This window comes from Struthio camelus, chromosome 3 (genome assembly GCF_040807025.1).
Source record: "Struthio camelus isolate bStrCam1 chromosome 3, bStrCam1.hap1, whole genome shotgun sequence".
Lineage (NCBI taxonomy): Eukaryota > Metazoa > Chordata > Aves > Struthioniformes > Struthionidae > Struthio > Struthio camelus.
Genome location: NC_090944.1, coordinates 112591237 through 112735415, shown reverse-complemented (window position 1 = coordinate 112735415; position 144179 = coordinate 112591237).

The window sequence follows — 144179 nt, the reverse complement described above, 5'->3', positions numbered from 1 at the left end:
TTTACAGTGCAAGGGTTGGGTTCCTTTTGGTATTGCAGTTCATGCTGCCGTAACCCCACGTATTTCAACACAGTGGATTTGGAATAACTGGCGTAATATAACTGGTGGTCAGAGAACTTGACAGAAGTGCCCATAGGCCAGTAGAAACAGTTAAAAATAATACAGCCATCTGACATAGCCTCTCTGATAGCCAAAATTCCTCTGCGGCGTTAAAATTACTTTGCCAATATCATTGGAGCAGCGCTGATTTGGACTTCATTCAGGTAAGCATGGAGTTGTCTAGCTGCTCCTCTCTTCTGCCTTGCCTGATCCGTCCACCAAGAGATATCCCTTAATTCATCCCATGGGAGAAAATCTTTTTCTCCCCTTCTCAGTTCTTGAATGCTCCAGGGAGAGTTAGGCACCAGTATCTAAAGAGCCGGGAATCCGTAAGGCCATCTTCGTTATTTACATATTCTGCTGCATTTAAATGATCAAGGAGAGATGGAAAATAAAATAGAAAATACAGCATGTTTGAATTCACTAAGCGCCAGAAGAGATTCACTAAAATGTGCTTTGCAACCCCAAACCAGTTCCTTAGTGGTTCTGTAGGAACACATCTCCAGCTTCTTTAAAACCCACTACCAAGAGAACAAAATGTCACTTTCTGTCATTTTTGTTCATACTTTCACAATTCCGATTAGTCGTGTTATTTCAGCATGAGTAAACTGGGCTGCATGTCCATCCACAAACACTTTTATGAAGTCCCTCATCCGGCAAACAGATGCTGTTTAACAACTTCTTATTTTTTTTCTGAGGAACCTCACCATTGTCTGTATTATTGTGCACACAACTCAAAATTCTTCAGTTTATGTCCTGGTTTCTTTTCTCTTCAAAATAAAATATGGATCATGATTTATTACTTGTATGATGTTAGGCCTGAAAGTCCTCTCATGGACTCTTACCTAATTGTTCTAGGAGCAGTATAAAACCAGAAAAAAGGCAGTGTGCCTGCATATTGTATATTTTTAACTGGTTATTCTAGAAATACAGGAATTCTTAACTCTGAGCCAAATTCTCTTCTGTTCAACCCCATTAACTCCATACCAGGACTGAAAACCTGACCAATCTCATTTAACAGTAGATGCTCTTTATTCCGTCCTTGATCACTTCTGTGAGCAGAACCAATTAATTGAAAGCTTGCCTCCTGGAGAGGTTACATTTCAGAGGATAACTTGACAATTAATTTTTCCTGAAAAGGACACTACATCTTAGTTATTTCTCCTGCAGAAAATTCGGGTTCATCAAAGCCTGGTCTGATGCTTAGGTAAGGTCAGGTTTCATGGGAGAATGAAAGACTGGACTCGGATGTCACGAGAGGATTTTGCAAAGGTTTAACATAGCTTGAGCCAATTTAACAAATAACTGTTGGTATTTATTCTTCACATCTAGCACTTTAAGGCATAACTCATTGTTAGTCTACCTGTTTCTAGCGGTTCTTGCCTGTATTTAACTTTTCAGTAATTTGGAAGCATTTTCCACTGATAACTTTTGTGCTGATAAGTAAAAATAAATACTTAGAAGACAACAGAGCTCCTAGAGAGCCATCTTGCTTATGTAGCTGTTCCTTCCCTGGGTATCCGCCATTGTCTCCGGGGAGCGGGAGGCAATGAAACAGGAGACGCTCTGGTGCAGGATTCTCACTGAGCTGTTGACAAGTTCTTCATGGGCTGTGGACAATATACCACTATGCACTTGTGTCACACCACAGGGCCTCCCATTGACGCTTATCCTTTTCGTTTGACCTCCGACCTCTGCTGCTTGCCACTTAGTGAAGGCGGCAGCTCAGAAAGGAAAGCAGGAATCGGGCCAAAGTAGTTTTCATGTACCTTGCACAGTATTGCTCATATTACTTGCTATTTTTCAAATTACTAATAATTAATACAGATCCAATGTATTATTTCCATTTTGAAATAAATTTCATTCTTAAGCACAAACGGATAAAATAGTGTTTAGTTGTCTTGCTACCCAGATACGCAAATTTTTACTCTGTCTTCATTCCTCCCCCCAGCCTTTTTTTTTAATCAGTAGTAAGTCAGAACAAACCCCAGAGAGTTAAAAAGATGTATAAATCCAAATTTACAGGTTTAGCTCTCTGCAGTTTCTGTCTTTCACCTGTGTTAGTGATCTGTACTTGGTCTGACTGAACTGAAAGTAAAATCACACTTTTAAGTAAAGTTTAGACAATCTAGGCAGCAATGATTTCGTATCTGAGCATCTCATTCATTTGTGTAATTAAAGCACTGTGTTACAACCGTTCAGCATACAAATGCTAATCTTTGAAGTCAGGAAATAATCATATTACTCTGGATCTGTGACCACAGAACTACAGCACCCCAACTTTTTGTCCAGTGAGGAGTAGCTCCAATGGCCTCCATGTCTCTTTATGGAATTACTGGATGACAGAAGTGCTGGAAAGCCTCCATCTTTGACCAGGTTTTTGTTGTCTCAAGGAGTTGTACAACTCAGAATGAACAATCATTTCCCTTGGCATGTAGGTTGGAAAATAATCCAACAATCCTCCTCTATTCCTGTATTTGATCCCAGGTAGTGGTTGAACAATATTTTTTTCCCTTGGTTTCTTTTTCCTGTTCCCACTGATTTTACAAGTGGTCGTCACATCAAATCAAAGGGTGGAGCTAGAGGCAGGGAAGATGATGATTTAATTAGCGATCCAAAGGGTCATTTTTCTCCCAGCTTGCAGTACTGGTGTAATTCAGCACCTATCTGGAGACAGCTATTGATATGTGATGATACAGACAACTTTCATACAGGTCCACCCTTCCAGACTGATGATGGCAGAGACGGGCAGGAGCTTTGCTTTTAGGAACTGGCAGTCTGCCCACTTTGACAGTTAAATTGATTTAGGTAAAAGTAAAAATTTCAAAATGAAATTAGATGAAATATGTGGGAAGGGTTATCAAACAACAGCTGGAAAGGCAAAGCAAATGTTAAAAAGCTACAGTGGTCTTTTTACAAAATGGGCAACATTTTGAAAATATGCCCATGAGATTTAGGAGCATAGCTTTTATTGAAAGTCAATATGACTTGTCTTCTAAACCCCATAAAGAGTTTTGAGCATTTTCTCTATTAATTGTACTTCAGTTCAGAGCAAAAAAAAAAAAAACCATTGACAACATTTAGCTTTGAAATTTAAGATGCAGAACTTCAACTGGGAAATGACTAATTTAGTTTTAAAGATGTTTACTTAATAAATCTTCAGTTTTGATCAGAGGCTTCATAGTTTTACCCAGTGCTGCTGAAATCAGTGTATTACTTGAGAAACTATACTTTCATTCATTCATTTAAGAAAGAAGTAAGATTCTAACTAGCTGGAAAAGCTCATGAATTAAAAAACAATCTCATATTTGGTGCAGAGAGGTCTGATCTGTGATTTTTTTTTTTAATACTTGCTTTTGGCAGGAGCATTACGAAAAGTGACAAACAAAAGTTTATTGGTGATGACTGAACGTCAAGGCGCTAGTGCTGAAATGAAGCCGCTGGATATCCTAACAATTTAAGTTAAAGCTGTAATCAAGTTACCTTCATTTGCTCCTTTGTTTCATTAGGATAGAAATGCTAGACCCTGTGGAGCATTTAATCCTTTTCAATGAACTAAGGAGGCGGTCCATGCTTAAAATAGATAGACAACGATCAGACCTCTAAGTTGCACATTTGTAGTTTTACTCACACTTACACTCAGTGGACGCCAAGCATTTGCAGGATCGGGGCCAATACTAATAACTTCAATCTACTGCATGCCTCTCTCACCGCTTGATTCTTAACAGGTGTTCTCCCCCCACCTAGTGCTCGGCAGACTGTGAAAGCAATTGAAGGTATTATGGTTAGACACTAAATACATCATGAAATTTAACTTGATAAATGATCGATTCTGGCCTCATGCTTGAAATTGAAGTCAATTGTCTGGATGAAATGTGTAAATCCCTGTATAACAGACATTTATCTCTTCCCAGACTTCTCAGTGCTTTGCGCAAGATGAAAGCAAGCAAGTGGGTAATAATTTCAGGAGGTGATTCTATATCTTTTATTTCACTAGGAATAATTTCCTGGGTTGCAATGTCCCGCTGTCCACCAGGCTGTGTGCATACAGTGCATGTGGATAAGAAGGGATGCAGTTATTGCAGTGAGCGTTTCCATCGGTGAAGTTGTCAGTCGCCTAGGATCTGGTTCCTCCCAGGCATTCCCATCAAGGTCCTACAGGCCACGTCCTTGGGTCTTGGGTCTTGCTCCCTTCACGAGTGACTGAAGTATTTATTTTCTTCCTAATAGCCTGCAGTAATTTGGCTGCTTATGCTTTTGTGGGTGTATTCTCCTTTTCTCCCTTCCCCTTGCTCTCTCTCCTGACCCCAACTTTTACCTTCCATGTGAGGAATTTTCCGGCTGGATCATAGGTTTTCAAAGTTTAGTGCTTGCTTCTGTCCCGTTGCTCCCGAAGCAGGGCTTCCTGTTCTGTGGCGTGGCAGCAGTATTACAGGCTAGTCATCAAAGCATCTTTAAAAAGGGAATTGTTAGAAATTCATGGGTATAAGAACTACATGTCTTTGGTTAGCAGTTATAGTGAGCTCTCAGAGCAAAATATGACTCGCTCTGACAGTGGTCCCATCATAAGCTTTTACCTTCAGGAATTCAACCTCCTACTTACTTTTACAACCTATTCATAGTCCCTTTGGAAATTTTAAACACGGCACGTTAGGCTGTTGGTTAACAGCAAATAAACCTGTGTGCTGACCTGCCCATGTGCTAATAATAAGTCATGAGTCTGCTTTTTAAGAAACTCTGTCACAAATGGTGGTTGAAAAAATAAATGAACGATTGAATTCCTACAGATAAGACCATCCAGATGGGACTGCTGAGGGATAGGTTAATGAGTTGGCCCTGCAGCCTTGACAGCGTTCCTTCAAAAAACAGGGGCACGTGGTGTTCAGACTAGCCCCTGGCCTCTATTTCCAAAGGGGAAATTTACCACGGAGTGATGGGCCAGTGAAAGATCTGTCCCTCATGCTCACGTGGGGCTTGACTGGTAGATAATGTCTGAGGTAGCAAATCTCATTTTCAGGGAGTAAACTAGCCCTTTGGTGAGTTCCTGAACAGCAACCAAGCCTAGGCAGGAAGATTTTGTACAGGCTTTTGTATATACTTCTGGTCCTTAAAGTTTTGCAGAGACATGTATTTACAGGTCAGATAGGTGATATACGATTATCTGGCTTGTACCTTTTAACGAGTGTGCATAATGACTGTATATGTGGGAAACACGCCATCATTTTTTGCAAGAATTGGATGGCTTTAATTTCTAGCTTTGTTTTTTTGTTATATCACTATAGTAATTAGTTCCACTTTTCCGTAATACTAATCAGTTTAGCATTTGCTGAAAGGACTTTTTGTACTGCAGAAATTACTTCCATTTGCATGGAATGCTGAATTTCCTTAAAATAAGAAATGAGAGTTTTTGGTCAGTAGACTCATCAGATATTATGTATCTGTGCTTTTCCGGGGGGATGTGGCAAAAGAATAACAAACAATAAAACAACAATATGTAGTTATAATCTATATTGCAATAGCACGGCAGTTTCCAAGGACACATAGTGACTCTGCTTTATGCTCTGGACAAAATCACAACATAGATGAGAATATAACAACAACTTAACTCCTTTGGTCTTCGGAATTGCTTCCTCTTTTGGCTGATGGATAATTTACAAAGTTAGATCCATGATTTCTGGTGTCTCAAGAGTGCATTAGAATTTCACAGCAGGAGATTTGTAAAAGGGAAAGGAATGGTGTACAGGGAATTAAAAGGTCTGTAAAACTAGAGGCACTCTCTCCTGTGAGGAGTGATCTTGTCTAAATCAATAAACGTCCATGGTCTGTGTTTTTCAGCTGTGATTATCAGGACTGCGTGTTTCGTCAGTGTATTCTGAACAGAGCCAATGTCAGCTTAGTAACACCGAAAATGTATTTACAGCTATTTGTCCAAATTCTGAATAGCTCTTCCCTTTGTTCTTTATCCTTTGCTATTCCCAAATCATAATGCAAATAGGTTTTAGCTCTGAAACCAGTGAAGTATTTCTAGGCATGCTTAACTCCAGGCATATGACTGCTCCCGTTAATGTTCCTAAGACTTTCCACAGACTTAAAGGTAAGCACATGCTTAAATGCTTTGCTAACTCTGACTTTCATTTTTCCAAAGTATTTAAGGGAACGTTATTTTTTAATGACTGTGGCATGCAGAATAAAAGATGCTCTTCAATAAAGAACATTATCATCTGCTATTCATTTTTCATTATTCTTTATTCATTATTTCATCATTACCTATTCTCCTGCTGAACTATTTATGTCGGATCAGGAACCATAAGACAGGAGCATAAATGAAAAGTTACATTTTGATATAGCAAGCTGTCAAAGCCAATGACTGGGCAAAAATCTTCAAAGTCTAAGATTTATTTTGCAGAAACAACTATGTAAACACCTGGGAAGATAGGAATACAGCCAAAGAATAAGGAAATTGGAAAGAAAAGGCTATATTTATATTTTTATTGCAAAAAGGTATTTTTTACTGCATCATAACTGCTGCTAAGTCTTACACTGCAAAGTCCTCCTGGTATTACAGATTTCTACCATGCGGCAACTAAGTATGCCAACTTTCTTCCACTCAGCTGTGACTGACTTTCCCTACTCTGATCTCTTAGAAAGACTACAGTGCTTAGTTTCCGCTAAGTGGAATAGGTAACATATAACAGGTAAAGTTATGTAACTATTGTGCAAGAAATAGAATACTATTGGTAGTGAAGGAAAAGCCTACCTTCACATACAATAGTTACTTAAACCAGTTCTAATTCCAAGGTAACAGCTTGGGAAATTAAATTCACAGGTATTAGACCAAGATTCAGTTGCAGCTGAATCCTGAAAAGTAAGAACATGAAACCAGCTAGCTGGTTATGAAAAGGAGATGTTTATGAGCTGTTCAGTTACATTTTCTGCTGATCCATCTGTCTCTGGAGATCCTTTGCCATATCCCTTGAAGACTAAAATATCATTCTGAAGATAGAGGCAGGATTCAAGTAGTACCATTCTCCCTAGATATCTTCTGATGAGGTGTCAGCTTCCTTTTGGCAGAGTCCAGAGGATAGATAAGGGACTGTGGTTACAGGCACAAAGGGCTTTTATGACAAGGCGAGAAAGAGAAAGTTTCAGATTAGCAGGAATTTGTATCTTTATTGTGCTTTTAACTTCAATTTCAAATCTTAAAACAGATTTTCGCTGATACATGAACTCGGTGAACTAATGTCCTATTGCATTTTAATTTCATCATGCTAACTTTCTGACTTCAAAGCCTGCCTGAAGCCTAGAGAGTAGTTAACAATCCACTTGATTTGGCTACAGAAACCTGGGTTTCTTGTGTGCAGTCACAGAACAGGGAGAGATCAACCAAGAATTGAAAAGGCTACTACATGTTTTGAAAGATCTGTCGTATTTGTGCTTGGATAATGACTAATCTTAATTAGTTCTTCACTGCTAAGGACTACTAATTTTTAAGGAAACAAATAGAACCCTCAGAGGGAGGCGTTTACACTAAGGGAAAGTAAGACTGAAGGTAAGATTAAGACAATAATTAAAACAGATATAAACAACTGCAGGATGTATTTCTTTCCTCTCCTATACTCTCATGCATAGTTGTCTTACTCTCTTGTTTTGTTTGTTCTTAAAATTTTTTAGTTTTCCAAATCTCTTCTTTTCCACAAATTCAAGTTTTGGAGATTTAAACTTGTGACCCATTAAAGTTCACTCCAAGCCTGAGGGACAGATCACTTTTCATAAAATGATTAAGACTGTCTATCAGTTCAGATGGAAATCTAATAAGTGCAGTTGTATCTCACCATTTAGGAATCATGCACAGCAGTTTGTGTGGCTATCCTTTGAGACAAAAGTCACTGGTGTGTGAAATAAATTATTTCACATACATAAAAATTTCTAAATCGGCTCCAAGTTCCTGTGTTTTAGGTATACCCCTAGCTGTTCATGTTGCTTCAGAGAGTGTTAACTGTACTTTGACCTTTTGGGAAACGAGATCAAAAAGAACTAAGATTTAATTCATTCAAGCAGGACAGCTGGACAGGGTGGAGCTGGTAGCAATTTGGGAAGGTAGATTCCAAGTCCCCTTTCTCTAGGTTGCTGAAAAGTTCTATGAAGATCAAAGAAATGGTATGATTACTACCACAGCGCTATGTAGAAACTAACATGCAGAAATCAACAAAGAACACTAAAGAGAAAACTTTAATTTTTGGGCTGAACATTCCTCAGAAGTGACAGGACAAACTCAGGTCACTGTCTTCACATTGCCTAACAAGCACTGAAGTTTTACTCTGCGGGAGTAAAACTCTTGAGCACAGGCAAGTGTCCTGATCTGGTAAATGTGTATCTGCATTTCTAGATTACAGATATAAGGTGGGAGAAAGGCTTCTTCTGATACTGACTGTAGGCTCTTGAACGCGCCCTGTGGTTTTACTGAAGGCACAGTGGCTTTTCCTTATCAGTGATGTGGAACATACTGACAATGTGACCACCCCTAGAAACTGGATGGGTCCAGAAATACAACCTGATTCAAATAATAAGGCAAGCTAAAATATCATTCTGGTGATGCTCTGTCAGATCTGTTAGTGCATTCTCAGTTACGGTGGGGTTGTCTGGAGGGTAATAATAATTTGGCCCTTAGTGCCTTGGGCATCTTCTACAACAGGGCAAGTAGTGGCTAATACTGAACACACTTGCGCTGTAATTCTGGATGTGCGTGTCATCAGCCCTTAGTCCCATCTCCATGAGAATCTACAAAGGTAAATCAGTGGTCCTGTGTTTAAAAAAGCCACTTCCAAGGGAACTGCTGGGTACCCAAAAGTTTTGAAAAATAGGGCATTCAGAAGCAAAAAATTAGGTGTAGTACCAACCTTTAGTGATTTCAAAAGTCTTGGCTGATAGTCTGGGCTTTGCTTACTCTGGCAAAAGAAACATCAACTTCTTGGGAGTTTTGCCTGATACGAAGGCTGCTGAATGGGCCCATGGCTATGTTTTGTTTTCTCAAAAGCAATTTGTTTATTTCCGCTATATTTTGTGTACGTCATTATTGATTAGTAGCAGGGGATTATATAAGCAGTCCTAGCTTGGTGTAAAACAGCAGTGCTCCCTCAAAAGTCTTGCCTGATATATTCACTTGCACTATCTGAATTTCTCTGACCAACTTTGCTTTTCTGTGTACTACATATAAGTCACTGCTCCCCTCATATCTGTGCAAGGAGATTTATTTGGCAGTAAAAATGTCCACTTAAATTGAAATTTCCACTATTTACTTTATAGAAGTGAATAGCCTTCAATAAATCAGTCTTTCTTTCTCTTTCCTATTATTATTTATTGTTTACAATACAGCAACAGACATGTCTCCTGTAAAGTCTTTCAACCCTAATCCACCAAAGGGGGCGGGCAGGAATGTGATGTTGAAATAGAATTGAAGTGAGGCAGCAGCTGGACTTCTGTGAATATTACTCCACCCAAATGGACAAGGGGCTGCTCTCTGTGTTGTCACTCGGCATCAGAAATAAGCAGTTGTTCGCTTGCTTTTCAAGGCAAGAGCCATTGTCTCCTTAAAGGGGTGGTCTGGGCCTGGAAGAGAAGGACACTGATCTCTAAGAGGGACATGTGGCTGCTGCTGCAGTTCAAGAGGGAATGGCAGAAAGCAGTCTGTGTGCTGCAATAAAAATGCCGTGTAAACCTCCTAGAGAGTTAGGAATACCTTGTGTAAGGATCCAGATGACCATCTGTAACCCTAGACACCTACATGTTTTAAAAACATGACTCCAGAGGTGACTTCTGGGAGTGTGATTTAACTCCTCAGTCCCTGCTGAATACCCAGTCCCTCAGAACGCTCCAGCCTGGTGCGGGGATGGGGAATCCCATGCGCTCCGTGACTGTTGCTGTTAGGTGACATTTCTTCAGGTTAAAATTAAAAACTCTCTCTCATCACTGATGTGTATGACATGATGAGCCTCTTTCTACTTCATTTCACATTCTCTTGTTTAGTGGGATATAAATTAGGTTCATTCTGTATGCTTATTGAATTCTACATCGGAGAAGGTAACTCTGCTTAAATGTAGACATTCACTGTTCAATTTAGGTGCATCCTTAATTAACTCCATTGAAAATTCGGATGGCTTCTGTAGCTGTTCCACCTAACTCCTCTTTGCCTAAACTTATTTATTGCTTGAACTGCTGAAAATCACATTCAAACAAACCAATATTTAAAAGAGCCCAACTAAAAATTTTCTTAGGAAAACAAAAAGAAAAAGCAGAGGATATTTCCGTAAAACAGATTGCAAAATATGCTTATCATCTGCATGTGCTGTGATATGGTATGCACTCTGTGTCATGTGGTAGGAATATCCAGTCTGCCCCGAAGCTCTTCCTTATGTTTAAACTGCTTTCACCCCCGACATTATTTTTTATCTTTCCTTTTGGCAGCAGGGTTAGCAAGTTTAAATTTTGAAAGGCAGGGAATGAGAGATATACACAACTGCTTGGCGAAGGGGTCAGAAAGGACAGTGTAGCTGAAAGCAATTGGGACTGTTAATGCATTCCTATTCCTTCTCCTCATGGGGCAGAGGAAGGCTAAATCCTACGTGGAGCCAAGGGATCCCTTCCCCCCACTTTCATCTCATCCACCCTGTAAGCCTCATGTCAAAGCCAACCTCTTTCCACTGGAAGATGACTGGATGCGATTCCTTTCAGAGGCTTTCAGCGCGTCTCCTGTAACTGCCTGGTGGAGATGCTGTTGAGTGACATGAAATGCTCTTTTCTCCTGGCAGGATTAGCGAGCCATCTCTCCATGTAGCCCAGCTTCCTCCTTTGCCTCCACCAGCGCTCTCTGTGTGAACAGAGACACAAGCAAAATAGCACTGGATTACTTCTCCCACATTTGCTACTGACAGAACTCTGATATTAGAAGAAACTTTCACGCTTCAAACAAAATTAGCCCATGTCTGAGGTAGGAGCAGGAACTGTTAGCCTAGGTTTGTTTCTTTTATGCCTCTCCATTTGTATCTTGTGGAAACATAACGATTGTCCTATGTTGTGCTGTCCATGGTCATTCCAGATCAACTTCTGCTCTTACTGCAGTCTCATCAGGTATTTTGTAAGAGAGAGAAGAGGAAAATGGTGGCTAGCCTGTCCCAGAGAAAGTCCTGTGGCTGATCTTTGATAACTGAAAACTTCCCTCTTTCTGGGAAGACAAATGTTAAATTCCTGCCTGTGGGACTTCTAGAAACAGGATTTTTATCCTGAATGCTCACTTTGACTCCCCAAGTGACAACATAAAATAGATAGATAGATAGATAGATAGATATTTTTTTAGGCACACTAGTGCGTGATCAGTCTAACAGTTTGCTGGGAATCCTGGGAAAAGGGAATCAAGAGATCAGTACCAACTTGCCTCCCCCCGAGTGCCATAACTGATGATGGTTAGCAATCAGTTCTGTACGCATGCTTGGTTACCTTGTTCCTCTCTCCACTGTTACCTTGACCAGTTGGTACTCTCCCTTATTACTTGGCTATATTGGGTTACTATAACAGGTCTTATCTTTCGTTTGACTACTTTCCCTTCATCCCACAGCTGCTATGCTTTTTTGAACGAATGTCTTGACTATGCATTGTTAACTTTGGCTAACTAACATGTTGGGCCTGCCAGGCCTTCAAAGACCAATTATCTCATTATCAATTAATATTTCACTTATTGCCAAAATACAGATGCAAATATGTATGAAAAATGTGTATTCATTACATGACTACATAAAAATAACAAGAAAGGAGCAGCACAATTTTTTTCATTTCGTATATAGTTGGGCTGGGATGTATTCAACCCAGTATGTATTCAGATGTATTCATTCATTATGAAGTAAGTATGTATATTGAAATCCATGTTAGGTCTACTTATGCCAGGGTTGAATCTGGCCCTGCAAATTCGCGGTATTATGTTACTACATTACAATATGCTGTCATGTTCAAGCCTTTGAATTTGTTAATCAGGATGTACTATGACAAATCTTTACAAATTACACATTGTTTTGGTACTGGATGTTGGCAATGTTATCACTAACAAAGAAAGCCAAATGACCCTTGCACTAGATTTTCCATGTTATTCTCCAAGCAGATGTCAATGTAAGAAACTGATCTCAGTTTGTCTCAAGTTATTGTGCTTTCAGATAGCTATTCAATCCATGAAGTATGGGGCAGTCTATATCCACGTTATCCCAAGGGAAGCCCTTTGAAATAATTGTTACCTCTTTGCTCTTGAAGGTGAGAAGAATGCATTTTGTGCCAACTCCTTACTTGACAGATACAGCTCTGCTTCCATATGCTAACTCTACTAATCCTTTTGCTGAGGAGAACAGGCCATTTCCCTCTGTCCTTTTCCACCTTAATTTGTCCTGTTCAAGTTTATTTCTGGAAAAGAGGACTTGTTTCTCCTCTAAAGAAGCAATCTTTTCTTGTGACGACCACTAAAGCATTATGGTCTTTCCACAGCTTGACCCTTTTGGAAATACTGAAACGTGAAAAAGGGTACTTGGATCCCATGATGATGAGCAGGCTTAAAAACACTTGCATAGATCAAAAAGGCTGAGTTGCTCCGTTTTGTGGCTTCTATTTGGATTTTTTGTTTCATTTAACCTGCAGTGTCAACACAGGCAAAACTCGGAAAGGCTTACCAGGCAGGAAAAGCCAGTTGGGAAATGACCTGAAACTGTTGTTGGAACCACACTTAAAAAGCAAGCCTTTTTATTGTCTGCAAAGCAGCCACTGCAGAATCACTATCCTTGTGCTACTATTATTAGTGGCTGCAATGCTGAGGAGTCCTCTGAATAGTGGTATTTCATGGGCAAAAAGAAAATCCAAGAAAACTCTCCTCTCAGACCTGAAGTTTTGATTTTCCTATGGCAGGGACTTTTTTCCTGCTGATTTTGAAGGCTGAGAAAAACTGTGTCAGAGGGCCCAACTCTTTTTATCAGACACTTGAAATCAATTGTGAGGCTTGCTAAAAGGACTTCAGAAGTGTTTCAGAAGTTCCTGATCATTTTCCTAACAAGCTTCCTATATGTCGTTACCAGCACTGCTAAGAAAGAAAAAATGGCCGTCTTCCATGCGACAAGTAAGTTACAAGAAGAAAAAAGGAATGAGAAAGGCATTATAAACCTACCAAGGAAATCAAGCTGAGTACAACCTCTCTTGACCTTTACTATCAAGGCACGAAGAATGTGTTTCTTAATGTCCAAGTCTAGTTAAATTTAATCTATACACTGTCTACCATATTCCCTCTAGGGAGTGCAATGCCAAACGAGCACACAGTGTTCTCACATTAAAATGTTCCATCAGCATTGCTGTGGGCTGTGGGGGATATTAAGTCAGACAGTCTCATTGCTGCTCTAGCCTGAAGAAGAGGCCAAAGTTCAACAGTTTCATTAATTCATTCAGGAAGAGAGGAAAGTAAAAACAAACCAAGTATTTATTTTCATTGATTGTCCAGGTTACACTCAACTGTTTGTCTTTTCCCTTTGTCCCTTTCCCTTGGCCCCTTTTCCTTTCCCCTCTTTCCCTTTCCTCTTTCCCCTTTCCCTTTTCTCTCTCTTTCTAGAAATAAAAGGATAACAATTTTCATGTCAGCAATGAATATACAGTTACTTAAACAAATAACTCCTTCATATTAAAGTTTTTGCTGTCTGAATTTTAATTTTTGCCTTAAACTTTCTTTGCTTCATTAATTTAATCAGACCGATTGTAGTTTTTAAGCATAAGCTCTTTATTAGTTACGGTTCTTTATCCTTTGAAACGTTATTAATTTTTTTTTCCTAATAGACAATGAACAAAGAATACCTTTCAAGAATGTTGGCTGATTCTTAGGGCTCTGGCTGTATGAGATACCTCCTTCTCTCTCTGAAAATGCAACCTCACGTAGCATAGAGCAATTAAACTGTTGGGAAATCTGAGAAACCCTGTGGTCACAGGAGATGCAGTCCTACATTGACTGCAGAACTCCCTGCCAGATGAAATAAAAATAGCTATTAATTTCACCATGTTAGCAGCTAAGAGTACATACTGGAGCCAAACTGAAAAGCCATCCCTTTGCACAGGCTTTCCACCAAATGTAAATGCAATCACACTGTCAAATAATGAAAACAGAGGCAACCCATCTTAACACCAGACACTGCAGTGTCACTTGTATAATCCTAAGAAAAGATCAATCTGACACTGATGGGTACCAGTGCAAGAACCCCACTGGATAATCAGTGATCATATTTGCTGTGGTAATACATAGTTCACCCTTACAAATGTATGAAAGATAAAGCAACAAGGCCTAAGAAATGGAAGACCACTATTGGAATGGTCTTTTTCTGGAATGGACCAGAAAAATGGAGAACAGCAGTAGGTTACCTTGGTTAACTCTGCAGTTCAGGAGTTCATGAGAAGTTTGTGACTGCTGTTTGTTGTTTTTCTTCTGAGACAGAGCAATTTCCCCTGCCCTCTTCTGCCTCTTTCATGTTATTTATTTTCTAGAAAAGTCGACCTTGCACATTGAAAAGTAGATTTTCCTCCTCAAAGGACTCTCACGTGAAAAGATTTTTCTTGTGTATGAATATGCATTTTGTGACTATATCTTCTTACAGGTTTTCCTGGCTCATGCCTAGGTAAATCAACAAACTCTGTATTTTAGTTTTTAGGTAAATACTTCAAAGTGCTTAAGTGTCTTGGAAGCCTACCTTCCCTGGCTTTCATTAAGATCTGAATAAGTCTTTTAAGTCAGATTTGAAAATAAAGCTGAGGCTCATAAGGCACCTAGTTGCTCTTGAGATTTATTTTTAGGGTAAATCCTGAATATAACTTTTTTTTCTTCTTAGTGTTTATAATGATAATCTAATGTTTAGCTAATGCTTGGCTGTAGAACAACTGAGAGCTGTGAGATGACCAAGCTCATTTCCTGAGTTGCATCTTTTTGTTTTTGCAACAAGCCTTTATTTAACATTTCATTTAACAAGCCTTTTGGACTATCTCTTGATTAGATTCTGCATGTTTCCTGCCACTTGCATGAACTGAGAAACGTAACTTTAAAGCCAGAGCCAACATAAATATTTTTTCATAGAAGGATGTAACAACCAGCTTTTTGTTTCACAAAATTCAGACTTACTAAAAACTTTGAAACTTTCCCCCATTTTCAGTCTGGGCTGAAAAATCATTTCAGGCAGCCGCTTATGTAAGTGATATCTGGTTACAGATAAACCTTGAAGGTTAGATCCTGCAAAGAGACAGGCATCTCAAAGTTAAGCATCACAGTGTCCTGATCTGGAAACTTGAACTCTGCATTTGGCATCTTGTCTTCTAACACATAAGGATGACCCCACTTAATGAAAACGGAAAGACTTTTCTCCCTAAATAGTTACTGTAATTTATCTTCCCGCAGATAAATCTGCATCTTACTAGCATAACAGAGATTTTTTTTTTAAATGTAAAAGTACAAGGAAAGAAGGCATTCCAAAATAATCAGCAGGAACCTGCTTATATTTGAACAACATGAGGTGGTAAGGACTGAAGATGTGATCGAAATCCACTCTTTTCCAAGTCTTCTATACCCAAGTCTTCAGTATTGTTGTCCTGTGTTTCTGATACTGTGCTGTGATGTCCAGGCGCTACTGAGGAAGCTTGGGATTTAGCACTGTAGGAGATTATTGCGGAATCGCCATCGGACAAAAGGGGTAGAATTTCCGAAGGATGGTTGTGAAGTGAGTACTCTCAGGATCAGGTGAAAATGTACCCTAGGCTAACTCTATCTGCATTGCACATATATGTGCATTGAAAGTACCTGGGAGACCCCGTGTATTACTTGTTCACTGTTTGTACATTCACCGCTAAGCAGACAAGTTAGCAAAATATTTTTCTAATTTGCCATACAATCAAAATCAACTAAAACTTCTTTCCCCTACATAGTTCCTGGATTTAACTGCTAATCTGTGGGACTAACGTTGTAGGCCCCAAACTCTACTCTTAGGTTTCATAGTGGAAACCTGGAATGACTTCAGCTCAGTGAAGTTACTCTGCAAAAGTGTTTGTGTAAAGAAGACCAAAAGCTAGTCCAGAAGAAGAGAGCCGTAATGGGTATTTCTGGACAGCTTAAATGAGAAAGAGTGATGGTTGATGGTTATATCTAGGCCAAGAGAAAACTGAATTGGAGTCTAAGGGAGAAACTTTTGCTGCAGGCTTAGTTTTGGGGAAGAGGCCAGCTGAGATAGTCAAGGCCAAAGATTGTCACTGTGGGATATGCCCCTGAGAGGTTCAGCCAAAGGACTTGAATGTTGGAAGTTTTTCAGATTTTTTTCTCAACCAGAGTAAGATTAATTTATAGTATTTGGGCTGGGGGAAGTTGGGGGATGGGGTCAAATTGGTGGCAAGCTGCCAAAAACTGGTTAGCTTCTTTATCAAAAGAAAAATAAACTTTCATCTGCTTTTCTGATGTCTTTGAGTGTGAAAATGGGTGCGTTACAAACCGAATGCAAAAACTTCTCCATAGCAATGAATTTCAAATTCTTAAAGTTTATGAGCCGTTATTAAACCCGTAGTTAGGTGGTATGTTAACTGTTGCTGACTTTTACTAGCTTTCCTTGACTTCGCTTAAAAAAAAAAGAAAAATCTGTCTGAATGGCTGTTGCTATTATTTTCCAGTGGTCAGTGTTCAATTGCCACTACGATTTCTCTGCTCATTGTTTTGATTTGCTTCTTGAAGGCCAACATGTAATTCACTCAGTCTGGTCCCTCAGTCTGATTCCAATTTTTATAGTGCCATTTCCCAGTCCCAACCTTCAGAGGGTTTTTTCATTGCTCAGGGTTTTTTCATTCTTCAGGGCCAGTGCAGCACTATGATAGTCACTTTTCTACTGTGTTCCTTCAACGAGACGTACTAGGTATGTAAAACGGACCTTTTTTTTTCCCTTCCCCTTCTGACTGTCGCGAAACTGCACCTCTTCAAGCTCCTCAAATATTCTAATTTACTCCTTGGTCTCCAAATTAATTATGGACCTAATTGCATCCCATTACTGAATTTGCCTGACTCCTCCCACCATTTTCATTAAAGCCGGTATTTAAAACCACTTTTCAGTCACTTTAGCTTTCTCACATTTTAACTGCTGGGTTTGTACTTCCTGTGTCAGGTGTCTGCATCAAGCAGAATGTATTTGTTTGTGCAAAAATTCCACCAACATAGTCTAGTCATTTTTCAGAATAAGGTGAAGGAAAAAAAGTACACTGTTTTGCTTATATTTAAATTATTATGGGCTTTAAAAAATGTATTTGTATCCATGTGCTTTGAATCAGACACTCGACACAGCCACGGGAGAGTATTTGTGTCAGAAGTATGTGTTTCGACATTTACCCTAAAAATCCTCCCGTATTTGATGAAATCAGTCTTTTTTTTTTTTTTAGAGCTCTCACTTCAAACATGCTTTTCAGAAGTGCTTTAGCTATGAAGTCTGAGTTGTATGAAGCGCTGACACTTCCTGGGCATTGAAAATTTCAGTTTTGCCCAGCTACTATCAAGGTAATTTTCTTGTTTCATAGCCTGTTGTAAAACGTTCTCGGATACTTAATTGTGAAGCTATTCAGAACACCGCTGAACGTACCAAGTCAACTCCCAGTTTTGTTTCTTTGGAAGAGTTTAAATAAGGGTCATAAAAAAGAGAAATCTTCAGTCCCATGTTGAAGGCGAAGACAGAGCTGTTGAGCTACTGCGTGTGAACGCGGCGCCGTTCTGCGGTTCGGAGGGCCTACAATCAGTAGTTAAAGATTATGTTGTATAACAGATGGAAAAGGCTGAATGAATACACAGAAAAGGGGCTGATTAAGATTTCCTAAGCCTTAAATTTGTCGCAGGCAAAACGGTCTCGAGGCATGGAATTTTACTTAATTTATTGCCAATTAACGTAGTTCCTGATTCAGGTATTGGGAAGGTGGGAGGAAGCCAAACAAGGAAACAAATACTTAGGGAAACACCTTTCCTCCCCCTTCCCCGGGCTCAACTGCAGTCAAGCGGCTCAGGTTCCCCCTTCCTGGTCTCAGCTTCGTCGCAGCTCCCTCCGGCGAGGCGGCGGCGCCGCCGCGTAACGTTTGCTTGCTGCCCTTGCTGCGTCGTCCTCACCCCCTCGGGCCGGCCGTGGCGGGGAGGTGCCTCTGCCTCCCCAACAAAGTCGCCTTCCCTGGGTCCCCGCGTTGCTGCCTCCGTTTTCTCACAGCCTCGCTCTTGGCCTGTCTGCTCCCGGGTCTCCTGCCCGGTGGTGCGGGAGCCGGCTGTGGCCGGCCCGGGGCAGGTCGTGGCCTCTTCGCGGCGGGGCAGCCCGGGCCTTCGCCGCCCCAACCCGGCCACGTAAACCCAGAGCAAATCCAGGAGCGCTTCCTAACTTACCAGTTCTTGACTTTACACCCTGAAGGTGTTTTAAAACACAAGGGTTTTTAAAGAAGCGGTATGTAGAGCACGTGAATAGGAACCTACATAGATGGTCACGTTATGTAGAACTGGATTGTGCTAAGCCAAAATGCGCCAGCGTACTGACACTTGGCGTTGCGATAACGGGGCGAGACGCCTCGTGACGAGTCCTAATGAAGGTTGGCATGATGTCGTGTCCTTGAAAATCTGAACAACGCAATAATAAGCCAGCGCTTTCTTACAAGAGTTCAAGTTGCTATTTGCTGATTGGGATCTTTCTTGATATAAGCACCCTGTTGAATAATGTGACTTGAGAGCAGTATAGATTAGCATACCATATTATTTGCTCAAATTTGAATCTTACAGGACACATTTAGATTTGATAAGCTGAGCTGATTCCCCTAACGTCTTTTCTGTTTGTGGAATTTTGCTTTACTTGTTTTATGAAGCATTTCTGCCAAAGACACACATAAAGTTTTCAGCAGAAAGAGAGAAATCAAACATCTTTTCCGATATTTTCTGGTATTGGGATTGGAAAAGCTGTTACAGCTAATATAGCCCTCTAAGCATTAGGCCCTGGTGTGTTTGAAAACACAGCAGGAAATAGGGTGGTGGTGCAAAGTTTTGCAAAGATGCAAGAATATAGGACTGGCACAGACAGGAGGGAATATTTTAATGTTTTCATCCTACAGGAAAAATAGGAGAAAACCAACTTACCTTGTTGTGTTGATTTTTAAATATAGTTCTTATGAAAATAGTATCCTTGTCTATATTTGAACTGTAGTCAGCTCCCTTTGTGCAAAACTCCCATTGATACGAGCTTTGCTGGCAAGAAATAAACATAGAATACATTAGTTAAAAACCACACTTGTCAGATAAAAGGGAGAATAATTTATTAGATTTATATCTTACTGTACCTTTGGAAAAAATACATTAAAAATACAAACAGTGAAGAGAAAAGAATTAGGTGAAGAAATAGTATTAAAAGAGGACATCTGTTTCAAATTCTTATTTGGGGAAAAAAATCTCCACATATGTTTTTACTTTAAATTTGCATGTGTGTTGTTATCCTTGTGTTAACTATTAGGTAAATAGAGGTATTGAGAATCCATTTTTCAGTGAGGTTTGGTTAGGAATATTTGTACACATTGTGAGAGAGATAATTTGAAAGCTAATTGAAACTTTGCGAAGAACCAGTTCCCTGGAGACCCCTTAATTCAAAATACCTGCCTTTTGTGCACCAGTATTGCCCGAAAGCACTTACTTATTTTGGAAATAAAATCATTTTACCCTTGAGTTTGCATTTTTTACATGCCTTGTTATAGTACAGCATAACACAGAACCATGTCACAGAATTTGCTCCAGCCTAACAAATACAACTGTAGCAAGAACTGAACTGTAGAGGAAAAAACATTTGGTTTTGGTTAATGAGGCACATATATTCAGCCATGATCAGTTCAGATATTGATTTTTGATACACTATTGTAAAGTTCATAAGTTTCCTATTGGATATATGCAGGTAGCTCTTAGTAATAAACCCGGCCATTGTGGCATAAAAAAGGAGTGAAATCTCAGTCCTATTGAAACCAGTGGTTAAAAACTCCCATCAGCTTCCTTCAGTGGCTTTTACTCACCATTTTTTGTATGGGTGTCCCAATCTCATTCTACGCTTCTATAAAGATTTGTGGTGAAAGTGTATTCACTTTACCTTAGGTTGCAAGGCCCCTGATATTGGCAGAACTACTTGCACAACAGTCTAGAGCCATCTCACTGTGCTTGGGTCACCAAACTGAAGTGCCTAAATTGGGAGCCTTGACCTGATTCACAGTCAGTTAGGAGAGATGGGGCAATATATCCCATCTGCGATCTGGTTCATCCTCTGGAGGTGACTCTGGAGAGAACGCAGTTGCTTAACTCCAGATGTCTATGTGCTCTATGGAGGTGGGAAAACCATGCTGTGGAGGTGCCCACCACTTATACAGCTCTGCAGACAGCATGAGATCCTGAGGTGCCCAGGGAGCACTGATATATTTCTATTATGGTCACTGTCAGAAATAGTCTCTGGACTTATCACAAAACAGACTAAAATCAAGGTAGGACCTTTAAACAAATCACTCTGCCTGGAGTGAGCCCACCTGACAGGTTCTTGTTTCTGCACACCTGATGTGACTTAGGAGATAGAACAGGCCAGAAAGTGTTTGTACTTTGTGTTTTGCGGGAGCTAGAAACACACTCGACGCTGGGCTTTGAATGAAGATAACTTTACGGACTCATTATGCTCCCTTCTTCACGGCACAAAAGCCAGAGCGACAATATTGCTGCCTCTATCACTTTATTACTCCAAAGAACAGTCATAAAAAGTAGCAATAGAGTCATTAGAGAACTCTATTAAAACCATCACTGTGCTTCTAACTGCTGCATGAAAAGAAGGCGGCTTCTGGACCAAAGTTTTCTATCCGAGGTTTTTGCTCTCTGCAGAGATGAAGGAGGCTAAAAAAGAAATCCCTGTCTGTAATTCTTGCCAAATAGGCATGGCTTCAGTGTTTGGAGAGCCCCTCTAGGGAGATCGGGAAAAGTTTGATGTAGAAAGATTTATGAGCACTTAAAACTTAAAAATGAAACTGTTATCTTTACTCTCTCTCCTCTTTCTAAATCATATAAAATCAGGTGGTAGGTATTCGCAGTAGTATTAATAACTGTCAGCTCAGGTATAAAGCAAAAAATATTCCTGACGGGTAAAAATTAGAGCTGATGATAAAAACTGTCAGTGGAGAAGCAATTTTTGTCTTGTCTACAACTGCTAAGTAAGGTGTTGCTCTTGCAAATCATTCTCTGTAAGAAGATCTTGTGCCAAGTCTCATTAACTTCAGAGGGAGCTTCATGAGGGCTTGGGGATCCTGCCATTCAGAGCAATTTATGTGATTGAGGCCCAGATGGAGAAACAGCATTGTGTTTTGGAGAGCAAGGTAGGGAGCTGCTGGCAGTGAGAACAGTAGAGGGAACTAAGCAGGGAATGAGTGACGGGGGAAATAGAAAGGTAGTACAATCTGAGGAATTTTCATGAATTAAAAATGCAACTGAAATACATTCTCTGTTCTCCTGTTTCAAAGATACAGCCTTAAAAGTCATAGATTTCAAGGGACAAATTCTGTCTCTGCTGAGGGCAATGAATTCTGTTCATTGTTTTTTACAGGGCTAGGGTTTCAGCCCATGTTAGATTATTTACATACGTATATTTTTGACTTGCATAAAGTTTCTTGCCACAGAAATGCAGGGTTGGTTTATACCCTCTCTTATTTTCATACTAGGATCGAAACATTTTGAATCCCAGCTCAGAAAATGGGAAATACTGAAAGAAACTATGGAAGTCACTGTTAAGTACTCTGGACTTGGTGTAGGATTATAAGAATTCTAGGCTGGCTTGATAAAATTGGCAAATTAAGGATTCATCACCCTATCTGTTTTTTAGCCTATCCCCACTGCTAGCCATCGAAAAATTAAACATGCAATTCAAGCTGCTGCTATGGTAATGGTTGCAGTTGGCACTCCTAGGAATGGAAACTTACTGTGTCAGACTGAGGTGTGCAAAGACAGAGGGTGACAATATACATTGAAACCTAGTTTTCCTTTTCCCCATGTATTTTCTTGCCCAATGCTATCTTTATTTTCCTCCTGCCCTACTTAAAATGTTTCCTTGATTAAAAAGTTAATTTGCTTACTATTGGAACTGGCCTGCTAATCTCACCCTGAGTCCAGTCCTATATTCTGCTGCTCACAGGCCGGTAACATACATGCCAAAGAAAGTTTCATGAGTCACTGAGATAGGTAGTTGCCGAAAAACCTGTCTGTAGGCTAAGTTTTTTTCTTTCTCTCACGTCCTATAACAAGAGGTTTGCTGATATGCTGGAGTCTGAGCGTTTGCCATGAATAATAGTTAAAAAAAATAATGTCTAAAAGTTTGAAAAGGCTGATTAAAGACAGGAGTGTATGTGATATTGAGCACTCAAGGTTAACACACGATAACTTCGTACTGTACTATAGTATACTATAGATGTTTTTTAAATAACTTTTTGTCTCTTTCAGAGACTTGCAATTTAAACCATCTTTTTTTTTTTTCCCCAGTGACTAAATGCTTTTTCTTTCCCTAACATCTTATTCTGTGCTCCGTGTGTCTGAGGTCTCCTTTTATACACTCATTGCTAATTTTTATGGCACAGATTACTGTAAAAGAGAAGCATGGAAAATCCAAGTCAGTCTGATTGAATCCATGGGACAGTGCCCCCCGAAATAATTTATGACGGATGAGATCAGTGCTGAAAAGTCCAACTTGATTTGTTTCGTTACGTTCAGAGAATGAAGCTGAAGGCTTGCAAGCACCAAACTGAGATGGGTATGCCAAAGCCCAATTCTCGGCAATCTTCACTCACAGCTTCGTCCATACCTCTCTTTAATGATCTGTAATACTTTGCTCTTTGGCAACTCCTGAACAAAATACTGAATTAATTTTGCTCTCGGGAGAGTACAAATCATCAGTGTGATGCTGTTGATTTTTCAGAAGCTTTATCGTACAAAGAATTGGTTCTGAGAACATAAATTGGGGGAGGGAGGAAGAGGAGAAGGTTTCTTTACTTGAGAAACAGGATAGCCAGAGGAAGAAAAAAGATATTTCTTACCACTGTGTCCAAGGAAGAGTGAAGACTCTGTGAGGGCTGAAGACTAGGTACTGCTCGATCAGTGGAAAGCACATGGTCTCAACAGAGGTTTCTCCTTTCACATACATGGTAACTATTTAGTGTTTACTGTGCTATGATCTGCTGGTACCAAAAGGAAGTCAGCAAATCCATTTCTATCTGTGCTCAGTCATTTTTAAGCTCAGTTCTAAGATGGGATAATTTCTCTTTTTAAGCCCTCCATTGAATCAGATCAAGTACAAAGTACTTTTTTTTAAAACTTTAATGTGAAAATAGCTCTCAGATTTTTTCTTGCAAGAACTTCTTTAATGAACAAAATCATTACATGGCTGCCTCTTCTTATTTGGCTAATGAAGAGGATGACTAATGAAGTGAGAGTGTGAAAGTTCGCACATAATTTCATTCTATTTGAATTTTAAAATACTTTGTTCCAAAAGTGCTGGGAATTTCAATTCGTGTAAAAAAAGAGGAAGATGATTATCCAAACAGAGCTCCTAGTCCAAACTTACTGTTGTGATTTTCCTTTGCATTGATTCTTTTTTTAGGGGTGTAGGAAAATGTAGAATTTTTGAAAATATCTTTCCATTCTGAACAAAGGGAGCTGTGTTTCTAGATCTATCACAAGAAAAACTGATGGGTTGACCTCTAGTTCTCTAGTTAATAATGATGGAAATCTACCCTTTTTGTCATCAAAACACAGTTCTGAGTAAAAGGAATATTCTTCAAAAGATAACCTGTTTAAGCCCATTTATAGATTCAGCTAAATTTCAGAAACAGTCGTGCATAATTGTGCTAGCACTTTGCTGTCTATCAGACAGCAGTTCTGTCAACTGCTGTTGCCCATGCAAACAGTGTTTCCATACGCCAATGTGGAGATGCCTATGACCACTTAGGAGTTTACAAGCACACAAAGTGTGAATATTTCTGACTATGCAATAGTACATGGACTTAGGCCACGGAAATGTTGTCAGTAAAGTGCAAAACCATAGATGTATATATAAGCACATTCCCTGCTTATTAGCAACCTGCTATAAACCCCTGTTGACATAGCTATTGGCTGTGCGTAATCATCGTGCGCATTTTTAACTATCACATTAAGATTCCCAGTTTCTTGTAAAATCAGTCACTACAGTATTTTCTTTTTTTATTAATACCTGTGTGTATGAGGTGTCTGACAGAGTTATTATCCACTTTGGTGATGAAAAACTCCTGCTGAGGTCCGGGAGAACAGGATTGCAAAGACCAGCATGATGTCTGTCTTATAAAGCGCTCATTCTTCTGACTGACCATCTGTGTGTGAAAAAGGACTGCTATTACGCAGCAGTAGTTTTGTTGAGTTTGGCCTTGATTTCTTTTTTCCAGATTCTGCCTAGCAAAGAGGGAGGGAGAGAGGCGAAAAGAGAATTTCATTGGGGAATGGAGTAGGTGGGGGTGGAGGGAAGCTTAAGGCTGAAAGCTTAAAAATGAGTGACTGGTGGAAGAGTACAGTAAAGTCAGTGAATAATTTTACTGTCCTGGTCTAGCAGCTTGGGAATGTGCCATGTAAAACAATAACATCTTCCAAGTAAGTGAGAAAGGCAGAGAGGGAGGGGAGACTTAGGGTGAAGAGTGGGGAGGTGACTGGAGGCAAGAGAGGGATTGGATCCTTGAGTACAGTCATTGCCAGTTCTTGGATCAGCTACTTTTTATTTTTCTTATTTTTTTCATTAAATATTTGACATTGAGTCAATGCCCAGGATATAAAAGCTGCACTAGTCTGTTACCGTTGCTTGACAAATAACATTACAGGTAGGCTGCTGGCTTCAGGTTTTACTGAAATAAATCATTATTGCTTCTTTGGAGCCTTATGGACCTCGCTTCTCTAAAATCGTTGTATGGCACTGAAGGGAGTTCTAGAGGCAGAGCTCCCGCAGAGAAGATGTAGGGCTGCCACGCAATTTGGCTATCCTGGCCTGGGCCTTTTTTCTTTCTTTCTTTCTTTTTCTTTTTTTTTCCATCTGCCTTCTAAAAGTTGTCCAGGGGGCTTCTAAGGACTTCATAAATTCACCCATGTTTACCAAAAGTCTAGTAACTTTATCAGTTCAGACACCTCCTGCTAGATTGCTTTATGTCTTGAATTCTTAGCTAGGTCTACAAGTGTGTATCCGGGATTTTGGCACAGAGGGCATCTTGGTCAGAGTGCCAGGCTGCTGGGAAAAATGAGACTAACTATGCATGCACTGCATGGTTACTAGGTGCCTCAGAATGCTGCCTGGGGAAGTTTTGGATAAACCTTATAGAAGATTTTCTGCTAGGTTGTTTTCTGTGCCCGGTTAGTAACTCTGATGTGTTGCAGGAGAGTTGGACTTCACATGTGGCACAAAATATAGGAGGCTGTAAGGGTGCAGTGGCCCAGAGGAACAGGACTGTCCGTTTGCTGTCTGAGTAGTCTTCCCATCATGACAGAAATGGTATATGCTTGGGCAGCGGCCACCCGCATCCTGTGCTTGGGCTCACATGAATACACTTTTCGTGGTGTCTTACGACATCTGGTTTGGGGGAAGCTGATGCTGTGACTGAAAGTGGCCCTTAGTTCTTAGTTTAATTACAAATTAAACTCCAACAAGTCTGATGCACCATCTGGTAAGAAGGTGTACTGCATGTGCCTAGCTATACATGTGTGGTGTGCCCCTCCTCCTTCCCCATTGACAAGGCAGCAGGAACAGCAACGCAGAGCTGCCTTTGCAGCCGCAGACGATTTCATGCTTAAGCCTTTCTTTCATCAGTGACTGAACAGACCCCATGAGACAAGTTCCCCTGGAAAGCTGCTGCAAGCATGAGTTTCAGCTGCCAGTTTGGTCGGTTTTTCTGGAGGGTGTGAAACTGTAGCGCTCTGGGCTTGCAGTGTAGAAGGAGGAGCAGGGCTAAAGACATTAGCATTGCTGGGGGATTGTGGATAATTTCAAGTGTTTGAGCCCATGGTGATAAGAGATGAGCCTCAGATCAACATAGAACTGGGTTGAAAAGGAATAACCCCTGCCTGCCCCCCCCCCCCAAAAAAAAACAAGAACAACAACAAAAATGGTGGGGAAGGGAAAGGGAAGAGGAGAAGCTAAGCTTTCTCTATCAGGTCTTTTCTTGAAGAGCCAGCATTTACCACAGCATTTACTGAGACCCAGCAAGGAGGTAAGAAAGAGCAACATGTTTTACTAATTCATAACCCATGTCGATCAAGAGGTATTTCATGCTTTTGTGAGGTGAGGATGGGTGTGGCAAGCCTCCAGAAATTGGTGAAAAATATATAGGAAACACCTCCTCCCTTAGCTAGAACATTGCAACAATATAATAGAAAGGACGGTAACACAGACCTTGCTAACAGGAGTTGGTCTCGTTTTATTCAAAATGTTCATGGTATAAAAATTGGGTAAATAGTAAAATGACAAGATTTGCTAATGACACAAAATTATTCAGCACAATCTAAAGTCAAATCAACCATGGGGAACTGCAGAAGCTATTATGATGCTAAGTGGCTGAATCTCTTCTATCAGGTTATTTTCTAATCTCAGTAAATGAAAAGTAATGTCCGAGAAGTAACCAGCCTAAGTTAGACATATGCCATGACTAGTGGGAAACAGCTATTCGCATGTGGGGGTCAGAACCTCAGACATCGTTATGGCTATTTTTGAAAATGGCAGATTCAGCTAGAATAGTAGAAGTTAGTAGGAAGGGAATATAAATCAAAGTATAGAGCATCATGCCATAGTGCATTCACACCTGGCATTCTGTGTGCAACTCTGGAAACCCCATCATCCAAAAATGGTAAGGATTTCAACACAAATTGCAGAGACGGATCATAAGGCTGCTATGGAATGACTTCTACATGACAAAAGGCTTAATAGACTTAAAAGACTGAGGGGGAAAGGTGATCCCCCTCAGATATTTTAGAGATATTTCTCTAAAAGCAATGAGGGTGAATAAAAAGGGACAGAGAAGGTGGATACGGAACTCCTTCTCTACTCAGCACTTCTCACAAAAAAAAAAAAAAAACTACGAACACTCATGTTCTCAACCGGCAGATTTTAAATACACAAAAAGAAGTGTGATTAAGTTGTGGAACTCATTGCCACAGGATGTTGTCCTGGTCGAAAGCCTAAGTAGGTTCAGAAAAGGATTAGGCAGATTCAAGGAGGATGGGTTCCTAAGTAGCTGTTAAACATGATGGTGGAGATGCAAACTCTGGATCAGTATGTCTCTAAGCTGGTAGCTTGCTGGTATCCGGGTGGATGTACCAGGGAAAAAGTTACTGTGTATATACCCCTGTTCTTATCGCTGTTATTAGACTGGACTACATAGACCTTTGACTGATGAAGTGAGATTAGATTATGAAATACATTTTTCCCCAGTTAGTAGCATAGGAAGTGACAGAATATTTCTCATCAGCCTGGTACAAACGGCACAACACAACTGTGTGAATGGGGAGGGTGTTTCTAGAGAGCTTCCTGATGAGGTGGGCTCCTCACAGAGTGCCAGAAGAATTGTGCTCGTGACACAGGTACCCACACTCCTCTCTGGCTGCCATGTGGAGGAGATGAGGGAAACTACCATAAGGCAACATGCTCTTCATTTAGCATAGAAGGTCTGTCTTAGTCTCAAATGTGACTGAAAACACATTTTTGCAACAGAGAAAATGGATGGCTACAGTTAATTTGGTAGATGAGAATCTACACTGGGAAAGAGAGCAAAGGCTGATCGGGAGGTCATGTTCTTACTCATAGCGCGGCTCCTGATGTTTTTTGCCCAGCAGTGTCAAAGAGGGAAACCAGCAGCTCCTATGCCAATGAGAGGACTATCCATTATGAATGTCAGCACTTTGTAAACTACTTTGCTATACTCCCAGTCTCTTCCCTTCACCTCTTAGCCTCTGCTTTAATAAATATTTTAGATGAGGAGATACTCTCTGCAAGACCTAAATGTGCCATGTATTTACACTGTGAGCACGTGCAAGAACAGAACATTTTTTTACCACCTGCTGTGGGTACCAGTCACAAAATTACGATGGTAAAAAAGAGTAAGAGTGAATGAGAGAAGCCAGGTGAAAAAGTAAAAGTGGTCAGATTCAAACATAAAAGCTGTTATTAAAAAAGAGATCATCAAAACATTTGATAGGAAATCAGTATGACTTGACCGACTTTTGGAATGTAACTTACAATGAATTGTGCTGTGGTTGTGCAAAGTTTAATTAATGTTGGGTGTTTTTCTCCTTTTTGTTTCCCTTCTGATTTTTATCCAAAAGTGGAAGTGCAGGAAATCCCTCAAGAAAGGCAGTTCTGGAGATTTCCAGCTTGTTTTGGGGCTCTAGAGATTCCGATCGTTTGGGTAAACCTGTGAACTTTTGGATGTTTATCTGAACTGAACCTGAACTCTAAATCTTTTAAGGTTCCCCCAGTTAAGTCAAAGGGAGGAAGGCCTATAATGATAATTTTAATGTTCTTTTCTCATTCAGCCATGGATATGACCCTCCGCAGCCTCCTGAGAGTTTCTATGTGCTGCACTAAACAAAGAAAAAGCTAAACAGAGTGTATCACAGATGCACAATTAAACATTGTATGCACCATTGCGGTTTCAGCTGCTATACATCCCTTGTGCTAGTTGCTGTCTTTGTAGGAGGATTTATCTAGAAAATGGATTGCTGTTTCCAATCTGACATGGCCTCTAATGACATCTGTCTTTCTTGGCAGATGAACATAGAAGATAATTTACAAAAAAACACTAGAAACGAAATTACTGAGCTATAGTAAGCAAAACAATAAAAAGAAGCTCATTAACCACTATATAAAGTACGTATTCCTTTCATTCAGTTAAGTTTTCAGAAGTGAATATAGTAACTTTTTCATTTTGTTACCTTATAACCATAGCTTCTTCATTTTTGATGTTTATCTATGGTGACCTCTGGGAAACGGGAGCTGTTTGTAATCTCTGTTCTGCAGAAAATAATTTGAAACACTGAAGATGACACCGTAGCCTTCCTGATGTCAGAGGCAAGGCACCAGCTGAATTTTTTGGCTTCAAGATTTTACTAGTAGAAGTTAATGCAACAAATCCATGGCAGAGCTAGGAATGGAGTCAAGGTTTCCATCTACTTTGTCAAACTATCCACGCTCACCCTATCATCCACTATCATGGCGTTTATCACTGGTTCAAATCTGTGCTTTTGTAGTAAAGCCATGTTACCTTTCCTAAGGGCTCTTCAGCTTGAAAAGAGGAAGAAGTGCTACCCTGACCTACTGCTCACATATTCTGTCCTTTTGAGATTGTATCAAGGTTGACAGTTGTCTTGTGTTCCCTAACAAAAACAGCTGTGGTGAAAACATAGGTCTGTGTTCTAGTGTCCTTCCAGATGCAAGAAAAGTGATTGCTAGAAAAATGCATGCTAAATTGCCTTTGGTGAATCTGCAGATTAACAGCTTGATAGGAGGTATGAAGAGGCAGTTCACTTAATTGCTGAAGTCTCTGTTGGGAACATTTTGCCCTGTACTCCTCTCACCTGCCTTTGAGCACCTACTTCAGAACCAAAATGAGAAGCCTTCAGTATTTCCTCCAGTTCAGGGAGACAGGGTTAGTGACCACACCATAAGATTTGACTCGTTCTCTGGTGGTGCCTGAAATTACAAAAGATAAATCTTAGCGCTTACTTCCCAAATTATTTTTTTTAGAATTTTAATGTTTATGAAATCATTATGACTGTGTTACTACAGCAGCAGTCACTCAAGCCTTTTGAGTTGCTTGCCACTGCAGGGGAGATTCTGAAGAGCTCTTTTTATTTTCAAAGGAATTTGGAAACCATCAACTCTCATTTGGACCCCTGGATTTGCAATGGAGCTCAGCGTTCAGCAGTGATATGTTGCTCTCATCAGCGTCTCTCAGTGGGAGTGGCTGCATGTTGAGAACTTCTCAAAACTTAAGGACTGCTATTAGGTTCTTCAGTTATATGAAATGTCTGTAGCAAAGTTCAAGCTGGGCTCATTCAGAGACTTTTGACAGGACTCTTAAACAAATTGGAGTTAATTTATACTTTCAAACAGGAACTATGTGGGATTCAGTAATTTTACAGGATTTCCAGTTTTTTGGAATTTGGCTAGCTTTCTATTTTCTTTTGTGTGTGGGACCATGCAGGCATGAAGTTCATAGATATTAAGCTATGAAAGTTGTAGCTTAAGGAATGATTTTCATTGGTCCTTGTGACCTGAGATTTCCCATTTGGCATACTTAAATTGCACACCTTACTTCACATTGCACTCAGCCTGTCGTAATATTGCTTCCAAGAGAGTATGCGAAAACACTCTTAAGTACTCATTCAGCTTGTAGGACTATCCTATTGGAAAGGGTTTTTTTTATTCCTGAAAAAAACAATGCAATGGAGCTCTGAATGAGAGCGAAAAAAAATAAAGAACAACAACTCCAGAGATAATGGGTTAGAAGAAACATCCATACCATCCATCCGATGCCTCCTAGGATATGCTTAACCTGGTACGTGCAACTGTGTTTATGTAACAAATCAAAGAAGGTTGACTACTGTGCACAAGGTCCAAGGATATCTGAACCAGGGGAGTTATGCTTTTTTGAAGGATAGAGCATAGTGAATTTTTTATGAACAAAGATTGCTTTGGGGCCTTTCCCAGAGATTGGACTCTTAGCCTTAACTTGAGATACAGCTATAAAACTGATTCAAATGCTCACTGAATCCTTTTCAGCTTATCTAAATATATATCTTTTCCCTGCTTTTGTCCTGATATTGATAATATTTTTTTTTGCCATCCAAAGCATGGTTATGACTTTCATTTGAAGCCAGGGTATAGGATGCATGTATACAAAATTGAATGACTGCAAAACATATTTACATGTAGACCTTATGATATCTTACTCAAAAAATGTTTCACCAAGAGTTGTCCCTAAAAGCGAGTCACCATCAGCAGTAAGAGTCTAGTGCTGATGCTGCTTTATCTCAGAAAAAGAGAGAAACTAGGCAATAAAATGGAATTTTCAGTGGAAATGGAAGCATTCAAATGAGTGAAAGCATAAGAATAAATGATCTCTCTCACTTGCTATCAAAAGAGGATCTTTCAACTGGTGCTTCAGATAAGGAAGCATTTCTAGTAGAGGTGCAAATAGGAGAAATAACAGATTCAGTTGAACTCTGGGGCAGTTGACCTGGACCTTGTTATGGCTTAGGCCTGATTCTATGCTGAGTAGGACCAGACCACTGAATCTAACTATTAAAAATCTCTGAGACGCTCAGGTTCGTCCCTTTCTGAGTCTGAATGCCACAGGTTAAAGCATTGCCTGAATATTACCAAACAGTGGGGGAGTTAAGATCTGGATCTAGACCTGGATCTACACAGCATGGTTTGGATGCCATTTACCGCTGTAGCAATGTGACATGCTATTGCATTTATGCATTCCCTTGTTGCTTTTATTTATTTATGAGCTGTACAATTCTGTCAATTCACAGCCCAGTCAGTTTCTTCTCTCTTGATGAAATCTGAGAATAGTGTTTAAAGTCTTATGTTTTGTTATGCCATGAGTTGCCATGGAAGTGAGCCTGAGGTTGCTAATCTAATGACTTCATTAAACTGAATCCTATCTTGTGAAACAAAGAGGAGCAGGAAGTGACACTGTGGGCAAGAAGCCTTATGTGAAAGTCTGTTGCTTGAGATCAGTTGAGGTCGGTCTGGCTGCCTTGGTACTTGCTAGCTTTCAGCACATCAGGAAATCTTACTAGAACTTGTTCTAATTAGAGATTACTAAGTCCTTAAATAAGGACGTTAGAGCCTGATTTCCTATATGCTTTTTAAAATAGTGGCTGTGAAATTCTTGTTGTTTACTGACTGAACCTTTTTTACTTGCAGAAGAAGGAAGGAAATACACCAAAAAAGTAACATATAGGGGGCAAAATTCAAGAACTGCTAAGAAAAAAAAACACCGCAGGCACCCTGCTTTCTATCTCAGGATGCAGCATTTTGTAGTGGATATCCAGAGAGGAGTATAAAAATAGAGCATTATTAGAGTGATCCTTTCATTGTTAAACTCTCCAAACAGCTGATAATCTGCAGCGTAGGGACTTCCTAGGGCAGGGATTGTATCTTGACCTTTGGGTTTTAATAGCCAGCAGTGCTCACTTCCTTCACCTCTAGTAAGACTCAAAACTGTACCGGATTTTGCAGACTGAAAGAAACATCTCAGTGTGCACAAAGTTGTTAGAAAGGGTGGTGCAATCTCTGAACAGCTAGCATTATTGTTTCCTAGTAAGTGATACTGCCAAGTGTGTAGGAAGTTAGATTTTTCCTGTACAAGTATTTCCCATAATTCGTACCTTAGTTTCCACTGTGCTAACTAAAATTGCTTCCTGTCCTGGGGTGGTCCTTGTTTTCTCTTTGGGTACATGAAAAGCCTAGAAAACTATAGGGATAATATCATTGCTCGGTATTGTCCTTTTCGAGAATTCTGTGCAGTGTGATGTGCAGAATTGTTTTGGGAATTTTCCCCCTCTTATTTGAACTCTGCATACAATTTATAGGAAAAGAATGGAAGTCCTGACATATGGAACACAGAAAAGTCTATTGCTTATTTCCCAGTAGAACTTTTGACTTAAAAGATTTAGATGCTTTTCTTTATTAAATGGAGTGAATACTTCAGTGTTTTCTGCTCAGAGCCCATCAACATATCTTCATATTTTGTCAAGAGGCCCAGCTGACAATTCTCAGTGGAAGTGCTGTTAGCAGTGGTGGTAATCCAGCGTGGTGGTCTAAGAAAAGGATAGGAGCCAGACGTTTGTGTTCAGGCTCCAATTTTCTCTCTTATATTTGGCTATAGTCACTGAAACCAAAGCTTTAAAAAAACAGTCTCTGGTTTACGATAAACAAGCTGGTCACCCCAAAATCAGAACCTCCTTTTGAAAATGTTGTCTCTTACCTTTCTGCCTTTGTTTCTTGAGCTGTGGGCTCTTAGTGATGCTGTATTTATGAAAACACACTTGACTGGTAAATGCTTGCAGTGCAGTTGTTAAACATGAGAAAGTAAATGTGTGGATCATAGATTAAGCTGTTAATAATAACTCTGCAATTGCAAACTGCAAACAGAGTAGGAAAAGTTGTTCAAAAACAGATTATTTATTTGTGACTTTAATCTCCCTCCCTCTTTGTCTCTCTCTCTCTCTCTCTCTCTCTCCCCCCCCCCTCTCTCTCTCTCACTCTCACACCCACCCACCCACCCACCCCTCATACTCTCTGTTCTAGCTTCCAGCTCATCCCTACTGTCTCCACAGTGGCGCTTGCCAGTTCCTGAGGTGAAAGAGGGATGTCTGCTGTGTGGTGTCCTGCAGCTTCCCACATGCTTCCCACCTCCAGGATGCTTTTTCATGGCTTCCTTTTCTGAACTTTCTCTCTTCCCCTACCTTATGGCACAGCACTACCTTTCCTTGAAGAAAAGTTTTATATTCAGATTATTAATTTTAACCTGATCATTGTTTGTGAAACCATTAATTGAAAAAAGTTAGTTATTGGTTAACAGCTCTAGTGGTAAATCAGTCCCAGCAGCTTTCTTTGCTGCTGCTAGCATGAATCCACGTGCTTCTCAGTTAGAAGCTCTCGTTTCTCTCTCTTTCTGTCTGTCTGTCTCTCTCTCCCCCTCTCTGAGATCCTTTCCTGGATCCATATGGTGCTAGGGATGCAAGCACTTCAGAGGAGTGTTTCAACATACAGTTATGAGTCCAATTTTTGGCGTCAGGCATCAACATTACAAGTTGTTCCCTGGCTGGAGGCGTGAGACAGTTGGGAGCATAGAACGTTCTCTACCATGCGTGAAGCAAGGAGATGGCAAGCAGCAGTAGCAGAAATAATACAGTGACACTTCTTTGGAGCATGGAAAGCAAGAAAATGGAGCCTGGAGCAACCCCCTTAGGCCCCAATCTTTTGCTAATTGACAGCTGTTGCTGGCTCTGGGGTTTATAGCAAGGACCACGACAGTTTTGCTAGGAGCAAGGGTCAGGATTTCAACCACAATAAATGTTGCAGCTCAAGTTAGTAGCATGTGAAGCATTTTGGTCTGGCTTAAAAAAAAAAAAGGTGCTTAAAAAACATAAAATCCAAAGCTCTGGTTTAAAATAAGGCCTGTTCTACATACTGGTGATCACGTTCTATACTGCCTGATTTTGGTTTTCACGTGGCTCTGAAAAGATAATGAAAATGTAAGCAGGTCCGTTTTTTATGATAACACAGAATAAGCTTTTGGATATGTGGCAATTTGGTTTGTATTTTATATTAGGCTGAAGTTGATACTTGTACATAAAATCAATAAATACAACCATATTTCCAAATAAAACCCGTAATAACTGTAGGTGATTTTAAGAAAGTATTAGTATGGCAAAGACATAGGCTAATATCCTCTAACTAGCAATTACAAAACCCGGAGATGCAAAGTTAAAACTAAACTCAAAAAAGTATGAAAAGATATCAAAGGTGGATATGCTCAGATTTAGGCTCTGTCCTAGGGTGATCTTATATAGTAGTTACATAATATCAGATTTTATTACTGTATGCGCAATACTGCACACAGCTCTTTATAACAAAGGTCTGGTATTCCATGGTTAATGGGAAAACCAGGATAATACTGATTCCCTAGGGCACAAGGGGAACAAATGCATCAGGCTAATTTACCGTGGAGCCAGGTCTGATTCAGCTGAAATGATTAATTCTAGTTCAGCACTTGCCTTGCTGACCGTAACCTGGATCCTTTGGGAGTATGTGAGTCCCTGCTTACTGTGTTCTCCAGTGTTCTGAGTGAGTTCTCCTGGGCTTATTAGCTTGTGTTAAATAACCAAAAAAAAAAAAAAAAAAAAAAGAGCAGCCCTGCTTAGCAGGCTGAGACAAAACGCATAGATATGCCTAGAGGAGATGGTTCAAGGCTGAATTTGGTGGGCCGAAGCATGCTCCAGCAGCTGGGAGGTAGGACCTTGAGGGGGTGTGGTGTTTTTTGCATCTCATTCTGAGGTGCTTAAATCTCCTCACAAACTGTACAGGGAGTTGAGGTACCTCAATGAGGGTGACAGATCCCACTCAGGAGCTGGGTGCTGTTCTGAGGTAGTGTGGTGGACTGCATCATCTTGTGTGTTGTGCTTTTCTGAAAGAGAAGGCTTTGTGGTCTGTTAAATGTTGGATGAATTTTGGGGCTTGCCCTAAGTAGTTAGGGAACTAATGAGTGTACAGAGTCCTTCTGAAGGAGAAAAGGATGGAAGTATTCCATGGAGGCATATGAAAGTCAAGCGAGAACTGAACTGATGACTTTATAACCCTCAAGCAAAATACCCCAGGTTGTATGTCTTGTGTAACAGAATCATATAGGAAAATGTGTGCATGACCTTCTTTTAAACTGCTGTGATTTATAGTTACCAGAAAGATGAGGGAATCAAGATGAGATTATGAAGAAATCAACATTATGTGGATTGCAAAATGATGCTATGTCTGATAAATCCTTTCTGAAACTGTAACCACAAGAAGTCTGCCTTTTTGCTCAAATAAATGTTGCAGAGTGGATATCTTATCCACTCAGACTCCAAAAGGCCTTAGATCTCTCAATGGCTTTCAGGGAAGCTGTGCTTACCTTTCTTTAAAATTACTGCTTGTATTTTGTGCAATCTGCTGCATGTGCTTAGGTTTTGTCATGATTTCTTTTAATTGCTGGGACACTTGAATCATGGAGATTTTGTTTATTTTCTTTGGCAGCACGACAACTTACCTTTTCAGTTTATTCAGCAACAGAAGTGTTGTATGCCTTAATGTGCTAAACATGCTGTTGTTTAATAGCTGCTATGTTTTCATGAATAGTTTTCTTTCATGTTTATAACTGGACCAGTGTTTCTACCATGTTCCCAGCCTTCTCAATACCTTTATCAGCAACTGTCTTTTCTTGTGATAGTTCTGAATCAGGCAGAGGAATAAAGGAAAGAACCAAACATTTTTATTTTTAATTCAAAAGACATGGTCAATTTTGCTGGAGCAAAATAATGCTTTCAGCTGTAAAAAAATTGGATAATATGGCCTTCAAATTATAACACAATTACTTGCATTCATGAAGGGACCATCACATGACTTCTGGTTTTCATTGCCTATCAGTGTTTCCTGTAGTATAGGAATGAATGTATCTAAATTTACCAAATTTTTTTCTTTATTTTCTCTTTTGAGAGAAAGCTTGTACTTTTGTGAACAACTAATGCATCAAGTAGCGGGCCTGAAATCTTGAAATACCTCAAGTGGACTTTATTTTCCAAAAATACTGAGCTTTCAACCTCAGGCCTCAAACCAGGGCTCAAAAATCACAGATTACTTTTGAAAGTCTTTGCTACCAGAGTTTTGATCTATCGAAGAAATAGCTTATAAAGGTATTATGGTACACAAGCCATCAAATCCGACTCTGAGTTTATTGTTACAGCATATTAGTGCGTTGCGCAGAGCTAATCTTTGTGGAAGTTACCTGTACAACAGCTTCAGGAATACCTGTGGATAGTCCAGTGTGCAACAAGGGGAGGAAAAGTCCTCATAAGCTAGATTTAATGGAAAGTCCCTATCAGACAGATGTCATCGTCCTAGGAGGCGTCTCGCAGAGCACAGTAACAGGGCACATACGCAGTCGGGGAAGCGCGGTGGCCTCAGTGCTGGGACGGGCTGCTGTAACATTGGCAGGGGTTGGGCTGCCTTCCTACCGCTGACCTGCAGTCTGGTTTGACTGCTGTGCCTCCCCCATCCTCAAAACACACTGTCATTTGGGATCAGTCAGTACCGGTAATCTAAATGACTCCATGCAAACCCTGACTCCCACTGTGTCCTTCCTGGGGTCGTTGAAACATGACAATGCTTATCAGACGTTACTACTCAGCTTCAGTGGCTTCTTAGCTCTGCTGCGTCTTTCACGGTAAACTTCTCAGTCACTATAGATTCCTCCACTGTAGGACTGGGAAGAGTGGGAGAGTGCCCCCCCGCCCCCCCCAAGGCCAGAGTGATGTCTATTTGTGATCATTTGAAAACATGTTCCTACTAGAATACTATTTGAAAGCCTTTGCAAATGAAACTGTCTTTGGTGCCGTGCTTTGCTCCTTACCAGAGGGGGAGGAGGGGGAGGAGGGAGACGCTTCTTTCCCTGAAGCTTCTGGCCATAGACTGAGGTCGGAATTTTCTCTGCTTTTGGTAAAAACAGTCAAGATTATGTAGGACAGAACTGTGCCCTTGAGAGAATACTATATGGCTCATGTTAATTGTATATTCACTCCACTTGTGGAAAGTTTGACTGTATGTGGACTGGATTCACTATTGCTTTGTGGTTATTCACAGTGGTGAATGTGGTTTTCAGTCAAAGCTATGAGTTTGTTTTGTTTCTATTTTCAAAAGAAAGCTTTTGCTTGGGGCCTGTCTTTTAAAGTGATTTTTTTTTTTTCCCTTTGGGACTGATTTGTCAAAGTGCTGTTCTTCAGTAGGGATGGAATCAGCCCACATGGTGCTGATTTCGGGTTTCGGGACTGGCCTTAGAGGAGAGGAGTTGCTTGAAAGGTGGTACTTTCCTCTCTCTCTGCTTCCACACATTCTGCTTGTGTGGAATTTCTTTTTTCAGGCATTCTAAATATTTAAAGTTATGATTGCATGGCTCAGTTTTATTCAGCTGACACTGGCTGTGTTCACGTTAGCCAGGGCTGCAGCACAATAGCAGTGGATTCATAGGACAGAACAATTGGTGCTGAGGAGCTGATGTGCACGCTCAACACATTTTAGGAGATTTACCTTGAACTATTTCTAATTGGGTCCTGTGAAATGTATGCGCTACCTGTGTGAAGTGCAGTAGGTACGCTGTTGGAGTGGATCTTCCGATTTAGTAACACCTGAAGAGAATCCAGTTTGAGAACCTCAAGGCTGTTTGAGGTGCAAAGCAAAACATGGTAAGTGGGATGATGAGGAGATTCTGCTCAAAAGCTTGCTCCTGACTGGAAACAGAATGCTGATGTGGATATACTTCTATTTCTCACTGTGCTTGCTGATTCCTGGCACAGAGTCCTCTATGTGAAATATCACTCGTATTGTTAGATCTTCAGAAACTGAGTTGTGCTCTTCTGCAAGCTTAAACATGGTGGATCGTTACACAGTTAAAAAAAAAATTTAGTACTGTAAGAAGTACTAAGTAATGTATGTCCAAACTATGTGAATGGCTGTCCTGCCTGTGCTTCAGATCATTTATAAGTCATCTGCAGCAAGTGTCTTGTGTGCAGTTTTTGATCAGTTCAAAATATAGAGTAATATTTACATACTCAGTGGCCTTCAGCCTAAGGCTTTGAAAAACTTACTGTTGTCTATTGTGTCAGCTGCTCTTTTTAATTGGCCTTAACTACCTTCCACTTACGTTTCAACATCACTTCTACACAAGCCCTAGCTCTGCCCAAGTAAAATAATTACCTACCTTCTGAGATAAAAATACAAATGATAACAATGTGATGTGTCTATCAACCAATTTAAATTTGGGAGTCAAAGGTATCATGTTAAATGGAGCATTGTCTTCATCAATCAATCACCAGTGGGAACAGAGCTGTAATTCTAAAGAATGCAATGCTGTATTAGCCACATTTTTCTACTGAATATAAAATGTCTATATCTTTATGAGAAAACTATGGTCTAACAAGCTTGCTTGTTTCTAGTATGTTAGATATATACAACAAACAGCCATTAATGTGTTTTAAACTGTGATGCTTATTTAGTCCACTCAGAGCTCTTGAATGTCAGCCAACATTAATTCAAGCCCAGTTGCTCCTAATAGGCAACTAAGACCCCATTTCATAAACATGCAATTCTAGCTTGTTATTTCTGGCACTGCCATTAAGCAAAAATCTCTACCCTCAGAACGACAGAATTAAGGGATTAGGGATAAACTGAAAATTGTGCATAATTCACGAGTTCTCCCTCCAAAAGGCAGTTCTAGAGGGGGTCAATAGCTGCTTAAGGCTAGGAGTAGGACCTGCCAAGGCAATGGGATTTGCTTATATGAGTGGAGTCTGTGGGATCAGAAGCAACATGTGATACTTTTTATCATCATCATAGGTTCACAAGGACAAGGCACCAATGTCTGCATTCAAAGCTGCTACTTACATCTAACAGTCCTGAATAGGGATCTTTAGTGACTCTCCAATGTGTATTGTCCCAATGCATATTTCTTTTCAAGGGTGGTATCCAGTACATTTTTTTTACTGACAAGCAGTCGATGTCATTTCTTACCATGATTCTTCAGATAATCTGGAACATGTCTTGTACTTGTTCTTTAAACACTCTGGTGGTACCTGTATTTTTCAGCTGGATGCTGCCAATGAAAGATTTACTTAATGTTTTCAGTACCAGACAGCCATGGATCTCACAGCATTAATTTTATTTTTTTTTTCATTGTAAATAGAGAGACTTAGGTGAGGTGGCAAGAGACAAGCAAAGAATGATGAAAACATACTTTTAAGTAGTCACGTACTGGCATGGCATTTTATAGCTATTTTTGTAGAAAGATATTTTATGAAGATCTGGCAGAAAAGGAGAAACTTTGCAGAAAATTATCAGGGGATAGATTTTATTACATAAAATCCAGTGATATAATTGTTCAGATTAAAGCAACCTAGACTGAAAAGTGGTGTATTTCTCAATAAAGACATTTCTTAGCCTTCGTCTCTGCCAGGCCACTGGATTGCACATCCTTGTGTTGCAGTCTTAGAATTGGAGGTTTTAAGTTTAGAACTGTCATTTTCTAGGCTTGTAGAGTCACTGGTGTCTTTGGCTCTTTGAGCCTTTAGGCACATGGTAATATAAAAGAGAGAGTTAAGAATATGCTTCATTTCTCTCCTAGACAGAATCAGAATTGCTTACTTGTGTTCATAGGGTCTGTGTTGCTAACTGATACTCTGTAGCTCAAGGAGATTGGACTAGATTTTCTGAGCATCCTTGCTGATGCTGCAGTAATTCATATAATGCTGTTGTATTGCTGCAGCATTGAGACAAGATTACAGAGAAAAGTCTAGATAAATTAAAAGTTAGGATACTAATGATGACCGTCTTCACGTGGGAAGAGAATGGAACTTGCTGCTTTATTTATTCAGTGTCATTGGTTAGCTGCATTGCTCACGAGCTGTCATTCTGTTTTCTCAGGTGATTGTTGATGTGCTTACTGTTTTGGGCTTTCTTTTTCTTCCTGTATAATTGCTGTTTTTATCAAAGCATATGGAGAGAACGCTGTGCACACAACTGTGTGAAAAATATTCTTAAAACAGCAGCATCAATTTATTAGAGAAATCGGGTATATTGCCTTTAAGCTCTGGGTCAGTAGCAGGGCACCAAATGACTTAGCTCTCTTTTAAAGCAGACTTAGACTTTTAATTTCTGAACAGAACAGGAGAAATGTGTGCAACCCACAGAGACTGGAGTCTCTCCAGGCCTATCTAACATACTGAGAGAAATCTTAAAATGATGACATTTTAGTGGTGAGTGAAATGTTTGATTACTTTTTTCCATAGCTTAAAATATTTGGAATGTTCTTTTGCAATCCTTTTCCCGGTGAAGACTAGGAATGTATAACCTCACTATATACTCACCTCAGAGACATCTCCAGGGCAGCGTCTGGTGATGTGGAAAAATGGCTTGAAAAGTCTCTTTTAAGCCCCAAGGAAAAGTTACAGATGTGTTCATCTGGGAAAACATCCAGGAGATGAATTCAGAGATATGACTAAAAGTCTAAGGAGAGGAAAAATGGTTTGAGTGAGGTTTGGTAAGCACTGTGGTGGCCCGCGAGGTGAGGAGGAGCTCCTGCTGCAGCCTGGTGCATTGGTGCTGCCGTTTGCTGAAGGAGAGAAGCAGCACACCGCTGGCCAGCACGCGGGGACAGGGAATGGCCAGGAAATATGCGGTCCTGTCTGGCCAGACTGACTGACAAAAAGAGAACTGGGTCCTGAGCTGCCTCTCTGACTCCTTTCAGCACGCCTTGCTCCCCACCACCTTCCTGACAGGGAGCCACACGTGCAAAGCTCATCCTGGCCTGGCAGTTTCTCCTTGGGTTTGGATGTGGAAATCTCTGCCCTGCAGGTGAAAGGCAAAGTCCAGCTGTGCCAGCTCAGTGCCTGGCCTCCAGCTTGCTTGCTCCTGCACTCTTATTGGGCTGATGCTAAGAGGATGGTAGAGATATTTTGTGAGGGGGAGGAAGAACAGAAGGAATAAACTTTGCACTCATTCACCCCTGGGCTGAGAGATCAAGCTGCTTCAAGACATTAGGGTCCATCTTACTTCTGACAATCGTTAATGTTTGTCAGAGCGTGAGGCATAAGCGAATAATATAAAAGGGATTTTGACACTTAGGCACACAGATGAGATTTTGAGGGTTTTTTTTTTTTTTGATGACATAATATCTCTTGTTGGCAGTTGGTGTGGTGAAGGTTAGCATGGTCTTTTACAGCAGAGCTTATTGCTAAATTTAAAGGCAAAATGTGTACTTAGCACTTCAGTGGTGGTAACAATTAAACACCAGTGGTAATACTTTCTTAAATTGATCCTTGGTGTTCAGGACATGTATGCTCCTGCAGCTATAGAAACACTCATAAGTGCTGTGTTATGATTTCATATTTGTATTTTGTAAACACTGGGCAGTACTATCATGGATGAACACTCCTTGCCACAAGTCACAGCCAAACAGAAGAAAAGGATAGTCTCTGCGTCATGGAAATGGCAACTGGACATTTGGGGGGAATCTCATTGGAGGAGAAACCGTTGCTGCTGAGAGCTATATTGACATATAGAACAGGAATAGAAAGGAATTGGGTGATAATCTCTTTAAATAGATTGTGTTCCCTTTAAAGATAGACGCAATCTTTCTGATGGCCTGATGCCATCATATCCCTGCTAGCAGCACACTGTGTATTTAGGCACTGAGTACAGAATATATGTTGCCCAGCCTAGCTACTCTATCACACTGTTTGCAGGTGTTTCCTTCGCATTGTATGTTGTGTAAACACCAAAGGACACTGTCTCGAAGAGTAGTTGGCCAGCTGGACTGTATTAACACAGCGTTTCATGAGTTCACAGAATAGCCTGAGTGGCTGTTTCTAGTGTCAAAACATTAAACCAATTAAAACTGGGCCTGTTTCACTGGTGAGTTAGACCATGAGTGGTTACCTGTCTGGTGCAAAGAAGATAAGACGTAGAAAGACTATAAAGAGATGGAAGGAGTTATCTGTTGACAGGAAGGCTACACCATCCCTGTTTGCCAAATTAATTATTTTCTTAAAGATTCATAAAAGTGAATAGGAAACAGATGGTAGAAATGGAGATGCCTGTCAGTTTTCTGTAATGGAGAAAAGAGAAAGAGTAAGAGGAAATCAGAATCCCACCAGAAGCACGGAACAGCAAATTAACATTTCAGACAATGGACAAAATTGTATGGCCACACACAATTGTATACAGGTTTCTCATAGGATGCCCACAACAGTTTAAATTTAAGTGTTCTCTCTTTTGCCACCCAAAAATCAGAATAAAGATTAAAAAAAAGGAAAAAAAAAAAGGCAAAGGAAAAACACACACTCTCAACCCAGTCCGTTAGAAAACAGTATATGGAAAATTTCTCTGAAGACCTATCTGAGTAGTTTGAAAAGGTACTACTGTAATACCTAGTAAGAAAACAGAGAAGAGGAGATGAGGAGCTAGCACACTGATCATTCAGTTTGGTTGCAATTTTCTTCAGGTCAACATTTGTAAAATGCATAAAAGCATCTATTGAGCTCAAAATTCTATAACAGATGCATTGCAGTTAAGGCCCTAGCTGTCTAGGCAAAAGCTTGTAATGAGCATAAATGACAGAGAAGCTAAATTTACTTAGTTTCATTTTAATGGTAGAGCTTCAGTTCTTGATTCATGTTTTGAAGTTTGGTGGTATCCACGTGCTTGTCTTTGGGAGTAAGAATTCACAGTCTTTATTCTGCAAAGGCCCATGATATGGCAGGCAAAGGTCTTTCAGGCTAGGATTAATTGGAAACTAATTAGTTACTAATAAATAGGGTTATGATTGTTCTCTTCAGCCGTTCTGAGCACCCGTCTCTTGTGTTTTGTCCTTAGGTTTGACTGTGCTCATGCTAAATTTATTGAAGATGCAAGATGTGAGAGAGGGAGGCAAGGGAGTAGCTCTGGCTAGGGGTAGCCTTCGAGTAAATATTATACCTAGAATGTGAGATGGGGGAAGGAGGAAAATACAGGAGTAAAATAATAGGAAGCTTTCATGTTAAACACATTTGGTGGAAATGTGCCAGGTGTGTTAGCTGAAGGGTAGGGATCCCAGTTCTATGTGGAATTTCAATTATTCCCGTTCAGCTCGCAGCCAGTGCACAGTAACGTATTCTCCATGTGTGTCAGTAGAAGGCATTCCTAAAATGCCAAGTTGTTATTTGCGGAAATCTGTTTGTACTGCATCAATATCTGAACGAGCTGGGTTTGGAAAGAGGTGATGAGTCCAGATAGGTTTATTGGTCTCTCCCCCTCTCAGAATGGCTTCTGGCTTTAAGTATGCATGGGAGCACGGGGAGATAATGTGCTTTGTCCAGCACCATTCCCAGCCGGGGAAGGTTTGCTGCCGTTCTAATCATCTCTGCTTCTTCAGCTGCCTCTTGCTTGTGTCTCCTCATACTCAGCAATCATCACTGACTAAGGGCTGTCGGCTGACCTTTTCTTCAACGGCAAATTCTGAGCCAAGTGTGCTGTTATGCTGAGATATGGATATTTTTTTTTCTTTCTATCTGTCTTGCGGTAGGGTTTTGTATGTCTCATTTTGACTTTGGCCAAGTGCCTCACAAACTATAGACTCTGGACATCTGCCTTATTTGGAGAAAAAAACGTAGACTTTTCAGTTGGTTTGACCTCCCAGTAATCGTTTTACTCTTCTTTGACCAGTTTCTGCCTCGTCAGTCTTCCTGTTAAGCTTTTTTCTCTCCTTGCCTGTAAGAGTTCACTGATCCCTCTTCCTTCTCCAGCAAGAAGAGAAAATGGTACTACCTGGTTGTGCCCCAGTCCTTCTGCTGGGGTTTGGTGTTCAGCCCGGGAATGAGACATTTGCAAGTTCACATTCACTCTAGGTCAGTAGATGCTGATGATGACGATTGCATTGAAGCTTTAAAATAGCTTGTTTTAATCATGAGCATGCACAGGTCTGCCTTACAAAACTATTGCCCACTGCATTTTAGCCTGGACTGGCAAATCTAGGCCTTTGCCATCAGGCTGTGTAGACACATGAGAAGTAGTGTATTAGATCTTCTCGTTGCAAGATGAGGCTTTCCAGGTCAATACTGATAATATAACTACAATTTGGAAACAAATGCTGGTCCCCTAATTGGATCAATGTGATCAAGATTAAGCCCTTTGGATCAAACTCTGGGAGTGAGTCACAGTTCTCCAGAAAGATGGCTGTGCAGTCACCTCTTCCTCCAGTTAATAACTGGCAAATCACAAAAACAAATGAGGAGCAAAACTGGTCAGGGTGGATTCCTTGGTCAATGATAATAATAGGCCTGCCAAAAACATGCATTGTGTGATTTCCTCTGTATTGGTTGTTACAAAGGAGAAGAATAGGAAGGAGAGGGGAAGGATGCAAGTCAGTAGTGTGGCAGTTCAGGGACAAGCTTTCCTTATTTCTCTGAATGTCTAAAATGGGAATTTTCCAAAGATATTTGGTTTTTTTAGCATTCATTGTGAGCAGGTTGTGTAGGAGCGGCAAATAGATTTGTTTTAGCTGGATGCTAGAAGAAGGAAGAGTTAGCATTTTTCTCCTTTGCTTTTCTCCCTTCTTCCAAACAGTGTGAACTTTAGCTGGTGCCTCCCCTGACAGATATCAATGGACTGTGGTTTTCCAAAAAATCAAGATATGGGCTTTTCTGAAGTTACTCATTTACCTACTGTGTGGAAAAATAAGGGACTATCATATGCGGGCCGCTGGCTGTGGGAGTCAGTGTCTGCTGATCATTGAGTGAGATCAGACTCACCCCTGAAGCCGGAAATGAAGAAGTTTTTTATGCAATTACTTTTCATCTACTTTTCATCTGACTTTGCTTCTACAAAAGCTAGAGCTAAATTCATCGCAGGGGTTACTCCAAAGATAAATTGTATTTGGTCCATTGAATTTGTGACGTGGAGGCTAAAGAGGAGATATTTAAGTTAGAGAAATGTTGCCTGTGGTGGACTGGAAAGGGAAAAGAGTCCAATCCCTTGTTCCAGAACATTCACCTTTGTGAGGTATTTCTCTTATTATTTATTTTTTCAAGGAGCTGACTGAAACTGATTTGTCCTCCTTAATGGCCCACCTGAAATAAATCTTAAAGGTATTTTCTTCATTTTCTCTCTACTTAACTGAAGCCTGAAATGAAAAATACTCTTCTGTATGTGTTGTCCTGCTGTTTTTCCTGTCTGCATCCCAACCATTGCTCTCCCACAGGGCTGCTATTATTCACAGAGAGTTGTCACTGTGATTGATTGGAGTGACTTGGGTAAGGTTCTGTCCTGTGGAGGAAAAGCACTAATAGACAGGGAAGGAGAAGGATCAGCATCAGCACAATGTCCAAGGAACTGATGTCTTTTTCAGAGTTATACTTATCCGTACCCTTAAAATAACGTTTCTTTCACCTGCAGGGCTTACAAACCCCAGCCTCCGGTGTGCTGCCTCCTTTTGCCTTGGTTCCTGTTTTACCACACAGCCACTGCTGTCTGTGTGGTCTTTGAAATTCACACGGCTTGGTGGCAACCAGTAGGGAGGGAAAATAATGTGTTTTATTTATTTAGAGTCAAGCACAGTTTAAACTCCATTCTAAATAAATAAAAAATCTTAGCTAGATTTATATAAATAAAAAAAGCAGATTTTCCCCTCTCTTTTGGCTGCTGTTGAACAGCATCAGTTTCAAGACCACACAAGGAGCTGTGTCGACAGCTCTGAAATGTGCAGTGGAGGCAAAGGTAGGAGGAGTAGGAAGGACCATGATAACTAATCTTAGGCTTCTAATGCGTGGACGTTCCCCGCTTACATACAGGAGTAGCCACAGTACCCCTTCCACTGTGCTGGGTGAAAATGTTGGAAGATAGCTGGGAGCATCTGATGTCTTTGACAGAGAAATGTTTCTATAAAGGCCAACCTTTTTTCAGATTGTTATCCACTCTGTACCAACTTATCTGTGTGAATGGTAAGATTAGCTGGCACAACTGAGCGCTATTATTTCACACTCTTTTAGTATAACCTAGAAAGAGCACCCATAGAAGAGCAGTGATTTGGGAAAGAAAGGTCGTATTCTTAGGAGGCTGATTGCATTTGGCCTTTGGGGATTGGGTCTGCATTACACAAAGGTTTCCCAGTTTCCATCAAACGGTACTCCCACACAGGTGCTGACAGTGCTGTCTCTCCTAGTACAATGATCGCTTAGGGAAACGCCAAGCATGCTTTCATTTTCTAGGGAATGAAATATATTAGTTATGTCTGCACAAAGTTTCAGATCTCTTTTCACTTGCAAGCCTGCCAAGCTATCAGGAAGGGTGACAAACAGCTGCTATGTGGAGCACCTGGGTTTTGTTACTTCAGTCAAGAGATCATTACAGGACTTAAATAGATACCTCCTTTAAGTGGGTTCTTCTTGTGGCAGCATTTACCCTGATGATTGTGCATAGGGATGGGCTAGAGGATATGGTTCTTTTGATTACAAGATTAGACTGAGAACAAGAAGGGCCCAATTAACGATTGTTATTTTGTGACTGGTCAGAGGCCACTACAATTATGACAGAAAATCAAAGAAACACTCTTGCAAAGCAAAGCCTTGCTAGCAGTTCATTACCCTTTCATATTCTGAACCTCCTTGGGCTGGCGGACAAAACGACCAACAGATGTTAGTCACATTGAGGAAAAATTTCAAAGAATAATTTTTTAAACATGTCATTTTATAGCTTACTTTATCCACTTTATATATTCATTTAAAGTTATGTATGGTTGTATATCGCACAATACTTCTGAATTGTCTTGTTCTGTGAGTAGAACATGAATTCACTTTTGCTATGTTAATGACACAGCTAGGGTCACAGTTGTCCAACAAATGGCTTATCATAGTGAATGGTGTCAGAACAGCACAAACGCAAAAGCGTCTTCACAAAAGCCTTATCCTTAAGGTAGTTAGCACATCTCAAGGCTGTAATGCTTTATGGAGGAATCAACAATAAAATGCCATCTTTCCTTGCACAGGAGAAGTCATCATCCATATCATCCTACACCTACTTTGGTATGCCAGCCTGCAGATGGTTGCTTCAGTTGTCAAAAACCTTTGAAATAGCAAACAGGCTCTGTCCCAGCCCACCCAACCCAGAGACGTGAAGAGTCTCCTTCCCAGCTCCAGCTGGTGGAGGTTCAGTGTGTCTTTTCTGGTGAGAACACGGCTAACCTTCCTAGAAAGTCCATGCATTTTGAAAATGCTAGTTGATGCATGAACATACTGTGGTATAGGCTCACACTGGTTGTGTGCTTGAAGAATTTCAAGGTCCAGAAAACTGGTCCCTGCATAAGGGGAGTGGGTTCCATTTTTATGTATCTGTGCTTTCAAAAAGGGATGATGCCTTTTGAAAATCGTAATGAAGGAAGTCTAAGAAAAATGGTGCAATTTACTTTCAAAATGAAGTTATGCTTTTTTTTACTTTCAGTCTTAAAAATAAAAAAAAGCTTTTAAATCCTTTCCCCTATGAAAATACGGTGTTAGTGGCAATGGCCAATGGTATGTGCAATAAACAGCTTTTTGTGGTTATTAAACATCCCAGCCTTGCATTACAATTTAACCAGCCATAAAAGCCATTTATTGAATTGTATGGTGAGTTGCTATGAAGGATATCACTTAACGTGTTGCAGCATCTAAGTAGCTACCCTAAAGAACCTATTCATTTTCACAACAGAGAACAAAAATGATTCTACCTGATTTTTTCTCACTGTAATAATGTGAAATATTTAAGGCCTGGAAGATAATTTAATGTCTGAACTGTAATTCTTTTCTGAAAATGATAGCTGAGCTATTAAAACTGAATCAGAAAGCAGATGGTTCTGCACCTCTTGTACTGGGGACGATGAAACATCTCTCTGCAAGGAACTGACTCCTGGAGAAATTCTTGTGAGAAGCTTATAGAAGACAGCCACAAAATTACAAACACAAAAAAATCTAGTCCCTGGGTTTCTGAGCGCATAGCTATTTCATTCTAATTATTTGACTGGAATTCTGTGTAAATGTTAGCTCTGAAACATCAAAGACATTTCAGGGAATAAATACAAGCTATAGGAGGCTATGTTTAAGGAGAATAAAAAGAATATCCTGTTTAACTGTGAGCGGGCTAATCTGACATTGATTCTGAAAAAAACTATGAAAACTTCATAGGACATACAGTTAGGTAAAGAATATAAAGTAATCGTTGCCAATGAAGATAGTTTTGTTTAAAACTGGTCTTGTTAGATAACTAGATTAAATTTCAAATTTTGTCGATAAAGGTGAATGTGCTGGTCACACATACTGATCATAAACTTATTTAACAGATCAGATTAAGACAACTAGCAGGAGATAAATTCACTCACTCTATACTGCAAGGATTAAAATTCTTTGTAAGCAGTAGCTATGAAAAGGCTACTATCATCACAAGGGTAGAAGAGGGTTTTTGTCGGGAAGCCAACCAGGCTCGTTGCTAGCCCAGTGCTATTCCTTCAGTTATGTGAAAATAACTATGAAGTTATAGCTAGAATTATGTTCTGATATCATTACACTTCCTTTGTGCTGTTAACACTTTTTTTGCTCACCAGGTGGGCCTGGTTGATAGGGTATGTTTGTATGAATAGGAATTTTATCACAGTGAAATTCCAACACAAAGTCCCATATTTAGGAAGAAGAGGCCCTATGTGTAACATTTCTGCATGCTGGAAATCAGTAGCCCTGAAAGTATTTAAAAGGTCTTGATAGCTGCCTAAGTGAACATGAGCTCTTGAGCTGCTAATGAGAGCTTGAATGTGATATTGGGTGAGCAGATGGGAGAGTACTGTGTAGGACTGGAGAAGTGATTACTTTCAGAGATAGGGTTGATGAGCTATTTATTATAAAAGCATGTTCATTTCTGGTGCCCTTTGGAAAAGGGGACTATAAAACAAGGAAATATGGGAAAAGAAGTCAAGGGGTGCTCTGAAATCTCTCAAAACTTGCTGTATAATTACATGCTGAAGACCTAAATAGAGACTGCAAGTATAGAGACTATATAGAGACTACAAGACTACAAGTATGCTGTGTGGGTAAAAGTTTTTTGACAGGCTGTTTTACCTAGCTAAAAAGCAAGATCCAGTGAAGCTATGCTATCACTGGAGCTATATTCAACTTAAAAATGGACCATAAGAGTTTGTTGTTGTCATTGTTTTAAGAGTAGAGCAACTTAGGTAATGTTGTTACTTTTGCTCCATCACTTTCACTCTCTAAACCATGACCAGAACTCTTTCTGTAAGACTTGCTGCAGTATTTCTAGAGACCTACCTGATACACAATATTTGATTTTGAAGCTCTTTACAGAAAGCTCAGTATTGCTTCCTGCATTATCCAGAGAGTATTGCTTCCTGCATTATCCAGAGAAGGAAACTGAGGAGCAGCATTTCCCCTTTCACTGAAGGTTGCACAGCAATGATAAACCTGGGACTGAAACCCAGACATCTCGAGTCTCAGCCCTGTGCTCTCTCCACTACTCTGTGCTGCCGCTCCCAGCATTAATAGCCTAAAGAGATGATTATGGCCTTGCGACAGCTGTTACTGATTTGAACTTTTTTGGCCTGTGTTACGGAGGGGGTCAGATTAGATGGTGATAATCATCCACTTTCCCTAGGTTTTAAAAATTATGAATCTATTTTCTTTTAAGGGAGACATAATGCTTAATAGCTGCGAAACATTTCTGTGACATAGGGTGCAGGGAGGGATTTTGATCACTTTTATTTCTTTCTAAGAATTATTTTTCTGCTATTTTGTCTTAGTTTATCTTTTACTTACAGGCCTGGGCCAGACTTGTTTACTGATACTTTAGAGAACTTTAAGATACTCAGTGCTATAGTGTATACAGTGTATAACCTACATATATAGTACATAATCTATACCAGTGTTTCTGGTGTTAAAATTTTACCATTAAAATATATATATATGTATACATACATGGATATGTGTATATATATTTCTATCTGTGTTTGTGTTTATGTTTGGAAGGTTTGTGGTCATATATCTTCTTCTTTGTTACAATAGTATCTGGGTAAACATTTTAGCCACTTAAAAAAGCAAATTATTTCTATTTTTATCTGCTGTAACTAATTTTGCTTTTTTTTTTTTTTTTTGCTATTTTTTGTAATACAGTACTTTTATGCTTAAAATGCAACATTTTCTGGCATGGTTAGTATTGGATACAAAGCTGTAACTCCAGGCTAACTTCATTGATCTCACTAGCGTAACTGACAGTAGAACTTGGTCCTCTAAAATTTAATATGCCAATCTAAAATAATTTTAAAAGGTATTTATATATCTCCCCCTCCTCCTCCACTACTTGTAATCTGAGAGCATCCATGTGGATGAGAATATCAACTTGTCTTTTCTAAATTGAAGACGTTCTGCTCATACCACTGGAGAAACTAACTAAAAAATAAGGCAACCAGATGTTTGAAAATGTTGAAAGTTCATTTTTTTGGAAAGGTAGCTACGTTAAATAAACATTAAAATGCTATTTTTTCTGTGTAACTATTCATTTTAATGGCACCCCAAGAGTTCGTCCAAGGGTCTCTGGGTCACTTGGGAGAAAGTACAGTGTATTTTGGCTCCACATTCTTTGACTTGCTACAAAGAGCTAATTCTTCCAATTAATGAAATAAATGTTGCTGATGTAGATGGATTGACAAATTATTTTAAAGGCTAATTTATTCAAGCAGATGGCAAGTCTGATATGACTAAAATGTTTTGGGAGGCCTTCCTTGGCAGGAAAAAAAAGCTCTTGGAAGAACTAGATACTAGTGACTGTTCACCCTCATTCACATGCCGACTTTAACTCTTTTGGGTATCTTCTGTCCGCAGTGGCACTGCAGTGAAGCTAGGAAGTAGGAGGACTTTTTGTCCGAATTGGACTTTCAAAAGGGTTTTGTTCAGGGCAAAAGCTACCTGTCCTGGCAAGATACCAGTGATGACATCTACAGCTGACATCATAGCTGTACGTCTGGTAGTCCCTGCTGGCTGTACTCTGGAACAGTATGATTTCCTTTCAGCCATAGGTTTTTGTCTTTGGGTCAACATTCTGAAATAGCTGCATTTTAATCCAGTTTGCAACAGTTTGTGAAAGCATTTGTCTTGCAGTGTTGATAGTCCAGGAGGAGGGAGCGGCCCCACAGGTTAAAGCATGTACGTGTGTCATTAATGGTGAAGGTGGGAATGGTGAATGGTGAAGGCCTCCACGTACCTGAGACCCCCTGGAGGGTGTATGGATGTGTGGCTGCAATTTCTGAGCTTTACAATTTTTGCTTACTAAGGTGATAGCCTCTGTGTTTACAACCCAGGCAGGAAATAGCACTCTCTGTGAGCTGTACTTTACATGGTGGTGGAAGGTATGTTGTTTCGTGTTTCTTCCTTGATGCCTAAAGATATAAAAGGCGTTACTTAGAAAGGTTTCTCATCTTTCAAGGAGCGCAGCTACCTCTAGTTATGGCTTGAAAAGTACAAAAGATGAGTTGAAGAAGTCAAAGGCTGAATTCTGTTTGCCCTGTTGGAGGCAAGACTTGAGGTTCTCAGTTGATGCAGTCAGTATAACTGAAGGCTGTAAGGTGATACAGGATGTTGCAGACTACAGTTTAACATGGATATCCTAGAACTAGCTTTAAATGTGCTACCTGATGTACCATAGCCAGCGCTGCTGCACCATAGCGCTCAGTTAGTTCTCTAGAAAATCATGGCGATTTATTAGCATATGCAGGGCTTCTTGTTGCTGCAGCGAAACTGCTTTTTTTTCCCTGGGGTTAGCTTGTCTGGAGTCTGGTCAGTTGTCTGCATGCTATGCTGTACTGTGTATGCTGTACATAAGACAAATGCCACAACTCAGCAGAGCGCAACCTATTCCTGTAGTGGAGTTAACATCCATGGTTTCTGGGTTTACTTCAGTGAGACTAATAACTTCAAGACAGGGAATTAAATTGCTTTGCTACTGTATGAGCTTTAATGTTAATTAGCTGTGTGAGTGGACATCTGTGCAGGGCTAACTAAGCCTCCAGCTCCTGACTGAACATTACTCTGTTGGGAAGTGGTGGACCTCAATCTATGTATCTATTTTTTTCTTTCTTCCTGGCTTATGGCAGGAGAACTTTTGGAGGCTGTTTTATTTTCAGTCACTTGGAACTCAGATATGAGCTGTCAACCCACAGAGCTTTGGATAGTTGGATGTTGTTCACTGAGCCCCAAAGGCTAAATTACCTCTGGTTAAAATACCAATTTTCATTGTTAGTGAAATTTCATTTCTAAGAGAAATGTCAGGAGTACATGGAAGCAATTGGCTTGTCATTCATGTTCTGGTAGTAGCCTAGTTGTAAAAACAGGTTGCATTTGCAGTACATGTGGATAACCTCTTGTAATGTATTGTTTACGAAGCCCAAGAGAGAAATCTCAGCATCATGCCAGTGCAAGAATTTTGTTATCCCTTCTCCTAGGAGAAAGGTATGCAAAGAAAATCATTCATTTGTTGTTTTAAGAGGAATATATTTACCTTCCAGGAATTATATATCACAGATTGGTTTGATTACTGCCATTAGTCTATCTGCTGCTGCAGAGCATTTGCTTTACTTCTTAAGGAGAAAACAAAATGTTGTGGTGATGCAGCTCAAATACAGGGGAGATTAAGAGTATTGATTTCCCTTAGAAAGACTGCTTTTTCTGGCTTCACCTATAGAGAGATCTTAAGAAAGCAGCCAACGTGGCAACTTCAGAGGAGGAATTTGCATGTGTGCTTAGAAGATTTTTTTCCCCCTTTTTAAGCTTGTAGCCAGAATAAGACATAATCCATTTTCTCCAGCTGTGCTCTGTCTACAGATTGCTCTAGAATTTCTGTGCCTTCAGCCTCTTCTCTCTCTCTCTTTCTTTTTTTTTTAAACACTTCCAAGAGCCAAGAGGTATGTGATGCTGGTATGTGATGAAGGCTCTGAAAGGAAAGGGATAAATTAACATCAAATGGTCCTCTCTCCCTCGCCCCCCACACATAGAATGTATTAAGGAGACCACAGCACAGAATCAGTACTACCCCCAACACGCTCTGTATCCCAAGGACTCCTCCCAGTCTGTGTAACCTTTGCAACCTCCAGTGGTGCTACTAACTTCACTTCAAATAAAACTAACTTCACTTTAAATAAAACTCCTACTTTGGCCTTTCTTCTGTGAAATTTTTGGTGGTATCATCTTCTGGAAGGTACAAAAGGATGAATTCCTCAGGTCTACGTAATGTCAGAAGGAACTGGGAATATAAAGTGCTTTTCAGGAGCTATTTCGGGACAGCATCCTTAATTAATATCCCATTGCATTCTGCATATTACTAATATGTGCTGTCTCACGCTGTTAAAGAGATTGGTATGTGTTTGATGTCATCTTCCTTTTCATCAATGACCTGGAGGAAGGGACAGAGTGCACCCTCAGCAAGTTTGCCGATGATACTAAACTGGGGGGAGAGGCTGACACACCAGAAGACTGTGCTGCCATTCAGAGGGACCTGGACAGGCTGGAGAGGTGGGCGGAGAGGAACCTCATGAAGTTCAACAAAGGCAAGTGCAAGGTCCTGCACCTAGGCAGGAATAATCCCATGCACCGGTACAGGCTGGGGGTTGACCTGCTGGAAAGCAGCTCTGTCGAGAAGGACCTGGGAGTGCTGGTGGACAACAAGTTAAACATGAGCCAGCAGTGTGCCCTTGTGGCCAGGAAGGCCAACGGTCTCCTGGGGTGCATTAGGCAGAGTGTTGTCAGCAGGTGGAGGGAGGTGATCCTGCCCCTCTCCTCAGCCCTGGGGAGGCCTCCCCTGGAGTACTGTGTCCAGTTCTGGGCTCCCCAGTGCAAGAGAGACATGGCGCTACTGGAGAGAGTCCAGCAGAGAGCTGCCAAGATGATGAGGGGACTGGAGCATCTCTCCTATGAAGAAAGACTGCAAGAGCTGGGCCTGTTCAGCCTGGAGAAGAGAAGACTGAGAGGTGATCTCATCAATGTGTACAAGTATCTGAAGGGGGAGTGTCAAGAGGATGAGGCCAGCCTCTTCTCCGTGGTGCCCAGCAACAGGGCGAGAGGCAATGGGCAGAAACTGAACCACAGGCAGTTCCATCTGAACCTGAGAAAAAACTTCTTCACTGTGAGGGTGACAGAGCATTGGAACAGGTTGCCCAGAGGGGTAGTGGAGTCTCCTTCCCTGGAGATATTCAAAACCCGTCTGGATGTGATCCTGGGCAATATGCTCTAGGTGACCCTGCTTGAGCAGGGAGGTTGGCCTAGATGATCTCCAGAGGTCCCTTCCAACCTAAACCATTCTGTGATTCTGTGGTTCTGTGATTCAAGGGTATGTTACTTACATTGTTTCTGTCTAGCCTACATATTAAAGATGGAGTGTCACGAAAATGTCAGCACTTACTGCATTATCATATCAGTGAATACTCTTTTTAACAAATCAGAAGTTTAAAGTTATGTTTCTTGGTTCGGGCAAAATAGCGCAAGGTGATGGTGGAGATGCAGAAGGGCATCCTGGGCAGGGAAGCACCCCTGGCTGTGGTATTCCTGTGGTTCCACCCCCGGACCTGCTGGAGACCGATATACTCATCCAGCTGACAAAAAAGTGCATGCACTAAGCAGTTTTAAGGTGCAAAGATGGGATTTATTTCCAAGCTGAGTGCAAAACGTCAATGTTTTCCGTGATTAGCAAAGAAAAAAAACTGATGCTTCATGGTAAGAGGACATGACTAAGAAGGACAGAGGGACAGCAGTTTAGCTGCATTGTGCTAAATGGTCACGGTATGGCTTTCCTCTGCCCTGTGTGAGATGATATAACCATGTTTAAGCCTCAGAGAAAGCAGCCGGAAAGCCTCATCACTCCATTTTATCAGTTTTGATCTATTATACTTGATTATATATTCTTTGTTTATTACAGGCTCCCTGTTTTCCTCCTTTGCCCTAAAAGCTATGTTGAGGGTGTTGGATCACTTTTCCCTATATTAGTGAATTTGCCTATTGACATTCCGTTAGAGGCCTGTGCAAATAGTCTTCAAAAAGAAATAAATGAAAGACCCTAGTGAAAAGAGAAGTTTGACCAGAGGGCAAAGTTCTATCAGAAACACTTTATCTTTCTTTGTTACTGAGACATGACCAGATGTTTATTTATAACAAAATGTCTGTGGTGGGAATTTTGAAAGCCCAGATGAGAAAAACTGTATCTAATTGCTGTTAAGAGTGCAGCTAGGCTCTAGCTGCAGCCTGGGTTGGTGTATACTGAAACACCAGGTTTAGCGATTCTGGGAGTGGAATAAAAGTGTAAATGTTTTTGCTGAAAGGAGATAGGGCTTTCAGTTCAGAAACACATTGAACATCTGTTCTGGCTGAGCCCTGTGGTTTGCCTAGATTAAAGCTCCATATTAAGATGATCATCAGTCAATCAGAATGCTTCCTTAATCTGAGAAACACAACATCACGCTTAGTGTTTTGGTTTCCAAAGAAGCCAGTGTGTCATAGTAAGTAAAAAAAAATCAAAACAATGAAATATTTCACAATTATAGATTGTGCGACATCACAGGCTAGTGTTTAACCTAGGATCAAATGACTTTGAAATTGTTGCCCTAAATGACTTTAAATCTAGCTAGTTATTTTGGGCACATCTTGGCCATTAAATCTTGTTGGCAAAATGAAATGTAATTCATGTTCTTCTAGCTTTGGGAGTGTTTCTAGCCAATCAAGCTGAAGCACAGACCACAAATTCATGTTGTTTCAGTGGCACAGGGATCATTTTCTTTTTATTTCAACTGCTAGATAGCCATTTAAGACTGCCAGACTACAGGTCTTATAAATGATAGGCATATGAATTCCCAGGAAAGCTTTGTTTTATTAATTAAAAAAAAGGCATCATTATAAAAAAAGAGCTCAGACTTTCCAAATAAATCAAGATAACCCTCTTCATTTGGCATTTGGCTCTGAGCTGGCTGTCATATGTATTCAAATGATCATTTTCCAGCCACAAGCAGATAATAATTGAGTAGCTGTTGGTCTGAAGTTTCTTAAATGATGATTTGCAAGGCCTGTTGTTGTGGAAAATTTGAACTGTTTGGAATTAAATGCCTTGTTGCATTTATTAATACATTTAACTAGTTTGTTTTTGGTTTCGCTGTAGCAAAACAAAGAAGATAAAGCAGTGTATTTTCTTCTGCACAGTGCTTGTAACTTGACATAATTTTTGAAGTCTACTTAATTTAGACGATCCTTAAAATGTGTTCTGCATTGTGGAAACAGTCTTAGTGAAAAAAATAATCCAAATCAATGTACAGCAAGCTGATGCTCCCTTTCAGGAACGCCCACTGCATATTGAGGAAGCATCTGCTGCAACTTGGATGTTTTTTGTTGCTGATTTTAATAGCCAAATGTGCAAAAGTGCTTACTGCAAATATTTTAGGATTTTTTACGGATGGAAGTTACAAATATGATTTGAGAGATGAGAATCAGGGGACGGATTATGGCTATTCGCAGCCTCAAGCACACTATAGCATATGGATCCTGTGCGCTCCTCCTGCCCCCCCTTCTCGTTCCTTCCTTCACGCATTCTTGGAACAGCAGCAGGAGAAAGGCCTCCCTCTCAGGAAGCATCAGCAATCCCTTTTCTTTGCGTACAGGGAATTTTTTGGAAGACAGACAGCTGTTCTCCCCATTGCTTCGAAGGCTTGGCTTGGCCTGCTGAACTTTTCTCCTGGTAACATTTCTCCATTCCTTTATTGGGATGATGCTGACAGAGACTTTGGAGCAGTAGGTCTCATTGAGATGAATGGTGTTCATATTGCAAAACTTCAGAAAACCACACTACATCAGTTAAACATCATATGATCAATGTTTTTAGAAACCTGTGGACTAGAATCATTCGAAAAACAAAAATGAAACTGAGTATACAGTATTACCAGGTGATGTCATGATGTGGGCTGGTAAGGAACAGCATTAACGTGCCTGTATGTTAACATCTCCTACCTAAAACTGCTCCCAAAAATCACATTTGTAGACAATACCATAGTTCTGTGTAAAGTTCTGAGAAAGAAAGCTCTACTCTGTAAAGGAAGAAAATGGTGGCAGAACAAAACAGTGAAACCTCAGAGTGAGATAACTGTTTCTTCTAATCTTGGATGTTTTGTTTATATCGATTGTTGACCATGCCAGATTACTGATGCCATTTCTACATATCACAGCTCCTCTTCTCATTCAACTTTTAATCTCTTTGAAAGAATTGAACACTGTAAAAGTAATGGGTAACTTGATGACAAAAGTAAGGGAAGCATTCTCTGTTGTTTAGAATAAAATTTTATTTGACCGAATGTCTTCAGTTGTTCATGGTGACTATTGTATTGAACAGTGCGGCATTTGTCTGATCAAGGGCTGAGTTTCTTAGTCATGTGGTTGACATTACACCATGGATGTTGAAGTTACTGATAATGCACTTCAGATTTGTTAGAGATTTGGTGCAGTTGATCTAGACTTGCAGTGAATGTTAGGGGCCACAAAGTGGCTTCATCTTGTGTGAAAGGCATTAGGCAAACTGCTAAAAGCAGCAATGCTGCTGTAGGAAAAATTGATATGTAGATAGCTGATATTGCTGCAGCTTTCATTGAAAATGAGGGTAGAGATATGACAGATAAAAGGGGATATGCTATATCTAGAGTGCTGTAGAGAAATCAGCACCCCTGGCTGTGAAAACCTTTGCACTCGCATCAAAAGAGAGGTTTATCAAACCAGAGCACTAGCAGTGTTACTCCGTGGACCAGAAATTACAACCTTAAATGAAACAGAAATGCAGTTGAGATACAAGTACTTCAACAGGGGGCAGCTGTAAAGAGAAATGATGTTGGGACAAATGAAGAAGTCAGAAGAACAGAGCATGAAATCATAAATGATCTATAATTGAAATTGTTATAGTGATGGGAGCTTGAGAGAGAACAAATAAATTTAAAATGATAGGCAGAAGCCTATTAAAACAAGCAATCAAGTGTGGATCCTATCTGAAGTATGGCCTTTGTTTGTGGGGAAATGATCAGCCTGAGCAGAATGGAAGAACAATAGCAGGACACAAAAGAACAGTGACTCTTCATTGCTCCCTAGTTCTACAAATCTGCTTCAGGTCAAAAGGAAAACAGCCCTACTGGCACCCAGACTAGCAGAAGACTACGTTTATGTCCTGATTTTCTAGTTAGAACTCGCCTGCAATTGCACTTCGTAGTTCGCCAGTATTTTCAGCCAGTAAAGCGTGCCTATAAGCCAGGTACTTATCAGTATCTAGCACTGGACTCTCCAAATATTATGGAGCCTGAAAGCAGAAACTTCCAAACAGTTCAGCCAAAACTGCAGGAATAAGGTAACATGAGACTGGCTGGGATGGAGATTCCCAGGTTAGTTTCCCAGGTTACCGCCATGTATGGAAGCTGGAGGTAGCGCAGGCAAATGCCTCCTGCAGGCAGTATCACCTATGAGGAGAGATTTGACTCAGGCTGGAGGCTCCAGATCGATGGCAAAAGTAGCTGTGGTCACCATGTGTTGCTGGGTGAGTGCACCTGGCCGAGGGTGACGACACAGCCTGTCAGCTCTTCTCCTCTAACTGCCCCGTCCCATGTTCCCACCCTGCACTTCTGCTTAGGGGCAAGTCTGACGCAGGCTATACACAATAGTACGTACACAGGCAGTTATCATTAGAGTAGTTAATGCACCAAAAAGTCACTCCTGAGCTTGCCTTGTGCCTTCTCTGTGCTGTCACACCTAGTTATTCAATGTTTTACTGACACCTGAGGATTTTAGAAAAATATGCAGTAATTATAATGTATTACTATCATCTACCTTTCTGATATTTGGCTTATGATAAAACTCCTCTTTAAAAATTTCTTATTTTTCCCAAAGTGTTGCTGCAAATGACATCATTGTGTGTGAACTTCAGTTGGATATGGTAACACCTTGTAAAGTGCTTTAACAAGACAGAAATGCTTAAATAAAGTTTGGGTTTGGTTTCAAAGATCTTCCCTTCAGGAGACTGCAGTACATTCAACCCCTAGACTGACACCCAATTCTCTCTATAAATCTAGTTTTCTAGGGCTAATATTTCGGCATGGTGAAATTTAATTGCTTTACAAGGAAAGACTATAATAGTGCTATGTAGCTACAGCGGCTTTCCCTAGCTTTTGGAAAGTATATGGTTTTGCAATTAAGCAACAGGGATGCTCTAGTCTGTCACATATTTGGGTTTGTTAAATCCATTAGCAGGCAAGAAAATCGCTGGTATTCAATCTTTCTCACTATTTATATCTTATTTTCATCCCACCCTTTTACCCTTGGCTTTGATCATCTTTCACTTTTGCAATCACTAAATAGAAGTGATGCCACTCCTGTTCCACAGCTCAGCAGATAGGTAATGGTGAATCACTACCCTGGGCCATGCATATTCAGCTTCTACTGTCTCTGTAGTTTTTTATAACTAAACCTAGCTTTCCGTATCACACCTCTAAAGCCCCTCCAAATGAATTCTGGCTAGTAGGGCCAGATTCTTAAAGTGGATGTAAATACTGCAGGTGTTACATAGTTATCTGTTTTCAGCAGTTCAAGTACAGCTATCTTTTACGATACCCTTCTTTAACTGTTTATTTTCTTACATTCTGTAGCCTAATATAATCTTTCAAGTGCTGAGCAGGTGCTGCAATTCCCAAGGTACTCGCTGCAATAGCAGCGTGTTTTCAAGCCTCAAACTGAGCTTTGTTGAAAAAAATTAATAAGGAAGAGCTAAAACTCAACAGATTCTGTGTAAAAAGCCCGAAAGTATGCGTGTGAAAAGCAATACTCTTTAACTAAAAGTCTTCAGAATTCCATCTGTCTGGGTTCTCTCTAATGCTGCACAGAATCCACAACATTGGTATGGTCTCACTTGTAGGGTTTGATTTCGGGGCATGTTTATCCTCACTTAAAAGGCAAGGGAGGGAAAGGACCTTAAGCTTTTTAGTCACTCCTGTGGTTAGAACATTTACTACTTGTGGCCGAGAAGGCCTGATGTACGAAGCCCGTTCCCTGTGAACAGGTTAGCCGCTGGACTGGTTATAGGGAACGGTGTCCTTTGGAACAGCCTACTGTGTCGCACACAAACTTGTTTTGTGATCAGTTAGAAACTCCTGTCTTGGACAGAGTAGGCATCTAACAGAATCCTTTGCTCTTGAGAAATTGCAGATGACATCCAGATTTATACTGAGGAGAAAAAACTGAGAGACAAGTTACAGGAAAAGTCAGAAAAAACGTTCTAAAGAAGCATTCAGAATTTGCTGGGCAGACTTCAGAATAAAATTTCTGGAGAAAAAACTCTGTGTGTGGATGTCCTGATGAATCCAAAGTCTTGTAAAGAAGAGACACAAAATAAAAAGGCAGGTGAAGCTCAGTTTGAATTCTCTAAAAGCTGTTGTTTTGTGGCAGACTTGAGTCAAGACAATGCCTAGCATTTGGAAGGAGAGGTGGGAATTAGAGAAGCTACCATCACCTGGAAAGAGTTTGAAAGTGCTCACAGAGAGTGTATTGCATGGAGAAGGGCAGTGATAAAAGTACTACTAAGGAGGAATTCCTCAGGGGAGTACTGAACACCAGCACAGTAGGTAAATTAAGCTGGAAACGATTTCCTACCTATTGTCTGAGGGTATAACTGAGGCAAGGCCTGAGGCAAGAGCTTTTATCCAGCCAAACTATGTAGCTGTATAAAACATGACACAGGAATCTCCTCTGAGTTTGAAGTAGATGCAAAATTTCTATACAAAACAGAATACATACTGAGAAATACTGCTGTGCCTATAACTCAGATATGTTTACCTGTTGGGCAATTTGAGAGGAATGAAGTACTTTTAGTTTGGATGTAGGTTTATAAGCCAGTATGATAATGGAATGAACATACTGGTGCTTAGAAAGAGCTATAGACAGTAGCAGGTGAAAATGAAAATACAAGGTTTACAAGCAAGGTTTTCCTTGCATATATGGGTAGAAAAGAAGTTGATGAGGATAAAATTTGTCATTGTCCTTGGGGAAAAGGACCAAATATAATGGACCAAAACCATGTCAACCACATCAAGAGGGTATACTCATTGGAAAGACAGGGGACTCATACAGCTAAAGCATTTGAACTCATCTTCCAGATAACAAGGAAGCTCCCACAGGGTATGACGCAGTAGTCTCGGGAAAGGGTCTGTCTGTAGGAAGACTTGCATTGCTCTGGAGGTGGAGGTTCACAAAAAGCATGGTGGGTGCATGCCTCAGGAATAGGAGACTGAGTCGCCAAACCATACTTTCACTGTACACACACGAAGTAGGATCCACTGGCTAAAAAAAAAGGAGTAAGTTTCGGCATAATCTTTAGTGTGGAGAGAAGGTCTCTGAGAGCCAGCCTTGCTTAGGGTACTGCCCATGCCTTTGAGGGCTGGGGCTGGGCTTCCAGGGTCTGATAGGACCAGCTGGCTGCAGGAATGGGGAGCTTAGTGGGAGTATGCCTTATTTTTGTAGTGGTAGTGCCTCGGATCTGTATGTTGGCCTCTTGAGCAGCTGCTCTAGATCTCCTTTGAGGAGTAAAGGCTGGTATCCATATGATCTTAAACAGATATCGGATAAAGTTCAGGAGGGCTCTTGGAGCAGGAGCAGAAGCAGAGATCCACTGTGATCTCAGTGAGTGCCTGTGCCATTAAGCTGGAGAGACGTGCTTGGTTTTTTACCTACTGAACTTCCGGTTCTGGTTCTCTCACACAGAAACTCACCTAAACAGCTGCTCCTGTTCATGTTTGGTGGGAATTGCTGCCTGGTACCTGAGGAAAGCAGTCTAATGTGTCAAACCACAGCCTAGCAGGAGTTTAATTCCCCTTTGGAGTAATCTCAGTCTTTGAGACTGTTACTTTTTTGGTTACAGTAAGTTCAATTAGAGTTAAGGTGGCTGTTTTATTCCAAAATGCTGATGAACTGGAAACGGTTATCTTGATGATCTATTTGTGATTATCCTACTGAGAATTTAGTTTTATTTTACTTGCCTGTTGATATTTTCTGTCCTAAGGGCAGGGCATTACATTGCATGCTCTGTAAACAACGTCATGGATACTCACCAAATATGTTAATAGAGACAAGTTAATTTCTCTAAAATCTCTAGTTATTAGGTCTCATTTTTAATGCTACATTCATTTGCTACAAATCCGTTGGTGTTTGAAGCTCCTGTTTCTGTTCTCAATTTTCAGTCTTTACTGAAAAATAGTATTAGATTTGATTAACTGTAAAAAACATAAAAAGCCCCAAAACCCAATTGTTTTCTCTGACTAAAACAATGTCCCTAAACATAGCATATAGAGTATTTTCAATGACCAATTCAAACCTCCAGGGGCTGTTTGGTCTTTCTGTTTACTATTTTCAATGCTGTAATTTTGTTATTAAAACTGGCAGTTTCTTCGCACAGAAAACTTTTATTAGAAGGCTGACCTGCCTAACACCTCCCCATTAGAAACAGAAACAAATAAGAGTTGATTGTTCAGCTGCTGTCATTTAAAAAGACTAAATCAACCTGCCACAAAAGAATAATTCCCTCAGGTAACCTTATCCATTGACACTGTGGATGCCACTCTGGTTGAACTATATATTAGTTCTTAGAGAAGCACTTTGAATTATATAGCTCTGCACAATGTTGCGACTGAAAAAAATTGAATTGCCATACATGGTTCAGTAAGCTGAAAACAATGCAAAGGTTCAGTTCTAATTGCTTTGCACAATTTAATGCCATTGTGCTGTATTTTCCAAATGCATATATTCTGCCATTCTACATACACCCATTCTTATATAATTTGGCAGCCCTGGCTTTATACTGGCAGCACTGTTTTTTAAAAACAGGTTTCCGAATTTTTATTTTAAGTCGTAGCCACATTTCAAAAAGACATACCTAAAGCTGACACCTAAACAAATGACCTGCTCTGAGTGCTTGCTATTCCAGTGAGAAAGCTGACTGCGCAAGAGTCCTAAAAAGTGTGCCGTAACCTGTTTATGATGAGTTAATGGTCTGATGTCAGGCCTTTATAGTGCACTGGTCTTTCCTCTGTTGTTTCTTGGAGGGAATCAAACCTCTGAATTCTCTTTAGATTGAAGGAACTTCAAAAGCACCCATAAAATATATAATTTTAGAAATTTGTTTTATAAAATCTGCTCAGATATGTTTTTATTTATTTTAGGTACAATTCTTCTAGGTGTTTCTAGATATTAAACCCTGTGTACTAGCTACCTATGATCAGGAGTTATTCTGAAATCCCAGGAAGAATGACACAGAACAGTAATCAGAGCGGAATGTCAGCTTTAACTTAAAACTGATTTTTGCTGAGACACTTGACATTATTTTAACACCATATTTTGCTCTTAGTACTTTCCTCACACAAGTTCTGCATATAATATGACTATGCTTGAGAGGACTTTGTTTAAAGAAAGGTATATACATAAAAGAGCTGATAATAGTATTTAGATCTAAAAATACTACACAGACTACATTTCTGTGCTTCTTTTCAAAGCAAATTATATCAGTGTTGATTGGAGTGGTAATAGAAGTTACTGAAGAGGTAATTAAAAAAATATATATTTCAAGCCTTTCCTCCAAACTAAATAAGGGATTTTTTTTTTTTTTTTGCTTGGGGAGATTTCATTTGCTTGTTTTAAAGTTTATGTGTTGTTTCATATTGATCTAGATGAAAAAAAAGTTATTTTGGGATTTAAAGCAAGCAACACCAATAGGGTCAAATTGTTAAAAAGCTTAGGAAAAACACTTGCAACATTTTCAAGGTCTGTATAGATTTATACATGCAAAAGGCATGAACATAAATACAATTACACATTTCATGTGTGCCAAAATGTATGCCGGTAAATATTATAGTGCTTTTGGGAGACTTACTGGAAACACAATCCCAGATGAGGGAAGTGTATCAGAATAAGTGTATTGTCAGCCTACCAAAATGTGAAATACGCGGTGGAATAGAATGAACAACAGAGAGAAGCAGCTTTCTGTTTTAAAATAAAATGCATCTTCCCAATTTGTGATGGAAAAAACAAAGACAAATGGAAAGCAAGAAGAAACCATGAAGAGAAATTGAGAAATGAAGAGACAATGAAATAAAACAATTGATAATCGAAAGGAAACTGAGATTAAAGCTCTTTTTGAATTCACTTAGTGGCAATGCACAATATTATTTGTTCTAAAGCAACAGCAGGCTGTAGAAAGTGCTTAAAAGATACTGTATTCAGCCTAGTATTTCTAGTTGTTACAGTCTATAGTGTATAGGTGTCAGACTCCAGATAGTTCTAAATACAATTTTTTGAAACATCCTAACTTTCAGCATATTTGCGTCCCAATAATACTACCTTTTATTATTTGAGAATAAAGAGGGAAATGGTCTTTATATACAAGCTACTTTATGATTACCTATCAGTACACTGATTATTTGACGTAATATTGTTTTTAGGAGAGGCATTTTTCTTTCTAATGAATATAGCCAACTGTAACTTTCTCTCTCTAGCCTATTTTAATTAGTCCTTGAAACAGGTTGGAACTGAGCTTTACTTAAGCCTTGACCAAGCAATGGTCAGGTCCAGGTTGCCTTCTGCAGGGATGGGTATGGAGTTCACTGAAGATTCTTTTACCATAGCTTAAAAAAGAAGCATGGCATTGGGAAACAGTAATAAGATTTAGAATGAAAGAGTTAACTTCTGCTGTTTCACTGCCACTATTCTGTTGCGGGGACATTATTAACAAAGCTTAAGTATGAAAGAATGTTATGAAGGTCCCAGACACAGACTGGCATTTAGACTGACTGTCCTTTCCAAAGCAGCTTTTCTATTGAATGAGTCCATTATTAAAACATGGTAGCTTTAATTAAATCTCTGTAATCTCCCATCAGGAAAATGGAATTAGCCTGCCAGCCAGGAAAACGCAGTAATGCCAAACAATATTCCTCTTATTAGCACTTTTATTGTCTGATGGAATATTTGATCAAAGGAACAGAGACTGTGATGTTGTTTTACAGTAAGGCTAGTCCAAGGTATTCAGAAGTTTGTGTGCGTGTGGAGTGCATAACATTTACAACTCTTTCTAAATATTGGACTTAAAGTCCTAAAGGCTGCACAAAATTTGTACTTTTGTACTGATCTAGCTCCTTATAAGGTGATGTGATTACATCACTGTAGAAGTGTTTAAACTACTATAGTTTATTTTAATGTGGGAAAAGAGATAAGCTATATAAGATGCATTTACTAAACATAGATGTGTCCTCCATTAAGGGCTATGTGGCTGGGAAATGTAGATATGTATATATTTGTGTGCAGACAGACAAAAAAAATCCTTTTTTCCATTGAGGTTTTGGTTGGATTATGCTAAGTAATTTGATTTAGCATCACACCTTTAAATGCGGGTCTAGATGTGACTTCAGAAACATCTCCAAAGAAATTTCACCCACCTCTCTGGATAAAAGTGCTATAGTTACAGAGCTGGGAAATAATAGTCATTCATGTGATTGTTTAATGAATAGATTTGTTTGTACATCTGTATCCAACTTAACTTTGAGATGTGTGCTTAATTCTTGTGTCCTCTGCAGTTTTGAGTGAGTGACATAGTTACACCAGATTCAGAAGGGGAGTGGTGCACAGAACACCTACTTGTTTAGCGTGTGAGTACATGTTACCATGAAGAAATGCTCGGGTTGTCTATGTCATCAGATGGGGTAATTCCTCTTCTAGGAAAAGGCAATAAAATAAAAGATCATGAAGCTATTCATGCTGGAAGTCCACATCATTTACACATAAGCCAACCATTTCCTTCCTGCTTCCACTGAAATCACTGACAGCTGCCATTTACTTCAGGGGAATGAGGATGAAGCCCCATGTGATAAATATGAAAATGATGGTAGCCCTAGACTCCTGAGCTTTATAGGAATGCAATTACCTCAAGTATGGGCTGTTATTACCACTACCAAAAAAAAAAAAAAAGGATTTCAGTTATCCAGAGAGCATGTGGCATACTTTTCATTGATTAGACTGTCCTGTTTGATTAAATTCCTCAGTATTTTTAATTTTCCAGCCCTAATTGTTGCCTTACATCTTTCTTGGGTCCTTTTGTTCTAACTCATCTGCTTTCAGGTCCAGAATTATTTTTTTCAACGCATTCAGATTCTCCACAAATATATCCTGTCATTATGTATTTTATCTGTCTCTGCAGATGGTTATTTGACAGAAAGTTTCCATCGACTCCAGAGAATTGGTCCTGTAAATACCCTTTGTGGTTCTCAGATGGAGTACTTGCAAAATGGAATTGATTAAAAGGTCAAAAAACATTACTGCTGCAATGTCTGAACTGCTCCATCAAAGTGATAATGTGACAGATGTGTGCAAATCTTTTGAAGGTACTAAATCTGGATTAAAAATGCTTATTACATCTTTTTGATGAGTTTTCTGATGTTTCCTGAAGAGAGAGACATTTTCAAACCATAGATACAAATGGATTCCTCCTCCTACACTAATATCAATCAGTAGTAAATCTGGGGTTAATGAGGTTGCTGGAGTCTGAGTTACAATACGATTGAGATTTGTATTATTTAAGCTGCTATTTTCAAAATTCTGGATCTAAGTTGTTCAAAATAACACAGTGTTGAAACCAGTAGCTTTATCAGTATTGCTAGCTGAGGTGAGACTTTGTGCAAAAAGTGTAAGTAATAGAGAGCATTTGAGTCATGCAACATGGGAATGACTGACCAGGAGCCAATGAGAAAAAGTAATTCCAGATATATTTCATGTGTAATCCATGATGCTGGAGAATAAGTCGCTATACTTCCTCTCCTGCTCAAGAAGTCATAGAAGGACAATGCAGTCTCAAAGCTGATGGTGCCAATCTACAAGGACATCATGGCCAGGGCTTGGTAGAAAGTATGTCTTTTTCAGCTTGTCTTCACAGCAGCCCTTGCCATCTTGGCATCTAGGAAGCCTGCAATTAGGAGGTAAATTTGCCTTTCACCACTTAAAATGCATATTCCACAAACTGTTATTAACCACTCATGTTAGTTACCTGCAGTAGAATCCCAATGGAGACAACATAACTGTAACATTTATTGCCAGTTAGGTGAGACATATATGTCTCCTTGTGATTTTTCCTACCAGCAAAACTTTGCTGAGCAGACTTGTACACCCCACAGCAAAACACATACCTTTGCTCTGCAGTGAAGGCAAAGTCTCAGTGTGAATGACCTTTTTGCCTCTCCATTCACTTGAGAATAAAGAGGTGTAATTTAGGTCTGCTTCAGGCACTTGAACATAGAATTGTTTCTACCTTTTCTTACATGATCTCTTCAAAACAAAACTTATTTTGGAATGTAGTAAGTCAATTTGTCTCACTCTGGTTTAGTTAGGCAACCTGGGCAACCTGGCATCAAACTGAGAACTGCCTTGTTGTCAGACTGTGTATGTACATATTCCTTGCAAAGTCTATATGTATTTCAGGTGGATTTAGGAAGGATGGACTTTACATAGGAGTTTGAAGGTTGTTTCCATCAAATTCTAGTCCTATCAAACTTAATAATTTCAAAGGGGACAGGATTTGTGAGGGAAAAGCAGCTTGCCTGTAGGTTTGAGCAAAGCTATATTGGCATGAATTCTGGAAGTGGAGTACCTGTGTCGGTTCGGCGGTCTCACTGATGCCTAACTTCCACATCGTAGTCTGCAGCCGGTTGCAGAGCCTGTCTTTTGGTTACATTGAAGAACTTCATCACATGGACAGTACAGTTGATTGTTACATGCAGAGTGAATTTGAGGCATGCTGTCGTATGCTGAGTGAGGGGAAAGATGGTAACCGAGAGTGGCTATCAAGCGCTCCATCAGCTTTTTGTGACTCATAAGGGTCACATGTCAGATGAGTTGTCCTGGTAGCCTGATTACAACCCGTAAGCCATGGACTTCATAACCCTGGGTTATAGGACGATAAAGAATGTCTTACTGAACTAGACAAGAGTCATCATGTCTTGAGCAGTGGGTAGTATTCAGCATGTGACACTGTTCTCCAGAAGCTTTTAGGAGTTTCTGGTGTTACGTATCACTGAGAATCCCAATTTATCTAAATTATTGGGATGATAAAAAGTATTTCCAGATAAATATGAGTTTGAATAATCCTGACGCAATATATAGAGATAGTAGACATATTGCAGTTCAGTAGAACAGAAAGACTAAATTGTAAATGACAGGACAGTGCCAGTTTTGTATTTTGCAGTGCCTAATGAAAGTCTGATGCAGTACAATCAGTCTATAGATGGCAAATGCCAAATATTGAAATTCCACTACAAAATTGTCTCAAGTACTTTCAGTTTCTCATTGGAGATAATGTATCACTCCTCTTTCCCAGAGTATTATTTCATAGCTACATTGTGATTTCTCTTGTAGTAATCTTGCTTTGTATACCAAAAAGCTCCTTTAGAAGAGTGTAGGTTGCAAAGTCACACATTAGCAAATATTTCTTTTCAAAACAGAATTCCATAACAGAAGAATATAAACTCACAGTACTGAGGAGCAACTGCCAGAGAAATTCACAAATTTCTGTGTTTCTGGGGAGAGAGGCCTATAGGCATATCTTTTTCTTTTTCAGTTTTTCCTGGCTAGCTTGGGGAGCTGTACACAAAAGCTTCCCTGGGTCTCTGTTGTCTGAGACCCTCTTATACTGCAGTGCACCAGCACTGGGTCTGCTCTTAGTTGGTGGCCTGAACACTCGTGCTAACTCCTACCTTTGCGCTCAGCTGTTCCTGCAAAAGACTCGGGTGGAATAAATGGGCGGTGTGCCTGCATGTATCCTAAGGTGAGGGTCCTTACCTTCTTTTAACTCTATTTAATGTTCCTGCTACAAATTTAATTCTGTTCCCTTAGTTTTACAGTGAGAGAAGATGAAATTGGGAAAGAAAAATATAAGCATGTAAACAGGCAATGCACTGTAATCTATATGCAGAAACATGGCTGTCATCCCTCCAATTCACCTGCTAAAACAGCTCTGGTGCTTCTCAGATATCAAGTCTGGCTGTTGCTGCTTTGCGAGCAGTGTTGGTCTGCCCTTACAGTGTTCATGTTCTGTTGCTGTTTTGGCAGGCTGCTAACATTTTCCTGAGGAAGGAACACATATAAGGCAAGAGAGACAATGACTTCAAGAGTGTTGAGCTACTTAAAAGTAAGGTTCACTGCCAGCTCCCCCATGATACGCTGCTGTGAGTAAAGTTTCAACGCTAACGTTATATACAACAATTGCAGTGCAGGGCTGTCAGTTCTTATTATTTAGAAGCTGAGCAAATGGATTGTATTACTTCTTCAAACAGTCTTCTGAAATCAGATTGTCAAACAGGACAAGAGGCACTAGTGAAGCTATAGTCTTTCACATGGTTTGAATTGAAGCAGTTGTCTTTCCTGCACTCTCCCTGTAAGATAGAACAGCGCTAGCATTGGGGCAGTACTACCAGGGAAGTACTGACTGAAATGCAAAGTAATTGTATTTCACGAGTTTTTTATGAAAATGTAAAAATGTTCAACTGATCCCAGATTGCAGTGAAATGTTTGGTTAGGAATAAATTTCACAAATACGAAAAGATAAAGAAGACTGTAGCATGCATGAGAAATCATAGCCTTCTGGTGGGATTCTGCAGTTTTGTGGCCTGTGAAAATCTATGAAAAATGGGAAATTTGTGAAAGTCCCAATTGCAGTATGGAATCTGTTTAATGGAAAATCCTGATGCTTTCTGAAGCTTTTGCAGAAAACTCACGGGACTATGAGTAGTAGGGATTGGAACATTTAATTCTTATGGTGCTCTGCTACCATTCAGATTTCAGTAATGAGTTATCACTCTGAAAATAATAAAGCAGCAGAAGGGTAGAAGTCCTTTCCGCAGAAAATAGGCTATGGGTGCAGAAATCCATCATTCAGGTTACAGTGCTAATCTACAAATGATGAAAGTATAATGATTTCTTTGTGAACACTGTTTACATGACACTTTTGTTGAATGTGAGCTAAACTGTACATGCTGGAATCACAGTTCCTGAAATACGGTGCATTTAACACAAAGACATTTTTGTTTATGACTGTTTTTTCAGATCTGTGGACATTTTGCTTCTGTGGGATTTCTGTGGTCAGTGGCACAAATCTCTCCAGTGTTTTCTTTTGGTCTTGTATTTAAGGATTGTGCAGATCCTCAAACATTTTAAAATAAAGGTTAAGAGAAATAATCTATTTGGTAACAGTCATCTTCTCACTGCAGTCATAATTTGTGATTAAAAGTGTGAGGAGAAACCCCCTTCTATATGTAAAACCTTTGTCGTATCACTTCCTTGTAAGGGCTAGCTTCATGTTACCACTACCCACTTCTTTGCCAACCTGCAGACTAGCAGAGATAGTTTGTCTTAGGCGGTGTCATTTCCAGTGGCAGTGGCACAAAGTGCTGCGTACGAACCATGACCATGAATGCGTTCAGGAAAACTCAAATATTTTTGTGCAGAAAATGTGCATGTTTTAAGTGAAAATGAGAGGAAAGTTGAGACCAGAATAATAGAGGTTCCTTTTACTCATACAGTAAAAAGTGAGGGCTGCTTCTTTTCTTTTATAGCTCTGATTATGCATGATGCTAAAATTTCTTCCCCTGATGATACTCTTTTGAACCTACCTACTCATGTCTCTGGCAATTAGCTGATTATGATATAGAATACAGTTTTATATTTATTACTAAAACCTAAGTTTTAGTTATTCATGTACGGCGCTCTCTGAGTTGCCATGTATGACAGGAATGCTATGAACGAATGCTAGGAACGAATTGCTTCAAGCACGTATTTCTCCTTCTAATGTCGTTTGTCTTTATTTTGACAAATAAGCTAAAACCGGAGCAGTCTAAAAACATGAATTAATTTTCAGTAGGTAAAGTCATAATAAAAATTATAAAATGTTTAAATTGTTACTGAGAGGTACATCAATGAAAGTGAAGGAGATTTAGAAGACTAGGAAATTAATTTTATTAATCCAGTATGGTGAGTGTGTGCTCTTTCACATGACTTTTACTTTATTCCCTGTGTAAACCCACAAAATACTAATGAGTGGAATAGGAGTGACTTCCAGATCTACTTCTTTTGTCTCTTTTCTAATTTACTGCTATGGGATAAAACCCAGCATATATGCAATGCCGTTGTAGGCACCAAAGACAACAACTTGAAACGCATAATAAAAATTCCCAGCTTATTAGATTTGTCCTTCTGTGATTAAAAACATATCTTAACAGCAGACATCTGTTAGACAACTTACGTGGTTCCTTATTGTCTTGGTATGTGAGAAAATACTGCAGGCTGTGTTGCTCAACCTTGTTAGACCCTGGTACTTTGTGGATACACAGGAAATTAAGCATATGCTCAGTGGTGGAGCTATAATAACATGGAAGCTTGGTGTAGTCTATTGAAATGAAAGAGTGCCATTCCTTGGGCTGTGCCCTATGGAAAGGAAAACGGGGGAATAACAGGATCCCTCTTTCCTTGCATGATTTCTTGTGATATATCTGATTGGCTGTGAATCAAATTTGGCAGATAAGCTTAGCGTGTGATAAGCAAGATAATTTTGCAACCGCTCCTTTGAAGCCTTGTCCTACGGCCATTTCATGAAAAGATCACTGTATAAAGACCATTGTTGCAGAGCAGAGCAGAGCACTGCTTTCACTGCTTTTCACAAGAAAAGTTAGATGTTTTTCAACTTCAGTAAGTATACTTCCTTCAGACTTGCTTAAATGGGATGTCCTTTTCCATAACAAGAGTAGTTTTCTTCCTGTGAGCACAACTAACCAATGTTTCAATAGGTAATTAGTTTGAAATCAAAATATCAAAATATCAAAATAGCACCGTAAGCTGCCAACATGAAGCAGACTTTGTTTGCGTGGGTTTTTGAAGCGAGAAGACCTTTGTTGTTATAACAAGGTGTTTCAGGAATATCTAGGATCAGCTCTGTGTTTTGCAAGTAAATAAGCAATGATGCCCATTAAGAAAACATCCAAGGGTATTTATGTACCTATGGGTCACGTGAAAATCTTAGTGCTACAAAGGTTTCCAAACAGGCAAAAAGCATTATGAGCTAGATTTTTTAAAATATTGAAGATTCATATGAATAAAAAGTAAATTCAGAGTTACAGCATTGTAGGTTTAAATCTTCAACTGTAAGGCCCTAAAAGAGCCTCTGTGGCAGTTTAGAAAGGAACTTGCCTTGGGTCTAAATAATTTTATAATTTCCTGCTGAAGTACTGGGCTATTTTCGCCAAAATTTAAGCCCTCAGTGCTGGCTATTGCCAAAGGCATACCTCTCAACAGTGGTATAAGAATACAACGGCCTAGTTGTATAAGAATAGTGTATTCTTATACACTTATAGTAATCTCTGATGATTACTACAGAATGGGATCTCCATATGCTTCCAAGAAGATGGAAGTGTATCACGTCCTTGATGACAACCTGGCAGCTGCAGTAAGTACTGAATTCTTTTTATGGTGAATATCCTAGATGCCAAACTGCATTAACAAAGAGTTAAGATTCAGAAATGGGGCTCTGTGCCTTTCCCACTGTGGATAACAACTGAGATTAAGCCTCTCGAGTTGAGGTCTTGCATCAAGGTAGCGTGATCAATAACCAGGAAATACAGAGATGAAGGTACACGTCAGGCATGCGTCAGTCTGCGTCTTCAGAACTGCCGGTCATTACTGCAAAAAGATTCATTAAAGCTAGCAAAGTACCAAATAAGTGGTGAATTTCTTTCTCCATTTCTTGATGTCTTCAAGTTGATGCTGGAAATATCTGGAATACATGCTGGTAAATCAAAATGTGGTGGATTCAGTACCAGAGCGACTGGGTTAATTCTATGCTCTGTAGTATATATATGGTAGAGACAGGAAGTCAAACTAGGTGACTTCATGATCTTTCCTCACTGTTTATGGTTAAATATGAAGAAGGACTAAGACAATATCCTGGTGGTTGTGTTTGGCTCAGAACAGCTAAATGCTAATATGCATTTCAGCTGGATTCACTCTGTCAGGTGTGTCTGAACTGGGTGATGAGAAATTCATTGGAGCTAAGCTGTGAGTGTGATGTGAAGAGAAGTCAAAAAAATGCTATGAGAAATCAGGGGTATCTTTTTTCAGTATTTAATTTGGTATGTTGTGCAAGTGCAGAGTTTTCTTCCTGGGACAGTGGGAGTGGTGTGGTGTCATATATGACAGTTAGCTTTAAGACGCAGTGCAGTAGGTGTAAGAGGGTTGAGAAATTCTCCTCTAACAAGTCACGAAAAAGAGGCTAACACTGAGCAAGTATGGAGAGGTTTTTTTTTTTAAGGTGATGTGTGGGCCAGATGCTGGAAGCTCCTTTTGGCTAAGTTTGTCTGAATTGCATGCACTGAAAATTTTGTATTCTTGATGAGATTTGCAACTTCTCCTTTTCCAAAGTCATCTTAAGAAGTGTTTATGATAGCTAACCTGCAACCTCTATGAGTGGTACAAATGATTTTTTTATCCACAAGATTTCCTTTGGCCTTGTTGTTTATTTTTTCCTGTGTCTGATTAAACAGGTTGATTACTTTTATATATACTGTAAGTAGTATATTTGTAATAAAAAGAAGGACTTTGATACTGTGAAATTCTGACTAGTTTGGTAACTTTATTTGCTACCTGATGTCAAAACAATTCACCTCTTCTTTATAGCTACAGCTAGAGCTATTTTTATGGCTACTTTAGTGCAAATAAATATTCCTGACTAAATGGATCAAAATAAAACCACAATCTGTAGTTACCTCTTTCAACAAATACCAGATTGGGACAGTCATTTGCTCACTCATGGGTTTTCTGGCTCCGTTCTGATTAGACATTATCCAGCAGTTAACAGAGAAGTCTACAAGAGGCTTATGCTTGCTTTAGGACCTTGGTCAAATCCAGCTATGCTCTGATAAGGAAGATTTAAAACAGCAGGTATGTACGTAAATTACACATTTTCAAGTAAAGTTGAGGGGATAGATATAACAGTCAAACTGCACAGAGGTCCTGCTGTTGGGTCTAGGCACAATACAGATGAAAATCCCAGAGTCTCTTCTTTTGATCTATGTCTAAGGAATTTAGCAGACATCACATAGGAAATCTTCGGTAAAGCCAGGAATTGTTCCCACCTCTCCAGAGTCTGTTTACCGTGAAAATGCTTATTTTGTCTTTACTCATTGATTAAGAGATTTCAGTTAGGTTGCCCAGTGTAAGAAAGAAGTGCAGAATCTGATCCTAAATGTAGCTGTCTCAATATCTTAATTTTCATTATAGAACTAGAAAGCTCTACCTCTTTTTTTCTGGGGGGAAAAAAAACCAAAAACACTTTTTAGTGTGACTCCTGACCTTTAATAATACCACAGACTTCTTTGCCTTGCAATGAACCAGCTCCACACGGAGATTGCCACATCAGATTATGTGAGTTTGCTTCATTTCCAGGCAGCACTGTTTAATATACATCTGCGATGTAATAGATGCAAAAAACCAAAATGATTTTCAGTTGCGTTAGTCTTTATTGGATCTGACCTCTGGTCTAGGAGGTGAAGGGAGAGTGGAAAATGAAAGCTGATTTGGTATTAGCCCGCTATTCATATTAGAAAAAGTAAATGCTTTTGCGGTTTTCCTTACAGAGGTGTCTTTATTCATTTGACATGCCTTTAATAACTAATTCTAGTTGTCTGGTTGCCAAGATAGATTTCCTACAGGCAGACTTAAAAGTGATTTTGTCCGCTTTGAATGCATGGCTTCAAATGATCCCAGAACAGCAAACATTAAACTTCCCTCTAGACCTTGAGATTTTCTGAAGCGCTGTAATAACATAAAAGGATAAGACTATTAGAAAAAAATAAATAAATGAATTAAGCATGCACCAGATGATATGAGCAGGACAATAAAACTCCTTTTTTTCTGTGCTAATTAATATTGCCTTTCTCGTGTTGGACATATTCTGCAGATTTCTCACTATGCCCTTTTTATGGGTGTCGATGTCACCATTCGGAGGCCCCTAGGAATGAGAATGTTTTGTTGATTTCATCTAAAAGCTAAGAGCCAACAGATCCCAAAACCTTTCCTTTGGCAGATGACTTTGTAAATGCTTTTTCTCACATTATCGCAAAGCTTTAAATGTATATCTGCTATGTCTATGAATATATGTAAAATTGGCATATAAACTGAGAACAACAGTTAAACATTAAATAAGATGCCTTCCTTTTCATTTATTTGTGCTGATGCACATAAAACAATTAGGAGCAATTTTCAAATGTGGCTTCATAGAAGAATAAATTGACTTGGGTCTTATATTGCTTAGAGACAGAGCATGAGAAAGAATATTGTAATTTCCAAGTGTGGGCTTGCACTATCAAGGGGTATACCTGCTACGTGACTGTCCCCAAGTGTTTTGGGTGCAGTTTGGTTAAGATTCAGAAGTTTGCTATCTGGTGTATTGATAGCTAAAAATCTACCTGCTGTTTGGGTAATCAAAATTTAATATGATATTAATTACTCTATGGTAATTAATACAGGACTTATTATCTAAGCCTGTTTTAAATCAGCTTGCTTTGCTAATAGAAGCAGCCTTGCACTTGAGAAGGACTCAGGCAGACTCCTTTTTCCAGCTGAGGAGCTTGGCGTTGCCGTGGTCAGGTTGTTCTTACTGACTAGGTCATCTCTCTCATTCAGAGCAAGGAGTTTCATCTCTGTCTTGCATTGCAGTGAGCAGGTAGATCAACCACATCTCTCCCTGAAATTTTGTCATTTTCTCCTTGTTGCATCGGGGAGGCAATTCCACAGGATGCCACACACTTTCTCCCCGGCCCTGTCAACCAGATATTTCCCCATTGCTCTTTTGACAAGCTCTTTAAGCACTGTTGGCAAGAACAATTTATGTTATTCCATAAGAGATCATAGCAATAGCTTGTCCAATGTCCCGGCAGTTCTGTTTCACTGTAGGAAGTACCTTGTTGGATAAACCTTACCTCCATCCTATTTACCCTTTTTAATGACCACATTGCAGTGACAGCTCGTAGACATCATATGATCAGCTTGCATATACAGGTCCAGAGAAACAACCTTACATCAGAAGTTCTTGTTATTTCTCCTTCCATGAATGATCTTACATTTTGCACTATTCCACTTCATCTCCCTTTGGTTACTGGGTGACCTCAAGGTCTTTTGGCATGTCATTCCAACCCTCCCCTGTATTGCCAGTACCACTGTCATCGGCAAATTTTATCAGAACACTTTCACCTTTTTATGGTAAGGACCCTGCTGAAAATATCAAACAAGCACGGTCACAAGACTAATATGTGAGCAACTCCATGAGAGCCCTCCCATGGGGATGCAAATTCCTCTCAGTTAAAAAGTCTTAGCCAGTTCCCTATTAATCTCCATCTTTTCCACTTTTCCTAATAATTTACTCTTTGACCCTGTATCAGATGTTCACAGAAATCTAGAAAGCGGAAATACTCCTTTCCCTGCAAAACTAGTTCACTTTCTAAACAAAGCTACAAGGTTTATCTGGATGATCTGTTTTTGTTAAAACTATTTTGCTTGTTACCAGTTTCCAGATACCTCCATGTCATTATTTTTTCTTAAAAATTTGCAGCTTCCTTGGTCCAGGTAGGGACCACTGTTTGACTCAGTTCGTCTGAAACCCCTTAGCGGTTCAGGGATCTTGTGACATAGAGTACATTTATTTTTAGAGAAGAGCAAAGTCATGCTGGACCGCTTTTGCTGCAGGGTTTTTATGATAGGGATGTGATAAATGATTGCACTTGAAAAAGCCTGTAGCTTATAGCATTACCTTACCAAAATAAAACCACAAAGGCCAGCTTACGCAGTACAAACCCACTCAAAATTGCCACTTTAAAGGCAGAACAGTTGTTTTGAAATGTAATCAAATATTTTGGAAAGTTTCTAATAAATATTGCATTATTTTTACAGTACACTGATTCACACGGCACGCAATTTATAGCCATTTAATTGTATTTCATATGGTATCAAGCCTTCTGCCAAAATGCAGTGTTGGAATGCTTTTCGTTGTTATGGATCTATCAGCATTACATCATTTATTCACTGCATCATGTGTGACACACATGTCTGTGCTTAACCTTTACAGTTAGGGCATTCGAGCCTACTTCTAATCAAATGTTATACTACTAAATGATGTTATTCTTAAAAGCTTCCTTGTTGAGGAAACAGGTTTGAGTTTTCATATGTCCACCCGCTGGAGCTTACTATCATGTTTAATGGAATCATAATTACAGAAAATTGGCACATACCAGAGGCCAAAATTTAAATGCAGTTGCCTCCATTCTACTGTGTTTACCCCTGTTTCTCAAACAAGCATCCAAAAGCTCTTATAACTGTACAGGTGCTTACTGGAAGATGCATATCCACACTGTCAAGAAATCAGTAAGAGCAGCTGCTTCTTGCAGGAGACAGCACAGGCAAATCCTGAAGCTGTTTTACTACAAAGCAGTCTTCCTTCCACTGTGGAGGTCCTTGCGGATGTGCAAAACACCTGCTCTGCCTCTTCTTCACAGATGTTGACCTAAAGAAGAGACAGACATCCTGGCTTTCCTCTTGCTCTCATTTCAAGCAGCCCTTTTAATGTTGCTGTGTGCAAAGCTGCCTGGGTTGGATTTCATACCGCACAGGATAACTGAGAACAAGATTTGTCCTGATGTTAAAGAATATAAGGCAGATATCAGAACAGCTCCATGCAAAATACACTACTTTCAGCTCTGATGAGCCTAATGTAGCTAACGGTATCCTGGCCCAGAGGGGTTTTCCTCTTGGATCCCTTGATCCAAGCTGGTGGCTGTTCCTCCGTTCTGACTCTTAGGTGATAAGTTACCCAGCAGCTTAGGCCATCCTTTGGCAAAATAAGAAAACTGGGAAGGCTTTCTTTTGTGAATGTTGCTGTGGGTAACTTGGAAAGAGATCAGCCCTATGACCACATTTCAGAACAGAAGGAAAATGCCACCTACATAAAGAAAAGCTTTGGCTTATAAAAATCGCTGCTTTCTTTACTTTACTCGGTGTCCTAGGTGTGTGTTAACTGTGCAAGTTATGTAAGTCATATACATATGTATGTACATATAGATATGTAAGTCATATGCATAAGAAGGACAAGACTGCCCTAAGATTCGTATCATGTCTCTGCTTCCAGTGGTTTCAGCAGAGTTCAAAAGGTAGTGTACTGAAAATCCCAGTCCAGGACTTGAAAATGGAAGTAGCACTGCAGCGCTGAGCTGGGAGGACACAGAAGAGCCCCTAGGCATGCCACTAACATAAAGCCACATTGTGCAGTGCTCACAAAATGTATTTAAAAATATTCCACTAGGGATCTCAGTCAGGCTCTAAAGTACAAGAATGGACCAACTGAGGTAAATATAATTTTATATGCCTAAAATTAGTTCTATATTTAGGTATGTTGCTGAGTTTGAGCTTAAAGGCTCAGTCCTAATGCTAGTGAAATCAGCAGAGCTGTCCTGCACAGCTTCTTAAAGAAAAGCTCCAAATCCAAGGCCCTTTCCTACAAATTCCTGCATTTCAAGCTTCTTTTGCTCTGCCCTAATTGACGCACAGACTTCAGGAAAGCCAGTTCAAATCCACTGTAAAATAAATGGAGACAGCCTCTTCCCTCTTGACTTGTCTGGATCCTAAAAAACTCTTAGTATCAAAGATAATATATCCAGATATCCATCCTAAATTTTGTTTTCACAGAAAACAAGAAAGACAGAGAATGGATGAACTATCAAGTTAAAGATCCTCTCTTGACCAAATATAGATTTTAAACAACATTGTAAGAAGTATATTTTGCCAGCTGGTGTGTTTGTAAACACTACATATTAATCGAGAATGACTGTTACCTATGAGCTTGAGCGAAGCTAAAGGAATTATTGGAGGGTGGGGAGTGGGCGTTTGGCTGCTTTATTGCTTGACTAATCAAAACATTTCAGTGCCATTAATTATGCTCAATGGCTAAGCCTGTAGGGGGGTTAAAGACTTAAAAATGATCTGATTTGCAGCTCTTTTCTGTTTCATTTTGTAGGTAGTGTAAGTGATTCTGTGTCATGAGAAAATGTATACAACACTGATAAATCCATAAAGTATTTGACCTTTAATCAATCCTAATATTTTCAATCCACAGAGCCTTCTTAAATGCCTGTAACCTTGGCCCTTCCACTCTCATTCATCACAATTACTGTTAGAGCTGTCTGATGCAATGCACAAAGCATTGCATGTTGACATCCAATATTTTATCATTAATTAAAAAAAAAAGTAAGAAACATTCCAAGTATTTTTGCTGTTCTGATATTTTCCAGTGCAGTGCCCAGGAGAGGAAAAGGGACAGCTGTGATTTATGTTGGTGCTAGCAGATATTGCTAATTAGTGTTTACTGTTAGGAGAAAGTAGATATAGTTGATTCTCCAAACAGCGTGCTTGATTCTTGATGCTATGGTAATTTTTAGTGGTTGTTGACCTTTTCATGCTAAGAATAGCATTGATTAAATAGTAAGGTAGATAGAATGAGTTATATTTTAAACAAGAGTTTTAAAATCCGAAACAGTAGTATGCATGAGTTAAAGAGAGCTTTGGATCAAACCTTGCAGCTGTTGTTCCTTCAGGGTAGAATATATGAGTTGGGACTACTAGGATAGTTACAAAAATCTACCATTTTCTCCAGTCTCCCAAGGCTTTTATTATTATTTTGATCAAAGAATGTTACAGGGATAGACAAAGTTTATCTACAAAGAGGTTGGTTTCCATAGATGGCTGCGTGATTCAGTGCAGAGAACAATGGACTGCTGGTGAAGAAATTTGTAGTTCTGCTGCTCACCCAGGCAGTTAGTTACCTTTCTCTTTGTGTGCCTTGTCAGTGAAGATTTCAAGATTTTTTTCTCTTGAACAGAGTCTCCTTCCACACACATTCTTGCTGTAGTGCAAAATACAAAGAATAACACATTTGGGTTGGGACAAGTATGATAAAAATAAATATGACTGCATTTTACTCTTGTGTAGCATAGGTTTTCACATCACCTATGTTTCACAACCCCCGTGAGGCAATAGGTGGTGCCCAGGATTTTTGCTGAATGAGAAGTTCCATTTTCTTTGCACTCTTAATGAAATATGAGTCCTTAGACCTCTCCTATATAAAAGTACTATTTGGGTATGTCATCCCACTGCCATTTTCCAGATGCAGCCCTGTAACATGCTCCCCAAATCTTCCTCATACAGAACCAAAATAATCTTTCATTAAAGATGAAGAATAAGGAGGCACCATGACTATTTCAGCAGAGAAACAGATCAGAAATATAAAAAAATGGTAACATTAATGGTTCTATATATGTAACTTCCATCTTAGCTGGAGGAGTTTTATTTTTATGTTCTCTTTTTCCATCTTGTAGATTTTTCTTAGCATAGTTTTTATAGTTTTTAACAATTTATTAGCATGAATTATACTTTTAATGGAAATCATGAAAAAATGACATGGGAACGTGATCTATGTTCCCCCTCTCCCCCAGTGATAGTTCTCTGTTGTTTTTCTAGACGTATTGCCAAGCCAAACAAAATGATTGTAACTGAGCAGTGATGTGTAAGAATTAGCACGCTACGTCTCTGCAGTGCTGGATGGAAGAATGAGTGTGATTTCCTTTTTACTGCAGTTACCCTGCAGACTCTTTCTGACTGTGCAGTTGTCTGCTGGTGAAAATTATGCAGGAATGTCATAGAAAGATTTAAATACTCTCTGTCCAAGTTGATCACTACCCTCTCTGACATCCTTCCTCTGTTGACAAGCTTCTCTGATATTAATTACAAGATAATATCACAGCCCTGTTTCTGGAGTGCTCAGAAGATCCCATCCTTTGACTGTGAGAAATACAGATTGTGGCATTACTATATAAGGGGTACCCACACACCGAAGTGCCAGACCTTCAGTTCTGTATAAAAGCGATTTTGAGAGAACAGCACAGCTCTAGGACTGGACAAATTGGCTAAGTTATACAGTTTTTAGTAGAACTACAGCATACTTAAATAGCTAATAACCTATTTCTAAATAATAAAAACTGTGGTAACAATTCCATTCTACTGAGTACTGATATCCTTAATTCCCAGAAGAAAACATTTGATCATTGAAACTCATGTTTTCAGACATTCATTCAGCAGATGTGAAGTTCATGGTCCCAAAGAGCACCCGCTCCCATTACTTCGTCTCTGCATAAAAACTTCATTGCATAGATTTTACACATTTGTATAATGCCTAATTATTTAATACTGGTAGCTTTGTTTTAACCTGGCATAAAATGGGGCAGCAAACATTTTTGTCTGAATCCATGTTGATAAGGTTTTCCAAGATGGACTCTGTAAAGAGCTCATCTTAACAGCAGTTCCAGGTACAAAATTGAATATAGCTGAATTTATGCTGAAGTCCTTTCACAGTTTTTTGGAGCAATTATGTCTCCTCCATGCGGTGATGTAGGACGCTGGAAGCACTCTCAAATATTTACCACTATGTGGGTAAGTTGTTTTCCATAAAGTAGCTAATTGCACAGCTGCTCTGTGACTCCACTTGTATTTCCATAAACCCTTCCACATTTCCCTATGGAAGGAAATACCTAAAAGGATCTCTTCCTGTGATGCCAACATAGTACAGAAGAGGCTTTGAATTGCGTTGTATCAGAAGATCTGATACACTCAGTACCGTGAAGATGTGGCCTCTTCCTTCCGCTCTTTGACTCTGCAGACAGGTACACCCTCTAAGGAACCTATAATTCTTGGCTGCTGTAGGTCATGGTTTTAGTTCCATATTTTAGGGCATAAGCATTGCTCAGATTTGGGAATAAGGAGTACTATTGAATAGCTGTTGATTGCCCAGAATTAAATCTGTAGCTGAAACTGCTTTTCATGGCTTTCTGTTAGAGATGCAATGCTGATGAGACTGACCACTGGACACAGACATCTATTAATTAGTTTCATATTGCACGTTGAACATATAATCACTAGTGACATGCTCATTTATTACTGCATGAAGTTGTGTCAGTTCTCTAGGAAGAGGTCTGTGAAAAATATTACTGGAACTGTTTACTTGGGAAGTAAACGGACTGGACTCGATGAGGGGCATGCCGGCAGCATGGGGATCAGGGGTATGGATCCAACTGTCTGTAAAGTCCTTCATGTGGGAGGATCTTATGATGGGGTTTCTGAGCATGTGTATGTGACAGCTATTTGTTCTCTTGAATCCTCCTACTGCTTTCTTCCAAATTCACCCCACCTATTGTGAAGAGGAGCTGAACTAACTGAGGTCCTTTTTGAGGATGCGCAGGTGGCATAAATTTGTCTATCAAACAGGTGTTTGAGATGTTAGTAATGGTATTGCCTGAGTAAATGGCACTGGATTCATCCCTCAAACTCCAGTCTTATCCCCTGCATGTGTCTCTTTAGTACCTAGAGGAAGTATCCTTTCTTTTTTCATTGTCTCCTGCTTCCTTTCATACCTGATGTGCATTTGAGCAAGCCAGCTGTACTTGTATAGGTGTTCAGACTGTTTATTTTGGTAGAGTGACTGTTGTCTATCATGGTCAGAGCTTTTGCCTTAAGTCTTTTTGGTCTCCTTTTTCTGAACTCGACTCATTTCCTTAGGTCTTGTTGCTTAACAGCTGACTTTTCATCCAGATACTAAATTTGTAGAGAGGACCTGTGAAAGTCATCTGTGAGGGTGACAGAGCACTGGCACAGGTTGCCCAGAGAGGTAGTGGAGTCTCCTTCCCTGGAGATATTCACAACCCGTCTGGATGTGATCCTGGGAAATATGCTCTAGAGGTCCCTGCTTGAGCAGGGAGGTTGGAGTAGGTGACCTCCAGAGGTCCCTTCCAACCTAAACCATTCTGTGACCTTATCCTTCAATCTCTTTCTCTCACAGTCTGAGTTTTTTCTGAGTTCTGTTTCTTTCTTGTTTTTAATTCTCCTTTTGGGGAAGTACTGAAGCTGGTTTTGGAGATCAACAGCCTAGGACAGATTATGCCCATGGCTGCTCATGAGATGCGTAGGCAGGCCAGAGGATGGTTCCAGACCATAAAGGAGAGACCTGGTATTGTGGTAACTGTAATCTCTGAAGACGAGCTGCAGTTCATCTATTCCTTCATGAATTTTCCATAAGTTTATGCTGAAATTTCAAACTGTGCTCCTTGCTTTCAGATGCTAAGCTGAATGACCTGCCAAGGGTAGGACCAAAGGAAACACCTGTCACTTTTCCAATGCCTTTCGTGTTCAAAAGATTTTACCAGTATCTTGTGAAATATGACTCTTTCTGTGTATTCCAGCTTGGGAGTTTTGGATGTCCCCCTGCCCCTCTTTTGTGAGAAAGGAAGGAGGAGGGGTAAGAAGCTGTAGCATGTTGCCCTGTGTCTTTCACCCAGTAAAGGAGAAAGTTTTCTATTTTAAAGTATTTATGAGTATGTTGTGGTGTATGAAGATCTCCTACTGAAAAATCCTATTAATGTGCTTAGCAATGTCCCTTGAAAATCTCTAAGGTGAAAATACACGCAAGTTTTTATTCTGTAGAGCTGCTGGATTTATTCTGTGAGCTTGGCGCGTTCCTGTGGATCTACCACCTATCAGCAGGCGAAACAGTTGTACGGGTAATGCTGTATCACATACAAAATTCAGTGAAACTAAAACAAGAAAATATAGTTCTTTTCCAGTTGAAAAAGGGAAGAATTTGTAATAAATCAAAACTTGTATTCATTTCTATGAGGAGTGAAATGACACAGTTCCCTTGCAATAGATAAGTCGGCAGAGCCTTTGTGATTGTACATGTGTTTTTATGGCAACTTTGTCACTGAGATACCAATGACTGGGACGAGAAATCAACGTAAACACATTTTCCTTCATTTGAATTCTATAAACTGTTTACAGCCGTTACTTTAGCTGTGATGTGTGAATATTCTGTGAAAGGAGAGGAAACTTCATGGGTTAACGTTCAGGTTGAACGCGTTCTTCCATCAGCGGCTTGCAGCAATGCCTTGCGCAAATGCAAAGGGGCCTTAGTTTGCCCCTGTCAAACTCGCAGAGTGGCAGGAAGCCCAGGCCTGCACGGAGGCATGCCTTATGTGTGTTTTAGAACGATGCTAAACCAGCATGAAGCTCATCTGGGCTTGCAGACCTTTGAACAAACATGGTGTGGCAGTTGATGAACTTTATGTTGGGGCCCGCACTGTCTGAATTACATGGTGTAGGAGGCAGTGTTATCTTTCTCGGGGGAATTTGGAACAATCCAGAGGAACTAGCTTTTCTCCTGTTCCTACTCCCCAGCATTTTTAGTTTAGTGAAATCTGCCGCACAAGAGTTTCTTCAGGTACGGAGCTGTGACTCCCTGCTGGCACGTATGTTTATTCACCTTTCTCGTACTCCAAGTTAACAGTTCTGTAATGTTTGGAGACTTGATGTTCTAAAAATATTAAGTGTAAAGGCCCAGAAAGCCTGTATCACTGTGAGATTTTATACACACAGAACTGTGAGATTTAAAAACATGTACGTCCATGACTCGCGGGATTTAACAACCCTGTGGATGTCTCTGGTATAAATGTATGAAGTGTTGGTTGAGGCTTATGAGGAGCTTTTTTCTGTTTAGGAGACTCTCCTCTACCACACTGCCGATTTTTCACAAAGAACATAGAAACTGAAAAGCTCAGAGCTGTGGACCTTTGGGTGGGACTCAGCTCCGGATTCAGACTGGTGTATCTCCAGGAGGTGTGTGTTTACCTATACACTGTGAATGAGCTCAGCTGCTGTTACTGGCAGGTGAGGTGCAATCGATACGCTCAGTGAGTCTAGAGAACGACTCAGCTACCAGCTCTATGTATTGGCTGTATCACTGTTGACAAGAACGGTGGGTAAGACGTGTAGCTCACGTGGCTGAGCGTGGAGCTGACACCACCCTTTATTTCAAATACGGGTGAAATTGGTCAGAGGGCTATAAAGCTGTTAGGAAGGGATTCAGTATGATTATATGAGAGTAGGCATTTAGCACTGTTTTCTGGGCAAGCTAGATAGTGTGTAATCAATCCCTTTTATTTGTCCTGCTTCTGATACTGTCAGATGTGGTTGGGTCATATATTCAAGTTCTTCTTATGGGAAAGTTTTTCTTGTATGGGATAAAATTCATATTCCTGTAAAGTGATAAAGACAAAACCGGAAACCTACTCTTGCTTCCAGAAGCTGAGGATGTAAAAAAACCCCAAACAGCTTAAGCCTTGCAGTGAAGTACTGAGTTGGCAATGCTGCTGTTCGGTTACGCCAGGATGTACAGTGCACGTTGCAATAGAAAGTAAGAGTGTTTAGCTTCCGGAAGTGCGCCCATGCTTCAGAAACCCAGCAACCACAGCAAAGAGGCAGATTCAAAGACCCCCCCCCCCCCCCCCATGAGTGAACATATCCAGGGCTTTTCGTTCCCCACCTGCTGTTTTGACAAATACATGTGAGCTCCTTTGCCAGCAGATATCACTATGTGTGTCCAAATTACACGTGAGAAAGAGAGAAAAAGCATTTCTCTGCTCATAAATCTGGGCAGATTTAGGAATGGCTGCTGGAATATATGTGCATTATTAGGCACATGTTTAATTATTTTGTCAACCTCTATTATGAGGTAGTTTCACTTCATTGCAAATGAGAACATAATTTTTCACCTTCCTATCTTCTACTTTTTCATTATATATATATATATATATTTATGTATTGCTTGATTGTGGCCCCTGGAATGTTATAAAAGCCTTTAACTGTCTGAATTAAACTACTGTGGCCTTTCTTGTCAGAAAGAGCTGCTGGATTTATTTCTGTGTACATTGACACTGTAAAACGTGACTTTCTTTTCTCTTTCACAGGCAAAGAGCTATAATAATCAAGTTTCATTGTCATTTAAACCTTTGTTCTAAAACATTATGATGTGTAGAAAATTGATTAACTGGAATTTAGTATATACAACAAAAGGAAACTCTGTTGAAATCCAGAGGGCCATTTCTGCTCATTTGATAAATGTATTAGTTTCTTTGGTTTCCTGAATTACCAGGTAAAGGGCAACATTTTCCAGATCTAACTAATTTCACTGAAACATATGAAAGACAAATACCAGAAGTCAAACCTAACATATTCTTCCCAGGGGCCTTAAAAAAAAAAAACCCCAAACTCTTTATTTTGGAAAGCTGAAGTAAGAGTTTAAAATTAAATGGATGATTCATGTGAGATATGTCAACTGAACAACACATCACGCTGTTGTACCAGCTGAAATGGCCTGGGTTTCCTCAGCATCATTTCAGCAAGAAAAGAAACAAGAGGTGAAAAAAATATATTGCTGCTTTATGCTATCTACGCAAGCTTCACAGTACCTCAAGCTCACAGCAAACCAGACCTGCTGCAATAAGCCCTGTGTGCAAGGGGGAGGGCAGAGATATTTAGCCTTATGGATACAGTGACGAATTTTGCTGCTTTGCCTCTTCCAGCTGTAAAGGAGTTGAGGGCTGGACGGGGTTTATAAGAAGAGGATGCTGCACAGCGCTGGTGGCCCTGTGAAGCCTTTACTCACAGTGGCGGTCCTGCAGGTCCCACAGCTAAAGCCATGTGGTCATATGTTTTTCCTTCTTAAACCTATTCCCTCCTGCTGCCGCTTTCCCGGATGTGGAGCGTAGCAGAAGGCTGCCTTCCCATCCTAAGGAAATTCTTGGGTCGTTGTATAGACAACTGCTTTGCAGACTCCTGATCTCACAGTCATACACAAAGGGACCTGCCGGGGTTTGCTAGGGATCTTGCAAGTGCAAGGAATGCAGTCTCTGTGGTTAGGTAGTGGGAGGGAAAAAAAGTAACCAATAGAAATATTAATTATCAATTCCCTGACACAATGAGAATTATGTTTATTACTAAAGGTAGTTAAAGAGGAAATCATGTTTGCATGTCTGACATGGCAGAATCAGAGCTGAGCAGTCACCATAATGTAAACACATTGAAAATATTATGGCATATGATGATATGCTATGCTTTTCTGAGGAACAATAATTTAAGCAGATGAAAATATTCCACACTGGGCAAACAAGCATCCTTAATTTAACCTTCTGTAGGAGATCCTTTATACTCTCTAGCAAATATCAGCCGTCAACCCTTGATGCAAAAAAGATCACTCTTACCAGTGTCAGTCACATATATTTCAGTCTAGACGAAGTAGCTCCTAGGTGTTGCGGGAAGAAAGAATGGCGTCTGAGTGCCTCCTGGAGAACATTCAAATCTTGAACATATTCTATTTTGTGCTGGAGTTGAATTTGATGTGATAGGTCTGGAAAAATATAGAGCTGACAGTCTATATACACAACCAGGTTTTTAGTTCACAATGGTAATGAGACCCAAGCACCCTGCCACTTTTTGCATGCCTCTGTCAATTTAAACTGCATTTTTAAATTAACAGTGGGGTTATTTGGGTCTATTAATTACAGTAATTGTTTCCTGTGTGGAAACCACATGTATGAGATGTGAAAGGCACGCGTGCGTGAGAGGGAATGCTGGCGTGTGTGATTGGTGCAGTTCCCTTTTGAAGATTTTTTTTTTTTAATCCCTAGAGAGGGAGCTTGTAATGAGCAACAACATTTATACTGAAGACGTCAGTGCTCCTTGTTGCCCACACGTTGCCTTGCCTTTCACATGGAGATTAAAGCCAGTGGTTGAAGCTACTCCTCCTTTTCCCATGTGACTGATATAAATTCTACATCAAATAGAAAGGAGGAAGGGTAGGTTTGGCTGCCAGCAAAAAATGAGGGAGAAGTCTGACAGCAGCAGGGGTAGGGGCTCAGTTTTCATTAATTTGGAGGGCACCAGAAGAGTAAAAATAAAACCTTGGGAAGATGCCCACTGTGCCCTTTAAACAAAGAGCCAGTGACTGGCATAGTAAGAAGAGCAGCATTGATAAGCACATGGGAAAATGCTTTCCAGAAGACTTGCCTACTGATGGATATGATGGGAAACTCATGCAGATTTTGATTCCGTTTGTATAAAACTTGAACGCTGTGGTTTGTGCATTGTGGAAGTACAATAATGAATCTGTAGTTCTAACCTGTTTTCTATTACAAGTCTCTCCCTTTTAACTTTCACAAAGAAAGCCTCTTTCTGCCTGATTATTGTGTTTTTCCTAACACAGGATCTTGCCAGAGAAAAATTGTTTGGGGAAAGTCTGAGATAAGTCTGGAGCTTTGCAGAATGTTATTTCCCCTTTTACATCTCCTTTTGTTGCAGTGCCATATCTCAAATATAGCTCAGCCTATGTGCTTCCCTACCCTTTGCCCTGTGCAACAGCTAATTTGGAGGGAAGAAGGGAGGGTTAGGAAGATGCTCAGCAATACGTCCTGATAGAGGGCAGCCAGACAGCATAGCTTTGTTGAATCTGGGGAGAGCTATGGTGGGAAGAGAGACAGTAGATTTCCTGAGATATCTCAGAGTAGATGGTTGGCCCTTAAGCTATGTGGATAGTTTGTATGTTTAAGTCAAGGCACAGACATAAATCGCCTCTCAAAAGCACTAGGGTTAATAGTTTATTTTTTCATTCCCCAGCTTGGTTTTAGAAACATTTGCATATTCTCAGATCTGTTTTTCTTTTCTGTCCCTACATCCTATTCTCTGCTTGTCTGTGCAGCAGATCAGTAGTAGAGATTTAATTCTAATATATCCAGAAGTATGAAAGAAAGAGACGCACAAAGTCAGTGCAAGGTTTCTCCTCTGCCTCTTAGTTTGGGATGGTTCCTGTGTACAAACACAGCCAAACTCACTCTCCGCAGAACTGGGACAACATGCAGTCAGAAATCAGCGTATTAGCTAGTCTAATCAGTACTATTTCGCCTCCTTTCTTTCCATAAGAAATATTTATACATATTAAAATTGCTCCTTTTGCCCCTTCTCACCCCATCCAGAGAAATAAATAAAGCCTTCAAGGGTCAGATACAAGGCTATGAAATAAAACCCTCTTTGTTAGTTGAGCTTGAAATTTGAGCCACCAGAAGATTATTAGAAAGGGCTTAAGCTGGGAGAAACTTTGGTACTACTCAAACGTGGAGGAAGGGAGAGGCTGAGGTCCTACTGCACAGGGAACCCCTTTCAGAGAAGATGTGCGTCAGCGATGAGACCTGGCAAGGAGCAGGTCACAACATTTACTCTCTCAAAGAGAAAAAACCCTGTGGCTCCCCAATATTGTTCATTACCTTGTCAGTTAAACTATTTCAGGATTTGCTGGAGTTTAACTGATGATTATTTGAGTGGCTGCTGCTTTTGATGAATGGGCAGTTCCTCTGGAGGCACTCCTTTGGTACCAGGTGGCTCCATGTCATGTGGGTGCTAAATTTCCAGCTGGGCCAAGCAAAAAAAATAGCCAGACTTTATCCCAGAGCCAGCTGCCCCGTCTCAGATATTCAAGCAGCCATAGAAAGCATTTTGCCATGAGGTGAACTTTGTGGTTCTGCCCAGCATTTATTCAGTAAACTAAATGGCAGTCTTTAATGGTTTTTCTGCTCTGTTGTTGGTGCACCACTTGATGGGGCAGGTAGCATGTTGCAGGTTTCTTGTGGCAAAGCCGGAGCAGAAGAAAATTCTTTCTGACTTGGGGTGAGTCACCAGAATAAGGAGACTATCAGAGTATTAGCCGAGCTGTTTTTTCTGATGTGAATATTCCACTGGGAAAGAAACTCTGGCAGATTGCTCTCACGTTAGTGCAAATCAGAAGCAATATACTGAAACACAAAAGGCTAGCATCCTTGTGAGCTTGTTAAGTCCTGGATACTGCAAAAGGCAAGGCAAAAAGAGATTACGCTGATAGGGAATCTGTGATTAATCTTACTGGATGCTTTGGGTGAAAGTGAAAAATAAAAATTTTTCTTCCTAAAACTTTTATTAATTTTGAAATGCTATGTATTTGGAAATATTTCTGTGATGACCATAGGGAGTAATCTATATCAGTTTTAAAATCATAAGAGTTAATTAAAGTGAAATAGTGGAATTAATTTTTAACTACATAATTTAAAATAGTGTCTATAATTGATTATAAGTACAATAGTCACAATTTGTAAGTGCACTGTATCAGCCTAGTAGCTTGCTATGTTTTTAATTTGCTTTATTAACTACAGAGAAAACAAACTTCAGTATGAGTTATTTTATATTTAGCCACGATTAAAAGTTCTCGCAGTATCAGAGGATATTAATGGGCAATTATATTTTGAGTTTAGAATGGATGGGTTATTCCTTTCCAAAAGAACACCAATGCACAGACAACGCTGCACAGAAATAACATGTCAGTAATATCACACTACTGTACAGATTTGGAAGATAAATTTCCATCTGGCAAGCAGACATACAGGAAGGAACTGTTGTTAATGGGGCTTTCACATAGACCAAGTTTGTAAGGGATAAAGCATGGGTTGAAGCTTCATTTCTACGTTTTGCAGTTGGCAAAAGTAACTATATTTTAGATGTTTCTTAAAGAAGCTGGGCACAAATTACTGATATGGAAAAGGCTGAGTTTTCTCTCTTGTTCCACTGGAAGTTTTGAACTACTGAGATGATCATTGCAAAGAGCAAGAGCCAAACAGAAAAATGAAAGGAATTCCAAAAATAACAACTACAAACCAAGAAGAAAACATGTGCTGTAAATATTAATACTTTGTTGAGAACTTCAATGTGCTCAGCAAACATAATCTAAAGTAACCCCTGTGAGGGAAGATAAATAATAAAAACCCCATTTACAAATGAGAATGCAGGGAGAAAGCCTGAGCCGTAGCCTATTAAAATGATACTCCTACTGACTTCAGTGCTCTTTGGAAAAGTTCCCTTGTGATTTGTGCAAGGTCAGGGATGAGGACTGTCACGTACTGCAGACTAGAACCTGGTTCTTTCAGTTTCACTGTTTTCGTAATATACATGCATTGATAAACATGAATATTAAGACTCTCTCTTTCTGTAGCACCATTTGTCCTGAGACATTCAAGAATTGTTTACAAAAGATGCACAGAAAAGAGTATTTGGAAGGACAGAAAAACTAATCAAACCAAAAACCGTATAGTGCTTTTAGTGAGCAAACTGGAATTTGAAGTTGTCTTTGCTCATGAAGCTAAGAGTGACTGCTGCTAGTGAAAGATGTAAATATTAAACCCAGCAGAACTCATGATTAGGGCTGGCTGAAAAGTATAATGTCAAACTGAAATGAAAGCTGAAATTTACTTCATCTTGAACTGTAATGAAGAGCCCATCCCAGAATTTTCTTTGAAAAAAAGTTCAAAGATATACAGTAATATCAAAATATGTTCAATCCTATTAAAATTTTCTATTTTAAATGTGGATGAAATCAAGATGTTAACTATTTTGACTTTATCTCTACTTTCCTCAAAGTGTTTGATTATGACATTAATTTTATAGTATATTATTCCGCTTCGTATTTTAAAGAATAGACTTGACTGACACTTAAATTCTTACTCCTGAGGACACACGCAACCACTGATAAGTACTTCATAAGTACCAAAGGACCTTGTCTTTGAAGGCCACCTGTATAAGTAAGTGCTGATTAAGCATGACCCAGTCTGCTTATAAGACATCTTGAGACCAAGTAGTTTAATAAAATAGGTCTTGTAGTCATGACCACTAATAGTTATATGAATGTATCTGGGGAAGAAAATGCCTTATGGATCATTTCTTATTTGCATTCAATATTGCTTCTCCAATGGCCACTGTAGATTTGTTCTTCGTTTTATCGAATGCTGATTTCTGTGCTAATAGGCTCACTGTGGTTCACTGAAATGAAGGCTTATTTAAAAAGGGAGCAATACTGTAACTCGACCTGGGCAGTGTGGGAGACAGCTGTCTGCAGTTCATAGTTTGAAATACTGTTTTAACAATTATCTTTCTCTGTCTCTCCTTTTTTTGTTTTTATCCAAGCAGTGGCAGAATATTACCATTATTATGGGATTTTAGGTAGAAACACCCATTTCTTTTCAGAGAAACAGATTCACAAATGCACGGTGGAGCTTGGAGACAAGGCACCTGTTAGTTATTTCCTCAATCAGTGACAAACTGGGATCTGAATTCTTAAGAAATTCCCCTTTTCAGTTGCAAAAGTTCTTCAGGAAATAGGATTACGCTGCATTTAGAAATGTTGACTATTTAAAGCTGGTGCCAAGCTAAAAGAGATGTATTGACTTGTAGGAGTGGAATGGCTCAGTGTCAGGGTTTGGGCTAATAGGATCATTTGCTTCTGGATCTTCTATCCAATTCTAACCCATAGTTGCTCTCTGATTAGCTTCTTGTCTGTTGATTTAAAATGAAATGTATGTCCTAACTGACAGTTTTTCATCATAAAACTTACCTGTGCTTTGGGAATTAATCAGCACTTTCAGTCCAGTCTAAAATTATGCTCAGCATCTGTTCTCACAGTACCTTTGGTGTGGGGTATGACTGTGAAATTGTATTTAGGTCCCTTAAGATTAGACTTAGGGCATCCCAGTTTGGGAAAACCAAGGCTGTTGCTCCATGTAGCCTTCCTGTTTTGTGGTTAAAGAGTTTCAGTTTAGAAACTGTTATGATTATGGAATTTTCCTGAAAAGCAGAAATGCTGAGTAGTGTGCATCTAAGTGAAAAAGCAAAGTTTCAAAGTTCCTGCAGTGTCTTAAGCAAATGTAATGAAGTCCCCAAGTAAGAGGTGAAAACCTCAAGGTCTCATGCCCTGGGCTATGGTTTAAGAGTTAGTCTAGTTTGATCTCAATGTACATGGATTTAGAACCCAGTATGGCTTCTAATAATGTTAAAGCGAGTCATGTGACCAAATCCCTTCGAATCTGGGGAAAAATATGGAGTATATTGTATTTCCCTAAAGATTTGGCCTCTGGGGCAGATGTTAGCAAGTGAATTTAAAGATTTTCTGGGAAACTGCTGTTAAAAGCTCAGGAAAAGAAAATTTAGCCTAGGGTGAACAGAAGCCCCAAGCAGTTGTGAGTAGAATGGAGAGAGAAGTGATCCCCTACTGTTCATTGTGTAGGAAATGGGCCTAAGTCTGTGGAGGCAGTTACTTTAATGCCAACATATCTGATAACAGAGAAGTTAGATGATGGCTTTGGACCGCTCCCAGATGCATCATTCGTTTTATCTGCACTCCTGTAAAGCGGTGTCCATGTGGTTAATTTTACTGCATCCTCATGTGAATTGTTGGCTGCATCCCTTCCAGGACCAACACTGTAGTAGCCAGCTGGGGTGCTCAGAGGAAGCTGTAGATACAGTGTCAGTGTTTGATGAGTTTAGGGTGAGTTGTAAAATGCCCTCATGGGGGCAGCTGCCCCACCAACCTCCATTTGTCCCCTTCATCAGATGTCGGGCAGACAGGATGAGATACTTTTCCTGCTACGGGGGAAATAGGAACACAAAGGACAGGGTTTTGGGAGCACTGCCAGGAGCCTGCAGCTTATGCACGACGTAGTTAGGGAGCCCTCCAGCTGGCACTGTGCTTTTGGAAGCACGTTGCTGCAGCTTCCCACATATGTCCGTGAGCTGGGGCAGTCAGCGTTTAAGGTAGATGGATGTGTCAAGCCACGGTGGTTGGATGAGCTGCGCCTGCACCAATATCCCGGCACTTTTTCAGGCAGAGTTCGCTCTTCGCTATAGACTGCACTGCTGGTCACCCAGCTCAGGGTGAGGAAGCTCCCTACTATATGCTTTCCTTTGGATCTGCAGGCCCTTCTCCAAAGTTCATTAGCTTTGTTCATTTTCAGTGTAATAACAGGTTTTAATAGTGAAACTGGCTCACTGAACCCGATGCTTGGTTTCACGTCATTACAAGGCAGAATGACTGAATCAGGTTCAGACATGGCATCAGCAAGCACAAATCGACTGAAGGTGGGGTAGCATCCATTACACCCAGGCTCCCAGCCATGCGCGGGCAGGGCCAACGGGCAGTTGTGCTGGAGAGCATTTGGCGAGGGCGAGCAGTGGCTTGTGTGCAGGTGGCCTTTGGCCGAAGGTCAATTATAAGGAGAAGCTGTTAGTAGGGAGACAGGCAGTGATGGGGGCAGAGATACACAGAATGGCTTGGATGCAATTTAGAGGTTTGTTCATATGGAAAGAAGGAATTAGCTAGGATCGGCCTAGCTGGAAAACTTATCTCTGGTTGAGCAGTGGACTTCAAGATGAAGGAAAGGAGGAACAGACAGGGCTTATTTCCTTTGCATCAAGCAAAGCTGACTGAGTTGGAAAGGCCAGGTTGGGCAAGTAGGTCAGAAAATATGGCTAGATGTAAATGCACAGGGTGAACAGGTTGGGTATAGGGTATAGCACTAACATCAGAAGTGCTTGAGGAGTTTGAAGTACTCACTGAATATGAAAATCTGTCAATCCATTTAGAAATCTGAATATACATTAAGATGCCTAATTTTAGCTAGTCAAATTTTAACATTTTTGGCTTAAAACCCATCTGTTTCTGTAATTACCTCCAGAATTACTGCAGGGTATAAAGCTCTGAGTTTAACAAATTCAAGAAAAATAAGCGCTTGATTCATCAGTATTTGCCAGATTAAATAATTCTTTAGTACACGTTCTTTAGACCCCAAGAATTTTTTACGGTACTGCATAATAAACTGTTTGTGCAATTAGTAATAAATTTGTCACTGTAAGTCACTCTTTAAAGCTGGGAACAAGTATAACATTTATTAGCGTTTCAGAGTTTGTGGTTAAAAATAGCTATCCTGTTTTCATATAGTGAGAGCACTTTCAGGCTTGCTTTCTCCGGTTCTGTAGGTACAGGGAAGGTGACAGGATCAGCAACAGTATATGATCGAAAACTGTATTCTTTGTATAAAAAAGTTAATTTGCAATATATTTTGATTACGCAGAATCTGCACATTTTGGTTTCATTACTACTTCTTTTGGCATTATGTTTTTGTATTTAAGAAGTGTTTAATGCTACCTATTCTAATTGCAATAGGCCTTATCTGATATGTGCAGTTAATGTTAATATATTATACAAATACATAATATTAATACCTTATACAAAGCCAAATACTTTGTGCTCAGCATGCAACTTTAGCATTCAGTAATTAAGCAGCACACAATGACGCATTTAACTTCCTTCTAATGCAACTGGCGTTAACTCTTCCTATCAACTGTGACTCCGTGTGTACAGTCAACCTTTATTCAGGCTAAACTTCTACAAAGTTTCTTACTGCCAAAGATTTCCTAACGATGAATTTCTATTTTAATGCTGTGGTCTAGCATGGGCCCCTGAGGTACCAGTCTTGCAAATATCTTTGCACTGAACTCTACATTGAAATTGCTAACGTTGCTGCTTGCAGTGCTATGAACAGCTGTTAGACTACGTGCCATGGACACTTAATTTTCATAGCATTTACCAGAATTGGTGGTTATTTATTTGGAAATCTCAGACATGGAGAGCTATTTGATTTAGGGAACAGTCCTCATAATTTATTACCTCTGGATATCCGTTGGCTCCTTAGGAAATATCTTAATTAATACCATTTTCTTGATTAGCTGATTCCTAGTTAAATTTAGTGTACTATATATGTTTATTTCACTTGATTTAATTTTGCAATAAATCTTTCTGGCCACGCATCACATGTTTATTAGCTTTGAAGAACTAAAATTGATGCAATATACATTCATAAAAGACAGAGTTAAGCTCACTATGGGCTTCAACCTGTCAGAGGCTGAGGAATCTTTTATGTCAGTAGGAGAAGAACACCATGAGCCCTCACAAAATTACACCGGAGCCGTGTATGGTGGGTGGTGGTGGGGAAAGCTGAAGATTGGTTAGGAAGAGGGGGAGATTTGGGGCAAAGAAAGGATTTAATTATATTGGAATTAACTCTAGATCATTCAACTGGACTGAAACAAAATTAATTATAAACCATTTGTTTTGAAGAAGCAGAGCCAGGAAAAGCACAATACTGCCAAATAATATTTAATAATTGTATTCAAAAATTTAAAAAAGAAGCCTTTGGGAGTCTTAGTAGATCATTGAAACCAACTGCTCTTTTGATGAAGTACATGTTTTTTTTCAGATTAAATTACAAAGGCGGTCTCATGTTCTCATGAGATTCTGTAAACCTATATTACATTATTTAAGTAAAGGCAAAATAAAAAGAATCGATTGGCGATCACAGACTTTCTAAGAAAGGACAGAGTAGAGTTTTAATAAGCAATTATCCAGCTGTCTGTTCCACTGCTTTTCCCCAGCCTAAACCTCAAGTTTTCTGTGGCACTGTGAGAAACTACTTTTCTTGAACAATTTCACATTTCCTGGCCTTGCTTATGTCTTGTAAGTGATGACATGTCTTAGAAAATAGAGCAACAGAAGGAGAATGATCGCTCTGGAGTGAATTGGGAAAAACTCAAGGAAACTTTTTCAAAGAGAGAAGGGATGTGTTTACCCTTTGCCTTGGCTTCAGCCATGTCTAGACACAGCTTCATGTCCTTAACTGTAGCCTCAGAGCCTGGAGGAGAGTCATCTCACTCATTAATGTCCAATATTATGATCCTCCTTCAGGCATTTGCTCCGAGCAGAAGTGTTAGTCAGTGCTACCAAAACTACTAGAATTGGGTTTGGCAGGGTCTGGTTGGGATAATTTTTGGCTTCTTGAAGACAAAATCTTGCATGCTGCCAGTCCGTACTGCCAGCTGCCTCTAGTCCTGAAAAACAGTGTTTACTCGCAGTGTTATTCTCCCTTGAAACTCCTTGGGTGCATATTCCCAGTTAACTAATTTTAGGCCATACTTCAATGTTTATATTGATTTGGTGAATAAAACTTTCTGAGATGTTTTGCATAGAGAAGTCCAATGTAGTCACAAATGGGAAAAATGTTAATTGGACTGGACAGCTCTGTGTTTGATTTCAGATGCTCCCACAGCTGAGAGCCTTTTTTTCTTTTCAACAGTGTTTTAGTCAAGAAGTGGAATTAATGCTAGGTTTATCTTAACATTTCTGAATCTTCTGGCTTTACATGGCTCCTTTCTTGCCCAGCTTGAGACTCCCACTGGGAAATAATTGAAATCGCTCCTGGTAGAGTTTCTACAGCAAAACTGTTTTCCTTTCAAGCCTCCCTTCTGTTTTGCCTCATTTACAATTGACAGAGATGTGGCTGGATGTGATGATCAATTTTTAAAGGGCTATGAGTGATAAAGGGAAGGACAGGCAGAATAGCTGATTTGCGGTGATACCTTGCAGTGCTTTTTAGCCAAAAGCATGTATGGCTCTCTTAGATTGTTAGGTATTAGATCTGTAGCTTTTCTACAGAATTAGGGGAATTTTCGTATTTTACATTTCATTAAAACCTTTCTTGACAACACATGCTGTGAACAGTGCACAGTGGGTAGACCAGCTTGGAGGATGGAAAGATTTAACTCGGCATTTCAGGATCTGGGCCTCTTAATGCTCTCCTAACACTTGTCACAGGAATTATTCTCACAGGCAGTCTTCTTCCAAAATGTTTCCACTGTAGAGAACTTTGTAGGGCCTGTTCCAGATTTTGGTAAAGGAAAACTAGCGATGACTCTCCTGACTTTGGCTCTACATACAAATGTTAAATTTCTGTCTGAAGTTCAAACTGCAAAATCTTCCTAAATTAAGAGAGGTTTGGGAATCTTTCAGGGGTTTTGCAGCCGTCTATCATGACAAAGTATGATCTTAGATAGAAACCTTGATGACAAGAATGGCAAAACAAGGTGAAAAGAAGAGGAAATCAAAGTTCACGGCAAGGCTGATAATTCCGAAATAGCACCTTGCTCTGTAAGTACTTTCGTCAGTATTCATGGCTCTATTCTTGTAGAACAGTTTAACCCCTTCTGGGAAAGGCTGCAGAATTTACTGGAAACAGACAACAAACATTCCCTCCGTCAACAAACACGATTTTTCTGCTGAAGCTTTCATTCTGTCAATCAGAAGAAAATGACAGAAAAATAAAGCTGAGAACTGAAGAATAAAATGGAGAAACATAAGAAAACATGAGTCGTATCTTGGTGCTAGACCTTGCTTTCCGGAGGAGCGACGGTGCTCTTCTGCAGTTAGGAGATCCAGGTTCCGGTTTGTTAGACGGTGCAGAGATAATGTTCCAGTTATAGTTTTAAAAGCTCTGACTACTCAGAGAGCCCGGTCGTTCCTGCACATCTCAAGCTGCCTTTAGGAGCACGCTCAGACGCAAAGCAGGTCCCAAATGACTTGCTGTAGGGAGCGCGAGGCCTTGCCACCTCCTTCTCCCTTCCGCTTTGTACATGTCACAACTGTGCTCCTCTCAGGTATGGCCGTACAGTTAGCACGTACCAGTCAATACAAGTAAATTTAATACTGTGGCCATTATAACAGCAGTAAAGCGGCGATAGAGGGAAAGTAACACCACATCACTGGAGTCTCGCCTTTGAACACGGTCTCAAAGATATAATTAAAAACACCAAGTACTTATTTCAAAGCCAGTGTTCGTAAGTGATGGGTCTGGCATCATGCCTATTGCAGGAAGGCTAATTACACCATAAATTAAACGTTTTTTTTTTTTTAAGCAAACATTATGACCTTTAATAAAATTGTTTTTACAACCAGCTGTCAATAAATCATCCAGGAAAGCTAGTGAGAAATGTTCTGCGAGCACTTCACTTCTGTGAATTTCATTAGCTGCAGTTTATTTGGTTTTGTGAGCTATGATGGTTTTTAAATCTGAAATTAAAAGCTCCGAACCATAAAACCTAATTCAAGAACGTTAGCATCTCAGTCTCTGAAATGAGCCTCTCTAATTGCTGAAATTAGTCAAGATTGTATAACGATCAGGAGGTCATTAAAAAGAGAATAGTGCATAGGCAATGCCTGATTCAGCTACAGCAGTTCCAGAAAGGCTTTTTTGAACATACAGCTTAATGACAGAAAAATGTCTCCAGGTAGATTGATTTGAAAGGATTGTGAAAGCCTTTTAACTTAGCGGTTTTCTGGCCTTATCTGTTCTCTTTTCACATCAGGCCTTTTGAGTTTGGACACATGCAAGCCGTTATGCTGTGTGCTGTTGTATATGTAGCAGTGAAGTATGAGGTAATGTCAATCGACTTATGTCCAGGAACTCTTTTTGTTTTGCATTCTTAGGGCTCCTGTACTACTTCATGGTAATTACAAATATTTGTAGGAAATATACAATAATGGTTGATTTGTTACCTTAAGATGGGCATATTTTACAGCTAGGCATTTTTATTAGTTTGGTACCAGAAAATGAAGCTGTTAACATTCTAGTCCTCTGCCTCATAAAGCTCTTCTAAGTAGCTGACTGGGTTTATTTTGTGTTTTACAAACATACAGAAAGCCTTTAAGTTCGAGTCTGATAAGACAAGATATTGATCCTTATCCTCAGCTCTTTCTTGGCGTTGCAAGGTCTCCTCACTTTCCAGTTTTCCTCTCCACATTTTTGGCACGATCATTTCAAGCCCTTCTTACACTCACTGTTTGGACGACTTGCTGCGACTCGTCTGTGTAGACTACGTATCATAAAAGTCAGATATACCTTGCTGAGCAGAGCACAGCTTCCTTGAGTCCTTGTTTATACATTTGCTGACATCTCTCACAAATGTCTCTATTCCTGTTGTTTACATCCAGACGGTTCCCCTGGAGTTCATGTGTAAGGTATGTCCACTCCCTCTTCCATAATTTGTTTCAAAGACCCTAAAATTAAAATTTAATAGAAGGGTGATGGAGAATATGAGACTTATTAGCACTTACTTTTTCCTACATTTAAAAATTACCACTTTTCCTGTACTCTCCCTCTTTTCTTCTTCCAGACTCCTTCCCCCCCCCGCCCCGTCTTGTGACAAGCGCTCTGTCTTGTCCATTGTCTGACCCAAAGGTCTTTTGGCATTTCTGTGCCAAAAATATGAACGTATAATTTAGAAATGTTTTGAGTAGTTTACTCACCCTTGCAGGTTCCCTGGGAAGGCTGTTGGTCTGCATGGCGTGCTGGCAGACACCCCGCTCCTCCTTCCACGAGCTCTGCTGAATCTCAATCTGAGACAAGTATTTTCATGCACATTTTCCTTTCTCTTGGACTCACAAATTGGTCCTTTCATTTATTTCTCTCCACACGGTCGAATGCCGATGCGCACAGACGTGCACGCTGCCGAAAACAGACCAAACAGAACCAAACACCACCGTGTTGTCGTACACATTGTTCTGCAGCTTCCAGTTCCACGTGTACTGGTGTGCAAATATAGCTATATACAGGCACACGCTTGTCTTCAGCATGATGATGAAGGTATCCATTTTCGTTATATTGCCTAATTTTACGAAGAAGGTGCCCTTAGTCCGGGAGCAATCATAGCCTTGTTACTTACAAAACAAACAAGACTATGTTTACGTTCCTCATGTATGTTCTTTCATGAGATCGGTGTCATAGGTAATCTGATGCTCTTTATTTTTTAGGTTTGATTTTCGGTTAATGTAGTATCTCCTCACTAGGCATTTGCCTGCATGAGCTGTAGCTGTCATTTAAATGCCTTTGCAAAACAATGTGAAAAACAGGAAAAAAAAAACAGAACAGAAGGTGAAATGTTGAAACATAAACTCTCAAAGTCACTGTGAGAAAAATAAATAAATTTTAAATTAATTCTGAAAGCAAGATATAGGCTACTGATGAGGACAAAAGAAATTAGAATGTATAAATTTCAGTTACTTGAACTCCATGAGATATATACATATACACACACACGCCTGCGTGTGCACACGCACAATGTTAAACTTGATCTGGACTTTTTCTTTCTGGCTTCATTAATCAGCCAGCCAGTTAATCTGAAATATTTCACTTCAGCTTCACAGATCTGCTTTATGTATATACATTTTTCAGCCTTTATTTTGTTTGAGGTTTTTTAATATTACTTGCCTTGCCCTTCCATTATTCTTGAATGTTTAAGCTGGAAAAAAAGTAAATTACAGACCCCCATGGACTGATGTAACACAAGAAGGCAGATGTTTTTCTCTTTTCCCAGGTCACACATTGTTTTTAAACCGAATGCACTAAGTCCAATAAAATGCTTTAAACAAGATACCAGTTTAATATAATAGTAGGCATCTCTTTCTGCAACCGTGTTTATCATATACGGAAGCCACAGGAACTTTAGATAAATGGCTCCTATTTAGTTCTGATTTGAATTTGTGTAACTTTATGCACACGGGATGTGCATCGTAATTGTCAGAATTGCCTCGGTGAGTAGTACACAGTTTTCACAAGTTCTCTACCCAGCGGTCTATTAATCTATCTTTGGATTTATTTATTTATTTTAATAACAAACAACTGACTTTTCCAAAGGTACCAAATAAAAATACTTTTCAGAAAAGAAGGTTATTTTCCGTATTGGTTTAACAGGTAATCCTATTAAGTGAGCGCTCTCTGCACCATCTGTCATCATGAGTGAAAATGGAAACTTTAAACTGATACTCTGGCAACTGAGAGACGAGCGTCCATATGACTCGTTCTCTATGTTACGACCTGTTAGGATTTTTCTATCAAATTCCTGCTTCCTTTTTTTTTTTTTTTTTCTAACTAACTGCTTTAGCTTTAACAGAACTACTCCTTTCATTATAATTGGATTTTTCTTATTAAGTGGCCTTCTCTTGCAGTAAAAGACTAAGTAGGTTCCTAGAAGAGGTGGTATAAATACTAATTATGTCAATGACTAGAGATAGAAGGCAACATTTATTATGTACATCAGGTTTGAGGCACATGAAATGTGGTCACCTGCCAGCTGCAAAATTCCTGTCTAAATCACCATCCGAGTTTGCAGTTTTGGATTTAAGGTTTTACCTCAGGCCTGGGAGAGAGGAAACCCAGAACTTTCTCTGAGTAAATGATTCCTGACAGCTGTAGGCTTATCACAAGTGTCCAGTTTTAAAGAAGTTTCCATAAAATTTTTCTGAGTTTCTGAATCACTGTTCTTTTACTGCATTTTTACCTGTGCAGGAAATAAAAGACAAACACTACTTCTTTGGGTGAAGTCTTCAGTTGCTGAGTGCGTACCTGTTACTTTATACATGCTCCATTATTTGTTTTCCATTCTGAAGTGAAAGTAAGAGTTTCTTAGACTGCCAAAGAGTCACTGGATTGTGGGAGTTCTCAGGGAAAGCTAAGATACCAAACACCTGTTTTTCACTAAACTTGAGGATGTTGGGTAGGTCAAGAGGGGAGCTGTGGGTTAGCTCATTCCACTGTAAAGCAATGAAAGCCATAAAATATTATGAGCAAAAAGCCACCTGTTCCTGAATTAGTGCTTGCCATCTACCTTTGTGGCTTAAATTGAAAGTTCAGTATCTAAGCAGCCTTTTTCCCTTTTACTCTAACTGAGAGGACCTAACGGTGGTGTGTCAATTGGTACAGTGCCTTCACAGTCAGCTCCATCTCAGTGCTCTTTGCAAAACCTAACAACAGGTGCACTCGCTTCCCTTCCTCTACAAAGCACCACACGCTAACAATAATGGTACTTTTCTATAAACAAAGCATAAAAATCAGGCGAGTGTCATAAACTAGATTTGATATCCAAATAATAGAGACGATTTTCAAAAAGATACCATATTTCGTAGTACCAACAGCAAATCTAAACTGAAGAACAAAAGCAGCGTTTGTTTAAATCTAGATTGTAGCTATTCAAATGTGACCCTCAGGATGATGAGGAAAAATCTATTTTTCTGAGGAAGGCCCAGCCCTGCAGTTCCTATTCTCTGGGAAATACAGCCCAGGTATACCATGCAGGGGCAGATAAAAATGGATGGCTGGGATAGTACTCCCTGGTTTAATTCTACAACTGAAAAAGCTATCCAAGTAGCAGCTTTCTCTGGATATCATATTCTTTCTTTCTGGGACAGAAAAACTGATATACTTGGTCTGTACCTGGTAGGTGTCAGTATGAAAAAGCATGAGTATTGGGGCACTTTTGTGCTTTTTTTTTTTTTTCTCCTGGAAGCATATTAGCTTGTTCAGATTCAAAACATATGTATGGAAGAAGAAGAAGAGCTGATCTTACAGAAGAGAGTCATATACTTGATGAGAGGTACTCTGTACTCCAAAGGAACAGAACCTCTTCATCCCATTGCTACATTGGCCAAAGGACAATTCCATGAAGGCAAGAAAAGGAGTCAGTGAGGGTTTTATCATGGCTGGTAATTCCTGAGATGCCTGAGGGAGTGGTAGTCTAAATGGATTTACTTTGTCATCTTCTAAAGATAATGTCAGTGTGGTTGAATGTGTTGGGGTCTCAGGCACTTACGGACCTGGGACCGTATAAATGCTATAGGTCTTTTTTGACCTGTTTTAGTGTATTTCTGTAGACTGTAGTTCTTTCATAAATGCTTGCTGGCATTGATCTCAACTGATGCCTCTGTGCCTATTTTTGTTTGTGGCATAGGACACTCAATATATTATTATTATAATATATATTATTTTCTGGATTAGCATCCAGTTCTGTAGACTCTGAAGCATGAGACAAGCATGGGCTGACGCACCACTTCCCAACATGCTTCTCTTCTCTCCATTGAGGGCTTGTCCAGTGGGAGTTCAGTGAATCTCGGGTTAAGGTCCCTTTTAATGCTCTGTAGTGAAAAAGGTGCAGCTGAAGGCTACGCAGCCACCTTCTTGTCACAGTTGGGAGTTGGTGGCCACAGGAGGATCGGAAATTTACATTTTAGGTCATGTCTGTATGGCTTGGCCTTTCCAGGGACACTGTCTACTGAAGCCCTAATATCAGAGATGCAGCTTTCTTAAGCTCTCTAAAGAGGAAGGGCTCTGGGATTTCCACTGCAGACCGTGCCTTCTAAAACCGCGACCTTTCAGATAAATGAGGGCAATGCGAATGTAAGCCCATGAAGGCTTCAGCAGCGGTGCATATGCTCTCTTGCACAGGTTATTGTGAACAGGCTGTTTTTTTAGCTCCACAGGAAAGTTTGTGCCAACATACATAACATTCTTGTCAACTCATCTTCTGGTGGACTTTGCTTATCAGGGCACATGATGAAGGAGCTTTATCTTTAGTAAGGAAAAAAAAATACAAATAATTTTCTTACGATGTGATATGTTGGGTTTAAATAATAGCTGTATGCAGTTCAGGCTTGCAGTAAGTCATCTTTACTGTCAAAATATATTTGCCAAGCAGTATAAAATGCCCAGGAGAATGTTAGCTTGGCTGTGTTTCAATGGTTTGGTATTTTCACATTTCTCTGATTTTTTTATTTTATTCTCCAAAGCAAAATATTCCTTCAGCTAATGCTGTAAGTTTTAGTCTAGCTTTGATTCCTGTTATTTTTTTATTTCTGACTTATTTAAACTGCAGGATCAAGTAAGACAATATTCAGTTTAGTTTTGTAAACAAAGGAAACAAAATGAAATAGTTAGTTAGAAACAAAGAAAGGAGTTGTCTCAGTCTCTCTAAGAACTGCAGACAGATATTAACTGATGGTTTTTAATGCCAGTATTTCAAAGTTGGCTTATATGACTTTTATTAGAAAAACCTTAAAAAACCCTTAAAAATTCAAAAAAATCACAAAAAGATTAATGAAGTGGGTATTTGATTTAGTATCTGTACAGGCTGCTATTTACCAAAAGCTAAACCTCATATTCTTTTTTGTATACTCCAAGTCCACTTCCTCAGTTTCTGAGACTGTTCTGTCAACCATTTCCAAAAGTTCTGGGGTAGCATCATTAATAATTCCTTTGATTTGCTTTTTCTATTAAATGTAAATCATCATGAACTCATTTGGTATTACTGTGGTTGTCATAAGCGTTTCTCCGATATTCCATCACTTAATAGAAACGCTCAATTGTAGATCTGACTAAAACTAAAGCAACATTGCTGCCAACAAAATCTTGAGGAAGAAATCCTGTCTAGTGCTAGGAACACTATTGCGTACTCTGATGTGAAATTTGGCCAAATATGGCAAATGGGACCATGTGGTAGATGAAAGACTGACTCTCGATCTCCTCGGAGCGTGAAGAGGGCTCCCCATGCTGTGTCAGAGACAGGGACAGGCTCCAGGTATTACAACCGTGGTGGAAAATCATACTTGTACAAAGGCAATACCAGCATAGTTGTCCTGCACTTTCAGTTGCCTCAGCATTTCAGGGCCTGCAGCACAAATGCCCGAAAAGGCATAGGAAGACAGAACTGTTCTGTGGGGCAGATTTGGCCATGAGCCATAAATGTGCCATCATTGAGTCAATTGCTATAAAGAATTCCGCAGTAAAAACTAGTAAAAACTATAAGAAGAAAACAAGCCTTTTTTCCATCCTGCCAGGACAGAGAGTTATGCTTTCCATTTGGTGTTCACAGGACTTTGCACTTTTTTCTGCTTCAAGAGAGACAAACTGAAAAAATGTTGATTTTGGTATAAGCCAAATTTATTGAGAAAAACATTACCTTTTTACACCATTTTTTCATCAGGAAAAAGGTACCCACTGCTATACAGCTGGTTATTTTCAAAAGTGGCTTTTGCCAAGAGCAGGACTGGAAGTAGAAACAGGAGCCAGCAGGTCCCCCCTCAGACAGCTTTCCAACCAGTGTAAATTGTTATCGCTCTGTGGAAGTGGAAGGATAATTTCCATGAAGTGTGGACTTGCCTGCCTTAGTGTCTAAGCAGACCACCTCATTAATCTCGATTGGCATTCTGCTTAAATCTGATAGCTCGGAGGGGCGCAAGGCACGCCGCGCTCCCGCTGCGCGGGACCACCAGCCCCTCGCACTCTGCTCTTTCAGTCTGATGCTCCGGTCTCCTCTCATAGCGTCAGGATTTCTCCAACTCTGGGGACAGCTGAGGTGACGGCCAGCATAGGGCAGCGTGTGCAGTATCACAACATATCCCTTGTTTTGGGGGAGGACAGGTAGGCTTGGAAAACCTAGGGAATTCAATCGGGCTATCATTTTACTATCTGTTTGAACTCTCTTAGTACAAGGGTCTGCTAGCTGTGGGCGCTGTGCCTTGCAGCGAAAACAAAGCTCTGAAATAGATGAGGAAAGGGAGGTGAAACTATGGTGTTATATCAGTTCAGCATCAGCCGTAAAGTAAAATAAAAAAAAAGAAGTAGAATGATGAATTTAACATAGAAAAACAGAAACTCTGCTCTTTAAAGTCACAAAAAAGACGCATTTCTCCACAGCCATGTTAAAAATAAAGCCTGTGTTACAATTACTGACCGTCAGTTTTAAGTTTGGTGTTGATTCATGTGATGCCTTAATACTGAAATTTTGAGTAAGCTTCTCCTTTTTTGTTTGGTTTTTGCTTTTTGAAGGATCAAATAATAAAACTTTGAGGCTGGGGAACAGGAAGGCAGACTGGTTTATAAACCTCACATTACTTGCCATTTTTTCATGAAGCGGGCTATTATTTTGGCAGTAACTGTAAATGATCTTTGCACTGCAAAGGTATAAAATGTCAAATTCTAGACATCTAGTCAAATTAAAGGAATGTGCAAGCCTTTTAATGAGTCCAAATATTGGTCTGTATGATTATTTTATTTATGTGATTGAGGTTAATTGCATCCTATTAGAACCCAAACAATAGTAACCTTTAAAATTTTCCTGTTAGCCTTTAACTGTGGTTAAATGTTTTTTCCTAAACAGCTTCTTCCAATATCTTTAATTTGCAATATTTTGCTGGTGCCAATTGTTCTGCTAAAGCTTTGCAATGGAAGTAAACCACAGTGGTTTGTTCATTACGCTAGATGCCTACAGATTTCTTTTTCTCTGTAGCTGTGCTGTATGATTTTATGTGAAATTGATTCTGTACAACTGTAACTAATAGGATTTTCCTGGAAACAATCAGAACATCTTGTACCAATGTTTACAATAAATATATAAGAAGAAACTGATAGCTGTCTAACAATTTCCAGGAAGATGTGAACTAATGCAAAGCCAGCCGTTGCAAGTTTTTCAAAGGAGAAGTTAGAGTTTTATTTTATTTGCATTCAAACTTGTCTTGTAGTTTGAATTCCCTGGAAATTATTTCATACTTCAGAACTTTTCCTTACATTGTCCATCCACTGAACATGCTGGTCTTACATGCTGTCTGGGAAATGTTAATTGAACAACCCTGAATCGAACCCCTCCTTCAAATACTTGGTAAAAATACATTAATAACATTTATTTGGCTTCAATTTAGATATGAAAAAAATCCATTTCAAGAGGTTACTGAAAAAAAGGTTTAGACTTAATATGTGTTCCCCACATATTAAGAGCAAAGGCATGCGCTGTAAAGAGTAAAAACCACAACACACAGACATCAGTCCTCGTGGGCTAATGGAAATCTAGACCTGATTAAAAACCCATTTCAGGACTTTTTTATTGCAGGGGTGGGTTTGATAGCTGTCAGTGTACAGGAAAATAGCACATCTGGAATCTTACTGTGTACTTGTGCTGGCTGGTATAACTCAACCTGTGTGTCAGATTTTTTTCTTTTTAATAGCCAAGATTTATTTGGTTTCTATTAATTTTTTAAAAGTCCTTGGTAAGTATGCTTATTAAGTACTAAATTTTTACCCTTCACAAATTAAAAGCTATATTTTAGTGGTGAGCAGTTTCCTTTTAAGAAAAGTAAGAGAGCCAGAAATATACATTAGTAATATGGAGAGTTATTTGATTACAGACGTACCCCAGTGGGTTCTCAGGGATGACTATTTTGCAATTTTTTAATGAAAGTTGCATTTTTCTTGTGACTTTATATCTAGTTATGGGAAATCTAAAATGAGATATTAAACAAGTAGCAGACTCTTTGACTCACTATAATATCAAGGGTTTATTTTCCCATTAGGACAGTGTATACGCCTAGGAAATTGTAAATATAGTTTAAAAACACTCAGTCAGATTTCCTTGTAGAATATGAAACTTCAATAAAGAAGAGGCTTTTTTTCTAAGCAGTGTCTTGGAGAAAAATGAACAGTCAGCTACAGATCAAGAATGCCAGTGTTGGTTTTGGTTTCAGATCTAACCAAAATTTTAATGAAAAATACATATTTTGTAATCGTCCTTAAGTTAAAAGCAAGAACAGGGCAATAAAAATCCTTTGACAGTCCCTCATATCCTTAGATTTATTGTCTAGTTAAATTTTTAATAGTGTAGTTTCAGAGCTTTTCTATTTTAATTACTCTAGAGATTTGTACAGCTGAAATATTTAATATATTTTCATATATTCAAATCATGGTCTAAAATCAACAATGAACTGGAGGTTTTCTTTCTGTGTTGGATGGTCCTAAAAATCTCCAGAGATTTAACTGTGCATATAAGTTAGAAATATTTTGACTGCTTTACTCCACAGGGTCATTTTAGCCCTGTGCTGTTTGGCAAAGCCACAACATTTTAAATTCTTGCAGGTTAGAATTACCAGCTGAGATTTTAAATCTTCAATGGGAAAACAGCCAGAAGGGGATAAATTCTAATCACATTCTATTCGTCTTCAAGACAGTAATGTTTTTAAGCAAGTTATATACTATTTATTGAATTTATCTACAGTATAGTTGGACACACATTTAAGTGTAATTCCGGTGTTAAAATAACTCATTAGAAAAATCGCAACACAAGACCTTAGAATGCCACTACAAAGTACCCAGGAAAGTTCAGCCAATTACTTTGGCTGACAAGGAGAGAACGAATTGTACGCCTTTTGGGGGTAAAGTCACCCCCTGGAACAGTCGAACCTCTAGTAGTCACCATAGCAGAATGTCCACCAATTTCAGTTGGAAAAAATCAAGTCAAATACTTACATTTGAGATATTTGGGGATTTTGTGCAATACCATAGTATTTGCTGCCAATTATGCTATCTTTTCGACTTCTCAGAGGCTTTAGAGCAGAGTGAAATAGTGATTTCTGGGCTAATTATTTTTATTTTACAGAGTGCGACCTGTATTTTCTAACATGTTAGGAAGTATTATGAATTAAAAGTAAACTGTACTTGTCAAAATAAATGAGCAAAGTGTACACTGTGAAGCAATAGCCTAGCTTCTGTGTTTATTATTAAGTAGAAATTTCCAGAAATACCCTTTCTTTTAGGATGAGGTGATACACGGGTGTCAGTGGAAGATATTCTGGACTTTTTTTTTCTTTCTCTGAGGGGCTGAGCAATCTGGCTCCTACTGATTTCTGCTGGACTCTAACTTGGGCCCTTTCACTGGCTTCGTACCTTCCTTTGCTGATTAGTTTTGGGAAGTCTAAAGCTAGAAGCAGAAAATATTGGTAAGTCAAAGACTGCTTTACCAAAGAAGAACCCTGCATGTCCATGCTTCAACCCTATAATCAAAAGGAGCAAGGTATGAAGTTACTGACAACCTTGCGTGCTTGCAGGACAGGAGTCTTCAGTTATAAATTATTGGGAACAACCCTTTTTTTTTTAGTTTTTGTATAGTACAAAACTTACTACTTATTTCTGGCAAGTAACAGCAATTTGCCATAAAGTTTTGCACTGTGTAATTGCAAGGGTCAACCCCATACTCTGTATTTCCTTTTTTGATTTCAAAATAAGATGAAACTAAAATGAGCTGGGCACATTAGAAAATGTACTCCACAGTACATTCTTGAGGGTTGGGTCCATATTAACGGAGTAAGGACTGTGTTTTCGAGAAGGGTGCCCCATCAAAACGCGGCTGGTGCAACGCTGGATACGCTGGGCAGTTGTGCTTCATTCCTGGGCAAGAGCGGCCACTAAGTTTTGCTCTGCGAGCCATGCAGAGCCCCTGCCAGCGAGACGGCCTTGTGGGCGGGCAATACCTGCACGCGGGGAGAGGTGCTGGGGCAGGAGCAGGGAGCCCCAGCTTGGTGTTCCTGTGGGAAATACAGAGCCAGCGTGTATCTGGTGCGGAACCGTGCTCTCAGCTGTCATACGCAGGTGACAGACATCCTTATGTGTTAATACACAGACGTATGCCCTTATATTTTAAATTTGACAGTGTTTGCATGATCAAATAAGTACTATTTAAGCTGTGTTAACATCCCTACAGCATTGCAGCAGCTCTCGTGCTGAGTAGATTCCTGGGTTTTAAGGCTGGAGGATAGATCCTAAGGGTGACCTAAGGTGAAGGCAGCCACTTCATCCAACCATTCTTGCATCAAACTCCTAGACTTTAATTCAGCCAAATCTTTCCAATATCTTTTGGAAAGATATTTGGTTTTGCTGTTAAGCCTTGAAGTGGCAGGGAATATATTATGTCTACAGGTAATCTATTTTATAACTAGTTTACCTCCCTAGTAAAAATGCACATTATCTTTAGCGTGAGTTTGTCTTACTCCAGCCACTGGGCTTTTTCATATCCCTATTTATGAACTTAGACTAGATCTGATGTTCTATGTGATGAGAAATATTTTTGACATGGCTGAACTTAAGAACTGTGATCAAGTCAAGCTTTCAAATTATCCTGGATGAGTTTGAATTTCTGTAGTCTTTCAGGAAAAGACAGATTTTTCTAGCCACAGAACCATCCCTCTAACCCTTTTCTGAACTGTTCCAAGTTTCTAAACAGTTCCCAGTTTCTGAATATCCCATTTAAGTCTGCTAAAGAGCTCAAGCTCAGAGGTACACCAGACCTTGTCCTGTGCTCTTTTAGCACTCATTGCAATTTACCCTGTGATCCTAAGATGCCTCAGAGTAAAAAATAATTTTCCTTTAAAAATTGGGAGCTTTATAGACCTTACAGAGGTCCCTTTCAAGATGGTAATTCCCATCGTTACAGCTGTCACACCACATTTACTGCTGTCACTATTTTCTGGTAAAATGATGAAGTGAAGCAATGCCTGCAATTGTTAGCGTCATCCTTGGTACAAAATGTCTCATGTTTCTTCGCAGATCCCAAAATAGAGAGAAGGGAACTGAGGAGGAAAGAAACTTTGCTGTCTCAGAAAACCAAGAGCAGAAAATTGCTGTCTAGTGACAGTAATATGAGAGAGGGGAACAAGGATGACAAATGGGAGCCGGTGTAGAGGCCATCTCAGGACACAGCTACAGTAAGCTCCCAGAGGGAAAGGGATTTTCCTGTGTCGCTGTCATGGAGAGGTTGTGTGCAGGGCCAAAACTGATGGACCTGCATAGCAAAATGAAGTTGAACAAAAAAAATGCATTCAGCCCTTTTCCTACTGCTCCAGGGTTTCTGCTCCCAAAAAAGGCATGAGAAGTCTCACAAGGGCCACGTCTGTGGTCTAGTAGCTCTGCCCTAATGCAGCAGACCTAAGGCGTTGGTCCTTTGGTGTTATCTCTGATTGTGTTGGAAAGGTTTTTTTTTTAACGCTTACAGTAGCATCAACCATAGTACAGTGTAATTAAAACTTATATTACGTAGAAATGTCTTCAGTTTCCTTCTTCATAGGGAAAGGTTTTTGGTTTGCTTGGAGTAAGGGGTGCTTTCAAGTCTTGGACCTTAAAAGACTGAGTGAGCTTAAGCTGGTGCAAAATGCCTTAGTAGTTTTAGTCCAACTTGAACTGCAGGTCTCCATGGGTAAAGGATAATGTTTTATGAATGGATCATATGTGGCAACGAGGCCTAGTAACATCACTGGCTGTGAGAGTAAATGAATGTGTTCCTGTCAGTTTAGAAGACTGAACTTGAGCTTCAGTTTAAGATAGTTTTATTAATTTAATATTTTATCCTCTGTGATTGCTAGTCCTGCTCACTTCCTTCTTTAGCTTATTCTTCCCCTTGTTGGCTTCATTGCTTCCTCAAATACCACCCACCTGTGGCTTTCCTAGGTCTTCCCGCTCACCTGTACTGGAAGTATGGGTGTAAATGCCAATAGAAGAGAATGAGTTAATTCCACAAGGTTCTTATAAAACTCTGTTGCTACTAAGGTGAATATTCTATAATACACAAAAAATAGAGGTGCCTCCACGTAGACAAAATCCAGTTTAACTAATGTGTTGACGTGAATGATCTATGCTTCTGAGCAAATCCACAGACTTCCTGCCAGAAGAGAGTAATTATACGAATGTCTCTAATAAGGTGTAGAAGAGTTTATTTCATTGAGTGGAGATTTGAAAGCTGAAATAAACGATAAACTTTTGTCTAGGAATGTGGTTTTGTGACATTTCAAGCCAGAAAATATTATCCCTTGTTTATAAACGGGAACCAAAGTGCAGAGATGACTATATGGTTTGCCCAAGGTTGCAGGGACAGTGTGGAAGAGAACTTAATTGTGACAACACTTCAAGGAGAAGGGACAAGTCTAAGGTACGCAGAGTTGATTTAGCTCCTCATTGCCCAGCAAAGTCCTTCACTTCTGTACCTAGTGGCTGTGAAGAAACATCTAATTAAAATGGTAGCATTTTTTGTATTCACTTTTCATAAGTGTAACTGAAAATATCAGATGGAAAGTAAAATTTAGCTGACTCTGAATATTTTATAGCTGTATCAATATCAAGCATTCTTTTTCTTTACTCCATTCATGTTCAATAAAGACATAGATCTACTACTTCTTTCCGTAAGAGAAAGGCTCATTAATTTTTTCCGAATGATGGTGCTTTTCTAAGCAGTCTCACAGAATTAACTACCCTAAAATGCTTCCTGGCTTGTGTTACCACAAAAACTGTAAAAACAGTTTTACAAGCTGTTGTGTTTTAGTGCAAAACAAATACATTAAAGACATTTAACGAGCACTGCTTCTTGCATCTTCTTGTTAATTTATATTATTCAGTCCTATAAAAGAATCAGGTTCTGTTTGTTTGTAGTGGCTTAAGAGATGCTTATTAATGGTTGTTGGCCGTGCTGTACTTGTAGGGTGAGGCTAGATAGGAACTCGGAGTTGTAGCAGTTGTAAGATATCAAGAGAAGTTAATGTTGTGTTTGCTTGAAAATACATGAAATAAAGCATTCACAACACGGTGGAACACAGGCAATCTTGTTTACCTGACCATAAAGTGGACCTTGATATTTTGGTGCTGTGCATCCTCAGACCTGAGCCTAAGGGAGCTTGCACCTCTGTAGCATCCTCCTGGGTCAGTGGGGACGCACCGCAAAGTGCCTCTGCCCCTGATAAACCGCAGAAGGGGCAGTGCTGCACATTGAGAACCGCTGCGTCGCACCCAAAGGTTCAAAGGCCCTCTTGGAAAAACGATCCAGAACTGTAAGGGGATAGCACAGATGACCTCAGAGATCATTTCCCCTTTCATTTCGAGGGTTATATGGTTCATGGTAATGCTGGTTCTAATTACAGCTGAAGCACAGCTGCAAAATTCCAATGGCACCCACATCTTAGGCATGGCTTTACTGTCTCTCTTCCTGTATCACCAAGCTAATATGCAGTATATGCAACTGATTTGGCAGATAAATGCTTTCAAGAATAACTTGGCATCATCTGTACATATTATTGGCAATTTTTCAAATTTTTTCATTCGTGTGGATCTCAAAGCTGGTCCCGCTTCGTTTGTAAATGTAGTTTCTCGCCAAAGTCATGCATGATGCCCTATAATAAAGTTATTTCTCCAATAAGCTCAGACTTGTTGGACAACTTTTTACTGGAACTAATTATGTTTCCTGACATCCACTGAGGAGTGACTCATAATTTGCATATGCTTACCTTGTATCGTAAGTCCTGAAGCATCAATTGAACTGATGCTGTGTAATCACATTGCGTAGTAACATGGCTTTTAGTAAGTCACATAAATTGTTCTTTTTATCTTCTGTAGTTTCTTTGAGTAAAAATCTTTGCTTGTGCTGTTGTTTTATGTCTAAGATACACATTCCAGCATATGAAATGAAATCTAAAGGCTCAATAAGTAGGGCTTTATAAATAACACTGAAAATTTTCTACTATGCAGGTTTTAAAATACACTAAAAGAAACACTGTATGTTATGTTTTAAATTCCTGCTGTAGTGGAAAAGAAAAAGGATAGAAGAGAAAGAAAATGGTTGGTCATGAATGAAATGTGAGGATGAGATATGAGAGAGACTGGGACAGCATTTTCTTTTTTCTTAACCCTCTGCATAAGGCTCACACTCACTTCTACAAACTACAGTGATTTACTTTCAGTATATTAGCGAAAAGTAAGTGATGCATAAATTTTTTGTTAGCTTTCTGCGTGGTGCCTGTTTCACTGTCATTCTCTTCTCTTCTTCCCTACGGTCCTGAGCATCACTGATGTCAGGCTGTATTTGTTTTGATTATTTCTGCTTTCTTCCTGTTGCAGGTAGTCATTATAAATGACCAAACTGGGCTCAGTTCAGGCTGAAATATCAGGTAGAAGCAGGACATGTGAAATTAAGTTTAACCATGGCAAATACTTGATTTGCTAGGAAACGGTTGCTGTCCCTACAGTGAGGTTAAATAGGTCTGCGGGTGATATCGCTGGAGTAATAACACACCCTCTAATTCACTGAGCTGCAGCTTGTGATAGGAACATGATGTGCCAACTGGATAGGATCATGCTAGGAATGACTATAAACCTTTATATTAAATATGATTCAACTTGTCTTTATTTCTCTCCCGCCATCTCAAGCTATTTTTCTGAATTGCAATTTCTATCTTTCTTTTATGTACAATTAGGAAAAATAACCTAGATGAAAGCTTTCGTTCTTTGCCTTATGAATCTCTTTCCTCAGACCCCCTAAAGGGAAATTGTTCCTGGAAAGTTTGGACAGTTCCTTTATTTTTCTTAAAACTTGCAAACACTAAATATCTGCCTCAGAAGAGATATTTGTATTGCCATACGTTGCTCACTGATTTTTTTTTTTCCTTTGTGACAGTTCCCTGTCTCTTCCCCCTTTCTTCAAGGCTAGGGCACAGCTTGTGGAAATATGTCAAATTTCTGTGGTATAGCAGACTGGGAGGCAGCAAATCTGGATCTTATTACCAGTTTGGCCATAATCTTCCTGTGTGAACATGGGCAAGTTATTTATTCCTGCACTGATAATATGGTGATGTCAATCACTTACTTCGTAGGGCCAGGGTGGCCAATCTGTAATGCTCTTGAAGCACTTAAGCGGTTCAAGTGTGACTCCCAAACTAGGTCTCTGTTGTGTGTTTGGCTAGCATGGAGACTTCTGGGCAATCTGAAGCCCCTCTGTGGGACTGAGGAGCAAGTGGGCTCCAGGTGCTAACGCTGGTATCACCACAGTGCCTTGGGATTCAGCTGCAAGGCACCCCAGGTCCTTGGGTGACGCATCACCGCGCCTCATCCTTTAAAGATTTTGGTATGAAGCATGCAGGATTAGGAAGGCTGACTCTCTCTGTTATGTGAAGATAAACAGAAATGAAAATACGCCGAGCTCTTCAAAGAGGAATATGAGAATCACAGAAAATAGGGCTGGAAGAGGGCAGGGAATCAACTCCCTGCCAGATGCAAGTTTATTCCTGCATATTTGTCTAAGCCATGCTTTAAAAGTCCCGGTGATGGACCAGGCTGGCACCAAAGTACAAATATTAAGGTTGATTCATATTATAAGGTACTTTTCAGCCATTTTCTTCTTCCCCAAAATAAACAAACTGCATGGGTTAAGGAGTGCATTCCTTTTCACACGTGTCAAAAATCTCTGGCTCGCTCTGCTTAGTTCCCCTGGTCCTATAAATTATGCAAACTGTGTACGTCCTGGACACGTTTTGCCTTATTTTCCCACTTACTGGGTAGCTTGGCAGTGTTAGAAGCCTGGTGCAACCCTTCATGCTTTCTCTGATAGTGGGCACAATTTACACCACAGTGTAAAGTAGTTCATACGACCTGCTAACCCACTCCTTCGAATGCAGTAAATCCCTGCGGAGTGCATAATAAAATGGCCCATACTTGGGGCTGATAGGGGTAAGAACAGAAATGGCAAAACTTCACATTCTTCCTCTAGAAACTAGGCAAAGGGAATGAGCAACTTGCAGGTTCTCAGGCAACAAGTGAGTACTGGGCTCGATTCACATGCCATGCAAATCTGATGATGCAGCCGAGGGAGGAGGGAGAGCTTCCTCTTGAGAGCTGAGCTATTCCCTTGTTCCTTCTGTTTTAGACCCCAAGGCTGCAAAGGCTTCTGCGTGGACGTAATAAATAGTTCCACCGAGGCAGGCGAGATTTCAGGGTGCTTGCTAATTAATCTTCTTTAAAATCATGTTTAAAGATTCACTGACTGCCAGGACTGGGTCTTTGCCGATGATTTTTGGATCATTAGAAAAATGCATCTCCCCAAAGTAATGAAGATAGTATGAGGCAGCTGCGATATATATTTTACCAAATTCTCTAAAATTAAAGCTTGTGAGTCTCTTTTGATTACATATTCCAGTTAATAAGGCTTCCTTTATGAGAAAAAAAATTCAGAGACTGCATTTGACTAACTTCTCAACAAACGAAATTGGCACAGCCTGTTTGTGAACGGTTATGTTAATAAACATTTGCAGAGAATCTTTAATTTCTTAAATCCTCCCTGATCCTTGCTCCCTGCTCCGTGGAAAAAAATTACACAATATTATTATTATTTTTAAATGCAGCCTTGTCCATTTTGTAGCACTTTTCTTTGTGCTTATGAATTCTAATCCGTCACACCTGGAGACGACTGCGTTAGTGCTAGATTACACTGAATATTTAAGTTTTCTAGAAGGTGCAGGACTGTGTAAACAAATTCAAGGCCTTGAATTGCTTTGATCGGTAAGGTGTAGCTGGTTTACCAGAGTTACCAAAATAATACTTAACTTCTTTACAAAAACAATATGAAATTAAATCCATTGGTCCTGTTCTTCTGAATACAATTGAATCAGCTTCCAGAATTTAGCTGTGCTTGATATCGGCAAGTAACACGAGATGGCCTGGAAAAAGCTTGTTAGAGCTTTTTTTGTCTTCTATTCTTCAATATACCAGCAACTGCAAATTAAAAGGAGCAATATAATGTGAATATGGGGGTAATGCGAGTTTAAATGAAAAATCACAGTAATGAAGGTGTTTTGCTTCTGCTGAAAAATCACCTTAATTCCTCACGCAAGACTTTTGCTTTTGTGACTAGCTTGGTAGGTTTTCATACTTGGAAAGAAACACGATATTGTCTGTGGCCTTCATGGACGAGAGCGCTAGTACGACATGCTAGCATTCTATCGATTTTCCAGATCCTTGAATGCTAATATTTTTCATATGCAATCACACTGGTGTTTACATTATTTGGGGATTTGAAGTCTGTTTTGATGCTTTATGAAGTCTGACATTGCTCGAATAAACAAATTCTTAATAATTGATTAAAAAGCATAGTTGTACCACTTAATCTGTCTGTGAAGAGAGAGGTATTTTTCCTCTGGGACAGGAATAACCCAGCATTTAGTTAATCAAGTTTTAAAAGCTGTGAATTTAAGCTCTTTGGGATATATACATTACCAATTGCAGGAAGTTGGGAAATAAAAGGAACTTTTCAAATAAAAAGATGTCAATTTAATAGCAAAGGAGCTGGAAACAGATGTTTCACGCAAAGCATAAGAGTTGTGTCATTCCTTTAGGTTTTCAAAGTCACTTCTTGTCAGATGCATTGGTTAAGAGAGAAAATTAATGAGCTGTGTTAAGTTTTATTACACAGTCTTCTGATGTGGGAAAGCTTCCCTCCAGGAACAGTTCTGTGCATGGCTTAACTGATTTAGGCATGCCTGCTGCAGTATTCTCCAGAATGTGTTGGAGATCAAAGTAGGGGGAGTTATTCAGGTTTTATGGCGAAGTAATTAAAAAAATATGCGGATTATTACATATAAATCATACTTGCATAAATTTGCTGGCAAAATAAAATCAAATAAACACATTTAAAAAAACAAGATCAGGAAAACATTCAGCCACATTTTTTACTGTTGCAAATGCAAAGCTGTACCCTGAAGTCTTTGCAGTTGTCCTCTTCCACTGCACAGAATTTGGCCCAGTTCCATCTGAGCAGTGTTTTCATTTACCTGGAAAAAAAAAAAAAAAGAATATTGAGCTCTCCTATGCTATGCTGATGTGAAGATGGGCATTTTGTACTGGGTACAACAGATGGAGAGGTGGTCCCAGAGAGAACAGTGGCAAGACTTCCCTGGTTTTCTGAGGAGGTGATTTCATCTGAGAATTTCTAAGAAGCGTGTTTGTTCTGCTAGAAGTAGGCACATGCACTTGAGCATTTATCTTTTGAATGCTAAAATTCGTAAAATACAAAACAAAACACACGAGCAGATTCTGTTCTCCCTGCTATTATTCCACTGCAGACTGTTAAGCAAAGAGCAGGTTTGGACCAATAGCTTCTTGAAAAGGGGGTAAACCCCCCCTAGAAAACTGCCTAGACTTTCCATTCTCAGGAACACGAGACTTCCGAAGGGAACGCATAAAAACTCAGGGCAAAGCTACAGTTCTTCCCCTCTGACCACATGAGGGGGAAATGGATGTGTGCGTTAGGCTCCGAGTAGGGGCTCAGAAATCCCGGACTGGAAAGAGGAAGAGATGATCTAGTTGTAAATATTGAAGTCCTGATCTTAAAATGCAGAAGAATTGCTCTCTGGACAGAGAGGAATGAACAGTATTGTGAAACTTCTGTTTAATCAGAGGAAAGCTTCCACATTTCTGTCACATAAATATGCAGAAAATATAAGCTTATAGCTTCAGCTGTGCTGCATGCCGTAACATCATATGAAGACAGAGCACACATGCACATGCCTGTATAAACACATACACAGTTGTAGCCAAAATGCATACTGCTGTCAGGACTCAAGGACGTGCAGGACTCTTCGGTCTAATTGAGTTTGTGATTTTATATGCACATGGGTATGCAAGAGATTAAAAAGGACAGTAAGATTTGTTTTGGTGTGAAATAATATTTATTCTGTTGTGCCAACTGCATGTCCCTGACACATGTAAACTTCAGACTGGAAACTACAAAGCTGAAGCATTGGCAACAGAATAAGCAAAATACTCTTGACTGTCTTTGTACCAATCTCCTCTGCAGCAGTCATGACATAGATGAAAGAGGGGCTATTGACTGGCAGCTCTGTGGGAACGAGACAGTTCAGTGCAGACAATGAAGACCTAGCTTAAGTATCAGGTGAAAATTCCCCTATATTTTTGTGCTTTGGACAACAAAATAATTTCCTGAAGGAACTGGAGAAACAACCCCACCATGTCAAGTTGTTTACAGGTACTCAACTTTGAAATATTGTTCTCCTTAACCTTGTGTCAGTTCATGGTATGGCAGCTCTCTTCCATTTCTAGCTTCTTCAAAGAACCAATGGATGCTGCCTTCAATAATGGCAATGAGTAGGTGTTACAGATGTATTTGAAGCTGGAAGTTGAAGGCCAGACCTGAAAATATTGCAAAACTTGGTCGTATTTGCGTGCATTCTGTTTGACTGTGCGCTGCTGGTAATCACATGTGCACAATCTTGAAAACAAGGACCAGAAAACTCACTGAGATTTTGAAACAACAATAATATAAAGCCCACTGCAAGACTTAATATAAAATCCTAACAGTAAAGAATTCTGTGATGTATCTGGTTCTTGTTTGATGTACTTCTACTGCCACAGTTAATACAGTGCTTGCAGCGTACACATAAAGCAGATATGCCCAGATTCCTCTCTAAAAGAGTTAAATTATTTTATAGTCGTGCATGCTATCTTTCCTGTTATTTTTTTTCCCGCAGTCTCCATACGCTGCATTTAGTCTATATAAGGCCTCCTAACAACTTTCGGCAGGATATGATATAATATAATGGTAGAGGTAAACAGCTATAAAGAAGAGTATAAAGATGCTTAAGAAGTTTCTGAGTTTGAGAAAGGGTCTGTCTTTCTTGCTGATCACCAAAGTCTATGACAAAAGTAATCCTCAAATGAGGTATTCAAAGACTTTTCTATTCTAAGGTGCTGATGATTGTGTATTTCATTCCAGCAGAATAAAAATCACCCTCCTACAGAAAAACAGATGAGGTCTTCCAAATATTTCAGTCCCCAAAGTAGAAATTAAGTATTGTCGGAAGAGAGGTTGAATTTCAGCCCTACTTCTTTTGTATACTTGAAAGTATCAGTGAGCTGAGGGTTTTCCTCCTTTTGCTGCAGAGCTGCAGCATGCACATGTTACCTACCGTATTCTGCAAGGTCTACTAGATAGGAACAGACTACGTCTGGTCATAGGCCAGCTGGCCTGCGCAGGTCAGCCTGACCTGAACTTTTGGGATGCTTTAGAGCAATAGTCCAATTAATATCCAAGTCCTGGTGTCCAGTATGAAGCTGGTGGCTCTTATTGGCTTATTTGTGGCTCAGCTTAGAGGCTGCAAGTGAGAGTCTCTGCAACATCTTTGTCAAGAATGTCATTTGCATTTGTGTTTGTTGGTGTATATGCATTCCCCCGGCTGCATCCTAAACTGCTGTGTTTTGTAACCACTGTGTTGAGAGCAGTCCCAGTGTGGCTGCTGCTGACAGTTGTCTTTCTCCACTTCCCCCGTTCTCCTGCTGATCTCCTGCTACCCTGCAGGAGAAAAGAGGAGTGTAATGGGGATATCCTGGACCAACTTCCCTGCTCTGCTGGAGGGACTGAGAAGTGATCAGGGGAGAAGTTGGAGTTACATTGGCGCTGACCCACTGAGACTCCTATGTACTGGTGGAGCCCCTAGCAGATCAGCACAGAGGGAGAAAAACCCAGCACAGAGGCTTTGTCCCAAAATCAGCATGAACCCTCTCTGTAGCTATGTTAAGACCCTGGGCTGGACAAAGCTGACTTTAAGCTGTTAGCTACTTAATATCCTAGTTTTTCCCTTTGCAAAGTGGAGGCACGATTAGAAAAGGCTTTAAAATTCTTAGCTAAAAGGTTCTTTGAAAGTTGGAGCATTACTATTATTATATTACTGTGGAACTACATCAAAAAATTACCCTGGACATTTTCTCATACACATTTTATACCCAGAACGCAGTTTACATGGGCCAAGAGTCCAGCCAGACTCATGGGCCGAGTGTTTCTTAAAGCATAAATTGTTTTAATGGCTCACTAGGTTTATTTGAGACATTTTTGTCTTCTCTATTTGGAAGAGATTGTGTTATCAGCTTAATTGCAATTGTTAAACCATTTGCAGCCAGAATTTCTTGTTCGTGTGCTAACATCCGTGTCAGCAGGAGAGTGATCACCAGAGGTGATACTAACTATTAGTGATAATAACTAGGAGCTTTAAAGGGAAACCCGGAGCTTGTAAAAACTGCTTATTCTGATTCTTTAAGCATCAGATAAAATGAGGAGCCTGCTCTGAAATGTTGCGGTGATTTTGTGATGAGATACATGGCTTGGGCTATCTGATTATGGGCCATCTGCATCTTATACCTGCTTGATGGCCAAATTCAATCTGTGCCTATTTTCTCTTTGGGGTTTCACCATCTTTTGATTTCAGCTGTCTGCACTGATGAGATTTTGATAGCTTCTTGTACAACGCAGGGCAATTTAGTGAATTTCCTAAATGGAGCTATATTCATTTATGTGAAGCAAGGGCACGCCTTTCTGACAAAGAGCTCTGTAAGCCAATGAGTACATCATTTTAATGTTTATTGATTTTTTGATGGGTGCAATGATTTGGTAATCATCTTTAAATCCCTTCTCTTTGGAGTGCTCAGTGTTTAATATATGGTTTTATTGATTAGATAATGACATACGTTTATGTTACAGCAGTATGTTCCTGTAAAAGGTCTTCCTCATTTATGAATTAGATACACCAGCCATTTAAGCATGGCATCAGTTAAGCTGACATGAGCTGAGGACCTTGCTGGCCCAGCCCGCTAAAAGCAACCCAACTAGTCCGTAACGTTATGCATTGCAATGTTCAATAAAAATGTAATTACATCAGCAAAGCCGCTGTAAGAAAAAAAAAAAACTTTTCGCATTTTTAAGCTATGTTGCTCTGTGCCATTGTTTTTTAATGGTATTTTCATTGTTGTCAGGACTGGTATTGTAGAGATAACTGGAATTCCTGGTGTGACTGTGCAAAGGCACAGTGCATCTTCTCTTCAACACATTATGTACACAGTGTGTGTGTTCAGCAATTAGAGCACTTCAGCAGTTTGTGGAAATCAGAGAGGAAATACATTTAACAGCTCATCCTAAATAACTTTTGGTGGCATTTACTTGGTTTCCCAATCAAATTATAAACACACTTGCCTATTTGCCTTCCTCTCTTGCAACATCCTTGCCAGATATTCTCTCTTCTATGTCTTTAATGAGTAGCCTTGATTCAGTTTGCACATAATCATTTACCTTTTACATGTACATTTACAAAACACTAATGCAATTTGAGCTTAAAGGCAAAGTCCAACCAAACAAGAAGTGAATCAATACACTGAAAGTCCGAAAGTGGCCGCAAGATGCTCTTTGAAAATGCAAAACTGCTTGTTCAGAAAGAGGAATTTCAGCTCTTTGCAGTTAACCCTACTCTAGTAATCCTTCTGCAGGAAGGCGTACACATCTGTTTGTCTTTCCATGCAATGTGTGCTGTGACAGGATGAAAATCAGAAGCAGAGCTAGTTGGCCCTTCCAGGAACTCCCGGATCTATTGTGAGATTATAATCTTGGCAACTAGACTGTTTGAAGATGGCACAAGTAATAAAAGAGAATAAAACAACAAACCAATTCTCACTAAATTCCAGTACAGAAATTTTGTGTAAACCTCCCCGATACGCTTCAAAACCTGCTTTTGTTCATTTTTGTGCTTGCTCCTTATGTTCACGGTAGGTAAGTGACTGCTTTTCAGCTTTGAACTAATTATCATTCCTGAAAGCATTTTCCAAACCACAACCGCTTTATGGGCCGGCTTCTGTTCTCAGTGAATTACAGCAATTCTGCTATTAACTTCAAGGAGAGCGGGAAGAGAGTTAATGAAGTAGTTCTATAGAAGAAGAAGAAAAAAGAGGAAAAATACTTCACCAGTACATTAAGGCTAAGGTTAGAACACTGCTATAGTGGTTACAGTAAAATGAATCATTCTACAGCTTTTTCTTTAAAATGAAAGCGTAGCGTTGGTTTATTATACATATCCTGACCTCTGCCTGGGTGCATATTCTTGTGGCATATTCTGATTTTGGCAGGAAGCAAATATTAGAGTCTTTTTCATTTCGCATTTACTACAAGCAACTTTTCTGGACTCCTTGTGACAGATCAGCTATTTCTCCCCTGCTGCTCTCAAAAGTTTTGTAATATCAGCCTTAAAAATCACATTGTTTTGGCAAATTTCTCCAGGATAAAGTCAGCCATAAAATAGAAGAAAAAAAATGCCTTTAGCCTTACTAATTCCTCTCTCTCTCAAGCAGCAAAATGCTGTTATTTTGAGAAGTGTCTGTGTTCATTGTTTCTCTGAAATCTGAACTTTTTCCACTTGGAGACAGTTAACTCCCTGAGAATCTCACAGGAACGGTATTAGATTTTGATCTCTTAGCAGGCGAATGGGGCGCTGCAGACAGTTGGGCCACATCGATCCGGACTGCAGAGTGTGTTTAGTGAAAAATCTATAGAGCACAGATTACGGTGGCAGCTGTCAGTCTGCAGAGCATCTGTCAGATGAGTATTTGCTTCGCTGCAGTTGAATGTGAGTAATGCTTTCACAATATGGCAGTATGATGCTATAGATTACAGTTGTAATGGAGCACATCCTGAACAGCTGAGCCTGCTCTCTCTCGCTCATTCAATAGCAAGAGTTGCTTTACTATAAGAGCTTGGGGGATTATGTACTCCAAACAGCTGTCTATAGCACCATGGATTTATTTGGGCTAAATGAGAACTTGCTTTCTTTAGCTAAATCAAACTTTATCAGACAGTTTTACTGTTGGCAGTTAAAATAAAATGTGTTTGCTGAACAGTAAACACCTTGTTACTGTTAGGAAGGATTATATAAACAAAAGGCATACACAATGAAGTCTTATGCCAACTGACTTACTGTCAAAATAATATACTGCTGTTAGCGGAATTGTGCTCACTTGAAGGAAATTATAGGCCTAAAAACACATCTTGAATGACAAAGAAACCATTTTTCCACAAATAATCTTTAAAAAGTTTAATACATTGTGCCTTGTAGAAGTGGTTTCAGAGACGGATACACTGTATCCTCATAAAGGAAGGTTAGGGAAAGTTAGGTGAATTGCCTAAAATCTTCAAAGGTTTACTATATTTGCATAATGCACTGGATTAAGTGGCTGTAGCACATTCCCCTCTAAGAGATAAGTTAAAGTTGCTTTTGTCCAATAAAACTATAAACACTCTCTTTTACAAATAGGATACACTGTTCTTCTTTCAATTATTACACTATTTATTCCATGCAACTACAGAACACTCATGCATAACCAAACATGTATTACAATAGTCCTAGGCAATCTATATGCAATAAATCAGCTTCCTTTCACTCCTCAAGAAACTGAAAGTGAAGGCAGACATTCTATTTTATAATCACAGCATAACAGGAAAAAAAGACAGGTCCAAATCCAGTAGAGTCACTGACATGAATAACATCATTAACTACAATGAGTTTTGGATTAATCTTCAGAGAGTTTGAAAATGAGTTTACTTTCTTTACATTAAAAACAGAAGTCCCAATTCTGGAAAATATAGGGCTAAGGTTATTTACATTTTTAACTCCATTCAGAATTTTACAGTGCAAAGTGATTTGCGTTTCTGTCCTCAAATGTACCACGCATTTCTTTTAACTGGTTACTCAACAACTAAAGCATCAGAATCCAACTAAAATAACCAGGAAGTGTCTTTTACTGGCAGAACCCACTATGTGACCAAAACATAGACTGGAAAGCTGGACAATACCTACCAGGTCAACAGCTGCAGACAGATTTTGGGCTAATGAGTTCTGTTACAGAGAACTTCCCAAGGATGACTTGAAAAATTCATAAGCCTGCAAATTCTTGAGGAAAGCTCTATGATCTACACAGTCGTGTTGTGGAAGACCAGCTAAGCATCTGCTAGTATAATTAGGTTTGTTCCTTATTACACATATGTATTGTGCTTTGGCATGATGTTTTAGACAAATTCATTTATTTTGGTAGAGAACCCACTGGAAGCTTTAAAATATGATTTTTAATGATGCCTTATAAATTTTCCTTTAGCCAGAACTAGCTCCAGCTGAAGTTAAGATGGAGCTTTCCACAAGTTTCCCAACTGAACGTGGATTAGTTCCTTAATGTTACACCTGAGCCTAGGAATGCACCTATTCTTTTCTACATTATCATTGAAAAGCTCGTATAATATTATTCTGTGGATAAATACACCTCTTTTGTTGCAATTATTTTTTCAGTTTCTTTAGGGATGCTTGATGACCCAGCAATAATCTGTTTGTGCCAAAAAAGTCATGACTGTATAGTTTGTAATGGAATAAAATGTAGACAGGTTCCTTAAATTAACTTTCTTGTATCTTAAAAAAAATCATGAACCAAAAGATTTATTCTTTTTTACTTTTCAATAACAGCTAATATGTATTGCTGCAGTAAATTTCAGGGCAAGGCCTATAGCTGTCATTTTGTTGTGTTTACCTATAAGGAACTTGTAGCTGACTTTCCATGAGTAATCAAGGACAAGGTGAATTCATGAGGATTTGTTATTGATCCTCTTTAAGTAGGTATATAATTTATGCTGGTAGGCAAATGCTTTACCTAAATAGATTATTTAGGATCAAACCCATTACAGGTTACCACTGTTGACCTTCAACATAAATCTGAAGGATCAGGAAAGGTGATAATCTATTTTAATTATTTGCTGAATTGAGTTTTAAAAACAATTCAACTACAGGCAGGGTATTTTGCAGAAAACATGATATCTTAGTGTTTTATTCAGTCATTAAATGGCTTACTGTTCAAAGAAAAGGCCTGTCCTTATGAAACACAACACAAATTTTGCAGCACATTATACTTCTTCCTTGTGTATATCAAACTGCTTTCTATGGCATCTGAGAGTAGATGTGAAGGAGGAAGATGCACAATTAGCACCAATGCCCCCATGCGCTCACCAGTTCCAGTGAGAAGCAATTAACATTGCCTAAGCAAGTTGTTCGGTAAGCAGCAGATCAGGTGAAGCATGGTTTCCTTTAGATTAATTTCTTTTTATCGTTTAAATCCCTTGCACTGCAAACCCTCCTGACACCTTTAATGGGGAAGAGAAAATACCTGTCATGTCTTTTCGGAGCTACTCGTACCCTGACTGTCCGGTTATTTGATGCTGCTTGGCCAGACTCCTACAGCTAAACAGAACATTTAATTCCAGAATTCTGCCTGCCTTCCTGTTTGGGCTGTTGCTGCTACCTAGTGCCTGATTTTCACAGTATTTCTAGGAACTTAGTTATCTCTGCAACCTGTACTCTTTTGTCAAATGTGGTTGACATTTGGGAATGATTTCGGAAGTTAGTCGAAGACAAAATGTGTGATTGCACAAGCTCATTTCCTTAGGGAAGAGTAATACACAAAAAATATATGTGTATTTGCAGTGATTTATCTGGTAACATATGTGTCAAAGCTGTAGGTAATTTGAGATTTTCGTGATACGTATATATGCTGTGTTCTGAGAGAAGCAGAGTGAATTGAAGTTAAAAACTTGAAACACAAAGGAGCTTGAAAAATTCTTACCTTGGATCACTTGCCAGAAACATAAAGTATGTTATCTCAGAAAATAAGAGCCTGTCTTCCAGATGATGTGTGTTTGGCCTTTAAACAGGGATTCAAACTCTTTGCTTTTTAAAAATGAATGAATACCTGTACTCTCACTAACATCTCTCATTATTCTCCATGGGAATTAGGCATACTGCCTAAAAGCCCTTAGCAAAGCTTACCGTTGCCCCCACATAGCTGCTTTTTTGACTTTCCTAACCTGCATTCACCTTATTCTCAACTGGAAGTGAGTTTCAGTCTGTAAAGGGGAGTTACCAGAGTCTCGTCCGTCTCCTTTCACTGCCGTACCAACAACGCAGAGGCTGTTCTTCTTGGTCACCATAAGAGCAATATCCAGCTGGTTCCTTTTCTCACTTGACGAGCTTAGAGGGTCAGTGGTTTACACCTTTTCTGGGTTTCTACCTTGGGCAAATGGAGAAATGTGCATCCTTAGTGTTGCTCTCCGTAGTGCAAATTTGGCTGAGCTGCATCTAATTCATACGCCTGCTGCATCGACTGGTACAGTACTGTCCCTCAGTAACAACGCTGAACTTCTCTTGCAAAGTGGCTTCTTTCATGACTCATATGCCTGGGGGTAAAAGCACCTAGTGCGTCATCAGATGATGCTAAGGTAAATGCTTTGTCCTCTATTGCTCCATCTGGAGAAAGCACCATCTTGACTCTGTTAAAAGCAGCATTTGAGCTTTCTTTCCTAGATTATTCAATAAATGATTACTGTTCATAATCTTGCTCCCTGAAACTAAAATATCCTCTGGTTTCAATAATGAGCATAACCAGGGACAGCCAAAAAATTTGGTCAAGCCTGGTTCAGTTAGTTGATTTGTAGGGTTTGCATCAAAGAGGAGAAGTAAGGTGCTGAATTGCACACAGTGGAAGGTCTCCAAGCAAAAGGATACAACTGTTTATCAGTGAACAGAACATTTAAATCAAAAGGATATTTCAGGAAGACACACAATATGAAATAGATTTTCTTTCTGACGTGCAAGCAAATTATGTCATATCAAAGGCAGGTTATATCCTTGGAATTGTTAAAAGTTCCATAGCTTTTTAAATAGCTGCCAGTCAGAATACCATTTTGGATGTTTTTGGTAACACATATTAGTTCTGACCCTCCTCCAACTGAAATCAATGGGAATTTGGCCAGCTACATCAAAGGAAACAACACTGGGACATGTAAGTTTGATGCAGATGACTGATTATTGAAAAATATGTATTTATATGCGTGAAAAGTAGGACAAAATAATACCCAGGGACACAATCCCCCATTAATTTGAGGAAGTGTTTGGATTCAGTGGTTTTTTTAATCTGCTTTAGTTCTTGTTCCAGAGCATATTTGAAACTTCACAAATAGCTGCCCTTCTCCATTTCCTACTTTTCAAGATGGCAAAACCAGATTGATCGATGAGATTACCAGCACCGTGGGAACAGCGAGCATATCAGCATGATTAGAACCTTTCTCATGACTACGGAAACATCAAACTTTTCCCTTGATTTGGCCTCAAATGTAAACTTTGATCCTGAGCCTAAGATATATCCTATTCCGGTGTAGTTATTGTGAACCTGAACCACAACCGGCACACCGAGCTGCTTGCTCTGGGGTCTGCAGTGAGCCACGCCACAATATCAGCACACGTGGGCTCTCAGGTTGACCTACCTAGGCCCCAGGGAAGCCAGGGTGCCTGTTGTCTCTGTGTACCCAGCAGCAAGGGAAATGACCAGAAAAAAGGGACTGTGGCCGCAGTGAGGCATAGTCGCTGCTGGTTTTATGTCCTCTTTGGACCTCAGGCATCTATATGCAATTCAGAACAAGAGGTGAATTGATATGCAGAGGGATTCCTCAAGGTATGGGGAAACTCTTCACAAATAAAAGCATGGCTACATGCAAGAAACAATTTGTTTCTCCTCCGTCTTCCTGTGGAGGCCGTGATCACAAAATGTGCCGTTTTGTCTAGAATGATTTTGAAGTTGATGATGCGGATTTTACTTTTTGCAACTGTTGGCAGTGTCAACAGCAAAAGATGACCTTTCGGTGCATGTTCCTATTTGCAGTGTTCATAAAACTTGAACTATCTGCAGTTATAACAATGAACGAATAGGGCATGATTCCTTCACTTACTTTCCTAATCTTGGCTTTCTGTTAAAGCACTCGTTCTCACTACCTGTGTCCTTTAAAATTTCAGAGACAAAAATCTCCTCCAGCCCCCCCCCCCCCAAAAAAAAACAAACTGAAAAGAACCTGCATTGAAAACCCTCAAAATAAATAAAAAATAACTCCCCCCTCCAAGCGCTCGCGTTTGTTCCTTCAAAATTAGGACTCAGCAAATAGTTGGAATACATCTGTACTCAGAGGAATCCACATCAGATCATAAATTTGTTCATGTTAAACACAAACATATGAATGCGCTCTTATATCCAGGGACTATGGAAGGGTTTAGAATTTGCACACTTCACTCTGTGTAATGCCAGGGCAATGTTTCACTCATCTATGTAAATAGAAAGCAGGCTTGTTGCATTAAAGGCCTAAGTATCCTTATGCTCTGCATAAACATCACAAGGTTTAATTTTGAGAAGGAATCACATAATTTGTCATATCTTGTATTGTGACTGACTTCAGTGGTGGGCATACACAAACATATGATTTTCTTCTCAATGTATCAGTGTTTCTTGGTGTATATTTGCTGCTGGGGTAGCAAAAAAAAAGATTAACCTCAGATATGCAAATAAGTTTAATTGAATAAAACAGGACAAATTGCCCCAGCATCAGAGCAGTTCCCGGTTTTGCTATGCTGCGCACATCACAGGAGCACAGGGAGAGTGAGTGCTCTAGTGGCTTTGCCCCTCATTCCTTCACTCTTTTTCTGGGGCTAATCCGTGGCTCCCAAGGGGGCTGTACTTGGGTGGCAGGCACCCCAGCACTGGGGGACCAGCGGGTTGCCCTTGGCTGGGCAAGGGCCACCAGGCTGTCCTGCCTTCTCTCCACCTGAGTCCAGGAGCCGTGTACTTTAGAGACGCGCATAACTATCTGAGCCTTATTGTCTTTCTTGAGAGTCCCAGAGCTTGGTTACTCAACAAAATGAAGATTGCATTAAAAAATAAAAAAGGTAAAGTTTATAACACTTATAGTTGAGGAGAAGAGGGTAAATGTGAAAACAGTTAACACAAAAGGTCCCAGAATCAAATCTCTGTTAAGATCATTAACCATGCGTTTGTATGTTTTATGTGTTGGCAGTTCTAAACGGATCTCGTGATTTTCATTTCTGTGGGGTGGTGACAGTGGTGGCATGGGAGGTGCCTCAGAAGACCTCTCTCATGCCTTCTGGGGCTGTAGGAGGAGGCCAAGAATTTTGTTTCAGGGCTAGTCCTTAGGCTGTCTACATTGAAGCTATTTATATTTTGCTGTAAAAAAAGGTAAAGATTCCGTACGGTCATAGGGTTAAAGGAGCATGCCGCCAAACAGCTACTTCCTGATGATGGAGAGAAATCTAGAGGAAAGCAGTCTATTTTAATAAATATTTTACAGGAAATGTCATTTATAACCTCCTCCCCCCCTCCCCCGGCAGATTCCCTCTTCCTCCCTTCCCTGCAAAAACTGGAAGAAAACATGGAGTCTAAAGAAAACTAATTTCTATGTGTATGCCAGATACAAGTTTTGTTGAGCCATCTACTTCTTGTAAGTTGTTTCCGTCAGTATTATTATTTATCAGTTTTTACAAAACAGATGAAGAGGATTTCCTGCTTCAGAAAATGTACATCTTAGGGCCCAGTCCTGGAAAAATGTACTTGTATGAGGACTCCCTTTGAAGTCAATGGAATTCCTTGTGTGAGAAAACATTTGCAAAATCAGCCACTAGGAACCGAAAGGATTTTACAATAAATGACTGCAATATTGGGAAAGAGCAAGAAAGTGAAAAGGAGAGGGATGAGAATGTGTGGTTGCATAAAATTCTGAAAGATGATGTGAATGTCTAGAGTCACCATCTTCAAAAACTGAATTATCTTCTCTAATTCAGCAATGTATCTATTTTGTATCTGTATTGTGCCGAAGTGGATACTGTCTTTAATCAGCCTTGCTAAAATAGTGTTGGAAATACTACTATAGCAGAAAACAAAATCTAATCTAATCAAGGGTTTTGTAATCTACATCACACAGCTGTGATATTGCCGGTACAGAATTTCCATTGTTTCATTTGAAAATTAGTTTGAAAATCTGAAAAATGGATTTCTCTGAAACATTAAATCAAAAGTAAAGCAATGCCTGTTGCTGTTAGAATCACTAGGTGGTACCTCTGCTGACATTACACAGCTATGCAGATGGTGAGAGGAAGAGCACGTTGCCTTCTCTTTGAGACTCAGTTATCAGTCTTTTCTGCAGGTAGGATGCGAGGGCTGGGTTCGATCATGTTCCAGTCAGCTATTGCCACTTCGATGACTTTTCATCATCAAATATATTAATCTCATCTTCATAGCTCTTACTTGCTCTTCACTTTCACTTAGGTATGTATGGTCTTTGTTCAAAATTACTTCAAGGTTTTCTTAGGTGAACTGGATTTACTTAGCCAAGCTGGCTAGCGCTTTGGCTCCCTAGGCTGTGGTTTTATCACAAAGCAAAGTGATTCAAACGAAAGCGCTGACAGACAGTTGCTCATGGCAAACCTTTCTAGATGTTTAAAATGCTGAACTTCTCTCTCACTATCACTGCCCTGAAAGCTGAAGCAGCCCTGTTGTTGTAGCTATATATGATGGGCTGAGCATACAGGGTTAGCGAGGGACTTCTAGGGAAACCGTCTTCTGTGAAGACAGGGAAAAGGATAAACTTCCAGCAAGCCCTTCTTTAATTGAGCAATGTAAGTGAAGCTTGAAGCAGTCATTCCCCAGTTGTATTTAACTTGACATTTACTGTTTCTTTTTCAAACCCCACAAAGGCTTTTTGTGCCCAGACCTGTGCCCATTCATTCAACAGTATCAGTCAATCTGGTAAAAGGCCCTAGTAACCTTGCTCTCTCGTGCTAGGACAGTCACCTTCCTAGAGCATGCTTTGGACTAAAGCTGATCATAATAATCACTGTAAACTCTTTATTTGATGAACCCTTTTTTTTTGGTTTTCATCAGATTCTGTATAGTGTCACTTCTAACGTTTGCAACTCTTGAGTTTGTGAGGTTTGCAAGCATATTTGATCTGGGAGCTGTACATCCACAGTTTGTACGTGCTCTTCTGGGCTCACGTATCCAAGGCTTGTGATTGGTCATAACTCTGTTTTGCTTGTTTAGCTGGATGATTTACGTATTTGTAAAGTATCTCTGCTTCCTATGCACTCACTTCACTTTCTTTATTAAGCCAACTGCTGCTATTGGCTCCAGATATATGTTCTGCAGATCTTAATAGAAAAGACATTTCTTTGGGAACATACACAAGATGAAATCTAATTAGAATTACTCTGAAGCTAAGGGACATTTTAACTTCATTTTTCGCTCAGCTTTTAGGCACTGGCAAATTCAAATGCCTCAGTTAGAACAGTATTAAAAAGGGGTACTTTACTTTCTTCTGCCTCAGCTCCCTCAGCTGTAAAGGAAATGATGGTGCTCAGGCACATTTTACCCATTTGTGTGGTCTGTCATACTATTGCAATACTATAAAAGTCATACTAAGTGCTAGTATTATTAGTTTATTGAAATATTTTTGTTAAATTGCATGGGGAGTCATGCATTCTAACTGCTGAAATAAACAACACTGAAGAAGTCTGGTCAAGATATTATTCTGAGAAGCCTAAGGCTTTACTAGTCTCTGCACTATCAGAAATCACTTTGTTACCTACTGTTACATCTTCAGAGCACAGCATCATTTGGTATTTGCTGCAGCTTTCATGAGTAACTTTCCTGTACATAGTATACAATATTTTTATCACGCTTCCTCTATCTCATCTCAAGCTTTTAAGTTATTGGGACTATGACATTCTTGTAAAGAACATGTTGCACAGAAACTTACATCCAAAAACAATGTGAGAGGTTCAAAATCCCTTTGTATGACTGAATACATTCACCTCATCAATTCTAGCTCTGTAGAGTCTTCCTAAGGCATTCAGTTCATGTGTCTTACTTGCAAAGTGCCAAATGAAAAAAATTCTGCGTTCAACTCTTATGAACCTTTCATGGAGTGCAGCTGAATCTGCGTACTGTGTTATTCTACTTCTCAGACTTGTTTTGGAAAGATCTGTTCCACACATATATTTATTTTTATACATATACATATATGCAAATGTGTGTGTGTGCATATCTATATATCAGCTTACATGCATTACGTGCATGCTCATACTACTGCAAGAAAGTCCACACAATTAAATAATTGCAAGAAACAGATTTGTTCCTATGCATTACCAGAAATTTGAGTAAATACTATGCCTGTGGTCTCCTTCGGTTCCATTCTGGATGGATGTTAGCTAAAATAAATCTGTTGTCAGCAGTACCAAAAAATAAAATCTAAGGTTTTAGCTTAAAATGTGATACTATATTGCCTGGAATGTTTTTTCATATAGACAGTGTTCTCGGAGTCCTTCCTTGGCAGGAATTTCAATCTGAAGATAGTTCTCAGGTGGCTTCAACAGCTTAGCTTGCCATGCCTCTGGAAGCAGGGCTCCCTTGTGCCTGCAAGGAATTCTCCTTTCCCAAATCCTTTGAACTTTCAGACATTTGGGAAACTCACACCTGACTGTGAAATCTCTTTCAATTACTACGAGCAGTTCTGTAAATCGATTGAAGAATTACCTGTTTTCTGTGCACACTTAACTGGAAATAACGCATATGTAGAGGGCCCCTGTGTTTTGCGTTATCCAGGCGACCTTCGCTGGGGATGGCAGCCGTGGATGCAGCAGCCTGACTGTGCCCGACTAAGTACAGAGATCCCAGTGCCCTTGTGTTGGGCGAAGCCATTGCTATGAGCTGTGGCACTCTAGCACACGGGGATAATTAAGCTTTGCACATCCTATAAGCACACTTAAAAAGAGACGACATGGAAGAACTATGTCACAAATTTCCGAGACGTTTCATTTTTTTATTTTTTGAGAGACCAACACTCATTGAGCAGCGTTGAGAGGGCATTATACGAAGGAAGCAAGCAGTAAATTTGTAGCTTTGCTCCTAACAGCTGGTTTGGGAGGGACTAGCCATTAGAACAGAGAGGGAGGAATGTGGGATGGGGGAGTGAAAGGGAGATTGTAATAATACTCATAATTAAAATGCTGCATTCTAGCTGCTGGAGAAAACAGTGCTGCAGATTTCTGGAAGAAATTTGATTCCAAGAAGTGCAAGAGGCCATGAGTGAAAATTCTTTCATAAGCAGGAAGTGAGAGAGAGAACTATAAGGAAATATTCTGTTTGTTTTGGCCATCATTCTAAAAGCCTTAGGTAAAAGCAAAGAGAAATGAAAGAAAGAATATTGATAAATGATGTGTGAAAAGTACCTAGAATTTCGGAACACTGCAAAGCCTAATTATGAATGCAAGCAATTTATTCATGTGTTGTCCCGGAACTAATCAATATTTTGCACTTTATTAGGAATGGAAACTTGCGTTGTCTCTTTCAAACATACGGTAGTTAGCTGATTAATTGAGTGGTTTGTTCAGTAGTATGACCAGCTGTTATAAATGTTTTAGTAATTTTTTTTGGCTTTAAAAGTAAACAGTCCTTTTTTGGTTTTTTGGCTAGGCTGAATAGGAAAGCACATAGCCGATAAACCTAGATCTTTTTTCATATCCTGAATTTTCTTTTGAATGCATAATAATCCTGAATGTGTTGCTGTGTTTCTAAGCAACTTCTTACAAGATGCAAAGATAGGTAGTTACTTTGGTACATTTTCTTTTGATACTATATTTTGTGTTACTAGTTGCCTTCCCTCTGGATGTAGAGCCAGCTTAAGAGATATTTCTCGTAGACTCTTGAGACCTAGTTGTCAAAGAATTTGACACACATTTTTGGAGTAGGCCTCTTTCCCTTCTGGATCAACGTAAAGGAAGCAAGAGCAAGCAGCTCACTGATTGTAAGCCAAAGCCCTCTGAGGGATGTCCCAGCTCACATCAGTGGATGTTTGCTGCGCAAAAACTATGAGTGGTATAGAGTGCATTGCAGATTATGGTTAAAGTGATGAATCTAGGTAAATTCAAAAGTAGGAAAATGTGTGTGGTGAGGGGGATAGGAGTATACTTTCTTCAGAATAATGAATTTTGTAAAAAGCTTGGGAATTTTTTTGTGGCCATGAGAAACACTTTCTTGTGTTTGTCAAATGTGTCCCCATCTGTGGAATGGTACAATTCAAGTGTAAGAGGCTGCTTTTAGTTTGGATTTGGAAAATTTAAACTCATCTGCATTTGTACTCGATTCTTTGGTGAGCCTGAAGATGTTGCTAAGCCTAAGAATGTCATTGCGCAGCTTGCATTGTCGGCTGTCACACTGCATATGTTTTGGGACTGATCTGAAGTTTTGTTTGACATCATGACTTTTATAAGAATCAAAACCCCCAAATCCCTTAGATGAAATCCATATGGCTTTGTTCACAGGCTGAAATAAAATCATGCTCACAGCCTTTACTGCAACTGAGGGATATTTGGTGGGAGTGTTTTTTTGCTTAATAAAAGTATAACGTTCAAATGTTGGAAATGTGGATATTATTAAGTACCTGCTCTGTGAGAATAACTCAAACGCTGTTTTATTCCCTGCCCCTTTCGTTAGTTTATATGCGCAAGAGTCAGATCTAAGGCTGACATGAAGAATGATCTTCGCAGCCTGGCATGGACCCAGCTTCACTTGAACTCTGTTTTAGACATTATTGGGTTCTGTCTGCATTTTGGCTCCTTCCAGCTCAATGCTGAACATTTGGCATAATGTGTGGTAAGGGTCATTACGATACACAGAGGTGAGGTAATTCACATTATTTCTGCAGTGTAGGCAAGTTTGCTTGGCTGCTAGAGTGGTTAAAGCAGGAAGCTTCCTGGTGTGTTGAGATGCTGATTACTAAGGGTCAGGCCTGCACTCACCATGACATCATAAAACACAACTGGGATCTGATTTATTTAAGAACTGTCATGTCACTTGTTTTGTCAGGAGAAAAATAGAGGAGAGAAAAGGTGAGGGGGAGCAGAAGGCTTTTACAGCTCAGAATTTATGTTAAAGAAGAAAACATTGACAGGTCCTTTGTCAATGATAGAAGAAATGTTTTAGTTACTTTTGAGCCTGAGGTACAGAGTAGCACTCTTGTTTCTTTTCGCCAGTTCATTTCCAAAACTAAGAAAATGTTAGGAAGCAGGTCTGCCATGAGAAAGACTACTGTGACAAAGCTCTGGCCACTGAGGCCTCCTTAGCTATTGCAAATCACACATCAGTCAGCATGTAGGAAAACGGATAATATTTGTGTTTGCATAAGAATCATTGCAATCCATTTTGATGTAGTACAACTCTGAACGAGTAACCGGCACCTGGATGTGTTCCAGGTACAGTTTTGGACGGGTGATGCTCTCTCTCACTGTACTACTACTGGGCTTTGGCACCTCCTCCTCACATTTACTGTGCAGAATGTGCTCTGTGGTGTTCAGCAAGACTGCTGGAATAAGCACTCCGAATTCTGACTGAGAGGTGCAAAAGTGGCACCCAGATGGTTATTGACCTTTGCAGTTCTGTAATAATTTACAACATAAATATATTCCTTTACTCTTTCCTGGCAAATATTGTGTTTGGTTCCTGCGGATCAACTCCTCAGATACAAAAAAATCTATCAGGAAACAAACACGACCTCTGTATTGTAAAAAAACCTGAAACTCCCATTTAACTGAGACTGTAGCATGAGCAAGGGAATATACTTACAAATGGATGATGCAAACCCCAATACTGATAGAGTAAGTCTTACTTTATCTACAGAGGCAGTTGTAAAAACATCTCTTTGGTATAACTAACATCCAACTTTAAGACCGTTTTGTTGATTTGGCGCTCTAGATTTTAGCTTCAAAACCACATGGAAAATGTATTGCTCCTGGTTCTTATGCTGACGAGTACTCAGCATTTGGTTTGATACCCTATTGACTGCGTTATTTTTGTAGTTCTAGTACTTCCTTTATCTGGCTTTCTCAAAGCTCTTTTCACATACGAAGTAGGACTGGCAACAGGCAGGTGGTAGTGTTATGAAGGGTAAATCAGACACAGGCAGCTTGACTGATTTCCCCGAAGACCTCCCACTATGGGGCAAAAATGGAAAAAAGGGGTGCTCCAGACTGTCTGCTCTGCTCAGGAGACTACACGGTTGCTTTTTCCACAATGATCTGCAGAAAACCCGTGTTGAAAATTAAATTTGGGTTATATTGCTGAGAGTCCACAGACAGTAGAAGGAGAAAATAATAATAAACACCAACTGATTGCTGGTGGAGACAAAACTCCAGACTGTTAAAGTACGTGGGAGTTATGGGAGTCACTTCAGAGACAGCAGTTTGGGTCCTGAGTGCTTTATTTATTTACTTATTTACTTATTTATTTGCTTTCAGCAGCCTTTTATAAGCCATATAGATCCTCACATGCTCTCCACCATCTTCTATGCTTCTTTCCTCCCCTGAGACTTGGACTAGGTTCCCTGCAACCAAGGGTGAGGAGCTCTGAAAGACGGATCAGACCCTTGAAAAACATAGAGGAAAGCTAAAGATGGGATTATCAGAAGGACTAGCTGATGACCTCTGATATAGTGTCTTAAAAACTACACAAAGGTGCTAATTATCTGCTGATAAACCAAGAAGCAATTCTGATGTGTATTCGTTCAGGATTTAGTGGAGGTAGTTGTGCTATATGGTACTTTAAACAACTAGTTTTGCTGAGATGAATGCATACATGCAACCTGGTACAAGAAATCTTCCAAAGAGCTAGTCTTAGCTGGACTATTATACATCTCTGAATTTCAGAATGCTTTTTGGGAGGAGAGTGCTAAGGAGTAGAGGAAAGAAATGATTCCCCTTAAAATGGAATTATAAACCACTCAGGAATTTGCCTGCAGTAGACTTTCTATCTGTACGTTAAGGTCCTGCCTCAAGATGCTAAGCCCTTACACTGAACACATTTTTTATCTATAGATCAGCCCCATACCCAGTTAAAGGCAGTAGGTATACTACTGACTAAATTTTTCTTTATCTTGTGTACATAGTTAAGGTGCTACATAGAAGGATTTCGATAATGATTATGCATTCATATCTTTTGACACTTTTATCCCAGTGGATACCTGGGAATATTTTATTTTCCGTACTGCATGTAGCAAAGACACATGGAGACCATTAGGGAGGTGCTAGAATCTGCTGTTCACTTTTGTGGCTTGTGATGATGACCTGAGCCGGGGAAGGAAAAAAAATGCATGAGGTGCATGATTGCCCTTTATATGCATTGAAAGCAAACATTTTTTAGGTGTAGGAGAGGAGATGGGATCTATCGGGATCCCATTCAGTCAGACTGTAACCTAGCCATTTGCACTACAGTTGTAGCTCCTTTGCTTTATTTGGAAATGGTTGTACCTAAAAATCTAGCTTGTTATACTTGTTGTTTCAGAAATGGACAGGAGAGCAGTGATTTTTTTTATACATTCTGAAAATTCTGCTAACCGCTCAGAGCAGTTCCCAGCTCTCGACACTGAGGGGAAGGTCTGTCTTGGAGGGGGAGGAGGTACTGCCAGCTCTAATTGAAGTCAGTGGCAACTCCAGATGCTTGATTTTCCAAATTAAAACCTACCTGTCTCCAGTGTTATCTCTTTTTGATTTGAGAAATACTTTGCCCTTGTCAGAATTATTTCATTAAAAGGAAAAAAGGGATGGTATAATTCAAATATTCCCTTTGTTGCAATCCTGTGTTTTTATGGAGGGCATACAGGCAGCCCTGTGTTTCTGCCCACAGCAAACAGCAGCAGGTGGGTTCTTCACTCAGAAATTATGGCTGTTTTTGCAGGTACCTGCTCAAGGAAGCACTTGCTTTTAGCTTCCCCACAGGCAGGCTGCCTTGCTACTCACGTTGCCAGAAGGCAAGTAAGACTCACCTCTTCTTTTGGACAGCCTGGGGAAAACACCTTTAGCTAAGACAGTCAGTTTCTATTCAGCTTTCGACTGGATGGGGAACGGCCCTTGGAGATGGCAAGGGCACCTTTCGCTCGAGCCCCAGTTCATGCAGGTGTTGGGGGCTGAACTCTGCAGAGAGGTCCCGCAGCCCCTTCTGAGCAGAGCTGCAGGTGAACGCTGTCGTGTAGGCGCTGAAGGAAGTGGCTCCACGAGGTGAAGCAGCAGCAGGCGAATGGCTGTGCTTCGTTGGTGGAGCTGGCACTGGAAAGCAGATCTCAGCCTGGCCCTGTTTCCCCTGGCCAGGGCACCTGTGATCTGTGGCCTCTGCAGAGCCAGCCCAAATATATTCACCTTCCCCAGAAATAACGTATGTGTCTTCTTCAGCCTCCTGCCCTAATACAGGGGGTTGGTACAGGCTAGCAAAAGAGTCAAGGTCAACCGCTGTTGAGAGCACGGTAATGAAGCTACCAGCTGTAACAAATCATTCTCCTCTCCTTTCCTCAGAGGGGTAGAGATGCTCAGACCGTGGTCCCCACTTGAACAAATATTGCCATGCTGAGTGATGAGACTGCTGAACTGACCATTAAAGATATTTATTTCTTAAAATAGAATATGCCTTTGGACTCTGATTGAGATTGGAAAGAACACAAGGTCCAGGCAGAGAAAGGCTCAGTTAAAAATCTCAGTTCTCTTTATTTCTGTGGGTTTTTAACTGACCACTATATGTTTAAGTGATAGGTTATAAAAGGCCTTCCTAAATCAATATAAAGAAATCATATTTTAATTAACATTAGTTATTACAAAATCACCCTGAAGAACTAATTTTATCTTAGCAATCCTCATGACAGTCTGTGAATAAATAGCAGTATTTTCCTTAGATTCGCAGTCTTTGTTTCAGGGCTTAAATGTATAGTAATACAGCCTGAGAATTGTTTCCTGGGTATTAATTAGATGAGGATTTTTGTGTCAGATGTGGATGTGGAAAGGGCTTGTGTCAGTTATCACTATCCCCTTTTTGGCTATACCTAATTTAAAACTTAAGTTAAAGTATTTCGGACTGGTGGCATTAATTAATTTGCAGCACTAGAGTACTGCATTTTAAAAAGATGAATTCCAGAAGGCCAAGAGCTTGCAAACTCACTTACTAGATGGTACCTTGAGTTGGTGGTGACCCTTGGCTGCCTGAAAGCAGAAGCTCAGAAATACAAGAGGACTTTTTCAGTCTTGATCAATGGTGTGTGCAAACCCTATTTATTTAAGAAAACAGAAGATAACTTAATGTTCATCATTCAAAGTGAACTTTTTATAACTTTTTCCTGTAGGTTTGAGCTTACTTTCTGACCCCACTGCTCAAATAAACTGCAGGGTTTGTTGCTCTTTACATACCAGCAGTTTAAGTTCTAAAGCTACACTGACCGACCTGAGATCAGATAAATACTCTCCTGGGAAGTTTTAAGTTATTTGCTGACACACAGTTGGATTAGAAAGGGTACAGTTTTAAGCAGACAAAGCAGAGATGTTCCTCTCCATGAAAGATCTTTGACCCTTGATCATTGCCCTGGATTAAAAAAAAAAAAAAAGTTGAAGGAGCATTTTTGTGGGGCACGTGAAAATGGTCTATCAGTGTTCTTTTCACGAAGAAGCCTAAAGAGCCTGCTACAGCTTGATGGGCATAGAAGACTCCAACCTAAGCTGTGCTGAAATCACCAAAGAAACTCTAGTGAACTTCAGTAGGGATCAGATCAAGTCCAGAAAGGAATACTGTAGGATAAGGCTTAGGTTAAAAAAGAAAGAAAAAGCTTGCAAATTGAGTGCAGTATCTTCCCAAGCCAACTTGAAAATGTTGATAGCCATGATGGATCTCTTGCCCCTCATCCTCACAGCCCAATGAAACCACAGAGGCAATGATAGTAGAGCTAAGAAAACTAAATCTGTATCCATTTCAGAAGGAATCTGGGTGCAGTTGGGGGTAAGGGGTGCTGATCAAAAAAGGTGATTTTCTTGTCAAATAAGAGTTCTTGAAAGAGTGAACAGAAAGCATCTTTGCAGTTTAAATGCATATGCTTTAACATATTCCTTCTCTTTGCCTCCTCCCACTCTTTTACTTTATTGTTTTCCTGGAGAGGGCTTGTACCGATTTGAATTAAAGCAATAATATTTTATACTCATAGCGATACTTGCCTGTTTTACATCTCTGGATGAATGTTAAAAAGCTACAATACTGCTTTTCCTTCTTTCTTGTCATATGTGTTTGAGTGCCAGATTTATCAATTCTAGTTCTCCCTGCACTGGAAAATGAATTTGCTTCAAATTATAGCTGTTTGAATGAAACCAGTGCACAAATGAAACATATTACTGTACGCCTACAATAGGGCCAAACCTCTGATCTCAAATTCAGTTTTGTAAGTGAAGAGTCGACTCCAATAACTTCAGTCAAATCACTTTGGATTTACACCAGGGGAGCAGAAATCAGAATTTGGACTTTGATGCTTCAACTGGGAAGCATTTTGAAATTCTTGCGGATGAAAGGTACTAAAAATGTATGTTATTATTATGTTATTCCTTTTCCATATCCCACTTCTCATTGTCAGACTGACCATATATCCTAGGACAGTTCAACCCGCACTTTTGCGAAATTTTACCCATTAAATTAGATGATTATAGCTTTTTCATGTAGTAACTCTACAGTTAAGGTTAAACAATCATTTTGATTTGAAACCATTCTCTTCAGTAGTGTCCTGGGAAATGTGAATGAAATCCATTCAACCATTTTTGAACTACAAAATGGGGAGTAAATAGTTTCCCCATTTTTAATTTATGCAGCCTTCTCTTGCCAGCAGTTTACTTGCAAACTTCTTAATGTGCAGTCTGCAAATTTGGCATGGACATCTGAGCAATAATTTTGTATATTTTAAACCTTTGTTAATAAAAGTCCCAACCAGACTACAGGAAAGGAAACTGCTGTTTTGATGTATATTAAATATAACAAACAAGCAGTGGAATACAAGACATTTGGAAACATAAAAACAATGCAGAAAGTCATAGTACTTACTATTGTGCAACCACAGGAAGAAGTTGTTCTCTGTTCAGGAAAGTTTGCATGCTAAACTTAGTAACTGTCTTCAGGCTTGCAGCTTGTTTGTCTAGCTATGTAAGCTCCACAAATGTGTATCTGAAAACTAAAGCTTAAAAATTAAAGGGATGAAATGGAGAGGAAAACGGAATTGAATATAGACGCTGGAAGTCATGAGGAACATTTTCTGGAGCAGATGCACCTGCGGCTAGGCCTGGCTGAGCAGGGTGCTGGCACCTGGGGTCCGCAGGACCCATGGCCTAACACCACCGAAATCAGAGGAGAGCGCTCTGGCAGGTCAGACTGAGCTTCTCTCTCTTCGGCCAGGCTCAGGGAAGTTTCTAAGCACGTTTTCAAGCACGGGCTTCAGTCTCTTTGACCAGACCTTGCGCTACTCTCCTACATGACACGTGCCTGTTGAATTTTGTCCCAGCAGTTTGGTTTTTAAATTCTAAGAATAAATTGGCTACCCTAGGGCATTTTGCACCGGGCAGTTCATTTTAAAGTGAGCATCAAAATGAAACTTTTTAGCTCTTTTGAACTTTGGGTGGTTTTATATAATTTTCTGGTTCTTAACTGTTAAAAAAAGGAAAAATGACACAAAACAGCATTGCAACTATTCTGCTCCACACCAGTTTTTGGAATAATGTTAAACTTTGTTCATGACTTTAACTATCAGAAATCGAACCAAGACAAGGCAGCGATATTACCACTACCTACCCAACATTAGTTTTCTTATACCTTCTGCTAATGTGACTGTACCGAAATGATAGGACCTGAATCTTCTACAGGGGTTTTCCTGTTGAAGTGCTTTACGAAAAAGATTGGCCATACTAAGCCTCGGTTAAATGAGAAATCAGTGTGATGAAAAGTTTCTCCAGCAAACTAATGGCAGAAATGGGACTGCAACAAACTCTTCATTCAGCGAGCGAGCCGGCAAGCCAGAGTGCCTCCCTGGTGCTGGTTACTGTCAGAGGCAGTTGGGCTAAGGTCTGTTCCCATATAACGATTCCTTTGGTCCTACCTAAAGAGGAAGGGAGCTGTCTAGGCTCATCTTACAGTCCGTGCCTTTTGTTGAAATGAAAGCTCATTTTCTGAATTTAAAATTCTTAGAGGGCAAACTAAAACTAAAAATGTCAAATATATGACTGGGGCGAGGGAAAAATACAGGATACAAACAGAATGTTTCAAATTGCTTGCAGTTTGCATAAAACTTCCTAAATCACAGGGGAAAAAAAAAAAAAAAACTCTGAGAACTATAAACCATAATGGGCATCATTTAAGGTCTTAGAACATAATATACTGCACAACAGTAAGGACAGTTGAGTTTTTGTTTGATGAGGTATAGAAGTGTACAAACCTATGGCAGCATATGTAGTCATTTTCACTGAAGATCAAGTACCATTTTGTACCTTGGAGATGTGACAAGACTAAAAGATGAGTAGGTTAGCTTGAGATCCTTCAAAAATAGGAAGCAACTAATGAACACCTCCCTTTATTAGTATCTCATTCAAAAATGGTCATTTCTAATGCATTTATGAATTGTATATGCTTTGCAGATGGCCTTTCTTATTTAAAATAGTTCTGATAAGAAATGTTCTTACTCACTACTAGTTGTGTAAAACAGCTTTCCCACAGGTGTGGGTTTTCTACTGAAAACTCCCCCTGCTGCCACCTCTAGTTAGTTCTGACAGCATTTAAATCCACGTTAAATCCATCCTTTTGCACTCTTCACATAGCAAACAACTGGTCTGGTTGCACTGGCGAGTATTTCAGATAGCCTTTATTGCAAGTCTTTTCCAGGCCTATCAGTTTCTTCCGGGCTTTTGCCCTGC